Consider the following 143214-nt stretch of genomic DNA (forward strand, 5'->3'; position numbering starts at 1 on the left):
TTCTAAAATAAGTGTCATTTTTCATGGTGTGTTGTGCTTTGTTAAGTTGATTTTCCCAGCAGGGGGAGTCTGAAGTTCTTGTTTTCCCATGTTAGTTAAAAACAAAGCGATAAGCCAATCAGAAACCAGCTCAAGGAATTAAATAAGGGTTCTTTGTGACCATGGCAACAGTTTTACCTCAGTGACAGATAGAAGGTGAGAGATAGAGATGGAAGAGCGGCTAATGCATTATTGACTGGAGTCAGTGGGTTACTGCAAACTTCACTGGAGAGTTTGCAGTGTCTTTAAAGTGGAGCTTGGTGACCTGAGTGCATTTTGACCTCTTTCTGTCTACGAACTCTAACAGAAGACCAACTAACTAATCAGAGAAAGCTAAGGTAAGAAAGGTGAACAGGAAAATAGGAGTCAACAGTAATCCTGCAACTAAAGATATGTCATATGACATATCATTACAACAAAGTGAATGAGAAAAATGTAATATTATACTTGGAAAAAAATCTGACAAAACACTGGAAAATGTGGAGCACAGTTCCCTTGCAGAAAAAGGTCCTGGACTCAAGTCCCATCCAGGGGTATTTCTGCACGAACTTTGCATGTTCTTCCCGTGTATTCATGGGTTCTGTCCAGATACTCTGACTTCTTCCCCCACAGCCCAAAAACATAGCTGTTAGGTTAATTGGTATCATTAAATTTCTAAATTGTTCTTGGAATACATGTTTTTTTGTTTGTTTGTTTGTTTTGTCCTGTGTGTCTCTGTGTTGGTTTGAGATGGACTGCCAAGCTATCCAGGATTTACCCTGACTCTCACATTGATGGATAAATGGTGTGTATATGTAATCAGTCGCCCAAGTCTTAACACATCTAGAAAGTGAAGAATTTGCCTGTTCGAAATAGCTCAAAGTCAGTCAGAATAGCCTGTCAACATCACATCACGTTTCAAATTGGGCTTCCACAATAATATAGTTTAACTCAAACCATTCCATTGTATCTCTGGCTTTTACAATGGAGGTTGTCTTCTGCAATTTCCAACTGTTTCCCCAGAATTTATATAACTTGACAAAATACAAGACATTTCAAGGGTTGAGATACTTTTGCAAGACACAGTTCATGCTGAGTGATTATTGCAGATTTATAGTCAAAGTAGATATGCACACACCTATTTGGAATGCTATGGCATTAAGCTTGAATTTGATTTGAATTAATTTATTTACTTGAAAGAGGACAAAACAGCTTAATAAAACACATGTCAATTTCTGAAATAAAAGTTTATGAAATAGTGTTTGTAATCTGTAGTCCTATGGCCATGAAGTTAATATATTAGTAATATTTTTGTGTTGTTGTCAAAACAAAAATGAATGCTGTTGTAAACTTCCATATGCTGGAACCTTAGCTGACGTCTTTCACTTTTTAAATTTGGTCAAATATAAACTACCTGAAAAACGCATCTAACTTATTTTGAAATGGTGGAAAATTTTCTACCATACTAATTCAGTTTTTTCATTTAGAGATAAGTTACGTCAGGGTTTGGGGTTATTTCAGTTTAATTAAATCTAGATTATTTTATGAGAACCTTAATGAACTAATTAACTTCTCGCAGATAAATTTTACTCTGTCTACTTTTACAGGTCTTAAATTATAAACATGATTTAACATTTCTGTCAGGCTCTCAAGGCCACCTTTGTGGGTGCGGCCTTTTTTGGAGCGTACAAATATAGTTCTGCCTTCAATCCCACCCTTTCTTCCATGGTTGTATGCAATTGGCTGTCGTGCTATCATTCTTAAATTTGATTGGTTCTGCGTTCTGTCAGTTTCAGAAGCCCCGCCTTCTAAAACCAGCGGTTCATCCGAGCGTGAAGAGCTGAGGATTACCTCGTCAGCGGGGAGCAGACCTGCTTTCTATTAATTTAGCAGGATTTTTTCCCCCATGTTATTAGCCGTCATATAAATGAACTTAACTTTAAAGTTTAGAGTTTTTTTTTCTTCAGTGTTTCGGACAGCTTTTAGTAATAGGGGTGTGGTGCTACGGTGTGAACGGTGAGCTCGCAGCAGGTTTTTGTGTCACCTGGCCGTAGCAGCTGACTCGTGTCTTGCGGAGACCGGAGTTGTCAAAGGAAAAGTAGCGGTTGCTAGTTAGCAGGTCAGCCACTTAGCCCGCCAGCTAGCCTTACTGCCACACTAAGTCCCACCCTCACCGTGCGTAAACGTCGGGCTGCAGCGGTGAAGACAAGTATAATATTTTTGCTTCCTCTGAACTTGGCTAGCATCCTTGTACACCTGGCTGGCAGGAGAGATTAGCGTAGTTAGGTGGCGCTAACGGAAATTGGCCGTTTTTACGTTTGGAGAGTGTTCTCTTTTTTTTCTCTATGAAGGAATACTGATAAAGGGACTGGCTCAAAAAAAGAAGAGGCGAAATAAAGAGAGAGAGAACAAGGAAGACTGAGGAGGAGGTGACTGGCTTGTTTAGCCGGGGAGACACAATTGTGAACGTAAGTGACTCATACATAGCTGGTGTCGTGAAAGTGGCTTGTTAAACGGCTTACATGACCTGTCCAAAACAACTTGCAGCGCTTGCATGGCAACGTCTATCCTGCCTGCCGCTGTTCTGGTGGCTTAGCACCCGCAGCCAGTGCGCCATACTATAACGTAAGCTAAAGGGGGGGTCGTCTCTCTAGCTAGCATGACAGTTTAGCACTGATGAGCTTTAATGTCGAAACAGCACGTCAGTCTTTGCTTCATTGCACTTTATACAGGCATCGCGTTTTAACCAACGCTTACCAGCAAGTTTGGTTAAGTTGTTTCTTTAGCTCTAAATCAGCTGTTTGTCAGTAGTGTTAGCTTAGCTAGATGTGCTAGCTGCTTTGAGCCGACCACCCACCCAAGTTGACAGCTCAGTTTCAGACGATTCAAAGCACTCGTGTTTGTAAAAACCCAACCAGTTTTAGTGAATTTGTGTCCATCCCTAAGCAAACTCATTATCTGCCGCCTGCAGCTGTGAGAACTCTGTGTTCCTCAGCTCAGCTTTAGATAAAGTCGCCACTTAGTTGTAGCAGTGTCACACAAGGCTGGTAAACTCTGTTGCATTCAAAAGGCTGCGCGATGCTTTCTCCTTTTGGCTGTCAAACTTTAGCCCGTCTGCATCCTTTTTTTTTTGTCATGCTAGGCTGTCATCCCCTAGTGAGCCTTAACAGGCATGCATTGTGTTGAAATTACAAGTCACATCTGTTTCAATCAACAATCAGGCTGTCATAGACCACACCACGTGCCAGTCCTCGACACATGAAAATTATTTTGCCAACACCATTAGGGTTGTCACTATTACTCTCTATTAATGTAAATGGAAAGAAGAAGCAATTTTATCTAGTGTTTTCCAACAGACATCATTGTGGTTCCCAGTATACCACCTAGTAAGATGGCAATTTTAAAAAAAGATACTTCTGGTTACGACTGAACAATATTAAAAAAAACATGTAGCTGCTATATTATGAAACATTATGATATGCTGTTACAATTTATCCACATTTTCTTACTCCTGCATTTTCTCTTTACTTTCCATTAGAATAACTTCACCATTTTCTGTGAGACTCTGGGATTTTATTGTCATGAACAGATGGATATGCTGTTGCACTGAAAGGCTAACGGAGATTCAGCTTGTAAAAAAAGTTCAAAACTTAAATGTTTAGCTGTGGAAATAAAACAATATTTTATTGGTTTTTGGCTGTTTTCTTAGCCAAAAGCAACCATATTACCACAGTGAAGTTGAGTTGGTACAAAAACTGTGGAAACTGTTTTAGGATTTTGCATCATGCTGTGAAGTGAGCAACGACGTTGATGACAGATTGTACCACCTCGTCCGTTTTCAGGTCTTGTAGTTTCTTTGAAAAATCCAGTTCGACTAGAACTGTGGTGATAAGGAAGACAGCTGCAGCATGACAGTCACCAACTTTAATGTGGCTGCAGACATTATTTAGAAAAGAAATGAACTTTTTCTAAATATAAATACATTCTCTTCAAAGAAATTTTCCTTCTTAATGAAAAAAGAGTGCTTTTTATATTTTAAAAGCCATTCCTAAGTTTTATATCGGTTTTGGCAGACGTTACCCGCAGCGTGGTTTCTTCAAACACATTGTTTACATTTAGTGTGTAGAAAATATCTATAAGGTACAAATTAGAGCTTTTCTGAAACCAGAAAAAGAAGCATAGGAGTTGAACAGATTGGTTTCTTCTGGTTACCGGCCTCCCAGTGACTATGGATTCTGAGGCCATTTTGACAAGTTTGAAATGTTTTTTATTTTGTCTTTTATATACCACCTTTGTTCAGGACAACTTTATTTTTTCAACTTAAACCTATGTCATTGACATATTGTGTACTTTCGCAAACAGCGGTGTAAGAAAAAGTTCACATTTTTGTCGAAGTTTAAAACCTAAAAATGGCTTAGTAAATTGTCCACAAATTGATGCCAAGAGATTACTATTGGAGGCAGCAGTCAAAGGCAGCATAAAATCAAATAAATTCAATTTTCCTGTCTTTTTGTTTCATCTTGTTTTAGATATCTAGGAGCTACCAACAAGCTAAACACAGCCATGAGTATTCAGATACCGGTGGGATTGACAGAACTGCTACAGGGCTACACCGTGGAGGTGCTGCGACAAAGGCCAACAGACCTGGTTGATTTTGCAGTACAGTACTTCACCCGTTTGCGGGATTCCAGAAATCAGGATGGATCCGACATTAGCGGTAAACCAGGGAAAGGAGTGGTGTTTGATGGGGAGCCCATGCAGACGGAGTCCAACGGTGAGGAGGATGAAGATGACGACTCTGACTTTGAACGTGAGTTGATGCTGCCGCTTTGTTAGATGGGTTTGTCTGAGGAAAATCAGATGTATTATTTTGGGTTTCCATGAGGAGATAAATTGAGAATGTGTTGCCTGAAGCAGTGTGTGAATGCCCATCATATTTTTATAGAAAGTAGTCCTTACTTGCCACTCTTCTAATCTACATGTTCTTCATCCCTGTTGTCTTTGTGGTCATCAGACTTGCACATTCTGTTCATGTTTTGAAGTTTCAAGGTCTTTAGATGTTTATTTTCTAAGAATTTGTGAAAAGGGGTGGAGGGAACTTGACTACATAAGCACTCAAGGTAAAATTCTGCAGTAAATTTTTGTGGTTTTGTGAGTGCTTTTAACTTTTTAGGCTTTTGTCATGTTTTTTTTTTTTAAACAAAATGTCAGCTTGTTGTCTTTTCAGACCTGCGTTCAAGCCTCCTTTTTAACTCTGCTCACAGATTGATTACTTACATCGATGCAACTTTATTGTGATCCTCCTCCTAGTATGTTTTTAGAAAAGGAAGAACCGCACATCCTGTGGCCTTTAGGTTGCATGTTTGCACATCTGATGGCTAGATTAATGGGACTCTGAAGTTCCCACACTGCACACAGCCTCATCTCTGGTGCATCTCTCCCCCGTGTTTGAGACACTGGCACAGGATGTAAGCCATTCCATAGCCCAGCTCTCTTCAGAGCACTGTGGCCCAGATCTAATCACATTCCGATGCTGTGAATGGGACTTTACAGTTCATATAGGTGCTTGACTCTATTCGGGGAACCTCTGCAATTTGGAGGTTTGCAGTGGAAAAAAGTGAAGCAATTTATCTGCAAGTTAATGGTTAATGTAGTCTAAATGGTGCAAGTGTGATTGTGGCTGCAGAGTTTTGTTTTTTTCCCCCCAAATCAACATTGGATGCAGTGAATTGGAGCGAATGTTAGATTTTTATGGCTGTTTGAAAATTAAGATTTATTAGCCAAGTCTGTCAGCGCACAAAATAAATTCAGCTCTGGCTGCTGTTGTCTTTCTACAAAGTTTCGCTCTAATTCTGCACTAGGCTATTTACAATAGATGTTAAAGCACAACTAATAGGGCAATAAATGTAAGATGTCAGGGCATGATGTGATGTTTGACAGAGCTTGGACTGCCAGGCATTGTAAATGATGATGTTCAGAGAGAACAGGTTCTGGGACACTCATTTTGCCCTCTTTGGTTGTAAACTTTAGTTTTAGTTTCACCATGTCTTTATGAGTTAACCATCGTCTCTTATGTAAATATTATTTCAGGTAAAAGCAACGTTGACAGATACTGCAGTCTGGTGCAAACAAGATAGATTATGTATTCTGTGTTTATTCTCACACAGTGTGGCTGCTGTCTAACAGCTGTAACCTTAACCGAAGGAAGAGTGTGTGTGCGTGCGTATTCACACATGCGCATCTTCGGTTTCTTCTTGCCTTTGAGTTAATAAGTGAACATGTGTGTGCTTGTTAAAGCACATTGTTGTGTTCTGACTTTTTCACACTAGTTCAGATTCCATTCTACTCACGTCACAACGCTCTTGTACCTCTGTGTGCCCTAAATAAACCTCAGCAGCACTTATACAGCTCATCCAGGGGGGCAGTAAACCAAGAGTAGATACAGTCATGCTTCAGGAGGAAGCTTTACACTAAATGCTTGAGGTTACACACATGACTTCCATGGTATTAAGTTATCCAAGCAGGCCTCTGTGTGTGCTGCCCCCAGAGGATTCTGGCTCTGTGGAGGCACACAGGACTGTATATTGAAAGAAATCACGTGCTGTTTGAAAGACCACTAGAGTAGCCAATGAATGTGAAGATTACAGATCTGCTGAAAACAAATCTTTAAATATAAATATGTGCATTAAGTACTGTTAGTAGCTACACTACTTCTTCTATTAATATTTCAGTGTTGTCTATATTTAGTATGTGGAAAGTATTAATAAACTACAAATTGTATTTCTTTTTTAAACCAAAACTAAAGCTTATCAGTTCTATGGATTGTTTTTTGCTGTTCTGCTGTTATGCAGCTGCTGGTTACTGGTAAGAATTGCTTTCTTTAAAAAAAATTAAACTACTGTAGCATACTGGGCCCAAAAGTGCAATAAAATAGTTAAATATCTGTTGAAAAATGCTATTTGTTTTCTTGCATTAAAATCTTTCTTAGTGAAGTGGTTTAGAGGTAAACATAGGTAGTAGAAATTAACATACTCATTTAATTAGGGTTGAACTGCAAGTATTCCATTTAAAAACCTGTATTTTCATAAGCATTTTTTATCTTATCAGCTGCCCCTGAAACTAAATGATTTCTTTTTTTTTTTTAAATTGATTTAACTCCTTAATACTGCAGAACTAAAGCATTTAAACTAATCACACTCTGCAGCACTCAGTGACACTGCTATAAGGATCATCGTGTATTAATGAGTATCATCACCTTTCTGTTTTAAATGCATCTCAGCAGTTTTATAGTGCATTACCCTTCATCAAGAATAAAATATATATTTCAAACCTATTGTGGCTTTCCTAACCTATTCCGGTTTGAGGTTCCTGACAGCACAGCTGAGATGCTCTCGTTTAGAGGAGGAGCTACATCGCTCCCCTTTTAAAGCTTGTCAGAGGTATCTAGTGTTTGTCTAACATAGGCTTTCTGTAAGTAGGCCAATCACACTTTTAGGTGTTGACACTTTGTGTAAGAAAGACATAAAGACATAGTTGTTGCGAAATGTTTGAGGCAGCTCAGAATCAATTTGCTCCCTGAAAGGTTGTTTGGTCTGAGCTGTGATTATGTATATGATACGTTTTATGTTTCGCATTCAGACATTTTGGCAGTTTTTTTTTTCTTTGTAGGCTGCTTACAGTTTTGATGATTCATCACTGTGCTCGTAACCTTTAGATTGCACTGCAGGAAACTGGTGTGAGTGAGAGAGAGCGCACTGGCTTAATGCTTTATATGTAAATGAAATAGATGGGGTTAGTACACTGTACTAGTGAAAGCATGATATCATTTTTTGCATAGATTTTCTTTATCTCTTGTAGCTTAAAGCCACTACAGGATCAGTATATAAGTCTAAGCTTAGCTAAAGGAGGTTTTGTTTTCAGTACAAACTATCAGACTGTCATCATATGCATCACTGTTGCCGATATGGAAAGTAGCCTCATATGTTACCTGTTCAGTGACTTATCAGAAATCCAAATTCTACTAAGATGAACCAAATGTCACTAAATAAATTTTGCTTTTGCAGTATTACATTGTCTTAATTTTGGCACAAAATTGCCTGAAAAACCCACCATCTCTTTATTCCATTAATTTATTCCATTGCTTATGTATTAACCTATTTCAAATAAAATAATCTCCTATTTGTGTTTATGGTGTACTAGAACTATAGGGTTATTTTGTGTATGTTTTAATTTTTTCCATTATTTCAGGCTTTGATGAATGTGTTTTATTACTCTTCCTTAATAAAGCTCCCTTAAAAACAGGACTGGCAGGCAAACATTAGCTTGCATGTAATTTGACTTGTAATATATTTTTATACAGTTCTAATTCATTATGTGTGACTGGAACTGACCGAAGCTGTCCTGCATCGTCATTATTTATTGACTAGCGTGCTAGGCTAGCCCACTTAGCTGGCACACTGATGCAGGTTTTAGTTGCCGAGATCCTAAATGTCACAGAGTAGTTTGGACATCTTGATCTTAACAACAGAAGAAGAGTTAGTAAAACATGTTATTTGCAACCAATAACATTATTTGTATTATTTTTGCAGTATTACGGTTTCATGTTGTCTTTATACAATGGTGCCCTAATGTCTGCCTTACTTAATATATTTGCAGATTGTATTTTATGCCTTTGCTGGCAAATGTTTGGCTGGACACTAAAGGCTTATTTCAAGAGTAAATGTGTTTGGCTTACAACAGAGTTATAAATATCTTGTTTCCTGAAGAAGACATACTTAGGAGAAGCAGAGCACAGGCACCACGTTTCCATCTTCCTAATATATTAAACCTTTTTCTTAGAGCTGGCCTGTGTAGTATCAGTTTGGCAGTGCAAGTGCATCTAGACAAACTCTGAATGAATGGACACCTTTGTGACTGAAGACCTAGATGGGGGGGACAGTGCGTCCCAGTGATGATATTAGAAATGAATTAGATGTGTTTTTATATGAAAGATAGCTGGAAGGAAGCCGTGGCTGTTTGTAGAAAAAAATATCAATGAGTATTCAGAGAGGCTCTCTTTCTATTAGGAAAACATCTGTGTTGTTTGCAGAACATGACAAAGGGCTGTTTTTTTCCCCAGATCACTGGGAAATGTTAACCAACATGATAATGGGGGTTTTATCTTTCGATCTGTCAGTTGATATATTTTGCTGTCTGTCTGTATTTAAAAAAAAAAGCCTGTCAGGTATGTGGTAATTATGCATATACACTGGTATTTTGAAAGCAGAAGATGCATAACATCCCTAGAAGCCAGCCAAGTGTTTCCTTTTCATCCCAACAGCCCTCTTCCATCAGTATATGCACAACTCCACAGATGGTTGGTGTTTATTTTTGACAGCAGACCTTCTCTTACTGGTAAACACTTCAGTAAATAGGCAGATGAGCGTGGATCTGTGAATATAAGCCAGACCAAATATTGAACAAAGCAGTTTAAAAAAAAAAAAAGCGTTAGAAAGAGGGTGATTTTTCTTTACTTTATTTTAGATTTTTATGTGCTGTATTAAATGTAATTAGATTCCTGTTATTTCTAGGGATTACTGTGAAAGATCTGCATTCATAGCTTTATATATTCACAGCTCACGCTGGTCCAAAGTAGTACAGAAATCCATTAACTGGAATAATGATGAAATTGTGACAAATGCAACATGACTGTTTGTATTAATAACAATAATACATTCTCTTTCAATCATTCCAATCCTACTGCAAGCTTTTATTTATTCTATTTGAGGAAATAAATGTTCACCAAGGACACCTAAATGCTATTGGTTTCTTAAAATGTTCATACCAAAATAAGTATTTTATGGTACAAATATAAAATGAACTCTTTAGTGCATTGAAGCAAGTGAGCCCCATTCTTCACACATGCGCTGGAATCCTTAGGTTTTGATGAGTGGCTTGTATGAAAATAACTACAGGCAGCGATGCCCCACAACAGCTGACATATAGTCAATCTGCACAACCTACTGAACCTAAAGTTCAATCCTATATTTAAAGAAACTGCCACAGTTATCATCAGACTTTTAAACTATGCACCATTTCATTGATGTCAAATGCTGACTAGCACTTTGCCCTTAACTAATGATGGTCTTTTTTCCTGGTACATTTGTGATCTTTGACTCTTTAGTTGTCTTTGGTTGTTTCAGTAAAAAATGTCATAACATTACCTTAGATGTAGCTGCAAATGTTTTCTTGGTTTTTGTTTTTTTTTCTTCTTCATAATGTCCAATTTGCTTTTAGCCCCGTTCTGTTTTGTTGATTCAGCCTTTATATTTTAATTACCCAATTGTTTTACTTTACATTATTGGAAAAATTGAAGACCTTTAGTGAGCTTCATTGTTTTTTCTTATGGACTGCGTCTGCACACGCACAGTAGAGATTAAAAACTCCGAGGTAACATTTGTGAGCTTAAAAGGCACCATTACTGTATACAGTTGGGAATCTACATGTGTTTGTATGCATGCATGTGGCTGGTTTCAGTGTTACGCTATGCAACAGGTGACCTGATTAGTATGCAGCAGTGTGTGTGTCCAATGGGTTTGTAGCCTGTGGGTAAATCTTATGCTGCCTAGCTTAGAGACCAGGCCCACTGGCAGACTGACAGCACTAAGTGGGGAAGCCCTAGGACAGATTAAACTGCTTATACTGACTTTTTGTTTCTCCTTTTCTTTTTGTAAAAGAGTGACATCTGTGTTTTATGCTAAGTAATATCATAGCTACTACATATATGTATTTTCCATGATCAACTAGAATTTGCAGGCTACTTTGGGACAGTTTTATATCAGCTCCAGTCTGATCCTGTGAAAAGGGGGAAAAAATATAAACAATTCTTTAATTAAAGGTTTAACCTTAAAGTATAGCATCTACTACATATTTAATTTATAATTTGCCACAGCTGCTAATTCCTTCATTATTTAAAAGAGTAGTGATGGGAGGGAAATGCTGGTTATTTTGCCCTTCACATTTCAGTGTTGCCCATTTCCTACCCAACTGAATAAAGTTTGTGTTTGCAGAGAGACAGAGCCGTAATTACACTATCAGCAAGTTGCTAATATTCAAACAGGCGACATTAACTCATGCCAGCCACCTTGTTTAATACTTTTATAGGTACAAGTTAACTGACCTGTTTAAATTTTATTAAATGGTGTTGTTAAAATGCTTCACCAAGTCTGTAGAGCTAACTAGACCTTAACCACTAACAGGCTGTCACAGTTTGAATAAGCGTTTATCTTTTTTTTTTCCTGTCTGGTTGTCTTGCATCTAAAATGCTCCCAAACACATTTGTCTTTGTCTTTTTACACCAAAGGTGGTTAGCATGACTCGTTTCCTGTCATGTCTGTGATGTTACTGGAGTTCTGAACTTGTCAGCAACAGCTCAATATTTTGACTTGTCAGCCATCAGGTGCCTTGCTGCAAATTCAGTATGCTCTCATACTTGTGGTGGTTTTGGCTTGGCTTTATTCAGAATGTAAGCTGATCTGCTATAAGATCAGCAAACATAAAGCCTGGATCAATTCTAAGTACCTCTGGGATTTTTTTCATTATTATTTTAATCTATGTAAGTATCGTATGTTGGTGTTTTTATTGTCGTGATGGTGGGCCACAAGGAAATGATTACTTTAAGCATGTTGTCTCTCAATTAAGTTCCTTTGTTCTGTTCACTTCACTGTTTAAATGCATCATTTCTCTTCTCCCATAAACACAGCTGCAACTTTTTTCTTGCGGTCAGTTCATTAAAGCCAACAGAGCTTCCTGTGCAAGGGGCAAAATGCGAACAATGCCTAAATAAAGGGAAGGAGCTAAATAAGAGAATTACAAGTAAATAAAACGCAATGCACACGATCATAAATCAACCATGAGAAAAAGGGATGAGTCAAATATAGAAGCATGTGAGCTTGTGGTACGTGATGCATATATTTACTGATAAAAATCATTTGAACTTTGTTACTTCCTCATCTTGTTCTTGGGCATCTTTGATGGAGTTATAAAAATGAGGAAATGGTAGGATATCACATGGCTTTACGGAGGGAGTCTGCACTGTTCCTGCCCACCCTCTGGAGTGGGCAGGCTTCCTCTTTTCCCAAAAAACAATATCCCTACTGAATTGTAAACAATGCAATATTTCTTACTACGCTGAAACAGTTAAGCATACAGCACAATTCATTTCTTGGTAGTCATCACCCCACTGTTGGACCCACAAGACTGTGGTTTGGTTTTATGATAATCACAAACTCAAGAGTTGCACAAAAATCTAATGTTTTTGTCCAAATTAAATTCAGCTTCACCTCTATTCAAGTTCTCCAACTGGCCTCCGCCTGACAACCACCCTACTACACCAACAACCAATCAAATAAGCTAGTTGGGGAATATTAATTTTATTTAGTAGTGCACTTTTTACACTAGCTGTATGGAATCATATTGTCAAATAAATGTACTTCACCTGCTCTCATTGAACTAACAGTGAGCAGAATATGATCCCAACAATTCTGTGTAATTTCAGATGCTTCTAATTCTGAAAATGGGTTGTCAATCCATTAAGGCTTCATAATCCTCCACTTGTTGTTTATTTACTTATTTTCTGGTTTAAAAAAAAACATCTTCTAGGTGAGGAATTATCAGGCTCACGTTTGTTCACTCTAAATATTTTAGACTTTAAACCAGAGGTGCAGAAGCCTTTTGGATTTTTCAGAGGTGAAATACAGTAGATTAGCACCAACAGGAAGATGTAAACAAGCAGAGCAATTGAGAGTTTTTTTCTGTTCTTATTTCAAAATAAGTTTCAGACATAGATATGATGAAGAAAGACTGCCAGTTAAAATGTTGATTATTCTGTGGACTAATTTTTCACTCTACTTATGTATTCCCCCCCAAAAAAGCCATTTCTAAATGAAAATGTCATTTTTATTAATGTAAAAAAACGTAACTAAATAAAGTGTACAGATTTAGATTTGTAAGCATGAAATGAAATGCATCTTCCAGCTTTACAAAAGTAAACTGAATGAAACCCCTGTCTATGTATTTACATAATGTGGATATTGATGAGATTACACTGGGAATAAACAAAAATCTGTTCAGTCATGACTGTAACTCCAAATGAAAATGTTGTTTACATGAGGGGCACATACAGGATTTTTCACATTTCTTTCCATCTGTAACCCCTCCAGCCCAATCCTTCTTGTCTTTACATATCTTGGAACAAGCGGCTTCATTTGGTGTTTTGTCTTGCACCCAAATCTTTTCGTTCAGCACCTTTTCTGCTCAGATTGAGGACGTGCACTGTAAAAGAGCTGTGAGTGTTTGAAAATGGCACAAACATCAATATGACGAGGTGTAAGGCAGGCAAGCTCTGTTGCCTTGGATCAGAATACCGAACATGATTGTGTTTGAATATTCTTTGATTGCTTAATCTAAACCTTACCTTAAACGAAGGTTTGCAGAAAATATTGTGAACATGGCAGACTCCAATGTAGAAACGAATGTTTTAGTGTCTAAATAGTTGTGTGCATGTAAACATACCTACTGAGAGAGATGACATTTAAAAGATGAGGGAAAGAGCCAGAGCAAATGGCAGCACTGCTAAATGTGGACTAAGTCTGTCTAGGTCTGTTCAAACTAGCATGCTAAAAAGCAATCTCAAGCAAGAATAAAACAATGAAATTTCTTCAACAGTATGGGTAATTATACTAAAGAAACTTTACTAGCTTAAAATATGTAGACATATTATCCTAACAGATTTTGTTCAAAGAGAATTCATGATCATACACTCAAACTAATCTTTGCTCCCCAGTGCTCATAGAGAAAAATCCAGAACCCCTGAGGTTGGGTGTCATTGTGTTTGCATAAAGAAGTTGATTTTTATTTGACAAGCCAAATCTTTTCAATCTCATTAAATGCTCGACGCCTTATAAGCTAGGTAGAATGCACAGCAAAATCGAGCAGTGGATTAAGTATACTTAAACCTTATATCGATCAGTTTGTTTTTAATTAAAATTGACTGCTCGGTCATCAGAGAGGCTTTTACAGTTGATGAACTGACTGCAAGCACTTGTTTGTGTTTTGCACGGAGTGTCAGATAAGCTTGAATTCGCTCAGGGTTTAGGGTTATTCAGTGACATAGCATTCATTCTTATCTTTAGCCCCGTGCTCAGGCAGAAAGCCTCTAAAAATGGGTCACACAAACACATGTAGTTTGTCCTCCATTGTTGTTGAGTTGTTTGTCTATTTCTTAATACTCCCAGAGATAAGTCATGTGTGACATTTTCTCTCAAGGCCTGTGCATTCCTGGGTGTTGAGTTTGTTAATTAATAAAAATCCATCACTCTCTTGTCCTGTTGGCCTTCAACCCACCTATGTCACATTTGTCCCCTGGTACTTGCTTTGCATTTGTCTGTCTCAGTGTAAAGCCCCAATCTCATTAGACCAGATGGATTAGAGGGAAGATGTTATTAGGCCGGTTTAGCTGAATGCCTTTAGGAAGGTAAGAAAGATTTGACAAAAAGAAGAGAGAAGACAAGAAAGCATGAATGAGAAGAAGAAACTGAACGAATGTAGAAACTACAGTAGATGTGCAGTTAAATGTTAACCAGATGTTGCCAGATTTGTGTAAACTGTATACATTTTTTTCAGAGAGCAGTTAAATACTCAGCACATGTTTTAAAATGCTTGATAACTAGCTGTTCTTAAGCTATTAGTCAAATTGTGTTGAAACATTTGAACTACTGTATATACATATATATATATATTTGTATTTTTTCAGCAAATACAACCCTTGAGCAGAGTAATAAACTTTCTTCATGTGGTAGCAGCAGAAGTTTACTGGCATGATAAATAAATGGTTTCCTGCTGAATTGGTTACTAGAGCAGTCAAATAGATGTGGTAGGGCTATTTACAGGAACAATTTTGGTAGTATGATTTAGTCTGACAGGATTTCAAGTAAGCTTTCTAGAACTATAGTTGGCCCAGCTCATATAGAATTAAAACTGGATTCTCTTACTGATATTCTGACTGAAGTTGTGTTTTCCAGAAGTTATTAGGAAAATGCATAATGGCAATGATGGCAAGGACTTTTCATTCTTTATATATGACTAATGTCGCAATGAATCTTGGACTGAAAATCTATTGCAGACTGGGCGTAGCAAGTACATAGAGTCTACCTGACCAATATAGACTGTGAATGTATGGCTTTGAGAAGTTGTATACCTTTGCGATTGGGATATTAAAGTTACTGATACTACAATAGGGGTGTTATGCAGCTCTGGTGGTCTATGTAACCTTTTGATAAATTTTTTAACAAAGCTGAATGATGATCGTACGAGTTCATTGTTGTTTTTTTTTTCTCCTTTTTTTATGGAAATTAAAAATTGAATTGTAAATAGAAACTTAAGCTAAGAAAATGCTTTTATGGATTGAGCAGCACAGTTGGATATGTGGATTGTGCGCTCATGAAAAACTTAGCCAAATCCTCTCCCAATGCCAAACGGCTCATTCTGCTACTGTCTCCTCATCGGTGTCTTTCAATAGATTGGGGGTTTGAAGAATTACTGGGAATGGAAAACCCATGCACAACCCTGACATCCTGGCACCTGCTCTTCATGCTGGCCACCAGCTTGGTCACACACTGCTGTGGGATGGCATCCAATTTTCTCAACCAGCATGTTGCGAGTCAGTCAGCAGGGTTATGTTGGAAACTCTGGCATGAGGAGCACACCCAAGCTGACCTGAAAAGCGTCAAAAGAAAAAGATCGGACAAACTTAAATATCCTTGCCTTTTGGTTTCAAGTCCCAATCTCATTGGGATTTGCCTACGCTGATGGCTTTGTAGGTCTGTGAACCAACACAGTCAAGGTCACTGTAGTGACAACTGTCCTTGGAACCAGTTTCAGGCCATTGCTGCTGGTAGTAGCTATGATAGGCAGTGGCCTCACCTTCTGATGGTTCAGATAAGGAGTGAAAGGGTTCTGTGAACTACTAGTGGCCTTCAAACATTCCTCTTCTGTCAATTTCAGTATCGTCACAGATTTTCTCACAGTGCTCAAGTTTTGGTTTATATTTGTTTTGTTTTTGGGTTTTTTTGTATTGGCTTTCTTTTTTCCCCAGATCCACTACAATTGTCAATTGTTTCCTAAGTATGTTGTATACCCAAATCATTTTTGCATATTCCTTTTCTCAAAGTACCAGTCCATAGTCAAGATGCTAGACCTTTACCAGGATAGCTCAATATAGCAAACTGTTTCACTTCCTGTTTGTTTTGCCTCTCTGTAATAAAAACGTAGATGTTGGGCCTTTTCATGTGAAAAATTCTCAGGTTTGATTTGCTTGCCTCTGCCTTAATGATTCGTCTATAGTGCACAAGCTTTGTTAGAGTATAGCTTCAGTCTTTCTTCATGAAAAAGTTTTATTTTGCAAGCTATTGAATGCTGGAGCTGACATTTGCCACAAAAGAAAAACCTGGAACATCAGGGGGTCATGAATCTTGTAAATCTGCAGGTTTGTGTCTCATTCTTCAGATGACAGATAGGAGTCAACTGGTTCTACTCGTTTTTAATTGTGCACGTTTTCACTGATAATGTTGAGGATTTTGGCAGGTGGCCTGAACAAACTTTAGATTGGTCTAAATGATTTTAGTTGATGGTGTCAATTTATTTAAACTGTTACTCATGTGGTTTTTGGGGGCATAATCAGTCATCACCAACCAGGGCAGCATTAAACTTACAGAAATAAAATGCGAGGCACATATTTAGATCTTTTCTTTTTTTTTTCATCTTCAAAGGTAAAGTCATGCACAGAAAGCTCTGCACTGTGCATGGTTCTCAGCAGCAGAACAAGTTCAAATTACACCATGCATCAGCTTTGACGTCAATATATTAAGCAGTCATCAGCAACCAGTGCCTACCGGTTCCTCCACACATTAGTTACTTCTGGGAATGTTCCTAGCCAGCGACTTCTGAATGAAGGAAAAAAACAGCGTATTTCCCCCTGAGTAAATAAGGCTGGGAAACTAGATTTGAAACAAACCACAGTTTAGATGCTGCCTTTTACAAGTCATAGCTGGAGCCAGGGAGGGGCAATTATCTAACCGTTTGTTGGTATCATTTTTTCTTTTTTTTTTTTTTAGATACAATTCTCATAATAATTTATAGTGACAGTCCTACACCATGATGGCTGGAATCCTAAGTTTTTATTAACCCTTTTATCATTATAGCACAACATGCCATATTGTATGGTAGTAAATGTTTTCAGTCTATTTCTAGAAGGAAAGAACAATTACTACAATATTAATGCTTTAAAATCTTTTTGTAAAAGTATATGTTAAAACTGAGTAAGATGAAGTCTAGTGACTATCTAATCTTTAAGGTTTAGAATATGGAGTTATTTACGGAATGAGAAATGTGTGGTTTGCATTTCAACTAGTGGGGTTTAGGTTAAGACTACAGGTTGGATATTCTTATTTTAATGTTATGTGAATTTCTGTCTTTCATTATGTTCTGAAAATATAAATGCAAAAAAACACTTCTGTTTGTTTCTTTCCTCTCCATACTCACCAGATGAACGTAAAGGGAATGGCAGCATGTTATTGGAGTGGGGATTTCCACGGACGATAAATATCTTCTCATGATGCTCTAAAATGCTTCAACAGAGACTCCTAATGATGGGAATAAATGTTTATGATGCCAAACCCTTATCAGGAGATAGCTCCTGTACCAAAAGACGTGTAGACATTAAGTACCATAAAGTTTTATAGTGACCACAAAAGTATTCAGTAACCGTAAATGAAAAGTAGGCAGTTTGTTGCTTTCCTGTTTGTAGCCAAAAGCTGTTTCTCTGGGACTTGTTTTTTTTTAACAGAGTGAAGTTCTTATCTTGTGAACATGTTTTAGTTTGATGAGAATTGCAGAAAGGGGAAAGGAATCATTTCCCTCCTTTTTTTTTTTTTTTTTTTTTTTAAGCAGCAGTTTCTATTTTAGAGCCACATACTGGTGTGTATTAGTAACCAGGGCATGACTAAACTTTTCAATTCAACTGACATATTTTACCAGCTGTACTTCCTCCCTCCCCCCTTCAAGTTATTTTCACCGTTTTGGTCAGTGGATAATAATGTTGAACTGCATACACAATCTATCAGTAATGTATATAGAGTAAGAACAGGGCCTGTCAGGCTCAAAGTGGGTTAAATTACATTACCAATAGTTGAAGTGCAATGAAAGCATCGCTGCCCAGCTATAGGCAGGCCAGAGTTTTTTCCTTTTAAGGGCCTAAGTTTCAGCGAGTTTGTGATGAGAGGGTTGAAACACTGGGAAAGTAGATTGAGTCACATATGGGACAAGGGGAAAACAGGGGAGAGCAGTTTTTATAGGAATCCTGCATATTGAGTTCTAAGAAGAGAAATGCTTAGGGTTAGTGGGAAGCTGAAACTTGGAATAAAACAGTAACTTCACATGATGAGCAGTATGAGAATAACAATGAATTCCTGATGAATTAGAAAAGGCTCTTGAGTTTCAGCTTTTCAAGCCTTTTTAAAGCTCCTCTACATTGTCCCCTCGAACATTCAACTGATGTTCAGTGTAACCCTTTAACTGACTCTATTTGTTTTAAAGCTTCTTGACATGGTTATCATTTAAATATTTGTTGTAATAACTAAGTTAGTGTTTTTTGTTTTGTTTTAGAGGTTTAAAATGTTTGAACGCTTGGATAAATATTCTAAAACTGAAATAAATTTTTAATCTAGACACCTCCAAGTCTTTTAATCATATTTGCAAATATCAGGCCTGTTCAATTGTGGGGAAGAAATAATTACTATTTTTGTGAATAATAAAATCACAATTTTACATAATTGCTAATTGAGTTTGAAAACCTTTTTATGCACTGAAAAAAACACAAGCAAAACTATTGTGGAATAGTAATTCCACAATTTTGGCTCCAATTTTCTGTAACTGACTGGAGCCAAAATTGAAATTAATTGCCCTGCCCTCTCATTTAATAAACCACAAGCTTTTTTATTTTTATTTTTTCCTGATATGGTGATTGAAACATAAAGTTGTCATCTTTTGGTATTGTTCCCTGAACAGCTTTGGGAAAACTGATGTCTTCAACAACCTAAGCGATTCCAATGTTTTGCGTTAGGCTCTTTAAACTGTGACAAAAATACACAAAAGCACATTACTGTACATTATACAGTATATCAACCTTACTCCAGTTATATCTTCTCAGCTGACTCTCGTGCACAGACAGCACGATAACTTCCTCTAGCTGCAACAAATTTGACTGTAAAACACAATTACATCGACATCCTAGATACTGGGTAAGCATTCAGCTCCTCCAGCATGTGCTCGGTCCATGTAGTAAAGCCTCAATTTGCAAGAGGCAATAATTGGCATGTTGTTTGACACTCATAATTTGACTGTGGCATGACGCACTGCAACCTGAAGACACACGTCAGCAGACCTGATGCCTGCATTGCACTACATATTTTACCTAGAATGACACAAAAGATGCCATCAGGATGATTATCTACAGTCTATCTCGTGTATGTGGCCACAAATGGCCATAGATTCACACAGCTTGACAAAAACAGTTTGGGAATGGATAAAAATATACCCATGCCTTCTAATGTGTGTGTGTGTTCAGTTTGAGTGAATTGGTTTTATTTGATGTAATCTGGCTATAAAAGGCTTGAACTTGAAGTATTGAGAAAGTCAAAGTAATCTTTTAAACCAGTCGTCCCCACTGGGGTGGGGGTTGCGCGCAAGACTTCGGAAATTTGCGGGACGGGGGGGTGCGCACGTAGAGACGACCGACATCGATGCTGTTGCTGCTGTTTCTAACTCATTCTGCTGCTTGTGGGCTCAATGTTAGCGCACAGGACGTAACCGACAGAATCCGGTAAAGGATTTTCAAAATAAAAGATCCTCCAGACTCAACACATAAAATGGCAGTATTTAATTATTTCTTGCACGGCTCTGTAGCATGCGGTCCACGGACCGGTACTGGTCCGCGGCCCGGGGTTTGGGGACCACTGTTTTAAACTCATCATTACCCCACTGGAACAGGGGAGACTTTGTTTTTTTTTGTTTTTTTTTTTTTGGTAGGGGGGGTTAAGCTAGATTTGTCTATCCCCTCTACAAGGACAGGATGTACTGATTATGAAAAAGTTCAATTGTGTTTCAGAAAAGAAGCTTTTATATAACTCCAGAATGAGGTTACCAGTTCTTACCCTACCTTTTGTCTTCTATATTATCAGTTTGTCTTTTTTTTTTAAAAAAACAAAACTGGTACAAACCTTTATTATGGAAAGAAAATAACACATTCAGTTTCTATGCACCACAAATCTGGAAGAAAGTTCCATAAAATGGCAAAGATGCTGAGTTCCTTTAAATCAAGGCTAAAAGCCCACCTGTTTAGATTACAAAATTTTATGTACATTTGCTGGATGGTGGCATTTTACAAAATGTATTGTTTACTGTTTCATAATTAAATGTGTTTTTTTTATGGCCCAAAGCCCTTTGACTCCCTTGTTTCTGGAATATACTACTCAAATAAACTTGACTTGATCTGTGAAATATACAGTTTACATTCTGTCCTCATTTCTATATCAACCTCATGAATATGAACCTGAAGCTAAATGTTACTTATAACCTCAGTAGCAGATAGGCCGTGTAAAACAAAGTACACAGAGGTTCATTTAAAATTACTAAAATAAACACGGAAGAACCAAAAAAAAAAGTTTTAGGATCGGTCATTTTGAATTTCAGTCCATGATGAAAAAGCTGAGCTTCCTCTTACTGTGTCTCTTCAACAATCCTTTTTTTTTGTGCAGTCTGAGAGGAAGTATCACATTGTGCCAGAGTCAAACATTCAAATAACGGCGGAAAACAAAAATCCCTCCGTTTCTTTTTTTTTTTTTTTTTCCCCAGTTCAGATTCCATACGCACGCATCACTCAGGCAATATTCAAGGGGGAATTAGGGCTTCATTACATGTGTGGGTGTACAAACTGAAACTGGAGCTGATGGTTTTCTGCGTTTCTGGTTGTCTTCCATTTGCTGTGTTTTGTGAGCCTGCACACAAAACATGTCTCGCGCTGTTTGTGTTTGGGTTTGCTGACCTCACTGTGTGCCCAGATGAAGGATGCAGTTGTTGTTTTTTGAGGGCGTTAGACTTGTTGGGACATCCAAGGCTGCTTGCACTGGAGGAGAAGTAACACATGGGGGGAAGTTCCTTGAAACATATCTCTCCCTGCTGTTATCATTTGGACCTTGAGGCTGATATGGGGGTGGAGGGGAGGTGGGTGAACAGAGGTGGGAGAGTTTTAAGAAGAAATGTGGAGGGGGTAAGTTGCAGTTTAGGGTTAAATGAAACATTTTGACTTTGAAATCTATTAATTGCACTATTTTAGTTAGAAGCAATAAAAACATCATTACACTTCTTCTGTTTTTAAGTCAAAACCTTCCACATGGAGCCGTAGCTCTGCACTTTAGAACCGGAAGTTTATTCATAAATACTCTGCTCTGGTGGAAAATGATGATGATACCCTTTTAGTGACATACCAAACACATACGGGCTCAATATTTTGACAGGCTCTGCAATCTATCAATTACATCCAAAGCAATGGTGAGGCAGATTCACAGGCTCGTAAACCGGCCTGCTGCGGAGAAACAAGGTTGAATGGAAAGACTACACTCTCTCATTTAAACACTTTACTATGATGTATAATTAGAAACATTTGGAGGAGGGTTTCCATGTGCAGGTGCGCTGCAGTGGTGCCTAACACTGAGATGCTTAAACTCAGAGTGTACGATGTGAAACTACTAAATCTTAAGGATTAGTAATTTGATTAAAAGATGCACAAAATCATGTCTCTTTCAAAGTTTAAAATGTTTTTGTTTTTTCACCATCAGAATAACATTTATTTGTGAACATGAAGTGGACTCTGAGGATTACATTAATCTAGTTTGACAAAAACAAAACAACAAAAAAATTCAGTTGAATAAATTAATGGCTCCAAAAGGAGGTCGATTCGCTGCCAAATTTCTGTTCCAGACTAGTTTGTTTAAAAGCTTTTTTAGCCTTTCACTGTTTCTATTCCAGGAAGAAGAATAGTAGGAAAATCAGAGGGGGGCGATAAGTTGCAGCAGGGTGGTAAAAAATTAAAAAAGGTTAACCTGTTTTTATATATTTTATTATTTTGCCCCCTCAAAGCCAGTCTTTGCTTTCTCAATACACATTAAAGTTGTTTTTTTTTTCAGATTGAATCTCTTTCTTTCCTCTCTCATTTATCTTCACTCACTTTGTCAAGGCAAATTATTAAATGTAATTTCTTTGTCTCAAGTATCGCAGCCACATTCATCCCCTTCAGCCAGCTATATGAGCTATTGACAGGAAAGACCGACAGTCTCACAATTAGAAGGACTGAAAGATAAATCAATGGGAAATGCCAAGCAGAGATGGTTCAATTGCTCTCTTTTCGTTCCCGTGGGTTTTTGTCTCTTCTGCCTCGGTTTCAAAAAATTTTTTTTCTTAGTGTGCAATTACATAAAACTGACAAGAAAAATGGGCTTTGTCATTTTTTTCCCACCTTTTCCATATTTTTGGGTTCATGTAATGGCTTAATTCTAATTTCTTATCCCTATGTTCCTACACGTCTCTCTTTTTCTTTTTTTTTTGTCAGTGATTGCTGTAGATCTCACACTTCTGCCCCTTCTGGTCTAATTGTTTCCCCCCTCTGGTTTTCCTTCTGTTGTTCCTTTCTTCTTTTCTTTGCTCCTCTTTTTTTTCCACTGCTGTTAATGCTGCCTTAACACTCAGTAGGTGTGTATAGGGAGGGATGGACAGACCGTGTATGTGTGAAGGAGAGGAAGGGTGATCTTCCACTTATCACAAGCTGGGTAGAAAAGGGGGATGGATGGTTACGGGGGGGGGGGGGGGGGGGGGTGAAAGGGGCAGCGTTGTTATGGTGATGAGAGATCCTCTTTGTGTTTGGTTGCCAAGGCAACTTCAGTCACACTCTTCATACAGCCACCACTACTACCCCATCACACTCCGAACCCCATCAGCCACATGACTGCAGGAAGAGCACTTCACACATTACACACTCAGACTCCTGTACACACACACACACATCCCTTTGTTTTATGTCCAGCTGCCTGGTAAAATTGAGATATTGTGAATGGAGATGAAAGTTAAATACTATGACGTGTATGAGGTGTGCTGTACTTATTCATCATTTACATCAAGTCGCCAGACATGTTCCCTCCCAATCAGCTATTTGGTGGATCAGCTCAGTGCAGTGGGATGAGCTTTTAGGCAACTTTGAGACTTACTAGGCCATACTTTAGATTTTTAACTGTATTTTTCATTCTGTGACAACAGTGAGACAAATAAAGCAGGAAGCATGCTAGTGTGCTTATGTATGCTACGGTATTGGTGGTGTTCTATTTAGTGGACGATAAGCTGTTGCTAAACTTTGAAGAAACCGAGCCAGGTGAGCCCACCAACAATATAAAGGAGCATTGGGTGGTCCTGTTAGCAAGACCTTAAACATGTACTTCACTATTTCAGTGTTCAAGTTTCGATCTGGGTCATTTGTCAATTAGTGAGCTGCAACAGCCGGATCTCCCATTTTGTCAGTCAACATATCTGTACATTTTCTTAATTTAACACAACTAATGATGACAGTAGAGCCACATTTTGCTTGGTTTTTTGCTTGTGAGTTCTTAGTGTAGCTCTTCTTAATGAACTGGAGCCTGTGAGAATGTGCTACTCTGTTTTGTCTGTTTTGTTATTGCATATCTTTTGCCTCACAAACACACACACCCTACCCCACAACAAAGGGAAGGTCGGGGAATATTAATGAAGTAGAACATCTGGTTTACGTGTACTAGGCAGTGAACACTGGTTGTACAATATATAGTAAATGTATTGTTAATGGAATGACAGTGTTCATAATGTCAATATTGCCAAGAACTGCATAGAGTATAGATGTAAGCTAATTAATATTTGCTGATGCTTGTTTAATGCTGCAGGAAATGTTGAAGGAGGCTAGAGCTGGGTATGAAGAACCCCACAATTCAGTTTGGTTTAGATTTTTTTTTTTTTAAAGGCTTTATTGGCTGTAGTGGCCTTTATTTGATAGTTAATTGACAGGAAAGTGGGTAATGAGAGAAGAGGGAAGACATGCGGCAAAGGTCGCCAGGCCGGGAATCGAACCTGTGACAGCCGCGTCGAGGACTAAGGCCTCCTTATGTGGGTTGTGCTTAACCCCTGCGCCACCACAGCACATCTGGTTTAGATTTTTTTTTAGTCACAATTTGTGTCATTTTAAACTCTTCAGTATTGAGTTTATTTTATAAAAAGTACACAAAGCCATCTGGATAATTTTTGGACATTTATTTTCTTGCCCGTATGAACAGAAATATGTTGACATAAAAAAGAAATATCTGAAAATAAAGTAGTAGGACAATAATATTTGACATTACATTATTATTGATATTAATATTGAAGTGCACGTCACTACATTCCTTACAACAGAAATATTCTCTGTGTACATGGTGTGCTTATTCATTTATTACACATCTTTACTTGCAGAGCTTTTCTCAATTCCCAGTGTCCCAGTGATGGTGATAAGACGGTCGAGGACTTCCTCACGTTTCTCATCAGACAGAAAGGGCTGAGCATCAAAGTGTCGGTCTAGAGCTGAGGGTGTGGAGAGTTCAGTGTTCAAGCTCATGTACCTTGAAATAAATAATTAACCTTTTAATAAATTTTTTTTTCTTACAATCCTGAATTTTTTCCAGGATTGTAAGATGACGGTGTATAGCATGGGTCCCCAAAGTCGGTCCTCGAGGGCCGGCCTCCTTCATGTTTTAGTTTTCTCCCTGGTTTAACGCACCTGGATCAAATGATGGCTTGTTAGAAGGCCTAAGAAGAACGTTGGCATGCTGAAAAGGTTGTTTGTGCCACCAGGGAGAGTACTAAACTATGCAGGATGCCGGCCCTCGAGGACCGACTTTGGGGACCCCTGGTGTATAGTGAAAAGAAAGTCCTGATTATATAAACAAACACCTTTTCTGAAGAGCCCGTTGTACAGGGGACAAAGCAACCAACAATCTCTGGTGAGACTGACGGGAAGTACCATGTTACCAACATTATCGGTGACAATTGCAGGCACTTTAATTCATTACTACTGTCCACAATTTTGCTATATTGCTCTCTGTGTAGCTTTTGTGCAGGGGCTTGGTCCCCAGGACATTTGACCTCAAAGCCCACTCTTCAGAAATGTAATGAGAAGAGACAGTTATGTAGGGGTCATTTGCTCTGAAAGTCCAACCATCGCATCATCTTCTTAAAACCTTTTTTTTTTCTACAACACTTTGCAAGTGCTTACATATGAACACCACAACTGACGCCGTCATCTTCGTTGCGTGAACAGAAGATGACATTCACGTTTTCAAAGAAATAATCAGTCAACTTACTTCTGTTTAAGATCCACAGGTGTAGCTGCAAAGTATCTGCATGACTTTGGCTTAAGTGGTACAAACTGGCACAGGTTACACAAGACTTTTAACTGTTTCCTCTATTCTGGATTTACATGGAAACCCAAAATATCTCCAAACCTCTGCTTTGAAAGTTGAAGCCACTGGCTTCATGTTGCTGCCATTCACTTCGATCTCCATGTTTGATAGTGCTGCTCCTGCTGCTTCTTTTGTTTATTGGCAATTAGTAAAAAGCTTTTTGGTGCATTACTGCCACCAGCTGATGTAGGTTAGAATGGCATTTTTTTTCTTCTTTTTTTAAGTGTTCAACATCATGTACCCACACATCAGGGGATCTAATCAAACAGAGCACTTTTCTGAATTATTATTCAATTGGAAAATATTATATTGCTGTGCATTGAATAGATATTTTACCCACCCTAAAGGGGTCCATTAAGATGTTCTGGTGAAGTCATTAAAGAGCTACAATGGCACTAAAGACAGCTTCAACGTTTCAATAAAACCATGTTTTTTGTTTGTTTTTGTTTTGTTTTCTTTGTATATTTGACTTGCATCATGCAGCAAAGCCATTGTGGTGTGGAGATTCTAGGAGAACGTCTAATCTCTTGCAGACTAAATATTTCTGTTATGACCCATAATCAAACTTAACAATATTGTATGGATTTCCATCCCCTTTTGACCCTGTGAAAGACAACAAGACCTCTAACAGGGCTTCTCTGTTTCAGTTAAACATCCCACAATCCTGCACTGCATGACTATCAGTGTCACATGCCTAAACAAATATCACATGGACAATAATACCTAAAAGATACACCAACAGCAACAAGATGGAGATAAACATTGCTTGTTCATATCAGACAAGTTTTATTTATGGCAACGTTTGTTAAAATAGCAACAGGCGATATGAATGTTAAAGCAGGATAATAAATTCTACCCAATGTTGAAGCCTAGCTCTATGGCAGAATTACTAAAGTAAAGCAGCTGACTAAGCCTGATTATGTGGTGTGTGTGAGAAACGGGTAACACATTTATGGAAATGGGGTTGAAAACACTCCAGGCTTTCTAATTGTTTTTTTCTGTGTATAAAAGCTAATCTAGTTGATATAGTGCTGTTTTTAGAAATTCACAAATTATATGAATTTTTGTGTTTAATATACATTTGTGTGTGAATAAGTAACTTGGCCTCTCCTGTGGCTTTTTCTTTTTATTGATGGTGATCTCCTGAAAGTAGTGTGTTGAACTTTCACCTCATTCTCAGAAAACTGCAGGAAGGTATTGTGTGTGTGGGCGTGGGGGTTGTGTGTGTGGGTGTGTGTGTGTGTGTGTGTGTGTGTGTGTGTGTGAAAACCCCTTTAGTCTCCTAACAGCCTAGATCTAATGGATTCTGACACTGAGCTATGAAGAGAGTGAATGACACACACAGTGTGTAAGTGTGTTTTTATATGCGGGTTATGATGGAAAGATTCTAGTTAGCTCCTTCTCAACTCTGCAGTTTTGTTTCTGGTTACTTTGCTTAAGGTAAAGTAACAGCAGCCACAACGGCATCTGGCTGCTGTTGTGTGTTCTGCAAATAAATTGCAGACAGACTTAACTCTTGGGATCATGATTCTCTTAAACTTAGGAAACAATGTACCACTGTACCAAAGGGATTTCTCTACAATTTGCAGTAGCTAAATGTTACACTTATACTGTAATTCATACTGCAAATCTAATTTGAAAGTCAAACTGTAATAGAAAACCAAGCATGATAGGCTTTTGAAAACATATCTCAAGTTAATCTTATTTTTTTAAAGTTGTGAGATGTAATCAGTTTTTGTCTATTGAATTATTACACCTATCATGTGTCCTCCTTTTTTTTGTTATAAATCTCTCTTCTCTACCACCCAACTAAATCTCATCTGCTCATAAATATCCTCCTCAGGACTTCAGAGTAATCACAGATTTGTGGTACAAGTTACGACGGTGGTGATAATTTTTCTTTTTTCTCTTCCCTGCAGCTCCACCGCCAAGCAGATTCAACAGGAGAGTGTCAGGTAAGAAGTCTGGTTGTGAATTCAATTATGTGTACATGTATGCATTTGTGTGTATGCATGTGGGTTTGACGTCATGTCCTCAGAGAGGGGAAATCCACCTTAGTTGTGCCTTTGCGTACATCTCTGCCTCTCTGACAATATATTTGGGCTTTTTTTTTTTTTTTTTGACGAGTCTTGCGTCGAACCGTGTTTAGTCAATGTTTTAATAATGAATGTTTTCTGCAACGTTTCTCCTCTGAGGTCTGGTGTTTAGTGTGTCGTCTCTGTCTCTGTGGTCCTGCGTGGAGAGCACACTTGTTTTCTCACGCTCCGCTGTGCCCATTTAGTGTTTACATATGAGTGATTGAATGTCGTCAGCCGTCACAGAGCACTGCACTTTGATTAGGCCGTGGGTGTGTCTGTGTGTCGGCTGATTATCTTTTCTACGCTCTGCTGTCTTTGTTTTACCAGCTGTCCTCCTTATTAATATTCAATGTTGCCGGTATCTTGATCATTATGTTGTGACGTTTTTCAATTGTAATAAGGTTTTAGAGGTTCTTGTTGTCATAACATGGTAATTAATGTTGAACGGACCATACAGTCACTTGTGTTTTTGCGGTAGGGTAATGATCCTTTATAGACTATGATTAAGCATCACTGGCCCAAATAGGTTAGTTAGACTGGACAGGAATTGCAGACTTGCAGAAGAATGTTTTAGAAATTAGAACGTTTACTGTGGGAAGAAATGAGCATGTTTTTGTGTTTTAATAAATTTAAATAAGTGTTCAATGCTTGTTCAGTTTATGTAGTTTATTTTAGATTAATCAACCCTGTCTGGTAACCGGTTTATTAGAGACTCTACAACCTGATGTCTTTCTGGTCAGTAAGCGCACCAAATTAGGTCCTACTATGTTGTTTGGTTTTATTGACACTCTTACTGGGGCTTTTTCACCAAAAAAGTTGCATTTCTTAACTAGGCTGATGCTGCAGCCAGTTCTGTATCATGTCTGTAAAAGAACCGCTTTGTTCATCTCATCCAGTTAATCCAACTGTGTTGTATTCTCTATTTTGTAAAGGATTATAGTGCATGTGCACAATTTAGCCAAGCAAACATTACTTATCACAGCATACCTGCAAACAGGCACTTTAATATCACTACCGTAGTTCATTAAAAGCGGTAATTGTGAATGCTTCATAATTCTAATCCATTAATCTCTCATACTCACCAGCGTGAAAAGAGACTATGTTTAGAAACACATATATTAACACGTGGAGTGTTAAAATACTGACAGTGTTAAAGAACTGTCAACATTTATGGATTCACAACAAATTAATCAGCTGTGAGTGCAGCCATTATAAGTGCATCTACTGATTTATGCTCTGTGCGAAATTCAGTCACCTGCTCAATATCACAACTGGATTTAATGATATATTTTGTAACAAGCTGCATTCTGTAGAATATCCACATACAGATATAATTGTCTCAAGATGCTAAAGTTTAAAATATCAACTCTTGTGAAACATTTTTTTCTTTTGAAATATTTATAAAAGTTACTTTGAAAGCAATTGAGTTCTCGTATGTATTAACTATAATGCTCACTTGTAGCAGGAATTCTAGTAAAAATATTTCCGTGCTGTCCTTCTGTCGTCTTGCATTAGTTCCCAGAACTGAACAGCGAAAGTTAGCTCTAGCAGGTCAGACTAATACCAAAGATTAAAAATCGTCCACAAAATCCTAATCTTTGCCTTTAGTAGTGCTGTACAATAGTAGACAGAGGTGGTATGGCAACATTATTGTTGCAGAAGGTCTAGATTTTAGATTAAAGCACCACAAGTCTACTCATTTAATTTTAAGCTATTCATATTGCAGAAGCAACACTGCAAACTGCATAATAAACAAACTTAATTAGATCCCAGTTCCAGTCCTCAGGACCCACTTCTCTGTCTGGTTTTATGTCTCCATATTTCAGCGCGCCATGTTTTTAAATTAAACTCCACTGCTCCAATAGAACTTGATGAAAAACTCTAAAGATGATTAGTTCCTTTCTATCAGGGCTTCAGGTGCAGGGTGACACCAGAAATGTGCAACGGCATGTACCAAAAAGGCAAAGATGGGGACATTCTACATTAATCTGAAGACTGCTAATATTTGCGAGTAAATCAAAAAGGAAAAGAATCAATTATGGGTGAATACTGAGTTTTTATATGCAAAACATCAAAGTTGAGGCCACATGTGTTTCACCGTGAGACAATGATTCTTTCCTAGGGATGAGGCAGCTTTCTTTTTCAGCGCTGCTTTATTTTTGCTTCAATTCAGAGCAGGTCACACGGCAACTTTGAAAGTTGGTGTTCTCACTGGAGATTTTTAGTCCTCTGCAGCTTGTTTAACCAGGAAGGAAGTCGGATGCAATTGCTCTGGGTTGCTGTCTGTATTTGGGAAATGAAAGGCTCACCCACTCTGCACTTCGTGCTGCAGGGAGGTGGATTCTGCAGGTCACTGGTTATGACTTGTGCGTGAGCAAAGAGGCGGTCGTTTTCATTACAGTCAAGAGACATGAGCCCAGTTTATTGGCTGCAGTGGTGCATGGTTTAGGTGAATAAATAAACTTTGATCTCTTCTACCATATTCCCCATCGGCCCCCTCTCCAGCCCTAATCCAATTCACTGCTTGTCAGGAAAGGTAAAGGAAATCAAATAATCTATACATTTGTGGGAATTACTAGGCATGGTTAGTTTAGGTAAATATACACATAAAAATTCATCATTCAATATCAAATCTGAAAGAAGTGACATTCAGCCCTAAAAGCGGCTTCACATTCCTGGAATTAATTTTACTTGAATGTTATTCTCTACTAAACATTTACATCAGCATGGTGCAGTTTTTCTGTCACTCATACTTTTAAAGCTCTGATTGATTGTTTCTGACTGGGAGCAGTGCATTTTTGCAGATGGCTGTAAGACTACAGGGAGAAGCCTTTTAAAAATATTTTCAGGATCTGTCACGACAGTTTTAACAAGTATGCTTAAATGTTTTATTTTTTTTACCTACTGTGAAAAGGCAAGTCTATAAAATATGGGAATACCAGGTCAGAGTAAAAAAAAATAAAAACAAACTAAAACTTGAGTTGCTATTTTTTAAGGTTTATTTGGTACAAATGTTATCCGGTATAAGAAGAGAGCTTGTTGGTTTAAAAAAAAACATCTGTTATTTTCTGCTTAGGAAAAGAAAGTGTTTGCCTTTTATAAAAAAAAATCCCATAGTTAAAATTTTAAATCAAAAGCTTTTTAGGCCAGAAACCTTAAAACAACCATCTGTCACTTACAGACCTAAATAGACAAAAAGACGGAAGTGTTCCTGATTTAAACTAATTTCTCTGTCCAAATTTTCACACCAAACAAACACAAATGTATGCAGGAAAGGCTTTTGGTTGCTCACTGGGTCCTCAGGAGTTACAATTTTTTCTCAGTAGCTATTAAGTTCACCGTGGCAACGTTTACTTCCACCCAGAGCACTCGGCTGCTGTAGAAGTCGACTTTGTTCACACACTGAGTTTAGCGTAAAAAAGATACTTGGGACAGAGTTGGCTTTTCCTTTTTAGCAGTTGGTCACAGATGAGACGCAATGGTCACAAACGAGTTTATCGAAAAACTGCATATATAAACAGATATATAAATAATAGCGTTTTGTTTGTTTCCCATTTGAAGTTTAAATCAAGATGGTTATGAGGTCTTTGATCCAGCAAGGTTCACCAGCATTATGTGTCCTCTACATTTAGATCTTTAGAGTTTTTGCTTAAGATAATTTTTAAAATTTTGATGGATTCTGTTTGTTGGGAATAAGAAAGAACCCCCTTAAACCACCTAAAGCTGCTTCAATCAAAACTTTGTGACCTATTTGCAATCTAGTTTTTATAGACCTTCACACATTCTAATGTGAGAGCAGTCACTGTGACAGTGTTGTCTTGTTTTATAAAAGGACTACTATCATAGTGTTGTACGACAGTAAAATGTTAATGATTTAGCGGTTTGTGTTTATCGGATCGCAGATAATGAACAGTTTACGCAGCTACTGGAAATATAATAAAGTTAATTATTTCCATCTCAAGGTTTTATGTAAAGTTGCTTCTGGCAGACAACTTCTGTTTTGGCTATGAAACAATTTAGTTGTTCTGAAATGGCTTGACTACCTCACAACCTCTTCACTGTCTAAAAATCTCTTTGCTGACATTGGTTTTAAAAATCTCTTCATACCAGGGGTGTCAAACTCCAGTCCTCAAGAGCCACTGTCCTGCAGTTTTTAGATGTACCACAGGTACAAAACACTGGAATGAAATGGCTTAATTACCTCCTCCTTGTGTAGATCAGTTCTCCAGAGCCTTGCTAATGATCTAATTATTCTATTCAGGTGTGGTGCAGCAGAGGCACATCTAAAAGTTGCAGGACAGCGGCCCTCGAGGCCTGGAGTTTGACACCTGTGCTTTAAACCAATGTCATCAAACCTATTACAGATGGAGTCTGGATGCAAAAATACCTTAATTATGACCATTTGTTGCAGTCCAAGCAGTTATTTGGTTTATGTACAGTTTTTGACTACTTCAGAATCCACAACAACTTTTTGAAGAATCTTCCAGGATTCATCAATTTGTTCATCAAAGAAGTATTTTTGAGTGGAATTGAAAATTATTATACAAATCCCTATTCCCTGATATAGGAATTGTATTCAAGCAGTAGCGCAACTTGAATAAAAGTACTAATCTCTGACTGTTTAAACCCCGAATTGTATATTTTCCAAATAATAAAAAAAAGAAAAATCGGCAACTTAAAAGCTTAGCAATTAATAAAACATCCTTTTTTTTAAAAAAAGAGGTCTTATTAGTGTTACTATTTGCACTCAGTCATAGCATTAAATTTTTTCACCTTCTATAAACATGAATATTCAATATTTATTGTTTTTGTTTTTTTCCCCTAGTGGTTTTTTTTTTTTTTGCTGCTTATACCCAACACAAAAAATATGAAGCAACATAATCTATTAATATTGGAGCTACATTTCATAGAAACTAAAAATATGGTTGATATAGTTAATCCCCCCAATCAACTATAAAACAATACATTCCTGCTAAAAGTAAAGATTAGCCAATAAATAGTGTATGGATAACATTTTCTCCAGTTGCTTGCTTACTGCTTATTGGACTGAGCAAGGGGGAAAAAAACGTAACATTCACAATTAATTCAAACATTAACTAATTAAACATTGAATTTTCTACATAAACAGACCGTCCTATTAATTGTGTGTTTGATTTGTATTTTATCAGAATTCCAAGGGGAAAAGAAAAGTGCCATTTTGCACCAGCCTGACCCTAAAATCCAATGTGGCTGCCGTACCTTTAATCCCTCGATTGATGCGATGAAAATCAGTTGAACAAAACTGGCACATCTGCTAATGTGTATCTCATTGAACCTTTGAAACACACAGCACTATACAATCTCCTTCAGTGGACAATTTGCTGTAGTGTTCAAAAATTAAAAATTCTAACAAATGCTGGTAATTAGACCATAAACAATGTGGGTTTTTGTGATTGTCATCAAAATGCTTCGATGCAATAATGGGAAGCACTTGTGGGATCAGATTGGTCTTGCAGTTCATGTTAGACTGACCAACACTACCGTGTCAGCTGACTTCCCACAAATAATGGTTGAGGAATGGAATGCCATCCCTCCACAACACGTGACCAAACTGGTGACCAACATGAGGAGGAGGTTCCCCGTTTGTTGTGGTTGTATAAGGATCTTTAATGCATTACTGCCAGGATATCTGGCTTCTTCCAACATAAAATTTAATAAAAGACACCAAGTAAGATCCAACAGCAGAACAAGCCATTTGGCTTTGGCAGAAAGACTCTGGCGCATTATTTATTTTATTTTATTTTTTTTCATGGGCACAACCCACATACTCCACTCTGCTGCTCAACCCTCAAACACACTTTCCTTACAAACGTGACCCCATTTCAGGGGAAATGTTACAACTTGCCATCAGTGGGTGTTGCTGTAGATGCAAGTCAATGGGAACATGGACCATAATAACATATGGTTCCACTGGGGAACAACGCAGTTCATGTTCACAGAAGCTGCTAACATATCCTGCCTGCCAGGCTGCAAAGTGATGACCAGTGGCTGTCTGCTTCCTGCTGTGTACATCCGACTCCCACAATCCAATCACAAATTAAACTGTCTTAATATTCTACTCTACTGCATCTGACAGAAGACGGCGTAATACAATCTCTTTCTTTAGAAGCTCATACGTCGGTTTAGAACATTTTAACAAAACACGTGACATACATATACATCTGTAAATATTCTTTCAATATTTTTTGTATTTGGCTTGACCAAATACCGTGTCAGAAATGTACCGTGTCAGAAATGAACTCTGATTTTAAGAGTCCTGTCCTTAATTTCCCCCTGGCTCGGGAAAAGGATCTGACAGCGCTGAGAAACAAAATGTTATTGCAGCAAGCCTGCCTGCTCCATTATCTGATCTAAAAGGATATCAGTGAAGAACACACCAACATGCCCAACATGTTGAGGACGAGGTCTGCCTTTTATAACCTCATATTCAATATTTTGATTGGTCTGGGTTCTGCATCCAGATTCACACTTTTAGCTGTTTTCTGTTCTGTTCTGGTTTTTTTGTTGTTTTTTTTTTTTTATAACTACCTGATCAAGCTGAACTAAAGGATCTGACACGTTGACACTCCTGAGGTCACACTGCTGCGAACATCACTGGCACCGCTCCTGGGAGAAAAGATGTTACTCGCTTGATTTCCACGCACACATTTTGAAACTGTAGTGTGTTTAGTATAAATGTCATGCGAGAAGTGTGGTGTGTCTACAGAGGAGGAGAAACACAGATACGTAGTGACAATTTGAAATGACCTTGTCAGGGTTTGTCTTCTGGTGTGGCAAAACATGTTTCAGTGTACGTGTCATTTCCTCCTCTGGGCTCCTCCAGCGTCTCACTTATCCTGCAGGCTGTCGCCTCATTATATGCTCTCCACTGTCGTCTGTTTGTGTGTGGGTTTTTTTTTCTTTCTTTTTATATAATAGAGTTTATTTGTGTAAATGTGGAACAAAGATGAATGTAATGGAATTGCGTGTCTTTCTGTCAGTTTGTGCCGAAGCATTCAACCCAGACGAAGACGATGAAGACTCTGAGCCCAGAGTGGTTCACCCAAAAACAGACGAACAGCGCTGCAGACTGCAGGAGGCCTGCCGAGACATCCTGCTCTTCAAAACACTAGATCAGGTAAATTGTGTTGCAACACTGAGGAAATGTAGCTGCTGATGACATTGGAGAATGGTGAAATTAAAAATAATGCATCTTCACCGAAGATGTGCATCCATCTTTATGCTACCGTATGCACATTCATTTTAATCGAAAATGCACAAATCAGACTGATCAATATAAGCTGTTTTTGTTTGTTTAGTGATCAGCATGTTTGACACTAGAATCATTTTTTTAACCTTTTTAATTAAATGCATCAAAACAACAAACTCCCCTTATTTGGTCTATAAATGCATCAATCAACAATTTTTTTTGTTTGTTTCAGAAAAAATAAATGAATAATAAATTGAGACTATCTAGTAACATTTTTTTACTATTTAGAACTGTTATCTGTATGTTTTTTCAACTTTAATTTTGCTTCAAAGAAAATGTTCAAAAGAGTTGTTTTTTACTTTCCTTTAAGAATAATCTCTTTTTTTCATCTTAATATTCTTGGTCTTATTGAAATTTGATATTAATCCGATTGATGTTTTCCAGCAAAACTTTATTACTACTTTGGGGATTGCTAAATGGTTCCAAAAGAAGACTTGAGCTACACTGGACTGTTGGTTGTTATGGTTGCAAAGATTGAGTTATTAAATTCACATCTTTTAAGTCCTGTTGCTTTCAAGGGAGCTCCAGCATTTCATTTTATAGGAAACGTATTCTAGAAAATCATAGACACCGCCTGCACTATTGAATTCCAACCAGTCATTCATTCCCCTGTTTTGTCTCTCAATTGTTCTGTTGATGTCATTATGAAATCTAATCCTTTCTACATTCAGAAATGGTGCCCATGTGAAATTCAACGTCCCACTTCTTAACTTCTGATTTTTGCTTTTCTTCCATCTTGCAGGAGCAGTTCTCACAGGTACTGGACGCCATGTTTGAGTTGAAGGTCCAGCCACAGGAGCATGTTATCGATCAGGGGGATGATGGAGACAACTTTTATGTCATAGAGAGGTAGGACTTTCTTTCTTTTTCTTTTAATAAATGGTTACTTAATTGCATTTAAAGACAATCTATTTGCTTCAAGGGGCTTTGAAACCTTTAAAAATGGACAGTGTTCACAGTCATTGTCAGGAGATGTACTCTGTTTCAGTCGCAGATGACTTGCTTCGACGTTAGTACATTATTGTTGGTGCAGTTTATTCAAACTCTGATCGCAAATAAGACTGTATATGTGGCCAGTTGGGTGGGCTTTCACTAGCTTGTATACACACCTGAATTAGATCTCAGTGACTAAGATGCTTAAATCCAAGGAAGAGTGGTTAAGACATCACAATGATGGAAAAAAGTAGTGAGAAAATTCTGCTGTTAACTGCTGTCTACATCACAGTGCAATATTCAGCTAAGATGTTACCACCTTATTTTCTTCCTAATTTTGCGCAGCCATAGTTTAAAGCTACAAATCTGCAAGTATTTTTGCAGCTTTTCTAGTTTGCCTTTAAACACCTATTGATGGTTTTATGTGAAAGAAGTCTAGAGCAAAATTGCTGCAGTTTTATTCCTGTTTTCATATCCAGGCATTAAAATACCAAACTTTTTCTTTTTGGTATGTGCCATTTTCACTAAAACATGTCTGAGATTTAAACCTGCCGTTTAGGAGAGCGTATCGTGGCCGGTGTTTGCCCGGTGGCTGCTTTGTTTGTCATTTGCCTCCATTCATTCTCAACACATCAACTCAACACATTGTTATAGCTCCATTTGGGCCCAATCTCCCACACCTTCCCGCGCAGCCTGCTGCCTCGTACAATGCAAGCGATGACCTTTAACAGTGGCACGCCTGCCTGGTTGTATACTGTCCCGGGGTTTTCCGTGGACAAAGTAATGAGTGGTAGTTAATGTCATCAGCAGGGTGGGATGTGAGCATGAACACACAGATACTGGTATCATGAAAGATGAACAGAATACAGCAAAATGACTCCTGTTTTGTCCCTATTTAGGCAGTGATCACGTCTCCTCCACACTTCAGTGTATAGCAATTTATTCCCCAACCTCTGGGCAGCTTTACTTGTCCCTTGCTTTCAGCTGTTTCTAAATCCAGCCTCTTGCACTGCCAGTGTGCTGCCATTTGGCAGCGTTTCAGTAAAGAATAAACAACCTTCTCTGAGGCCCTTAAAACAGGAAGTAGCTGAAAATCCTGTGCAAGCCCATAGGGAGAAGCCGGAATATGATTTGGACGGAGCATGGAAAAAAGCGATGAGGATCATTGTAAAACATTATGGAGCACGCTTGTGTAATTTATGCCAAGACTTTAGTTTTAACTTCAACATGTCATCCAGTTGTTTCTCTTTTGTAACCCACATGCTTTATTGTTCTAGTTGCTTGCATATAATTGCAATTCAGCAATCAAGATCAGTTGCTTAATGCAGTGACAGTTTTTCATATTTTATCACAGGAAATGAAATCATCAAAGAACAGAGCAGCAATGGGCTGGATAGTGAATTATTTCCAATGCAGGCACGCACCCTGTGTGTCTTCTCTCACCACTTTGTGCACAAGTCAGAACAGTGGCACTCTCCATTATTACCATTGATTATTTACTGCCTTCATTAATTTTTTATTTTTAACAGATTTTTTCTGTTTAAAATTAACTCTGTGTTGACCGATTTATCATTAATCATGGCTTTCTTTGCGCATCGAATTAAAGGACTAGAAACGTAGCCGTTCAGTAGCGCATGCATACGGAGCTACCTGAGAACACGGGCAATCACTGTCCCCATGGTCATGCTAATCCAAAGTAAGCTAATACTCCCAACAGCAACGAGGGCTTTAGCCCCTCTGCACAACCAATGAGAAGACAGGCCTTCTTAGAAAATGACTAGTTAATCCTGCCGAGCAACATCAATACAAATTACCTTCCTTATGTATAATCCTCATAGACATAGAAAGAGGAGGCAGTTCAGAGCTGCTCTGTTCAAATGTTGCACTCATTAGCAAAGCATTCACCTGCACTTTCCTTCTACATACAATTTGTTTTTGTAAAGAATTAAATTATTAGCAATTAAACAGACAAGGATTTTATTTAGGACATGTATAGTTAAGACCAAAACTGTTCAAACCTCTGGCAGACTTGGATTCAAATTATTTCCACTCACTTTGGATGTTTTTATGCCATAGGAAATGAGAAAAACATTTCTCAAAATGTAATAAAACAACACGAGTAACGGCACGAGTAACAAAAGTACATGTCAGGAATGATTCATGCCTTCTTCAATACTCAGAGTTTTTATTAGCATTACAGCATTCAAGCCTTGCTAACTGCTGACCAGCTATTTGCCAGTTTCTGCTTTCATTTCACAATTTATTGTTAATTGTGAAATGAATCACTAATCCCCAATGTTTAGATCCCTAAACAAGTTTCCTACCAGTTAGAAGAAATATATAGGTAAAAGCAAGTTTACTTTAATTCTGAAATAAATGACTCGACATGTTGAACATACTATCCTGCAAAACAAATGTGACACAGTGATGAAATCTGGATTCAGGATTCCACAAAACAATTAACGGTGGATTTTGAAGAAAAACTGCAGCAGTGGTATAAAAGTCAAGTTGTGCTTTTTTTGAGTTGGGGGTATTTTGTGATGGATTCTAAACAATATTGGTTTTATTTGACTGCTTTCACCTACAGTACAGAATATAAACTCTTAATTATATTGTCACCCACTGTGCAGAAAAAAATCCATCCAGGGTTGCTGATAAAAGCATTAGGTCAGTTTACAAAATGACAGTCTGATGTAATATTTTGCTAACCTTTTGTTTCTTTTTTTTTTTTGGTCCAACTCTCTCTAGGGGTGTGTATGACATTGAGGTATCAGGAAATTGTGTGGGTCAGTACAACAATAAGGGCAGTTTTGGAGAGCTGGCCCTCATGTACAACACGCCACGTGCCGCCACCATCGTAGCCACCGAGGAGGGCGCACTTTGGGGCTTGGTAAGAACGCAAATGAAAAGCTGAATTGTAAAAAGTAAAACAAATGAAGAGACACTATTTAAAGCCTTATAAAATCCAATCACGATTTATTTTTGCTCAACGCAAGTGTGGCGTTTTATTAGTCTTACATTCTGTCAGGTTAGACCACGGTCTGATCCGTCACGCCTAGCGATGTTTTCTGTGATGCTCAGACATGTTAAGAATGGAGCCATGTAATCTATGAATGGAACCCTGCTCCAGTCTGTTGATTTGTGCTGCTGCAGCTCCTCCTGGTGGCTTACATCAGAAAGACAACAGCCAGACATCCATGTGCAGGGCAGGTTTTTTTGTGTGTGTTCTTACAATATTTTTGTTCCTAGGACCGTGCAACGTTTCGAAGACTCATTGTCAAGAACAATGCCAAGAAAAGGAGGATGTATGAGACTTTCATCGAGTCCGTGCCGCTGCTGAAATCGCTGGAGGTAAGTTTAGATCGCCCAACAAGTGAGAAGAAGTTGAATGAGAGTGAGTGAGATGATCCCGACCGCTTCCTGGCTCTGCTTTCTTTCAACATCCTTGTTTTTCTTTTCCAGGCAACAGAGAGGATGAAGATAGTGGATGTATTAGGAATGAAGCAGTTCTCAGATGGAGAGCGCATCATCACACAGGTGGGAAACTACAGGTTTCCACTGTTTTTTACCCTGAGCTTCCATTTCTGATTTATTGATAACAATTTATTTACTTTTTTTTTTTTTAGGGAGACAAGGCTGATTGCTTCTACATTGTAGAATCTGGAGATGTCAAAATCATGATGAAGAGTAAAGTAAGGCACAGACCCCTGTCATCTCCATTTGTAGTTTAGCAGCTTTACAATGTAATTCTTTTATTGTCTTGAACTGTTTTCAGTAGCCGGTTTTTATTGAGCACAATGGATGACTGCAGCCCACACACTCAATTAATATCCGCCAGGCTGCAGGAGGGCTTCCAGGTTTTGCCTAGCAACAGCAGGGAATCCATCACAGCCTCTCAGCGGCTTTCGCCGCGCCAAGAACAAGCAGCGCTCAGGGGGGCTTCTAACCTTTTCATCTTCCTCCCTGCAGACGAAGGCAGACCACGCAGACAACAGTGAGGTGGAGATAGCACGCTGTAGCAGAGGCCAGTACTTCGGGGAGCTGGCCTTGGTCACCAACAAGCCCCGGGCCGCCTCAGCCTACGCAATAGGAGATGTCAAATGTTTGGGTAAGACAAATTGTTGGACAAACTCCTGTCAGCGTTGGTGGTGATCCTGAACATTAGACAATGATAAGATGAGATCTGCTGGTGTGACGCAGCGTGTGGATGTTTAAAGAAAAGATATTCTGCTTCTAAGCTAAATAATTTCACAGGAACATTGGTTCCTTCCTTCTCCAGTTATTGGTAAATAAAAGAATTTAATTTGGAATTTAGAACTGATATGTAAACGTCTGATGACTTCAGTACCGTGTGTGTTTATTTCTCACTGGTTGAACAGTTTAGTGGCCCCTGAATTGATTGCACGTGGCCCGCCAGAACAGATGGTTGAGACTTTTTATCTTTAGTTATAGCAAAATTCTTGCCGACAAAATAACATTTTTGTAAAATGGAAAACATTAAGTGAGACATGCTTTTAGACCAGGGGTGGGCAACTCCAGGCCTCGAGGGCCGGTCTCCTGCACCTTTTAGATGCATCTCTACTTCAACACACCTGAGTCAAATAATGAGGTCATTAGCAGGACTCTGGAGAACTTGACTGCACTTAGGAGGTGATTCAGCTATTGGATTCAAGTGTGTTGGACCAGGGAGACATCTAAGAGTTGCAGGACACCGGCCCTCGAGGACCAGGATTGCCCACCCCTGTTTTAGACAATCATGTTGTCTCCTTTTATTAAGGAGAAGGAGAACATTCGCAATTTTATTGTAAATAGGAGTACACTTAACAACTGACTTCTACTCCGAAACAGACTTTAGGGAACCTATATCTGCTTTTAATTAGTTTATCAAATTTGACTTAATACAGCATATATTTTTTACAAAAATTGACCCAAACTTTCCTCTCATTCCTGAAAATTGGCTGAATATTTTTCTTCTATTCATTCGAAGAAATTGGATGCTTTTCTTTTAATAATGTGCAAAACCTTTTTTAAGTTTTGAATCTACAAAGATTTAAACTAACCTTTCCATTTCCTACAAGAATAAAACGGACATTTCTTATATGTTTAATTGCAAATATTGTATGCTTAACTTATTCTTGAGTAGTAAGAAATGTGTATTTTATTTCATGGTTTTAGTGTTTTGAAATTTGCATTTCTTTGGCCCATAAATACTTTTGACTTGACGATTTTGGCCCACGTGACAAAGTTTAGACACCACTGGTTTAAAACATTCTAATAATTATTATTATTATTTCATAATCAACTCATCTGCCATAACCTTGCAGTTTCTAATTTTCTTTGAGTGGATGTTAATATCCATGCTCTTCTTTAAATGGAAGAAATGAGCAGCAGTTTTAACAGCTGTGCTTCAGCTTGTCACCTCTCCTTCTCCTCTTTCTATGAAATATGGACGCCGTCTCCTCGTCCCTATGACTGGATCCATGCACCTTTCCACATGGAACTGTCACTCTCGTCTATCAGCTAACCGAGCTGGCAGTAGCACCGGATGTCTGCCACAACTGCTGATTGGCTTGTGAAGCAGAGAAAATGCAATTCAGCTGCACTGTAGCAATATTGTTTGTTGCTGGGTTTTTTTCCCTCTTCTTGCTCTCCTTGCCTCCTGGTGCTGTGAAGGATTAGCAATAATTCATTTTACCACTGAGCCTCCTTAGAGACTGAGAACATTTTATTTTGCTCTTTATATTGGGGATTATAAGTAATATTGTTTAATTAATAGGCAGCAGTCACTTATAATAGAAGTTACACCTTGACTTTTTTTAAGCAACTTTTTCTTCACTGTCATTGAGCGCATTCTGGACTCGGCTAAGGAACTCCTCTGTATCAGGAATGTTATTCATACAAATGGCAGGATTTAGTACCTCACAGCGAAAATGCCTATTTCAACAAAGCTCCTCCCAATTTTATAATAACTGAAAGTAACATAGTTACTTGATTGTCCCATAAAACACATAATACTGCCCCTTTAATAAGAACTAGAAGCTTTCAGGGGATATAAGTTGATCCATATGTGATGCAGTTCAGTACTAGGGGCCACTGAACGGCACATGACCTTCTCCTCTCCTCCTCTCTGTGCAGTAATAGACGTGCAGGCATTCGAGCGCCTCCTGGGCTCCTGTAAGGAAATCATGAAGAGGAACATCGCCCACTACGAGGAGCAGCTGGTGGCTCTGTTCGGCTCCAGCATGGACCTGAGAGACTGAGCCTCCCACACCACCCTCCGTGCCTTCTTTTACAAACACACCAACAAACACGCAAACAGACAAACAAACAAAAACACACAGATACAAGTTCTCTCCAACATCAGGAAGTGGTTAGACGGACTCGTAAGCTTTACACCCGGTGCTCGGCTCACCTGCAAGTACATGAATCCTCAGTTTTCAAACACTCAGCCCTCTTCTTTTCCTCACACACAAACACATGCGTTAGGCACTGAGAGACGCACACTCCTAGATGTGTGCTCACCCTCGAGCACATCCAAGCTAAACAGATTCCTTGATAAGCTGACGTTGGTTAGATGTACACACACACACACACACACTCTCTCTCACACACATCCTGCTACAGGCCACCCAAGTTGTTGCTTGAGTTAGTTTCAACCTCTCAGTATGAATGTCTTACCTGCGGTGACCTTCTGCAGGCAGAGCAGTGTAAGGGCATGAACTACACACACACTCCAAACATATTCAGCATCGCACCATGGAGCTTCATTAGTGCAGGCTCTTTATTCACATGAGCACTAGAACAACTCAGACTTGTTCCAAGCCTCAGCCAAGGACACATCAAAAATACAGGCGCACACATGTGGTGACAGGTGTAGATGCTCAAACACACACACAACACACACTCCCATACACACCATGGAGACAGAAATCTTTAAAAAAAAAAAAAAAAAGAAGAAGCAAAATCTCTGAAAAGGGAGACGAATCCAAAAATGCAAAAAAAAAAAAAAAAAAAAAGTTTAAAGACAGATAAGTTTTAGAAACATTTTATGAAGATAAAAACAGAAGCTTTGATAAAATATTATTTAAATAATAAAAAAAAAAAAAAAGTGTTTCCTCTTTGGGAGGCTGGGGTGCAGAACTTTGTGAGCGCACTCCGTTTTCTTCCTCTGCTGTCGTTGATTGAGTTGAGTTAGTGCTGGTGATTGTTGCAGTACCACGGAGGAAGCAGTGAAAACAACAAACCTACACCTTCTGGGTCATTGTTATTCTGTCAGACGCCACACTTCATTGTATTGAATTAATTATTAATGTATTGTTATTATATATTCTTTTTTTTTTGTTTGTTTTACGTTGACGAGTTCTGGATAAAAATTTCACCATCCATCTCTGACAAAATGTAAAAAGAGAGAAAAATCTAATAAACATATTAGTGCTTAATTCTTGATTATTCTTGAATGAGTTGTCCTGGATTAAAAGAAAAGCTGAAAAATAAAGTAAACATTTTGGTAACACTCCTGCCTCCTTTTTACTTCCTGCTGAAACGCAACATTTTTTGTGCACTGGGTCTAAATGCTGCAAATTTTTAATGATTCACCCATACAATAATATTCTTTACCCTACAGGATGGAAACAAATTAGCATGATGGTTTTTTTTGTTTCTTTTTACAATTGAAATAATCCAATTTTGGACACACCTGCTGTGTTATAGATTTTAACCTTTTTAAGAGTCCAATACTGTGTAATCTTGTGGGTGAGCATTATTCTTTTTTTCACAGTGATTTTACTGATTAGCTTTTATGCAGTTTTGTTTAAAAAAAATACCTTGAATAGTTAAGGATCTATGGATGTAGAAAGATATTCTCATATCCCTCATGTACTGTATATTTTTTTTAAATCAGTGTAGCTATTACACCTTAGGTGATCATAAATACAGTTGTATAAACATGCTCTAATGATCTTTGGATTTAATTACCAGTAAAGGTGGCACATGTGCAACAGAAATTATTCTCCGACATAATAGAGCTACAATTATTTGGAGACTAAAGCATAATTTCTGTACAACATAATTCAAAGTATTTTGCAGAAAGAAAGACATTAAAGAATAACAGTAAATTCTAATAAAGTAGATAAAACTCAGATGGCCACATTTGTTATCTCTGGTAAAGATTTATTTACTACTTAATGATTTTATGATTGATCATATTTATGTTATATAATTGTGTACAGCACTTTGGTCCTGTGGGTTTTTAAAGTGCTTTATAAATAAAATTGGTATGACACATAAAAAGTTGTTAAACATTGAACTTTTTTTTGTTGGTGTGAAAGTGAGTTAATTCTACATTTATTCAACAAAGAAAAAAAATCCATGAATTTTTTAAAATTATTATTAGTTTAACAATGATAGTGCTCACTAGTGAACCAGTTACAGGTGTCGATGTCCAAGTCAGCCAGAGTTATTTTTTCCATCTGTCAAAAGTGGACAAACCTGTAAAATGAAACGACCAAAACAAGGTAATGGTTTTAGGCAAAACATGTGGTCCAGTTTTTCTTTTATTTTTTTCCCCTAACCCGTCATACCCTAGTGAAAGCTTATTTGTTTTGGCTGTTGTAGCACAAATATTTCTTAACTTAAGATTCCCCTAAATTAAGATTTTGGTAGCTTCAGGTGAGGGGTTTTCAAAAGTCTCAAAGGAGTTAGAAATGTGATATTCTTTTATAGGGCCAATAGCCTACAAATGAAGGACAGTCAAAACAAATGCCAGTGTGTCCAGGTCTGGCCTACAAGTAAGTCTAGACCGAAAAAGAAGAGACTACTCAAGCAGGCAAGTGGAGACCGGCACAATTAGACTGCAGTTTAAATGTCATGAGAAGGAAGCTCACTGTTCACGAAAAACACGAATCCTAAATTGAAGTTTGCAGCACTTGTCCTTTTGTCAGGTAGGTCTACATATGTGACAGTATTTCTTCAGAAAATTCAATATTTAATGACCTGTCCTAATTTTTATGGTGATGGTACAGACCCTTTATAAACCGGAATGTAATGGAAAAGGTAATTTATTTTAGGAACATTATCACAAAACATTACATAGATTAATTACACACAAATGGGTGTTAAAGCCTTTATTAATTATGATTTTCTACATACAATTAAAACAAGACATTTCAAATTAGAATTAAGTCAAAATTAAAACTAAAAAAATAATGTGGGTTTATTGTAAATATGCTTAATACCTGCTTAAAGGTCATTTTCAAAATATACATTTAATCAAACGAGACTCATTGGGCTGTATATTCTAAATTATTGAATGTGCCTAAAACTGTAGGCGCTGCACAAAGCTAGGAAAAGAAAGGAGACCATCGTGTAATACCACTCCAATCCGCAGAGTGTCAGTGATGAGATCTATATTCTTCTGTAGAAGAGAAACTATCAACGTCGATAGTGTTTATAATATTTAGCCCTGATTCTGGATCAGTTGCAGCTGACTGTTCTCTTGGTCCTTCTCCTGCTATTGGCTGCCGCCGTTACCGACGCTGACTGGAGATCAGCTGCCTGCCCAATGAGAGCGCTTTGACGGGAGCACAACCAGCCTGGTCTGACCGCGAGACTGAAAATGTAGGTAGCGTTTAAATGTCATTAAGTTTCTAATTGAGGTGTTAAACATGCGGTTCCTCTTGGTATTTAACACAAACATGGTGAATTAAGGCAGTTTTTAAAATTCTACATGAACAACTACGTCAACCGAAATCATGCTATTTCTGCTCTGACCTTACATGGAAGCGGCAGCCACGGAGACAGGAGATGAAATATTAACTGGGAGTATTCAGTACGAATACGTCCCCCTTATACAGAAACTCTCTATAAGATTTGTGTTTAGTACTGAACAGTCTATGTTTGGCGCTATAAAAATGACGTAAATCATTTCCACTCAGTTATGGTATTTTTAACTTGTCCAGCCTCTTCAATACTCAAAAAGTAGGAAAATATATATATATATTTGAGAGATGTTCAAAATCCTAATTACTCAAATTTTAAGTAATATGGTGACCGTATTAAGACAGTTATATATTTTAGGGGTGTTTTCTTGTTTTAGTACGGTTTTTTTTTTTCAGAAGATGGTTTTCCTCAGAGATTGTGTTGACTCTTGCGTGCTTGTTCGGTTAAAAACGCTCAGTGCGCAGGTGCGAATCCTTGGACTGGAAAACACTTACACTAGCGTCTCACAGGGAGCATTCAAAGCAAATAAGAACTTAATAGTTTTGCTACATTGTATAAAAACGTACACTGTTTTAATGTTTACAGTACACAGGGTTTGCGCAAAAATAGAGTGGTTAAAATGATATAAAGGCGTGGCGATTTCCATTGCGTTCCCACAATGCATTGCGTCCAAATGGTTTTGCTTTTAAACTATGCGTTTAACTCGTGATGTCGTGTTATTACGTTATCTATGTAAAGTTTTCTGTACACTTAATGTACGACTGTAAGTTTTTGAATTGTTGAGGCCTAAATGAGTTACTATGTTTGCCAGTCAAACAGCACCGTAAGTGAACTGGGTGTGATGTCGAAACAAATAGGGCGTCTACATCTCCTGCAGGTCATGCACTCTTGTTTCTCTTCAGATCGTATAAATCTTTCGCCTTTTACTAAAGATTTCCGTGGAGAGGAACAACAAGAGTTTATCCCAATTTTTTGATACCCTGCCTTCCGGTGGGGTCACCTTTCTCTGTCTAATAATAAGAATTAAGCTGATTGGTTTTCATATTGTTTGAAGTATGTTGACATGTTCAGGATGCTTTCATAAAAAGTCGTTATGTTATTTTGAAAATGTAAGATTTTCTAAGAAAGAAAGACCCATCGTTCTTAATAGGTTAATTTTCTGTATCTTCTATATAAAGTGAATATTATGTATGTATCAGTGAGGTCCTCATCTGTCATCATGGAAGAATAATATAATAAGATGTTGCTATTTTCACCCTGTGTTTTGTACTATGGAGTATTTATTTTTCATTTAACTTTGCCAATTTTGATTATTTTTTTTCTTTATTATAAAAACCATGCTTTTAACCTGTTGTGTCCCGTGTTTACATCGTGTCAGTGAAGTTGTCAGCCCGCCTAATAAACAACATCAAAGTCTGAACTTTTGAGGCTGGAATGAGTTCTGATGTTGTGCAGTCAAATAACACCGTCAGCGAAGTGGGTATGATGTCGAAAGAAATAGGGCTCCGACATTTGTAAATAAAACAATCTTGTTTCTCTTCAAATCGTATAAATCTTTTGCCTTTTACTAAAGATTTCCGTGGTGAGATGCAATAAGATTATAGTTCAAATTTTTGTTACCCCGCTGTGTGGTAGGGTGCTTTTTCCTCTGTTCAATATGAAAATTTAATGTCAAATAAATAATTATAAAGTTTTATGTGATAGTAAACTGGCTACAAATTAGATGTCATCTCACTTGTGTTCCCACAATGCATTGTATTTAAATGGATTTATTCTTAAACTAGTTTAAGCTCGCTATGTTGCGTCGTGTATTTGTTGTGTAGGTGAATCTTTCAGTCCGCTTAAAGAACTAGGTTGTTTTTGCATTTTTGACGAGGCCAAACTATATTTTCCACTTTCCGGAATGGCAATTTAAGATATCTGCATTTACATTCTGACTACTAAGAATAATAATTCAAGATATCTTCAATTACATTTTTGACGAGTCAGAATTCCTTTCAAGGTATTTAAAATTACGTCACACATCCGTAATTACAATTTAAGATTTCTCTTTTTTTCTATTTTTCATTGTCTTATTGAACTTTCAAAATGCTGCGTTAATCTGTAATGTTTAGACTAGACAGAATACCAACTCAAGATATCAGTAAAACAGAATTTATGTTAAAACGGCCATAGGCAGCAAAGTCTTTGCATTTTTGAGGCTCAAATGAGTTCTTATGTTTGCTAGTCAAATAGCACCGTGAGCGAAGTGGATATGATGTTGGAAGAAATTGGGCACCTACATCTCCTGCAGGTCATGCACTCTTGTTTCTCTTCAGATCGTATAAATCTTTCGCCTTTTACTAAAGATTTCCGTGGAGAGGAACAACAAGAGTTTGTCCTAATTTTTTGATGCCCTGCTGTTTGGTGGGGTGCTAATTCTCTGTTCAATATTAAAATGCTTACCCAAATGTAATAAGTTACTGTCTGTAGTCAGAGTTACAGTGGAGGTTGTTTATGGTTGAGTGTATTGATGCGTACGCTGTGCTAAGAACTACAATAAATAAATCCATAACTCACAACTGTTGATGTAACTTGTGTCCTTCTCGATTGTATCCCTTATCCAATGCCATAGTTGGCAAATGTTATAATTTATCAAAACGATCTCGCAGTCCAAAAGTCGCTACAAAAGCGAAGATGTTGTATATGAGTACAACAGCGCCACCTGGACAGGAAGGAAGGAAGGACACGATCGGCATACTAAAGATCTTCATTTGAACATAAAAGCCCAACTTTGAAATGTTGCTTAACTTGTACTGATTTAAATTAAAATGTGTTAATATAATTAACCCCCTCAGTAGTTACGTCAGGTAAATTCATCATAATACTGAGAAAAAAGTGGAAATATATTTAGTCTGTTTATCATTCATCCTGGCCTGGAGTCTTTCTGCATAGACCTTACACGTTCTCCCTGTTCATTTTCTCTGGGTACTCCAGCTTTCTTTCACAGTCTAAAAACATGACCAAAGTAGATTGGTGCGGTAATAAGGCATTGGCCACCGTAAGAAAAGCCGTCCGACCATCAGCTTGCTTGTGACAGTGAGGTTGTTGAAGACCCGGCATCTTGGGATTCTGAAGAAAGAGACCATCCTGCAAGAACTGCCACTAAATGAACCACTTTTTTTTTTTTGCCAAAAAACAAAACACATTACTTTAATTTTATTGTAAATGTATGGTTATTTTATTGTACACTGTAAAATCTTACTGTACAACTCTGACTGTGACAGACAAACAACCAGGAATCTTCGGCTGCACATTATTGTTTAGGTATAACTCTTTTGTGACAAAAAAATGTCAGCACACACAATTCAGACAACGTAGGCTCAGGATCCTAAAGGCATCTTGACTAAGTTTCAATAAATATTAATTACAACTTATATTGTGAATTAAATTGAGAAAAACAGTAATAACTTAAAGAAGAAAGAAAGGAAGACCGAAAGTTCTGCACAAGTATTACAAGTTTTTCTCTCTCTGGTCTCAGAAGGGACATCAGCACTTATCTTGAGTAAAGATCTACTGCTTCTGCTTCGTTTTCTTCTTTATTCTGCAGTATGTGGTAATTAGCCAACAACCAGTTTCCTCTTACAAGCAGAATGTGAAGTAGTCCGGTGTGGTCAGAGACGAGTTAAATACTTGTAGAACAGTCAGCGATTAGTCCTCAGCTGCTCTCTCAGGGTGAGTCAATATTACTCAGTTGTTGGTTCTTTTATTCTGTGTTGTGATTTTTCCTATAATTAATGTTACATTTAAACTGTGCGGAACTGTTGCATCTTTCTACCCTTAAAATTAGCTCTCATTCACAGAGACTCGCTGGTAGTTGTTTTCAGCTAAATGATTGGATCTGTAACTAACCTTAATTTGATAAACGTAGACCATCGTTGGAAAAGATTTCTCTTTGTGACTTTTTCATATATTGGCTATACTAACTTGTAATTTTGGCCAAGTTGTACAGCATTGAATATAGAGTTTCTGTGGACAGAAGAAGGAAGAATTCAGTATACTGAGCTGCTTTAAGTGTTCTTTTCATGTTTCTTGGTGGGGACGTGTCAGAAAACTACCACTTCCCTATTAGCTGCAGTGAGTTAACACTTTAACAAACTGGAATACATTCTAATGAATTATGCTCAATAAAAGCGATTGCATGCATGTCCTTTGTACAAAGATCATGCCTGTAGATGTGACGTGACTTGAAATCTGACGGATTTTCCCTTTCTTCTTTTACCTGGGTTTAAAAGCACCTTTTCAGAGTCGTGCAGGTCAACCCACCCATCAAATAGATCATTAAACAACTTTCCTTTTTTTTTCACACCGTGTCCATTTGGTTTTAGCCAAAGATGACACCGTGCTACAGCAGGTGACTTGAAATTATATGAAGAAAATTACAGCTTTTATGGTCGAATCAGCCACTCTCTGTCTTTAGGGTCCTGCTGTAATTACACTATACTGAGCTGTGTGTTATATTTATGGCATTAAACATATTTAGCCACACAAAAAACCTCTCCGTATGCAGTTCTGTCCATACATCTCAGCTACGATCAGGAATAAATTCCGATCAAAGGCTGTTTTTGCTGTGAGTGGACGTCCATGTTCTCTTGAAGTTCCACATAGAGCAACGTCTGCAGATATTTAACAAGAAGTCGTGAAAGAGGTTAAGATAATGGCAAAAAAAAAAGGCACTACATATGCCATTATGTAATCTTGCAATTGATACTGCAAGATATACAGTATTTCGCAATATCAGTTTGCAAGGTATTGAAACATTATATTAAAATGGGTGCACAATTGTCTGCTGTTTTAAAACTTTCCATTTTTCTCTAATACCTGGTGAAGATGTGATTTTTGTTTTTTATATGTTTTTAAAAAGCTGATCAAATTCCAGGGATAAAAACGAAACATCAGGTGAATACAATGATTCTTTTAGCATCTGTAAATCTAGAACATGTTGAAATTTTAATTTAGTTATTCCTCAAAAAGCAATCTAAGACAACTGAAAGACAAATCTTTATATATACTTTCCGTAACAGACATTCTATGCTTGACACACAGGTTAAGTTAGTGACGTACCGGCGTTGACTTTCTATGCATGTTACACATTAGCATATGTTGCTCGATCTCCAGCTAAGTGAAGCTGCCGTGAATATTTTGTCATGTTATGCTGGATTTGTGACCAAATGTAGATCTACAAGTTTGCTTATGTTTCAAGGAACTTTTGTTTTTTGTCTTTTTCTTTTACCAATATATTGGTAATATTGGGGCTTAATGGGATAAACATTCAAAAAAATGTATGAATATTTATTACATATGGTGATTGGTGAATTTGGAAGATTCATAACATTTAGAAAATGTACATTGATGCACAGTTCTCTGGAATTCTGTAAATTAACTCAGGTGTAGTGATTTACTTACAAACCACTTTACACAAATCAAAAAAAAAAAAAACATAAATGTTGTTGCACAGCTAGTTTCTCTCCCACCTCCAAAAGTAACAGCAACGCCTCTAGGTGATACACACACTTGCATAACACACCTGTCAGCTACTGAAATTTTAATCTGCTTCACTAAATTGAATAGAATATAAATTCCTTCCAGCTGTTGAAGTTTGTGAGAGAAACAGAGCATGAAGGTTAAAATAAGAAGCATAGACATTAAAAAGATAAAAAAGGTAGTTTTCATCTCCTGTCTCCAACAGATAAAGGTCTTAAAAGCTGCCAGCTTATTAAATGATTACATTTCTAAAGCTGCTGTCCAAAGAACAGAAAACTGATTGGAATGAAATGTCTCTTTTTCATTTAGACTTCTTGGTTCTAACTACCTGTTTCATAAGACAGACTTGGGTTATTTGCATCACTGGAAAATTGAGAAACTGTACATCCAAGCCTTGTGTAACATTTTACCAATCAGTTCCAGAGCTCAGACTGACTTGAACCCTGATCATCACAGGTCTGAAGCGCTAACGTCCTCAAGTTCCGAACCAGGGAGCGGAAACCAGCGGGACGTTGAGCCGCAGAACCTCCCAAATTCACATTACGCTGAAAAAGTCTCGTTGCTGGATGGAGACATTCAGAATAGCAAACACGATGACGCTGAGGAAGCAGGGAGGATCCGTGCGGTTCCGATCCACCGGCGTCCGGACCTGCTGGTACCCTGCGCGGACCTGGTCAACTCCGAGTGGCGGAGGAGCCAGGCAGCCCGGGTCCACTCCCTCCAGAAGTCCTGCTCGGAGTTCCCCGTCTGCCTGGTTCTCCTGCAGGGCCCCAGAGGGACAGAGGAGCGGCTCCTCGGCCACGCCCGGCTCACCCTGGTCCTGGGTCACGGCAGCAGCCTGTTTGTAGAGTCGGTAATTGTGTCCAAACAGGAGCGGGGGAAGGGCTACGGTCGGGTTCTGATGGAGGAGACGGAGCTCTACGCTCAACGCAGAGGCTTCAAGCGTCTGTACCTGACCACCCATGACAAGCAGCACTTCTACGCCCATCTCGGCTACGTCCTGTCCACGCCGGTGCAGAGCACGGGTGCTGTGATGGCGCTCCTCCCTATGGGGATGCTCATGAGACTTTCCAGAGCTCCAAACGCAGAAGCAAACCCAACGAAACCAACTCCAACAAGAATGGAAGACTTAGAACGTAGTTGTGTTGATGGGTCACCTTCTCGTTTAAAAAATCCTCTTAACCCCCCTCCACCACCTCCTCCTCTTCCCTCCGTACCTCCACCACCTCCTCCTCTTCCCTCCATACCTCTGCCACCTCCTCCACCACCTCCTCCTCTTCCCTCCATACCTCCTCCTCCTTCTCTTTCCTCCTCAGTGCCTCCTCCACCGCCCCAGTTTTCAGGACAGCCTGTAGTTCAGACTTTGACGGAAACCCCCTACAGAGACGCCAGAGGAGTTCCCATCTTTTGGATGCACAAGGACATTTGATGAACAGTCGGACATGTCTGGGAGTGCATGTATACACTCCCAGACATATCTAAAATAAGACACACTGAGACACACTCAGGGAAAACTGCCTTAAACCTCAGAGACTGCATTACGAAACCAAACAATCAAAGATCAATGCACTTCTTGCACAAGCTAACCTTCAAGGTCCAGTACCAGTTGCAGAAGAACCACAGAGACGAGAGAAAACTGAAAAATGGGACAGAACAATAACTTTTAATGAAAAAGGTTTAAATCTTGTAAGATGGAGTAAGAGGGTAGAAACAAAGCCTTCCACATCTATTAGGATTTCTGAAAGAAGTGTGTTAAAGACCTTTTACTTAATTTAATTGTTTATCACTATATTATGATTTCAAGCTGATTTGTGCAAAACATCCAACCTTTGGGAAACTTAATAAACCATTTTTAAAGAAATTAATGTGTAATCTCTAATGATACCAAAGCTGTCAACATTTTATGCAGTGTCCTTTTTGTGAAGAAAACAGATCCATACATTGGAAGATGTAGATCTTTCTCTATTCTTTGACACTTTGTCCTTGGCTTCTCTCTGATGCTCTTGTCCCTTCAGCTCATTCCACAGGTTTTCTATGGGTTTAGTCCAGGAGGTTGAGGTGGAAGAAGCTTGATTTGGTGTCTGGTAATCTAATCGTGTCATGTTTTTGTATTGTTATCCGATTGAAAGAACCAAAGGCTGTCTTATTGTTAGTTTTCTGGAAGAGAGCACCGGATTTATAAATAAAAGGTTCTGAGAAGTGACGGACGTTAACAGGATTCCCAGAACCTTTGGGAGCTGTTTAGGTTTGGATCCCTTACCTTACTTCACAGTAGTTATGCGATGTTTTACAACATGTTCATTCCGTGTTTCTTTTAATTGACAAAAATCTCAACTCTAGTTTCTTTTGACCAAAGCACAGAGCTGGTTTACCTCCCAGACAGCTTGTTGTCATGTTTACGGCATCTGACTGTTGTTATGGAAACCATGGCTTTGTGTCCAGGGGCTAAGAGAAACATCTAAAGTGTTGCTATATTTCTATTAAAGATCATAAATGACTCCTTTGACAAACTTTCTTTTACCTTTAGAAGAAAACTACAAATTGAAAACACTTCAATAAGTAACTGATAGGGTACCAACAACTGCGACTTCATCCAGTTACTTCTCAACATTAGTTTGTGGCTCTGATTAAATGACTTCAGGTCCGAAGCGGAATTTTTCTCAAATTTCTAATGTTACCTTTATCCATATCTGTAGCTTGCAATTTGTGCTTGCATTGAAATACAGCCATTCTCAGAGAGGGTTACATGTGTTATTGTATGGTTTAATGCGGAAGTATTAAATTATTGAGAGGTGCATTCAAACCTAAATAGGGATCGTTTCTGATAATTGTCATGTCAACATTTAAAACAGGCAAAGAATTTCAAAAAAACACATTCTGTCTCTGTGGAGGGATTTTAAATCATGCAGGTTGTTCTGTGTCTCTGAGCAGGAAGGACACGCTGACTCCTGAGCAGCCATGGTGCTGTCTCACCTTCGTCTTCTCATCCTCCTCATCACTTTGTTGCCCCGCGCCTCGCTGTCGGAGAACCTCAGCCGCCCTGATGCGGCTGCTGCGGGTCCGGACCTGCGGGACCGGCCCTTCGTCGTCGTGTGGAACATGCCCACAGCTAACTGTCAGAAGCGCCACAACGTCCAGCTGGACCTGCAGGACTTTGGGATCGTGGAGAATCAAAAGCAGCGTTTCCAAGGACAGGTGATGAAATGATTTAGATAGACTAGAGAGATAATAGTCTCTCGCATAATTACCTTCTAAACCACCCATAACTATGCATACTCTGTCTCCAAGTGCCAGAGATTTTTGGTTCTGGTCAATAGTTCTGCATGATTTTTATGTTAACAGTTTACCTAAAAAAGGCTGAAGACTTACTGATCAGGACTGGAAACCTTGGCAACTGGAAGCAAACTATAGGGAAGGACAGCTGACTGTTAACTTCAGGGTTCTTATGGGTGCTTGGAATCCTTGAATTTTAATTGTGTATTTTCAAGGTTTGGAAAGCTCATCATTTCTATACAAGGTGCTTAAAAGTGCAGCATATTCAAACTGCACAGTTTTGTAATAAAGTGCAATCTAATTTGGAAAACTTTATTTACAGTTGAAAGAGACATTTTTTGAAGTTCTTTGGTTTGAAGTTAGATCAGACCAAACGTCTCATCTTTAATGTAAGTTCGAATTGCCAAAATTATTTTGATTTGCTAAAAGCCAGAAAACATAGTGAGAAATTTTTTTTGAGATATATATTTGTGTAACTTTCTTTCTTTATTGTGCCTAAGCATTTAATTTGAGCATTTACCTCAACGTGATTTGGCTGGATTGTTTCAATGTCATGAATATTTGTTATTCCTAATAGCTCAATGACTTTTTGATTTGTGTAATTGAAATAAAGGTTGGCTTATATTTTACATGTTAAACAAAGTCTTTGAAATTTTGTTGAATTAGTGCTTTGTTCTAGGACCAGCCATGTATAGGGTGTGTGTGAGAGAAACACTCAAAACATAAAAGCTGTAGTTTACTTTTCCCTGTTATGTAGAACCCTATCACAAGATACTATTAATAACAGTAAAAAAAACATGGACTAGTGAATTGAAACTGTCTCCTTTTGTTGATTTGTGTTGTTTTTAACTCCAGAGGGTGGTGCTGGAAAAGTTAGAAAACTTACCTTGGAAATGATGGAAAAGTGCTTCAATTTTACTATGGGAAAAGTGTACAAACCCTGTAAACAAGACCTACAGAGCTCAGTTAGATCTGCAAACATTTTAATTATTTATTTTATGTATTTTTTTTTTACTTTTCCAGAATGTGACCATCTTCTATCGGGACCGCCTGGGGAACTACCCCTACATCTCCCACGACGGCAGGGAGGTGAACGGAGGAATCCCGCAGCTTGGCGACCTGGCCTCCCACCTCTCCCTCGTAGACGTGCAGCTGGACATCCTGCTGCGCCCCAGCTTCTCCGGAGTCGGAGTCATCGACTGGGAAGAGTGGCTGCCGCTGTGGGAGAACAACTTCGGATCCAAGATGGAGTACCGCAGGTTGTCCAAGCAGCTGGTGAGACAGAAGAGACTGGATTTGTCCGAGAAGGACGTGAAGCTGTTGGCTCAGCAGGAGTTTGAGGAGAGCGCTCGGATGTTTATGGAGGAGACGCTGAGGCTGGCGGTCAGGCGCCGGCCCAGAGGATTCTGGGGCTTTTATGGTTTCCCCTCCTGCTTTAATAAGCACAAGAGAAAGAGAGGTAAAGCAAACAGAAACTGGACTGTTGTTACCTACCGGGTGGGATTCATTGTTGTACATATAAAAGCTTAAAAATGGCTTAAAATGCATTGTTTTAAAGAAAAAAGGCATATGTAGTCAGATATACAGTACAGTGCTGAAAAATATTTATAGTCCATAAACTTTTTCACAGACGTATCTCTATCACTATTGTATTTTTAAATTTCTTCTATGGGAAATAGCTAATGCTCTGTCAAGTGGAATTGTGGATCGCTCCAATTTTTTGCAGGAAGCATTTCCACAGAATAAAACTCTATTCAAGAATACTTTATTGAGCCCAAAGGGACATTTAACATGATTATAACTCATATTAATTGAGATTCAGATAATGCTGCTATGCGGCAGGCATGGTGTGTTCAGAGTGATGTGCAGTTTCTTTTTTTTTCTTTGCTACACAGCATTTTGTATGTAGGTCAAAAGGTTAAATTAGTTCATTTTATCAGAGCGTTTTCTCCCATTTGTTTGCTACATGGATTTGAGAAAAGAAACCGCACACAGGACTTATCTCATTTTTATCTTTTTGCAACATTGAATTTCTTCTCTCTACTCCTCTATGAAGCCCAGATTTGTGGAGTCAGAGCTCATGGTTGCCTTCTTGTCAGTTTTTCACATTTGAGGTGTTGTATGTTGCAGACTCTTCAAAGTTAGGTAGGTGTCAGAATGAAGGAGGAAGGGGGGGAGGGGGGATAAAAACACATGACACACTTTTCAGATTTTAATTGGTAGAAAATATAAAAAACTGCCAACTATTTTCCTTCCACATCACAGTTATCCACTGCTTTGTGTGAGTCTGTCGCATAAAAAACACAAAATGTGAACATTTCTGAGGGTTATGAACAACTTTGCAAGGCGCTGTAACTTGTTTCTAGTTAAGTTTCAGCTTTAAAATGTAACTGATACAACCAATTATAAAAACTGACATCAGCGTGTTTTACTTCATGTGTGTGGTCAGATAAAACCTACACAGGACATTGCCACACGGGGACTAAGCAGAAGAATGACCGGCTGTCCTGGCTGTGGGCTCAGTCCACAGCTCTCTATCCCAGCATCTATCTGCCGCAGCGGCTGGCAGGATCCACAGATGCTGCTCTGATGATCCGGTACAAACACACACATTTATGTTCCGTTTTACCTCAACCTTTTGTTTGAAACCAAAGAAACTGATCCGTTTCCTCCACTCAGACACAGACTGCTGGAGGCTTTGAGAGTGGCGTCAATGTGGCGTCATGGCAACAGTAATAACCAGGCCACACCCGTCCTTCCGTACGCACGACTGGCGTTCACACATACTCTCGACTTTCTCAATGAGGTAGCCGCTCGTTCACGTCAATATAAAACGTTGAAATTAGACTTGTAAGCATAGCAGAATGTCTGGGCTTGCAGACGGACTTGGAGCACACGCTTGGGGAGAGCGCGTCGCTCGGCGCAGCTGGAGTCGTGCTGTGGGGAGAGATGAAGTTCGCCAAATCAAAAGTACGCGACTAACCAAAATCATGATGCATGTGCGTTCCAGAGCCTGTGTGTGTGTAACCATGTTGTCTTCTCCCGCCTATCAGCAACAGTGCATCCTCCTCAGAGGCTACATCCACACCGTCCTGGGCCCCTTCATTCAGACCCTGAGGGCCGACGCGTTGCGATGCAGCCTCCAGCTCTGCTTCGGTCATGGCCGCTGCGCTAGGCGGCGCCCCAACTCTGGTCGCAGTCTATCATCTGCGCCCATTTCTGTCTCTCACAATGATACGGACTCTGCCAGCAGCAAATACTTTCAGCGGCATTTCAGGTGTCAGTGCTACTCAGGCTGGACGGGAACCTGGTGCCGGAGGAAGATGGTTGGGAGTGGGCAGGACAAGAGTTGATGAGTGTCCTTCAGTTAGGAAACTGCATAGCAGGGTTTTGAACAATAAAAAACAGCTATAGATAACTTTACTAAGTTTATTTATTTAAACGTTGTAAGTTGTAAAGCTATTTTGACATGCCGTAGTTCAACTGTTGTCCTATCTCAAGAACAAGGCAGCAGATGGTATATTAGTTCCTATATGTAAACATTCACACACAGTGTGACACCCATCACACCTCGTCATGACAAATACCTCCCTCACTTATCGTCTAACAGATTCTAACAAATAACACATAAACGAGAGTAACAAGATCAGACTAATCATTAAAAGCTGAGTAGCTAACTTAAAACGATTAACAATGAACAGAAATTGTACCCATAATCCCTCCCTACTGTGGTTGCCACATGACAGGCAATATTGTAGCCACAGGCAATACTGGTGTGGCTACAATATTAGAAATATTGTAGCCACACCAGAAGGCTACAATATTGAAAAACTGCTTGAGTTTCTTATAAAATGCAGAATTTTCTTGTTTTCAAAATCTACTTTTATTGGTGTTAGCCAACAACATAATATTGGCATTTTAGCATATGCTTGCTATTTAGCTGAAGATCACCTATAAGCTGCTGTTAGTGTATCAAATAGTATTTTAAAATTAATGGATGCATATCAGCTTCCCTGCGACAGACTGGCGACCTGTCCAGGGTGTACCATGCGCCTCTCGCCCGAAACGTTCACTGGAAATAGGCACCAGCACCTCCTGACCTCACCAGGGACAAGTGTGAACGGAAAATGGATGGATGGATGGATGGATGGATGGATGGCTACCAGCTTCCTTCAGCTTAGTAGATAAGAGTGACTGTCTTGTTTAAAGTACAAAAATAACCTGCCGCTATTAGTGTTTTAGCTCATTCTGCAATTTTGCTAATGATTAACTGTTCGCATAACAACAAACTATATCTTAGCTAACATATTAGTAGTTTCTCATATTTATTATAGAATATAAATATAAATAGAATATTATATCTATAAATATAAATAAAATATTTATAAATAGAATAAATAAATTCTATTTATGAAAATAGAATTTCATACATTTTGGTTAATAAAGAGACACAGGTTTCCTCTTTATCTACTTTTTGTCAAATTGAGCAAATCTTTTTTTTTTTTGAGCAAATGACCACATTTATTAAATATTGGGTTTTTTTACTTAATTTTAGCAATTTTAATATACATGAAAATACAAGTCACTGTTACATTTCAACTCAAAGCACAGGTGGTGTTTGGAGACAAAAGACCAAAAACCAACATGAAACAAAGTTTTATACTTCACATTGTAAAAGTATTTGACATCTATAAAACAAGCTTGTGTGAGTGCACTAGCACAGCGCTGCGTGTCCTCCTCATGTCCCCCGTCTCACGGCTGTCATGTTTCGCCTCAGTTCCTGCAGCTCCTGGATCAGCAGCTCCAGCTTGTTGGCTGCAGCCTCCTTTTCCCTCACAGCCTCACTCAGCATCCTGACGGCACCGCCCTGCTGAACTGGAGGAGGAACAAATGCAGATATTGGGTTTATTTATTTTTTTTTTTTTAAGAAGTCATTACATTTTATTTGGTATTGGCTTAAATTTTCATATGGGGAACCCTAAGGATAGAAATGGGCTGAAATTATTTCATGATTAGAAGGATTAATAATACGCCTATGTAGGTGATGCCCATTTTGAAGCTGATTTAGTCGATTTTACATGTGCTGTATAAAAATACACAAAATCTTATTTTTCTCAAGTCAGACTAAACATTTCCTGTTCAAGACCTGTTGGGATTACTATGCTTTTCTATCTTCTAAATTCCTGAAAAAGAGTGATTTTTGAGAAACATTTTTGTTTTTCTTTAACGAAAACTGTTAAAGCTGAAGCAGACATTATCGGCCAAAGGGTCAAGAACAACAGAATCTTTGCGAAATTCAAATAAAAACAGACGTATTGCCTAAAACGAAGATGAGCAACACTGTGAGCAGAAGCAGGGTGACGATGGCGCAGCTCGTGGCGTAAGCCCTCGATGAACTCGGCGTCAACATGTCCTGAAGACGTCTCTGCCATTTGCTGCCCAGCGGGCGCGCTCTCTGACTGACCGCCGTCCCGTCATGGGTGTACAGATTCCCGTTTGGGGACGGTGTGTACGCAGGGCGAGGAGGCCTCATCCCTGAAAAGGACACGGGGTGAAAAGTAAGTCGATTGGCCAAATGTGGATGTGTTTGTTGAGACTGTGAGCACCTTTGTGGCTGTGCTCGGGGTGCGTTCGGTGGAGGTCGTTGATGGAGTCGACGGAATGCAGCTCGATCTCGGTGAGGTCTCTCTCGCTCACCCTGTAGAACTGAGGGGTGGTCTGGGACGACGGAGGCCTCGACATGTTTCCTTCAACTGAGGGAAAATGTGGGGGCAGATGTGACTTTAGTGATATTTAAGGAGATGGACAAACATGAATTAACTTACTATGGAGAAGTAGGAGGACATCTTTTTGCAAATAAAACTGAGAAGATTTTCTATGTATTCGACACATTACACCCTAATGCTCCTAAGTAGAAAATTATGAATTGGATTTAAATTAGGACTTTCACTGGGCTGTTCTAACAAATAAACCCACCTTGATTTGAACCATCCAATTGCAGCTCCGGCTGCATGTTACGGGTTGTTTTTCTGTAGGAAGGTGAAAACTTATCCCCGTTCTCAAGTCTCTTGCTATCTCCTGTTTCTGGGATTCCCCATTATTGCCAGTCTTCTGTAAAAGGCCAGGTTCGTCTCAGCAGATTCTCCCTCCCGAGTGACCATGGGCCTCTTGTCTGTTTCTCTGATTAATGCTTTTTGTGTCCAACTTGTTAGTTTAGTTGGACGGCCATGTCTTGGCGGGTGTGCAGTCGTGTCATATCCTTTCCATTTTGCAGATTATGAATTGAACAGAAACTCTGCGAAATGTTCAAAGCTTGGAATATCATTTTAATCCTTAAGCCTGATTTAAACTTCTCCACAGCTTTCTCCCTGATCTGTCTGATGTGTTCCTTGATCTTCATGAGGCTGTTTGATCTGCAACGTTTTCTAACAGAGACCTCCAACACATCCATAGAACAGCTAGATTCATACAGACTAATTTGGTGAATGGATTTCCATTCCTTCTGCTCCATGGTGTTGCACTAACTTGTTTTGTTTTGGTTTATACACGTCACATCACAGAAAGAATTAGATGTTAAGATTAAAGAAACAGGCCAGTTAGAATCTATTCATATGTCCAAGAAAAGAACAGATCATTTCAGTCTATTTGACAACAAAACATGCATGAATATCTTAGGTATGAGACCTATTATTAGAACTGCTTATCAAACATGATGCTGATGGAATTTGAATCAAGGGTCAAAGGACAGAATGTGCTCATGACTAATAAATGACTGACAGACTGATAAATGACTGACAGTACACACTTACTGATTCACAGTCTGAATTGCATCAGATTAATTCAGACTGTGAATTAGTCTGATGCAATGGTTGGCCACCTGTCTGACGATTCCTCTTACCTTGTGACACTATTAAAGGAAATCTTGTTTGCCGTATTATGGTCTTCTAGTCTTCTGGTTCACCTCTCACATGCTGACAGCAAACTGCCAAAGCATGCATCTGAGCCAACAAGAGGAACATCAAAATGTATTTTTGAGTGAAAATCCACATTCCAGGAGCTCTGTCAACTGAAGCCAGATTAATCCAACTACATTTGGTCCACTTTGTTCCTTCACAAAGGAAAACAAAACAAACAAACAAACAAAAAAAAGCTGGCTGGTTCCAGGTACAAATTTTCTAAAGTCTCAACAAAGTTCCAGGACGCTCCAGAACCAATAGAGGCCAAACTGGGTTTGAGTCTGTATTTTCAGATTTAACCCACCGCAGCCGCACTATATAGGAGACGTAAGGAAAGAGATATGAGCAGCAGAGGAAGTTTTCTTCTCTGCCTTAGTGCTCCCCCTCCCAACATGCACATGCTTGGCTTTGCAGGCCTTCACAGTCCAAAATAGCACCAGAGACATGAGATTATTATTAGTTCCTCTGGCCAAAAGGATGACTCAGTGACCGGGGTGAAAGGCATGATGGGATCAACACACACAAACACTGACAGAAAAATATCAGAGATTTTGACTGATGGAAGCAGATTTAAAGCTTTAACAAACAAATCAATGCTGACAGAGTCTGTGGAATTGATCTTTTCCTGTTGTTTCTGCATGTCCTAATCTGAAAAAATTGCATTGTGAAGCTGGTGACATAGTTACAGTTAAATGTGCTAGCTATAGTAAAAATGTCTGGAATATTTTGCTGAGTAACGTTTTTTTTAAGGGTTTTTGAAACCCTTGGAAAATTTTAATGTACAAACATCCATCCAATCATCAAGACACAGTTATTTTAACAAAAGCTTTTTGTTTTGTGGATAAAGACTGTTATGCTTATATCTTGGCTCCATCATCTCATAAAGTCTACTCGTCAGACATTTTAGTAAAACTTTAGGGATGAAGCTGTGGAGAAGGTCAGGCTTTTCATCTCAAAGAGCGCTGCTCAAACTGTCTATCATCTGCTGGAAAAATGGAAAACTTATGGTACAACATCAAAACCTACCACGATATGGCTGTCCACCCAACAGTGTACACAGAGCGCTACTCAGATAATCTGAGGATAATCTGAGGACATTACCATTATTAGTTGTCCACTCCAAAAATGAGACCTTTATGAAAAAGGGGCTATTTGGAACCCATATTTTACTGTTTGATCTATATCCAAAAGGTCATGTTAGGTGTGAAACGAGCCACAGATGAGGCTAAATGCACCAAAGTGACAGGAGCATCATGTTGTGGGGGTAATTTTCTTCTGCAAGGTCAGGTGAAAGGGATGGGATGGAATCAACCCACATTCATGTGCAGGGACGGCCTAGTCAATGTTTAAAATTGAGAATCTGTGGTGATCTCCGTCCAATCTAACAGAGCTGGAGCTGTTTACAAAACAAAAAACATAGCTTCTGTTATTTATTTATTTTTTGTTAATAAAAGAACATTATTTTCCTTCAGCCTTAAAATTATAATTAAGTATTTGCTCATCACTTAAAAATCACTGTGGTTGTAGTGTGGAAACGTTTCTGTTTCCCCCTGTTGCCATGGTACTATGATCTGTCACTGATGAGATCAGAGAGTAATTTGTTGCACACTCTGAGGCTGGGACATGACCAAAACATCCTAGTCCCGCTTTAAAAACGCTGATCTCCAGTGAACTAAAGTGAACTTATCAACTACGTTTCCCACAAGTCTTTGCTCCTTCCTTCATCGTTACCTACGCTTCATGTGTTTTTTTTTTGTTTTTTTTTTTTGCAAGGAAAGCAGGGATCCCACGTTGTTGAGTTCAAAAGAGTTTGGACGCAAAGCGGAAGTGCTAACGCGGCTGTAGCGCCGAGCGGGTCCAAGTTAAACACTTGAGCGGGGATCAGGCTGCAGGATGTGGGCTCGGGTTACGGCCGGGGGCTCGGGGCTCGGGCTGCGGGCTTCTAGGGAGTGCTTGCTGCGGGTCACGGGTGCTGGATGTGCGGGGAAGATACTACAGGAGAGACGGGATTTCAGTGCAGAGGTATGGGGAAAGCTGCAGATTGATTTCTTTTTTGCTGCCTTTCTGGAGGATTACGACTGCTTTGAGCAGACCATTACACTGGGGTTTAATTTGCAGAAAATTGCATCTTTAACGCGTTCTGATTGGTCATTACGGCGTTTGAAACCATTTGGTGGAAGTGTTTCAAATGTGTGTTTTGTTTGTCTTTTTTATTTATTTTTTTAGTTTTGTTTCCCCAATCTGCAAATCAAAATTGTTTTGCCCTTAAATGAAAGATTCCCACTATTTCAAGTGCATCATGTGCTTAATGAATGGCGAGTGACAGTTCGGTACTTTGTTCAAGCACTTTGAACCAAGGGTTCACGTGCATTTGAGCAAAAGCACGTGAACCCTTCAACCCACACTCAGCCCTAAATGTCCTAATCCACACAAAGGATCTGACCAGATCTGATCACCTTTTGCTAAATCAGAAATGCCTTCCGGTGACTGAGCCTGTGGAGTGTGTTTGCATTTCAGTTCACCTTGTTAGTGCAGTCACGTTTTGGATTCCCTCAGTGTAAACCTGGCTGTTTCTGCGTGGCTTCGTGTTTCAGTAATAACAGAATTGTGCTCTACAACAGGAGCCTGCTCATGCAGACATGATGTGCATGTGTCCCAGCAGACGCTCTGTCTGCTTCACTTCACCGAGCTGCACGAAATGACTTTACTGGAAACACGAGTGACTGCTTCTCTGTTGTTATCAGAGCAGGCTGATAAGCCCCCGCCAGTTTAAAGGTCATAATTTTTTTTTTTTTTTTTAAACAACTGAAGATGGGATTGTGACAGATGGCAGGCTATCAGTAGAGCTGTCTATGTGTCAGGATTTTGCTTGATTACACATCGTCTCAGTAGTTTTGCGTATCAGGCAAATTTAAACTTTTATTCTGTTTCTTCTTCCCTGCAAAGCAATTTTCTCCACGTAGATTTGGATACGGTTAACAGTTGCAAAATGCATAAATACAGTTTTTGCATTTTCTTTCAACCCCTTCTACTTCGGTAGCCCTAAATGAAGTCCAATGCAGTCTGTTGCTTTCAAAAGTCAAGCATTTAAAAACCAAAAAAAAACAAAAACGTGTAGTTGCTGTGTTTCTGTTAACTCCTCTGACTCGGTCGTTCCGCCCCCCCCCCCCCCCTCTTCCCACCAGGCTGCCCTGAAGAAAACCACTCTCTTTGACTTCCACAGGAACAATGGTGGAAAGATGGTGGAGTTTGCAGGCTGGAGTATGCCTGTCCAGTACAAAGACAGTCACATCGCCTCACACATGCACACCAGGGAGCACTGCTCCATCTTTGATGTCAGCCACATGCTCCAGGTGAGGCACGCTGAAGCTGAAGTGCTCCAGATTTGGCTTTGCTCACCGGTTTGAAATCGGGACAAGACAAACGGAGATTAGCCTTTATAGAAATACATTCGCTTCATACATTTAACCACTGTATTCCTATTTTCCTCTTGTTTCTTGAGTCAGACCAAAATCCACGGAAAAGACCGGATAAAGTTCATGGAGTCTCTGGTGGTTGCAGATATCGCAGAGCTGAAGGACAACCAGGTAGAAGAAGGGTTAGCTGTTACCAGTTCTCACCTTGTAAATCTGTGTGTGATTCCAACAAGATGATCTGTAGCTTTAACTGCTTTTCAAATGTATTTCTACTTCCAAATACATGAGAACAATGCAGAAATTAGTTCTAAAAACCTTCGAAGTGTAGTCCGTCTTCTTTTTTTGACTACATAGTAGTAAATAGACCTTTTATATATCTCAAAGAAGTTTTTACTGACCTTTAAATCTACGAGATAGCTTTAACTTTGTTAATCTATGTTTCCTAATAATCAGACAAGTTCAATAGGGAGCATCAGCTTATTTTGGGGGGCAAAATGAATCTGCGTAGCAATAATAATATTACTCAAGTAAAAGAAAAAGGTACAGTTCAGTAACACTACTCATATAAGTACATTTTATCCAAAAAAGTCACTCAAGTGAATGTAACAAGTACTACCCACTTTTGAACATATATAACATCAGTAGCCTATAGACTACTTGTTAACAAGCTTAATGTGTTGTACTGGTATTAGCTAGTCATCTTTTAGCTAACATTACCTCCATCCAACAGCATTACTGAACTCATTCGGTTAGTTTGGGGGAAAAACTGTGCCAAGTTCTTTGTGTTTTGCTGGTTTGCTGCCATCATTCTATCACACACCTGAGTAGCTCTGCACAGCAGCAGCAGGTCTCCTTCGCTGCCGCACAGGTGTAAACCCAGTGTGAGCGTCTTAGAGCTCATGTTGCATTTAAAGGCTGCTCGGAAAAGCAGGTTACGACGTGTTAACAATGGATTAAACAGTTTTAACTGCTGAAAAATAAGTGACAAAATGCTCAGATATGGGAAGTGTGGAAGCCCCTATTGCATCAAATCAACATAGGAATAACAGAGAGTTGGTCATTTAAAGTAAAAACGACAAACACGCCCCCCTGGCATGGCTGACCATGCCGCCGGGCCTGCATATACCGTAGAATCCAGTTTGGCTTTCATCTCTCTCTGTGTATTGGGACATCGATAATCCTAAACGCATAAAGAGATAAATCTGTAAGCTTTAAGTTTATCATTGTTTTAACAGAGAAGTAGATCTATTCATATCCTTACAGTAAATTCTTGAGTTTATCTTTAACTCTTCCCACTCCTTTTTCTTCTCACCTTTCAGGGTACGTTGTCCCTCTTCACCAATGAGAAAGGAGGAATCATTGATGACCTCATAGTGACAAAGACCGACCAGGGTTACCTCTATGTGGTCTCCAACGCCGGCTGCGCCGACAAAGACTCGGCTCATATGAAGGTGAAGGAATCTGTGGAGGCTGAGTAGCCTGGAATCGCCTGGGAAATGACTGATGTGTGTGTGGGTGTGTGTGTGTTTTAATTCTTAGGCCAGACTGGCAGAGTACAACGCTGCCGGGTTTGATGTGGACCTGGAGTTCATTGACGAAGCCCTGATTGCACTTCAAGGTCAAACACCCATTCGGTCTTTCATTTGCTCTCCCTTCTTAAAGTATCCTTTGTTATTTCATTCTTTAATAGGTTTCATATACATTGCTTTACTTTTGTCTCTCCCGTTGCAAGATAAGCTAAATCTCGCTCTGTGCTTAAATTTCCAAGTCATTTTGTGTCATCAGGTCCCACCATGGCTCAGGTGCTTCAGGCTGGGCTGAAAGGAGATCTCAGTAAGCTGACCTTCATGACCTCCACCCTGGTCACGGTGTTCGGTATTCCTGACTGCAGGGTGACCCGCTGCGGATACACCGGAGAGGACGGGGTGGAGGTGAGCATCTCCATTGCGATGCTAAAGCTTTGGATCGGGGTCTGGTTGTTCATTTCTGTCCATTGTTGGGCTTCTTTTCTCAGAAATCCCCAGACTATTCTGACTGAATGTTTAAAAAATGTGTCAAAGGTCAAAGGTTGTATCCATAGTGATAAATCTTTGGACCATTCTAATACTGAAGTACACTTCGACCTAAACCAGGGGTGACCAAATGAAATCTCTCCATATCAACTCAAGAGATTTAAAATCTTCTTCAAAGGGAAAATATTAGGTAAACATAAAGCATTTGTCTTTAATTAACCAAGGTTTCTGTTTTCATGTTGACTTTATGGTAAGTACCACAAACACCTAGCAACCCAGCGACTTGGCTGAATGCATTTTAGGTTTTTGAAGAAACAGTATATATATACATTACACAGCATGATGCCACACCAACATGGAGATGAGTTGTTTAAAATGAAGTGCTAAATGTAGTTTCCACAAAGGCCCAAACATTTGTGGTCTTTTGTGACCACAACACTTTCTTGCACGTTTGGGTGACTTGTGGCAAACTGCAAAAAGGTTTTTTTTCCTATGACTTTCTGTCCCATTCTCCCAAAAAGATCAGATCTGCAGAGTGACCAAGTCACAGTTATCCTGTAAAGTCTCCCACATGAGCTGTGGAGCTCCATAGCTCCTCCAGGGTTGGTAGATGTCAGTAGTCTTTTGGATTTTATTCCTGCAACAGAAACCATAACATGTAGAACGCCGGCGTTAAAGTTACTCTGTCTGTCTGTGTCTCCCAGATTTCTGTTCCTCGTTCCAGAGTGGTTGAGCTGGCAGAGAAGCTGCTTAGCAACAATGAGGTGAAGCTGGCCGGTCTGGGAGCCAGAGACAGTCTTCGGCTGGAGGCGGGACTTTGTCTCTACGGCAACGACATAGATGAGACCACCACGCCTGTGGAAGCCAGTCTTGTTTGGACGATAGGTTAGGCTTTATTTCTGGTAACAGTCTTCATGTAGCTATTGAATACATGCATAGTTGAGCACAGACACTCATAAGTGTGTAAGTCGGTGCATTTTTCACTTCAGCCTGAGCAAGGCAGCAAGTAATGCTCTCTCCTGTCTATCCTTTTGGATATTTTTTAATATTTGATGAGTCCTATCTTATTTTATGTAATGGAAACCTGCTTAATTAAACATTTTAAAAGGGGTCTGTTGGTTTTCCTTCTCACTCGCAGGGAAGCGTAGGCGTCAGACGAAGGATTTCCCTGGCGCTGACATCATTGTGCCTCAAATCAAAGCCAAGACGGCTAGGAAAAGAGTTGGACTGGTGTCCACCGGTCCCCCAGTGAGACAGCACACCCCCATCCTGAGCCCTGACGGACAGGTCATAGGTGAGGGAGCGACAAGGAGCCAAGGCCTTATCTGAATTTGAAATTGAGAGTAGAATCATATGGAGAGAATCACATAAGAAAGTAATGCAACTGTATATCCCTGTTAGGTAAATAGAACTATGTATTTGTTAAATTAAGTATTAAAATATCTGAATCACCTTTTTGTTTGTTGTCCGAACAGGCTTAAATAATTTGACCACTAGGGGTCAACAAAACCCTTGCATTTTCCTAAACCGTAACTCTTCACAAAATGTACAATTTAATTTAAAATCTCATGCATTACATCACATTTTTAATTGTAAGGCAATTTATTAGCCATAGATGAATTCAAACACTTGCTACTTTCTAAATAAATGAGCAATAATCCATTATCTGGAATACAAACCAATGCCTGAATGTTGTTTTTCATGAGTCTATTTAGGAGGGTTTATTAAACTAGTGTCATCACACAGTTTATTTATTTTCACTGACACCTTTCTCGTTCTTTATAGGGGAAGTGACCAGCGGCTGTCCCTCTCCCTGTCTGAAAAAGAACGTCGCCATGGGTTACGTGGACGCAGCATTTGCCAAGAACGGAGCAGCCGTCCAGGTTGAAATCAGAAAGAAAACAGTCCCAGCCATTGTCAGCAAGATGCCCTTTGTCCCCACAAACTACTACACTGGATAGGAACCACACACTGGATCATTCTACCAATTGCCTCTCTCATTTACAGTCGTCGCCCCCTGGTGTTTAACTCCAGCAATACAAGGCCAATTTAGGATTTAAAAATACTTTCCAGCAAGTGTGGGGGGAAAAAAAATGCAACACTGTAAACGTGGTTGGTGTTCAGCTGTGAACAACCATATTGAAAGCAGAAAACTGATGGAAGATGTAAAGAAAAGACTGAGTTTTATTATCGTACAGTTGGCATCCTGACTTGAATCCATAGTTTGGTAACATTGTTTAATCTGTTTGGAATGAAAAGCAGGTGGCATGAGAGTACAGGTAGCACTGATGATGTTAGCACAGTTATGGGACCACAATAGAAACTTTTATTTGTCAAGTCATTATGAAACAAACCAAACTAAACAAGCAAATCATCAAACCAACAATTTGCAGGCTACTCTTTTTGTCCCTCACCTCTTTATTTTATTTTATTTTACTTTTCCTTTCTAGTACCAAATGGAGCCACCGTCTGTGGTACACTTTATAAGGACCATTTGTAAATTTGCATTCAACTTGCACTCACCTTGACAACATTGACAAGTACATTCCTACATTGTTCTCCTAGTGGAAAAATTTGGTTACAGGACTCTAGTAAATTACATCGACCAGCTGTAGGTCACTCCAAGTCATTATAGAGTTATTACAAAGTTTTCAGCAAACATTTTTAGTTATATATGAGATTTTAGCATTTTTATGACCATCAGTCTCAATAATCAATTTAACTATGATGAAAAGAAAATTCTTCACATTGGTTGAAATATGAGGGTACAACATGAAAGATGGAGACAAATGTCAGAGCCTGACAAGTGAGACTGTGTGACTAACAAACTACTATTTTGTGATTTAGCCTGTAGCACATTCATGCACGCTTTTTTGTCTTCTAATACTGTCTTAATGCCACAGATGCATAGAAATATTTGCATTTACAGTAGCTATGAACAAATATGACGGGGTTTGGCGTTTTTGATCCTATGATGATAATGATGACGATGTTTATTTGTATGTTTTGATAGTATCAATTCATAAATCCAGAAGGGAAAAATAACGGTCTAATTTATAGAGATTGCTTAGTTTAACATTTAATCTTTACTACTAATAAAAATATTCAATATGTAATTAGAGCTTTCTGTTTTCACACGAGGTTTCTGGTGACTTGATGACTTGACTACTGACTTGCCAACTTGAAACTGTGCAACAATGTGATTAACTTGGGTTTTTATGTATGGCTGAACGTTTGTGTGAACTTCTTAAGCATTTTTCAGGGGAGAGTTACTTTTGAGTAAATAAAACGTGCTTTTCTAGTTGCCTCTGATTGTTTATTTATTTTGCTTCTGAAATGGAAACTTATGAAATTAAGAAGGGCCAATTAAGAAAGTGTTTTACAACTCTTACTGTTACTATTTCCACTTGCAAAATTTGCAAGTAGTTGTTTCTCATATATGGTGCCTTGCCAAATGACTTAAACGCAGTTTTTCATGTTTTGTCACATTTCAGCCAAAAATGATCTCGTGCGATAGACCAACACAAAGCAGCGCATTTATTATTTGGAAGACCAATGCTAGAAATGTATTTTATTTTATTTTACTTTTAAATAAATAGCACAACTTTCTCACCCTCAACAAGAGACCAACATTTTTACACATTTTTCTTGTCAAAATGCCTCAAGCTAAGTCAGATTGGGCCAAACATTTACACTTCTGAATTTAATAAAGTAAAGAAAAAAATATTTAAAAAACGTCTCAGGCTTATTAATCTGGGGTATACACAATAGGAGAATACTGCTAATCCTAACCCCCCTAAAATGGGAGAGGTTCAGTTGGGTTTAATGTTGATGGTTTTGTGCAGTGTAGTCTTAAAGTTTAATAAGAGATAAGCAAACACTTTCTCCTTTACATAGAAACTTAACGTGTAGGCCAAATACTTAGGCCTGGGTCCAGCTAAAATAATATAACAATAATATATATTTTTACTGAGCATTTCAAAAATAATGGTTTTGGTGTATGACCTACCAAAGCCGGAAACGGGGGATATCGCCAGAACCAACCAACCTGGCAACTCGCGTAACCGGTGGGTTCAGTAGTTACTGTGGGGAAGATGGTGGACCTGGTGACAGCAGCGTGCTCCAAACTCCGTCCTAAACACTTCGAGAAATATTTACCATCTCAACCTGGCGTCAGGTATAGATTACCCGGGGACAATCACAGATAATACACAGAGTAAGTGGTAAAAAAGTGGGACATAACCCGCTCTGGACAGCTCTTTTTTCCGGGATTGAAGACGGCAGAGAGTTGCAAAACGTGGTTGGTGTCGCTCGTCACTGACGCTGGGCGAAGAAGTGTCAACAGAAGAGTTTGCTGGGGGAAAAAAAATGTGTCGGTTTTATAGTCTTTGACTCATAAACAGAAGTTTGGGCAACAGGGATAATTTAGACAGGCGTCTTTCTCTGTCTCCAGCTGTTAAACAACAGCGCAGCGGACTAGAAGGAGGCTAACCGACGCTGCTACCTCAGCTAGCTTTGTTGTGACCCGGAGGATCTGCTCGACATGCCGCGGAGTAAAAAAGGGAAACGTGGCTCCAGTAAGCCGGGTGAGTAACAGTAGCACGGAAACCCCCGTCCACCTTTGTAGACAGAAGAAAACAACAGGACGCATAATCTGAAAAACATCTTGTAGTAACATTTATGGTGTCCATGTGGCGACAGCAGCCTGTTGCTCTTCTGACTCCAGCGTGTAAACCTGTCATTGTTGCACCTGGCAACCACCGCATCTTTAAGCTATTTTACAATTTATTACGATTCGTAATATTTGCAGAATGTTTTTTTGTAAGGTTTTAGCGCGATTTGTCACCCATGACTTCTTTTAGCATGACAGATGACTTTTGATTAGACATTAGCATATTTACAAACGAGTGCAGTTTTGTAAGTACAATGTGTTTTTTATCATGAATGAAAATAGGTGTTGGAGATGCACCTATTTGTGATCATTTGTGATTTCTCACCAATTTTGCAAAGCTTTTAAATCTGATTTCAGCCAATTCCGATTTCTGTACTCAAAAACTCTAAACTCTAAAAAAAAATTCAAAATATATTTTGACACATGGAGAATGACATATGTAAAACAACGTTCTGTTTACATTGCTGTGTTGCTCTTTTTCATTGAAAAGCTAAACACGCAGTAAAATGCTCCACATTTGGACAGAGCTATTTGCACACCTACAACTAAGTACAAATGCACAAAAACATCAGTGAGACAATCTAATCAACCATTTTACTAATCAGGAACTCTTATTGAGAATCAGTAGAGCAGATATATATACAAACAAAAAACTTTATTTGTCCTAAAAACAATAACTGATTAAAACAGATATCAGCAAGCCAAACCTTAAATAAAATAAGAATTTATAATTCCGGAAAAGATCATTGTGCATCATTAATTGCAACATACCAATTTTATAAGAAAACTGAGGCTATAGCAGTGTAGTCATAATTTATTGAACTTTTTCCTGCAAGGTATTTTATAAATAAATACCTACGTTTAAGCCTTAAGAAACCTTTTTGTCATGAATGACTAGTATTTTTATTGGCACCAGACGTAATGTCACACAATCTGGATTTCACAAATATTTCAAAACAGAGACAACATGATGGCAGAGTTGATATTTTAAACTATTTTCAACATTTTTTTTTATTAAGAGATCAGCATGAATAGCAAAGCAATCTCTGTTCCTCATAGCTGATCCTGATCTTAACTATAATATATTGTGGTGTGTTTTTTTTGTCTCCTTTTTTCTTTCAAATACCTTAAAATTGCGACCACATTAATTTGTTGCTACACTAACATTCGTAATGCACTTTAGAACATGCAGCTCCCTTTAGAAACACTTTTTTTTTTGTACGAGGTTCATTTTTCTGATTACTCGGACATTTACAGTACTAACATAGTGTACTCTTGCATGCAGGGTTACAGTGAACTGCATACTATTTTTAGCAGCAGTGATATCATGCTACTTAAATTGTGCACAGCTGGTTGTACAGTTAGGTTTCAGAGTGCTGAAAGTGGAAAATCTGCGCGCCATGTGCAAGTCTGTCTTTTTTTTCCTGCAGCCACACTAACAGGTTCCTGATGTTGTATGACAGTGGTGTGAATCTCGTGTGTCCCTGTTCCAACCTGTTTGGAAAGCATGCGTCTGTACACACAATCTCTGTTGCATTGATTACCAACGGAAATTACAAGGAGGGAAGTCATAAAGAAATAAACTAATACATCGACAGAGTCATTAAATGTGGCGCTGCAGTGAGATCATGGAGCATTTGAGCACTGGTGCTCATGTGTAACGTGATTTAGAAATAAAGCTCACTTCTGGTGTTTTTCTCTCCATCACCGCCATCCCTCATTTTCCCTTCAACATCCTTTTGGTCCTTTTGCCCATGTGTCTCCCAACTCCATCAGGCTCTCTGCGTCAGGAGGTTCTTCAGCTGCAACTTTCAGCTAAAGGGTCGTTGAAAGGTAACTTCTCTGATTCCTAACATCAGATCCCCGTTGAGCTCAAACCCTGCGATGACCCTCAGTAAGGTGCATGCAGTAAACCTTAACATCAACTGAAATGCTAAAGCACACGGAAGCCATTTAAATTCTTCACCCATATGCCTCACCTGACTTTAAACACTTTCTTCTTTTTTTTTTAACTGAAATTATTAGTCAACTTCCATATGACCTGACTAAAAGTGTTGCTGATGATGAGGGATTGTTTTTCCTCTTTATAGATGGGGAAGTAGAATTGTGGAATTTTTTAAATGTATTATTTGGATTTTGGTTCCAAGCGATGGCAAAAACAGCATAATTGTGGTTGGGGGGATTTTTTTAAAAGGCCACTGTTGGTAAAAATGTCCAGAGAGAGGCAGCAGTGGTATTTGTAGGCGACACTTTTACGCACCTGAGAAAATCAGGGTTTTGTTTTTTATTTAAAGACAACGAAATATTTGTCTTTAAATATTGGGCCATATTTACTGCTGGTTGCTATTTGCAGCAAAAATACAACTAGCATAAATGTGAACAGTGACCTTCTTAGGAATTTAGCACAGAAAATGTGCCTAAAATATGGATAGAATATAAAATGTGAGCAATTTTTTTATATTTCTGAAAATAATACATGATTTTTTTTTAGTTTAGGTTGTTTTCTCCAGAGAGTGTTAAAAGCACTAAATCGTCATTGTAGTAGTTTATTTATTTCTTAAAAATAAAACTCTCTTTAATGAAATTGACCGGCCCCAAACCTCCAACCTGTTTCACTGTTAAATGCTGAAACTCGTGCACAGAAGAACATAAAATAAGTTCACCACTCCCAACCTGAATCCCAGTTCCTCCTGAAGCAGGTGACAGTTTGGTGAAACTGTTTCCAGCTTACACCAGAACCTGACTGCAGTGTGTGGCCACTGGGTGATAAAGACTGGAGGAAGGGAAGCAGGCTGCAGTGAGCTGTGTACACGTGTTGCTCGTTTGGCTTCCCTGAGTGAAGATAAAATTAGAGACGTTTTTTTTTTTTGTTCTTTTTTTTTTCGGTCTCCAAGTGACAGTTTGCATGTGCAGTCATCTGAAATCCCAGCAGTCGTCTTTGCCTACTGAAATGGATTTGTGGTTTCAGATGACAGGTTATTTCCCAAACAAAGCCGTCCAGTGATATTTGGGTCAGCGTCACCGACCGCTGGAGTCTTTTGTTCGATCGATGAGATGGATGAGATGACATGCGAGTCGTGGCAGGCAGATAACAGAGCCGTGGGTGGGTCTGCGTGGGAAGGTGTATCGCTGTGTGTGGGGCTGCAGTGGGAGTCAGCAGGCAGTGATCAGGAGTTCAAGGATAACTGGAAAAACTGCCGACTGGTCCACGCTCACAGAGCGCATTGGCTTCCCACCGAACCTGTTTGTTGATCCCATGTTGGGCAAACTCTGATTATGGAAACAAATTTTTGCAGGTTCACAACAGTGATAAAGAGCAAAAAAAATAAAAACAAAGCAGACAGAATGTGTCCTGTAGCGTTTAATATAACAAACAAGACAAAATCATATTGTATGATTAGTCAGTTTTTCAAATTCTGATCCATTGTTTTTAAAAGCTTTATTTTTCCGATCCACATTTTTATCAGTTTCCTATTTGTCTTTGATAACCGTGCAGGAAGATAGAACAGCATCGATTTCTTTCTTAAATTCTAGTTGTGAACCATTATTATTTATAACAGAGGAGGGGCGACTTCATAACATGAGTTACTGTTAAAAATACTTTCACTATTTTATTAAGAAAGACAAAATGATAATGGAGTGCAGCATCATATAGTAGTGACTATCCCAGGTCATGTTACTAAAACAACTCTTTCCTTTCTTTGTTCTAACTTCCTAAGATTGGACCCTCAATAGAAAACAGAAAATTAATTCTTTCTATTATTTGCTGACAGTCTTCTGTCACAGCCTGAGTGAACCACAAATGTCATAGGAAGTGCAGTTTTCTATTAAATGGTTTCTATTAAAACTACAGTTGTGATATGTAGTTTTTAAACACTTCACATGTAATGAAAATGGCTAACAGTTTATATGGTTAGCTCACTGATTGCTAAAAGCTGGTATTTTTCAATTGCATAATTTCAGTCACCAGTTGATTTTTATTTTATTTTTTTAATTCATGAATGTAGTGTCATAGTATTAGTGGATACATTTATGAGTGGACTAATAATAAGGCTGTAGAAAGCCTACCCTAAAGTTTAAATAAAAGACATGGAAGAATCTAAAACTGGGTCCGCTCAGGTTTGAATAGCTGAACTTTCCCCTATTATTACTCTGGTTACACATTCAATTTCCAGTTAGTCATAGGTTGACTATGAACAGTTATTTTTTTCTTTATTCAGGTGGAAACCGCTAAATAATACAAGAGCAAATGTTGCTGAAGTTGTAACTCCTCTCACTTTTGTAGTTTCTGTTCAGTTTGGAGTAACTGTCAAGTGTTTGTTAAAACTAAATCACTTCAGCTGGTATCTCAAATAAAATCACTCTGCTTTCCTGCTGTATGAGTGACCTCTGAATCACTTTTACCATACCAGTAGATTTTTAACGTGAACACAAACGCAGCGTGACCATTCTGGATCGTGAACACCCAATGAGGGGACAGATGAACGGCCTCGCTGGTCTTCAGTAATCCCACCAACAGTAGAAAGTCCTGAGGCAGCAGAAACATGAGAGTTAGCTTAGCCGCCTGCCTCTTCTTCCTCCACCACACATGGCAGAGCTGTGCTGGAACAAACCCCTGGTGTGCTAATAAAAGCCTAAACCATCACATAGTACTGCTTAATGGGAAGACCTTTCCAGTTCAGCGGTTTCCAGCTATTATGTCCTGATAGATAGATAGAAAAACCCCCCCCAAAAAACCACCTGTTCCTCTGGTGGATGTTATCCTGAAAGCCATTTTACTTGATGAGTGTCATCGTTTGTACAAGTCTGGCCCAGTTTGTAGCAAATTGCAATCATGCATGAATGTGTGTGTGTGTGTGCAAAATTTTATCATTCATTGTGAATTTTTTGAAAACTACATATGCAAGGATTGTAGATTTTGTGGCCAGTGTCTAATCCATATTTATTTTTTGTAATTCCACGTTTCAGATTCCAGGCTTTTTGTTTTCTTCACTTTTAAAAGTCATCAAGTTTCAGTAGAATACATCGTTTTCTTTATAGAAGCTTCTTTGCTTCCTCTGACTTAACAGTAAAATAAACTGAATGGTTAGCGTTCAGTCTTCCCTTGGTAAAAACTTCGGCACCGAAGTGTGTTGCTAGCAGTTTGAGCTGGTAGCATCTCACTGAGCTGCATTCACTGATTCGAGAAAATGTTGCAATTTTAGTGTCTGATGAGATCATGTCAGGATTTATGTTGTCAAATTTTTCTTTGCATTTCCATTTAATTATAGGGTATACAGTTTGCACTCAGTATTCATTGGGTTCAGGGACCACAGCCACCCACGAACAGCCAAAATATAAAAACTTCAGACCCCCTCTAAAATTGCTTATAACTTCATATTTTAATATACTTTAATATGTATTAATTTACCCAGTAGAAACAGTTTGGGGACTAGTGCAGAAGCTAACATATAGTTTTGCTTTACGCTACTTTTGGGGTATTCTTTCAAATATTTGAAATATTTGCCTATTTATGGATTGTTCTGCAGAAAAACCCATAAATAGGCAAATTTTCCATAAAAAATTCAGTTGTGTTCCACATAAAAAAATGTGCGTACAGGGTAATACGTGAATACATAACGGCAAACAGGCGGGGTCCACTGTATCTAGAAACCAGAAACTGACTCAGGTCGTAAGTGTTTGAGTCAGAAACACAAATGATTGAAAAGCAAAGGAACATAGACAATCTGCATCTTTTTCTCTCTAAGAGTAATTAACTCTTCCACTCACACTCACTCTACAACTTCGTCTGGGTTCCAAGTCTTTCCTTGGTCCACTAAAGCACAAATCTCGGTTCTACCCTCACCTGGTACCAACATGTGCTGACAGTGAGTTTATTTTCCAAGAGCTCCTGATTTTAAACTTCTTTTTTTTTTCCTGGCTTGTGGAAATAATCATTGCTGCTGATCATTGTTAACAGCGTTTGTTGACTTATTCTCTCAGCCCACTTCATTTTAACTTACTACTAAAAAGATTTCTTTGTTCTTGTTGGGTGTTTTTCCCTCCAAGTGCTTCACGTTCTGTGGATGTTTTGTTTTTGTCTCCAGGTGTTAGAAACGGGATGAAGGGAGAATCTGCAGCCAGTGACGATGAGCCGACATCGGACATTCTCAGCCACTACAGTAGCACCAGTGAAACTGCTTCGGTCCTGGAAGAGGGCCCAGGTCTGTACAGAGACACAGATATTATAATGCACAAAGCAGGCTGATTAAATTAGAGCAGCTGATTAAACAAGTTTAGTTCTTGTTGCTGTAGTGAATATTAGATAACTTTTTCTGAATGTTTAATAGTATGTCTTAACTTGTTCACAACTACTTTGCGCAACATTTATCTTCTAAGTGCTCTCTGGTCATATTTAGGGAGTGAGCAGGTGGATGAACAGACTGCACAAGAAGAAACAGAAGACAAGCTCAAGCAGTGTATAGACAACCTGATGGACAGAAGGTGAAGGTTTTTATTTAGCTTCTCTAAAATAGAAATAGTGGTAGCACGATGGTCTGCTAGAACCTAACATTATATCCTGAAAACTGATTTCCAGGACAATATATCCTGAAAATCAAAACGCCAAGAATTAGTGTGTGGAGACAAAAATGCTATTAGACAGATGACATGTTTGAATTAATGATTGGCAGCAAGAAGATGTCAAAAAACTAAAAGTTTGAAAACACAAGAATTTATGGGCTGCAGTGTTGATGAAGTAACTGTGTTCTCCTATAAAATGTAATTTTCTGTGCAAATATATTCATCATTCTACTGTGTAGTTTTCTTCAGTTTGTTGGGTTCTGATCATCAAAGTTCTGCACATTAAACTCTGCTTTACAATAATATATTGCCACAACAGATGGATATTGAAGCAGCCAACATCAAAAAGCTTTGACTGCCTCTATTGTCTCATTGCAAAGTCTCGCTCCGTTTGTCTTTTTCTTCCAGTGCAAAGACTCGTCTAGCAGCCCTGGAGTCACTACGACAAGCTTTCTCCTCCAGAGTTCTGTACGACTTCCTGACAGGCCACCGTCTCACGGTGCGCGACTACCTGGAGAGAAGTCTCAAAAAAGGTTCCGAAGACAATCGAGTTAATAGATTGACATTGTGTGTCATCATTGATGCGTCATGCTTTAGTTTTGTTTGTACACAAACTTTCTGATTACTTTATGAAAGCTTTGCCTGAGCTTGTTTGATGCAATATAAAACATCGTTCTTAGAGTGAACCAGTTAGGTCGCCCGAACTTGAATTTCTTCCTCTGTCCCTTCGTGTCTGCAGGCGTCGGAGAGGAACAGGCCGCGGCGGCAAACGTTTTCACAATGCTGTGCATCCAGCTCGGAGGAGGGGACGAGGCCGAGGAGGGCTTCAAGTCGCTTTGTCCGGTTCTCACCTCCATCCTGAGTGACAGCAGTGCCAATATAGCAGCTCGTCAGAGCGTTAGTGATGCCCTCTTCTTAGCAAATCGCACTTTAAAATTAAAACACTCTTTCTGATTGGAAGTTCTGGACGATAAAAAAAAGACCAAGATTAAAATGTGGGATTAGCAGTTTTGAACACATCTGTTTCAGAACATTTTATATGCATACACTGCTTTGTTTTTAAATAAAGATTTCTGCTTCTTTTTGGATGTTTTAAAAAGAGAAACACCATAATTGTTTCAATTCACGGTCACTGTTTAGACAAAAAAATAAATAAATAAAAACAGAGATAAAAACATTGATGTACATCAGTATGGCTTAATAAGAAAACTTCAGTGTTTTAATGTACATCTGCTCATCTCCTGTCTCATCAGTGTGCCAGGGCTTTGGGGATGTGTTGCTATGTCTCCACTGCAGAAGAAGGAGAGGTGAGATTTGTTTGCAACGTTTTGTGCTAACACACAACTACTCAATAACAAACCTGGGACAAAACACCCAAAAAAGCATAAATGAGTTTCATATATGTTGGCTTTTGTATTTAGTTTTTGTTCAATGCACATTTTTAACATGGTATCTGAACTGTTGCAGGACCTGGTGAAGTCACTGGCTCTTCTGGAGAGTGTCTTCTCATCTTCCTACCCTAACACAGAAGGAACGCTGCCCACACCCAAACCCGGTCTGCCCGGCCTCCACACTGCCGCCCTGCAGGCCTGGTCGCTGCTGGCCACGCTCTGTCCCACTTCCAAACTCACTGAGCTGCTGGAACTGTGAGTGGACATGAAAAACATAATAAATATTAATACTCCAAATAAAGATTTATATCTCACTTTTTTTGTTTTGATACATTCTTTTTCAGTTGAATAAACAAGTAAATGTAAAATTTCAGTCAAAATCCAGTTTTTTATCCTTTGTTTTCCATCTAAATTTATTTTAGATTTATTCATATTCACAATAAAAAAAAATACCCACCATCCTATTTTGCCCATTCCACAAATTTGTGTTTGTGGGATGTATATCAACTTATTTTATGGACAAATACTCGAAACGCACATTGCAACATCAGCCAAGATTTGCAGAAGAAGTCTGTATTAAGTCAAAACACAGTCACCACCAAAACAGCTCACACACACTGATATTTCATTGTGCTGTCTTAAATATCACATGCATTCACAGGCAGTTTTAGAGATGAGAAGCTACTCATTGCATCAACCTCAATGAGTTGTTCAGCTGGAAGACAGTTGTCCATGCCTTCCAGTGGAAGAAGAAATTTGCATCTGGACACATGTATGAGTCTGTTTAACTATGACCAGTTGCCAATCAGTCTAACCTTCCTTGAAGTGGGCGTGGTCATCTGATCTAGTCTCCGATAACAAATGTCCTGCAGCTTTTCAACTTGTCTGAGGTCCAACACAGTTGAGCCTCAGACTTCAGAACCTAAACTTTGAAGGACGCCGTCCCTTGATAGCTGGATTTTAAACCCAGGACTTTGTCTAATGTACTCCAACGTTATTGTATAATGTCATCAGTAGGTAGTAATCGTTACCAAATACTGATTATGCGTTCACTGTGTTCTTTGTAGGCACCTTCCTAAGCTGCAGGCCTGTCTGCAGAGCAGCGACGTCAACTACAGAATTGCAGTGGGAGAGACGATTGCTCTGCTGGTGGAGTTGGGCCGAGATATAGATGAGGTAATCTCAAACAAATACTATTTGCATGGTGGAGGATAGTGTAACTATTGATGAAAAATGGATGAATACTTTGTTGAACACAGATCAATCTATTACATAAAATTCTATTAAAATTTATTGAAGTTTGGGGTTGTAATTTGATAGAATGTGGGAAAAATATCAAGGAACATAAATACTTTTGCTAAGCACTGTAAATGCCTTTGATTTAGCGTCACTAACGCTATGTTCCTCGTGTAGGAGTTTGAGGTGGAGGACACTGAAAGTCTGTGCGAATGTCTAAAGAGTTTAGCCACAGACGGCAACAAACACAGAGCCAAAAATGACAGAAGGAAACAGCGTTCCATCTTCAGAGAGGTGCTACATTACATAGAGGTTGGTAACTGTCTCAAGTATTTCCAACTTGGAGGCTTTGACTTTTGGCTTCCTGTTTGCAGTCGGTTTCTTCTGCATCCCTGTTGTCTCTTTAGTTCCTGACATCCAGTTTCTGTCCCCACAGAATGAGGATTTCAATGAGGAGAAGATCAGATTTGGGATGGAGAGCGTTTACATCGATGGGTGGATGAGGAAAAGAATCTACGATGCCTTCAAGGAGATCCTAGAATCTGGAGTTAGACACCATTTACAGGTGTGGTAACAACGCTCCAACACAATAAAACACGCTGTGTAGAACATTAAGGCGATTTGTCCTCAACCAACCTCTATATGTAACTTGTTTTGTGCAGTACAACCAGCTACTCCGAGACATCTTTGGCCTTGGACCTCCCCTCATCTTAGATGCTGCTACTATCAAAGGCAGTAAGATCTCACGGGCAGAGAAGGTAAAGTATAATTAATTTTTTCACTAGCTTACTCCTGGCTCTTAAGACCATTAATACCTGTTCAGAATACAAAGTATGTTTGAAAACACACAGTTTAATAGCCATTTAATTTTTACCATTAAAACATGACCTCTTCAAATTGTATTGGTTTAAAATAAAGGCCAATACATTCTCTACTGGTATGTATTGCTATTCAGTCTTAGTTTATGAAATAGTCATTAAAGGTTTCCCCCAGAAAACTTGCTAAGCCCGGTGGTTGGGTGCTCAGCAGCAGCCTGTTGTGCTTTTGAGTTAAAAAATGTTTAAAGTTGACAGGAAATTTGAAAATATCACTTGATAATTATGTGTTATTGAAAGATTGGAAGATTAATACTTGAACACCAGCTATAAAGTTTTAAAAGATGCAAACATTTTAAAAAGACTTTAAAAAATAAGCAATGCTTAGCCTGGTGGGGGCACAAGTAAAGCCTGGTGGCCCGCCAGGCTTATAATGCACTGGGGAAACTCTGGTCATTTCTTTTTTTTTACCTCCTCACGGAAAAATGTTTTTTTCTGGCGAAGAAATCTTACACCCTAGAAAAACATCCTCCTAATGTAGCATAAACACTTTCCCCCCCCTTCAACAGCATTTATTCAACGCAGCTGCCTTCAAAGCCCGAACGAAACAGAGGAATAAAGTCAGGGACAAACGCGCTGATGTCATGTGAGGGACGGACAAGAAGGGAGCGGATGAGGAACTGAGATGCCTTCGGATCTTCACCCATCAGACACAAAAAGACTCAGATTTTTTCACTTGTGCTCTTCATTTGCTCTACAAAGAGCTTTACCTGCTATGAAGCGTTTTTGCCAGACCAGTTGTGTGGTTTTAATGAAAACATTTTTGTTTTGTATTAATAAGTAGCAGAACAGGGTTGAAATCTGAACCAAACATTTAAAGAATCTGATTCTGTACAAAAAAAAGGAGCCAAGGAAACGTTGTGCTAAGTGTCTTTACTGTATGGGATGTCTGATTCCTTGTTTACCCCCCTGAAAGCCTCATGTCTCTCACCCAGCCAGAGTGGCTTCTTCAGCAGCCAAAAAAAACCTTTTCAAGCAATGCAACCTTTGAGAAACGTGTGTGGTGTTTATGTGCGAGTGTGTTTTATCTGACATTAATTTAACCATGAAATAAAACACTTACCATGTGAATCCAGAAGATGCCTAATTAAAAAAAAGAAACATTATTATTGTCATCTCTGTATTGTTTTTGCTTTTACAAAATAAGTGAGCTTTTTCTGGTGGAAAAATTTGTATTTTACTGTTTTAATTTATTATAAGAGCTGTAATAAGTGGTTTTTTTAAGAAACTTGAAATTATGAACTGTTTACAGACACAACTATGGTTAAAGATGACAGAGGTTTATATAAGTTTTCTTTCCGATTCATTTTTAACGAGGGTTACCGGGTCATAACATATTTACGTGTATGTAACACATAGAACATGGATTCATGGACATATGTGTATGTGAGATGAATTGAATGAATTTTAGTCTCTAAACAACAGTAAATGTTTTAACAGCTGCTGATCAGCAAGTTTGACAACATTGTTTTTAACTAATGAAGTTCACATTAAACATCCGTCTGTTTTAATGACTTTTATTTGGTGAACTTGATGGCTGCCAAACGGTTTGAACTGGTGATAAACCAGAAGAACAGAGAATGTTTGCAGAGTCACTGCAAACTTTTACAGTTTAGTAACTGTGTTGTTGATCCTTCTTGGAGGGAATCAAATGAAATAAAAAGCAGTTCAACATCTACATTGTTTTTAGTTATTCCAAATTGTCGAAATGTTGCATTGGTTTTGGACTAGTACGTTTTCTTATAAGTAAAGTCAGCATAAGGCTAATGGGCGTGTGTGCAATTTTTAAAAAAATCATACTTTTTCTATGGTTTTAAAAATCAAATAATGTGCTGTCTATGTTAGCATTTAAAGGTTTTTATTTTGATTTATCATCTGAAATCATGGATATTATTTAATGCATCATCTTTTTATTTACAGAGTCCATGCTGACCACATGGAAAAATGGGAGGTGGGGACTTAAAGCAAATGTTTTACTGGATTGGCATAATCTAAAATTGACACAAATGTATTCAATAGAGAAAGTTCAACACGTCTTTTCCGGGAAAAGTATACATTTCCAAGTAAAAACCCACTACCATTTTGGCAGTGGCTCATGTTTATATTTAACTCAAAAGAAAATGCTTTTATTTTGGTGTTGTTTCTGCTGCCTCCTCGTGGTTGCTTTCATCACTACACCCACTTTGAACTGAGCAAGGTGGTATAGTCCCAACATGGAGGCGCAGCGCAGGTAGAGCAAAAATCATTCGGGTTTGGTGTTGAAGCGGCTTCCTGAAATGCATTTCAGTCATTGACCGAGGGCTGCGCTTAGCTCTTGGCCTGAAACAGAAGCATTTGGCTGCTGCTCCTGAGGAGTAACTTTCATGCAACGACGGTGCCATTATCAGGCTTGTTAGCTGAGCCTGGTGGTTCATAGTGAGCCGTGTGTGTCGCCTCAGACGCGGATGGACTCCGACCAAATCACCGGGCTGTACGGAAAGGTCAGCGGCCTGGCTGTTCCGGTTTCAGCTCGTGTGAGCGAGGAGCAGCTGCCGGAAGTCCGGATCTACACCGTGACAGCGGGTGAGCTAGCTGCAGCTAACACAGCCTTCTTCCACTGATGCTGAACAGTACTTATTTGTTAATTACACATTTGGGACTAAATTATTATTAATTAAATTGTGTTATTATTATTAATAAAGTCATCATGTTTCTTAAATTTGTTTTAAAATAAGGCTGTCAATAAAATAAATTAATTATTTTTAAACAATGCTGGAAGCTTTTGGCAAAATTTGTATTAATAATTCCTTGAAATCAAATCTTACCATAAAAAAATGGAAATTATGAAAAATGATCACCCCATAAATCTAATAACTTCTTGGGCCGTGCTTAGTGACAACCATAAACTGTTTGTGATAACTGGCACATTGCTGTGGAGGAATATTTGTACATGTACACCTGTTTAAGGTCACATTTCAATAGGATATAAGTCCAGACTTTGACTAGGCCATTTCTATTTTGTTGAGCTATTTCCCAGATCTCTACATTGTAAAGTTTTTGCAGATCTGCCCCCCATCACTTGAGGACCTTAATGATAATGAAACTATCACATTTCTGCAAACAATTATGGACACGAAATAAAGACTTTGTGCAACGTAAAATTAATATAATACTTTTGCCAGAGGCCCCTTTTAATAAATCCCAACTTTTTACTGTGTACACATGCAGAGTGGATCCAGACTGACCTGGTCCGAAACTCCAGACTTCGCTACTCACAGCAGTGGACTCTGATCGCTGACAGCAACAACCACAAAAACATCAGGACCGTCCTCCCACCTGGACCATGTTCACCACTGTCTGGAGAGTGAGTGGTGCTTGCTTTAATGTAACTGTTTTATCCTCAATTATATTTACAGCTGCTATTAAGTCTTGACTATAAAACCTGTACAAATGTTTTATTTGTTTGAGTGACAGCTGCTGGAATCAAAGACTTCCTGAAGTGAATGATTGTAGGTTTATAAAACCTTCAGGGAAATAAAGTACAGCAGTCAGACAGAGCAGACTTCTGTTAAGCTGCAAAGACTTAACAACACTGCAGAAATGTTTCCTCCCTCTCGCTCAATTGGAATTGAACCATGCCTTTACATAAAAGAAATCTACATATTGAGGTTTACTAAGCAAGAATAAATGTCTATATTTTTAAAGTGATATAAACCTACAGGCTGTACAGTTTGTCGTAATTGGCACAAATAATGATTCAACGATCCACCGGATCTTACAGAATAGAAGATGCATTCTCTTTTTCACCATACATGGGATTATAAAAAGTGAAAAACAATGGAACAATGTTTGTGTTCAACCTGTGCACATGGAAATAGTTATTGTGAAAAACTGCCGGCACAAGAGGTGTGGCTCAGCTAGGGATGCAAACAATTAATTGACTTGCGATTAATTGTTTAAAATTTTAACTGATAATATCTAGTTAGACCCACTTTTAGTGTTGTAGTGTGCCCACCATCCAGAAGAGGGCGCGACTGGACAACCATAATCCCAGCCAGTTAAGGCAGAAACAAAGATGGCGGAGCCATACCAGAACGGGAAAATGAAACGGTCCAGAATTCAGTGTGAGATGTAAAATGCACTTGATGTGGTTCTGTTATGAAACATAAACACTCGACAAGCTCCGTCAGTTCCACCTTAAAGCACTCACTCAGCTGTGCCTCCTGATAGAGCAGTGTGAACTTCTCAACCACAAATGATTAAAATATAAAAATGTGTTTTGTTTTTTAAATTATGAAAAACCTAGTCCTTCGTGTTATGGAAAAAAGAGAAAATGGTCACCTATCAATTAATCCTTAGGCAATTGTGATTGATAAGCTCAGTGAACTCGAGGATAATAACTTGGCAATAAAATTAATCAAAGATTTCCAGTTCTGTTTTTTCTTCAGATGACAATGGTGACTATTTTGCAGAAGTTTTCATTTCTGTTCTTCAGGTTATTGAGTGAACTGTCGCCAACTCGTGGCCTGAGGGCTGTTGTCAGGGAGACGGGCAGCCAGCAGCTCCTAGAGGTTAGAATGATGGATCAAAATCATCCCCAGGAGGACAAATGCTTTAACATCTCAATAAGCTGCTGCTTGTGCTTGTTCCTGTTCAGATCTGGGACCGTCACGGCCTCAGGAAAAGCCTGAACCTGTCTGCCCTGAACATCCACGGCAGAGTGTACGACGACAGTAAGAGATCGGACTGAGCGTTGTGCGTGAGTGTGGTACTTTGACACGCCCCTCATGTCTCACTGTGTGCGTCCAGCTCAGTTCGGCTGCCTGTCCTGGTCAGAGTGTGAGAGCAAGCTGCTGTTCGTAGCTGAGCGTAGCCGCAGCTCGTCGGCAGAAACGCGTTCTGGAGAATCCGCGAGCAGAAAGGTTGACAAACATCGCCACAGAAACACACCCTGATATCGAGTTTGCTGTACGGAGACGTCTTTGTGTCCACACAGGACAGGAGTGTGTACTGTGAGGACTGGGGCGAGGCTCTGACCAGTAAGAGTGTCCCAGTGCTCTGTGTGGTGGATTTGCATCATGGTGAGATCGATGTACTGCAGAGCGTCCCGCAGGACGTCTCACCTGGACAGGTGAGGAGAGACGCTAACCTCACTTCTTCGTCAATGATGTTTTTAATCACAGCAGAAACTTTATTTATCATGGTTGATCAGTATATGAATGTTTTCCACAGGCACTGTGGGCTCCCTGCAGCCAGGCTGTGTTTTTTGTCGGTTGGTACCATGAACCTTTCAGACTTGGACTGAAGTTCTGCTCCAACCGCAGGTCTCAGACTTTATTATACACACCTAGAGTGAAGCAGGATGACAGAAAAAGTAGTTTATCACTTTAGCCTAACTTATATCTTGACCTTCTATTTAATGTTACTTCTATTTAATATTTAATGTGTGAACATGTATAAATGATCAAACTACAGGCTGGAGGAAGATTGGGAGCTTCTCAAAGTAGTAGTAAAATGTCCAGAACATTCTTTAGTTATTTATGTTGGACATCAACAGCAATGAGAAAAAAAGACCTTAAAGAGCATCTACTGTTTAGAAATACATCTGCTGCTATCCCTCATTTCAGAATTTTTCTTTGCTGTTGATATGGAAACTATTTTCACACTACCAAGTATTTACCAGGAGGATTCACCGTCGGTTTTATTCTAACAGCCTGGCATAAGTGTTTACTTCCTGATTAGAATCGGTTCTAATATTTTCCTGCCTTGACTCTCAATCGTAGCTTAATAAATTCAGTAAATTTAAAAATGCCAGGATTGTGTGTGGATAATTAATTTCTCTGTCTTATTTTTTCAAACAATTTTTCAAAGCCTTTCCAGGAATGTATTTAAAGCATGATGTGGAGAAATTGGGGTTTACCTTCTATGTGCCTTTTTTGTCATCCTTGTGTTTCAGGTCGGCTTTATTCAGACTCAGCCTGGATGGACACTGTGGTGAGACCTTTACCTCCGTCTTTTTTTAACGTATTCATCTCTGATCATCTGACCTCTGACCTCTGTGATCTACACCGCCCTCTCTCCTGTCCCAGAGTGTATATCAGGGGACAACCTCTCCGTCTCCTGTCCCAGGCTGAGTCCAGATGGATCCACGTTGATCTACCTGCAGGGTAGTGTGTTTGGGCCCCACAACCAGTGCCTCAGTGTACAGCAGGTGCGGGGTGTGTTTGAGTTGTTTTGTACTTCTCTGTGTGTTTTCTGTCCATTAACAGTTGAATATTAAACCTGCACAGTTGGACCTGAAGAGTGGGAAGACCTCGACCATGCTGGATGTGGTCAGCAGACCTCAGACTGGTGGGTTAAAGGTCAATCAGGCCACCCAATGAAGACTCACTCAGTGCAACACGTTGGTCTAAACTGTTGGAGCTTTAATAAATAAACATCTAGGTTATATCTAGATTAGTAATCTAGACATTTTTGATGGTTCCAGGTGACTTTGCGGGTGTGTATGAAGCTCTGCCGTCCCACTGCTGGTCTGCGGACGGTGAGAAAGTTGTGTTCAGCAGCGCCGTTAGAAACTGGAAGGTAACACTCACCGCTGTCTGCAACCAATAAGCAGATATCCATGCCATATCATTCATTCATACATTCATTTCAAAATAAAGCGAGCTGTGTTTGATTTTGAGTCATTAGTAATTAAACTGCTCTGTCTCTCCTGTCAGGATGTCTTCATGGTGGACAGAGGAACAAAGAAAGTCTCTTCCCTCTCTGATAGTAAGAGTCCGTCCTCTCCTCCACCTCCGCCCCCACCCTCCTCTCTTCTGTCCTCATCTCCATCTTTCATTTTCCCTCCTCCTCCCTCCCAGCCTCCCACTCCTCTCCTTCCTCCCCCTCCATCCCCTTATTGGTCTTTGTATTCACCTCCGCCACCACCTTCTCCACCGGCTGTTCCTCTCTTCCCTCCTCCTCTTCCTCTTCTGTCTCCTGTTCTTCCACCTCCTCCTTCTCCTTTTGCCCAAAATTCGGCTCCTCCTCTTCCTGTTGACTCTTACTTTCCAAATCCTCCTCCTCCTCCTCATTCCTCGTCTCATCTTCACCAAGAACACCAGAGACAGGTGGAAGGTATGACATTTCAAAATTAAAGCCCCGGGTTGCGAGCTCTATAAATGGAAGAACACTTTTGACAATGCAGTTGTTATCTATGTATCATAAACTCATACATCTTTTAAAAGTATTCAAACCTTTCCACGTTTTGTCACATTACAACTACTAATGTCAAGTGTGTTTTATTGAGATTTAATGTGATGGAGCAAAAAAATAATTGCACACAATTGTGAAGTAGAAGGATTTAATACTTGGGTTTGACATTTTTTTTTGTCTTTGCTGCATTTTGGCTGCAGATCTCTCTGATCTTTCTAAGGTTTATGGAAGCTGGAAGCTACTGACAGTCCAAAGAGACCTGATGGTCGTCTGCTGCTCCAGCCCCAACTCGCCTCCCACCCTGGTCAGACACACACACACACACACACACACCAATACCAGCCTACATCATGTAACCCAGGTGAATGGGTTTTAGAGCTGACATAATGTGTTGCTTTGGTGTGTGCAGAGGGTGGGATTCCTCCCATCAGCAGACGAAACTGTAACCTGGAGAACTCTGCAGCAGCCTGTCACGACGTTTGATTACCTCTGGACGGTCCTAGATGTCACACCTACATCAGACGAGGACAACCTACGTTACCGTGAGCTTTCAACTTCTGTCTTATTAGAAGATTTCTTTGGGGTATAACATGATAAACGTGTGATGTAATCTGTCAAACCTGGATGGACAGATTATCTGTCTCAGGACATACAAGCACGACATGGTGACAGTTTTAACAAATATGTAAAAAAAACAGATTTAAAAAAAATGTTACTGCACATTTAAGAGCTGGAACATTTATATGAACAATAAAATAACAGAAAACATTTGAGATTTTTCCATTTGTGAATTTCTGCAAGGTTTAGAATCAAAAAAACCTTTCAAGAAAACCAAATGTTGGATTGAATAGGTTTTGTTCTTTGTTCTTCTTCATTGTCTGTTTTCTAAACAGCTGGTTTAGATTTCGGGGCCATCTTGGTCAAACCATCCCATCTCCTCTGTGAAACCGGAACACCTGTGGTTGTCTTCATCCATGGTCTGGACCTCTCTTTGGCTTTGCATGGGAAATTTTCACATAACAAAACGGCACATATAAACACCCAGAATAATGCCTTGCTCGTTTAGGTGGCCCTCACTCCCAGTTCCCTGTAGAGTGGAACAGCACCACCGCTGGACTGGTTGAACTGGGCTTTGCCGTGCTTATGGGTGAGATATTTTCGTTCCTTGCTTGTCTGCAGAAATTCTCCCAGAAACATACAGATGGTGACTTTCATAATCTTACAGATGTTTTTGAGGAAAACACCTGGAAAGATCCCATGTATGTAAAGTTGCTGTGTGTAATATGTGGCAATGTCAGCCTGGATTTTTTCCCTGCACTTTAAAAGTTTACTTTAAATATCTGTTTTGGATTACATTGTATGCTAGTGATCATAATCATAACCAGATTTTATTATTTTTTTGGGCTCCAAGGGTTTGATCCCTCTGTAATTCAGTCGACGTCACTCTGCCACTCTGTCTCCATCCAGTGAACTATCGGGGATCCACAGGGTTCGGACAAGACAGCATTTTATCCCTGATTGGTCAGGTCGGGAGTCAGGATGTAAAAGATGTTCAGGTATCAACTTTCCTTGTCTGTCTCTTGAAATAAACCTATGATGAGCGATGTGTTGATGTTCTAGCAGATGAGTGTTTGTCACAGCACAGAGATCCTTCACCTTAACACCATGAAATTAATCTTGTCTGTGTTCATCCTGTAATATAGCGGGCTGTTATGGCTGCGCTCCAGAATGACAAAACCCTCGATCCCAAACGCTTGGCTGTGATCGGTGGTTCCCATGGTGGTTTCCTGTCCTGTCATCTGATTGGACAGTACCCAGACTTCTACAGAGCGTGTGCAGCCAGGAATCCGGTCATTAACGCCGCTACGCTGCTGGGAACCAGTGACATAGTGGACTGGTGAGAAAAACTGTACATAATATTCACAGCAGCATTGGTGGGTTGTGAAAAAGTATACACACCTCCTGGACCTCTGCCGTTTTTTTTTTTGTTTGGATTTCTTTGTTGGATGAGCACATAAAAACACATAAATTAAGTGAAAGGGAAATAAAACATTGTGTAAGTTTGTTCTCTCCAAAAGTTCAATGGGTGGGGATACTTTCACATGGGACTGTAATAGTCACTTTATGACATGAGTTTTATTATTCTGTCTTCCTGCTTACAGGAGATACACAAGCGCAGGCTTTCAGTTCTCATATGACAACATCCCTACTGCTGAAACTTTGGCTGCAATGTTACTGAAGTCTCCCATCACACATGCAGCACAGGTAAGACTCATATAAACACACACTTTATTATATTACAGCATTGAAGAAACAGATAAATAACCTTATTTAGGCCAGGAGTTAATTTCTATTTTCAAATATGTTTCAGTAGCAATTCTTGCCATAATTTATTGAGCATTTTAAAGCTCCCTGTATTACCAAAAATGCCCTCTATGGGGTGCTAAACTCTAACATAAAAATGTTCACATAGCAGTTTTGAGTTTTAGAGATGCTATAAAACGTTACTTTCATCAACAGATAAGATTTTTGAATTATAGTTACTTCTAGTTAAGGGAAGAAAGAGTTTACATGACCTTTATCAAATCAATGTCATTGTGTTTAATGTGTGTAGATCAAAGCACCAGTGCTACTGATGTTGGGTGGGAAGGACAGACGAGTTTCTCCTCATCAGGGTCTAGAGCTCTACAAAGTACTGAAGAGCAGAGGTTCACCTGTCAGGTACAAGTGAGCAACATAAAAACCTAAAATGGTGGCCCAGACCCTTTGACTTCTGCCGTTTCATTTCTCTCTCCAGGTTGCTGTGGTTTCCAGAGGACGGACACTCTCTGTCCAGGGTGGACACTCAGGTTGACTGTTTCCTCAACACCGTGCTGTGGCTGACCCAACACCTCTGAGCAAATCCCTCCAAACAAACCCCTGTGACGAGGCTGCTGTGATTCTGCTGACTGCTGCTGAATTTTTGACACCCCTTATTTGTAATAAAACAGAAACCCTTCTTTATACTAAAATTAATCCCAATTTTATAAAAGTGTCTTTGAAACAAAATCATGCAATAAACACTGGTCATGATCTGCAGATTGGATCGTTTTGTTTCAGCTTGGTTGACTATAAAACTGAACCGTATCTCCTATGGTTGCCCTAGCCATAATTTCAGGTAGAGATTTTTTAATGCAAATAGCTGACATCAATGCGCATTATTTTTTAAGAATGGATAAAAATATAATACCTGATGTACCTTACAAAAAGAGATCTGATTTGATGTAATTAAAATATATTTACAATTTTTAAAATGAAATACAGATTTGTTCAGTTCTTTGTTTAGATTGTTGTTTTTATGAAAAGAAAAGAAATTTGACAACTTGAAATCGGACCTGATCTGTCTCTTTAAGAAGCTCCTACTTTTTCCTACGCCCCGCCTTCGCCACGTCATGAAGGCGTGCAAAGAGCCAATGGACGTCAGCTTCCGTGTTCGGGGATAAGCTACTCGGTCACGTCCGGTCTATTGAAAATGGCATTTTACGCAAGGTGCTTGCAGTGCTTGACCAAGGTAACAATTAATGATGTACATCGATCCAAAGCTCCAACAAGTAAACTTGAGAAAGATTTTAAGATGTACGCCTTGTTATACATTCATGGATACGAAGGTGAGTTTTACTGTCTTTAAGCTTTGTGGCTAACGTTAGCTTTAGCTTGTGGTAGTAGGCAATGTTCTCGAGCATTTTCATTATAAAAATATGCTATTTAAGTACCTAAACATGCTCATTCATTCTAACGGACAATGTTTTTAACCCTATTATATATACTTATTTTCAAGTATATTATGTGTGTTTATTGTCGCTAGTGTCAAAATTTCAAAAACTTTAAAAAAGTTACAACACACTTGACATACACTTAAATTAGTTTAAACTTTTTACATTTATCTGTAACCAGTATGTTGCCTGGAAAATGTTAGTGTTTGTTGTTGTTTTTGGAATCATAACTTTTGAACAAAATCTTAAGACTGAGGAGGAATTCCAAGTATTTGCTTTTAGTTCCTAGTGGATCACAGGCAAATAAAGGTATTTTGAATTTAATGAGGTTGGATACAGTGAGACAGTTGCTTTAAATTTCTTAAGAGGGTTTATGGGACACAAATGCCAAATCCTTCCACACCAAAAAAGTTAATCTCCACTTAGCTGGAGGGCCAAACTGGATGTCCATGAAAAGACGGGCAGATCATCCCCACAGACAAAGATTCTTACTGATTCTGACTGCAGCCTAATAACCATAAGACAGCATCTGTGAGAGAAGTCCTTAAGGAACAAAACAAAGACTTCAAAGGTCACACCTCCTCCAAAGTCCAAACGGAGCAGTTTGTTGAATGGAAGAACAAAACATGGCAAGGTGGAAGAAAGATCTTAGATAAATCTCCAGTGATCATGACATGACAAGCAGGTATTTCCAATGCATCATAGTGGAGAAGACTTTATTGTGAAACTGGAGCTTTCTCCTTTAGTGGAATAATGAAACGTCATGTTTTGCAGGAGCATCGGAGCAAGCCTGCTGTGGGGATGCTGCAGTGAGCATTTCTTTTGACTGAGGTTCCTCATAACTCCCATCTGACAAATGACTTCTTCCAAGTGAGTGGCATCCGCTTTTGAATTGTCCTGCTGTCTAAATCCTTCTACAAATGTTTGGGAACATATGGCAAACGAGATTTACAAAAATAGATTTTAGTTCCAGACCATAGATAGATTTTAAGGGTAACAGTTTTTATCCTGTGATAAGCTGAGGCAACACCTGTTTGAATTTGAGTCATTTTTAAATAAATTACATTTTCTGTCTCTTAGTCACATTCAAAGCTCAATGTACTACAGGGTTATAATCTGGTGGAGTTGAATGGGGGGGAATACCTGTTTCACAATACCTGTAACGTTTCCCAAGTCTTAAGACTCTGATCAGGATTACAGTATGCATTGAACAAAAAAAGACTACCTTTTTTCTTGCAATATCTTCTTATACCTGATTTAACTTTTTTTTTTACGTACATATATAAGTTCTTGTATTCTTTTTGTCCTTAAAGTACTTAAATTTCGACTTGACTTTATATTTTGTTGCATCTGGTAGTTGGAGTTTTAGTCCTGCAACCATCAACTACACAGAAACAGTTGTGAAGACCCACCACTCCTTAACATAGTGTTAAGTATTACGAATGCATCTCACCTGAGTCACTTTTCTTAAACAAACTATACTTGTGATTGTAAAACCTTTTCAAAGTTGGGTTAAAACGGCACCGTGAATGTAATTCAGAAAGTCGTACAGCAGATGGCAGTCTACTTATTTAGTAAAAGATGATGCCTAGTTGAATCTGCAGGTTTATCATGTGTATCTCTAGAGTTCTGAAAAACAATGAAGATGCTGTAATTAAATAAAAACGAAAGCTGCAATACCTTTTTAAACTGAAGCAATTCTACTTGTGCTTAAAGCAAAGTAAAGATGAGAAAGTCTTAGGATGCCAGGAGATACTCAACATCAGAGGTTTAGTAACCACAGAGACTGGTTGCATGGATCTAGACCACCTGAAATGTAATATCCTTTTAATGAGTCTCTTGACCAGCTTTCTCAAGGGACCGGCTGAGCATGTAGAACTATACTGCTGACCTTCAAGTCAAGAGATTGAAACAAGATCCAAGAAAGCAATCTACTTGAAAGTGAAGCCATAATAACCCAGTCTATACAATCCAGTTTATTTCATATAGCCTCAGTTCACTGAAACATAATTTCAAGAAAAGTTGAATAAGAATAATCCAATTAGAGTTAAGTTACCTATAGTCAATCTCAATTATTGTCAGAGAAACCCCTCTCCTCTATTTGTTTTTTGGGGAAATTAATAACCAAAAAAGCTTAAAAAATTAGTCAAAATGTCTGCATGAAAAATAATTAATTTATACAGCGTGAATAACTGAGTAGCAAAGGCAGAGGAGACACAATAGTTTCCATAAAACCGTTTTTCATTTACCCCAAAAGATTAAAGTATAAAAAAACACTTAAAAAAGGTAACTGTCTGCTGTTACAATTTCTCTGGAATAAGAAATGGAGTTTAATTTGCTCTTGTGATAAAGATAGCAATGGCAGTAAAACTATTTCTAGTTCACATGAAATGTCCTGAACTTTTTAAAAACATTTGCATATCTGATACATACATGTGATTGTGTAGGTCACTGAGTAGACTATTTTAGAGATTGCGAGGTACTTAATTTAAGACTACCCTATTCTACACTTAGGAATTCAATCTTGTCTAAAATGAGTTTGCATTTAGACATCACTTCTACACCTGATATATTTTAATTTCAGCCTAAATGACAAAAACAGAAGTGTCCAAAGTAAACCAAACCTTTCACCCAATGAAATGAGGATGAATGTGGGCCATAGACATTTTTCAAAATATGAACCAATATAAATCTGTGCATTAGGTTCAAATAAATGTTTTATGACTGACTATGAATAGTTTAAACTATCTAAAGCAGCTCTTTGTCCCAACACTGGCAAATTCATTGCCAAGGGTGACAAAGCCCTTGGCCAAGCCTGCAGTTAGTTGCCGTAATAACATTACCACCACTTTACCTTCTAAAGCATTTTATGCTGCATTAATCATCAGAGATCCTCAATAAACAAGTCCAGCATGTCTACAAGGATAGAGAGCCTGAAAGCATAGTACTTAAAGTGTCCACTAATATTTATTGCAGCTTAAGTTGTTCTTTGATGTTGATATTGCATTTGACCATGAGCAGTGACACCAATTTCATTTCCCTCACCATGGGTCCCCCTGACATGATACTGATGGTGATTTGAAGACGGATGAGCTGAAGCACTGACTTAGTTCATATCTTCTGTTATCCAGAAGATATATCAGCCAGACATGGTGGCGGCATTGATTGTCTTCACCAACACCCAGATCTGCAGCCTTGACCGCAGCTGTTGTCTGATGAAGTCACTGTGATGTGGGTGATGGGTGAGGTCATTGGTGTGGGAGATGGATGCATGGAGGGCAGAATGGAAGTGATGATGAGGAAGTGACGTATGAAGGAAAAAAAAGAAGTGATAGACAGATGAGCGGGTGTTGGAGACGGAGAGCGAGCCAAAAAATAGGACAGGCTCATGGCGTCCCTCTGTGGTATTCTGACGTGGGATGGTGCAAAGAGACAAAGTATTGTTAAAAAGCCAGAGGAAGGGGGGGAAGATTCATGCTGAAAACTTGGTGCATGTAGGAGGTATGGAGACAAAGGAGGAAAGAGTGAAAGTGTTGTTTTCTGAGGCTGCTGGACAAAGAGTCCTTTGGTATCAGAGTTTTCTGGTGCTTTCCCTTTTTAATCGCCTATAGAGAAAAAACAAGTTTATCACAGACGGACAGGAAAGACTCAGCAAAAATAGCACTTGGGGCTGAGTTATGTCCCTTTAGATTTGACTTTCCTTAAAAGAACATACAGAGATCTTATCTCATCATGCAGCTGCTGACCAGCTTTTTGCATTTTTCCTCTTGTGTTTTGTTGATTTATCTTTTGCTGCTCAAATCTTTAAAGTTGAAAGGCCTCCTTAGCATCACCCTAATCTTTAGACGCCTCTCCAGATTCAAGACAGGAATCTGGATGGGCTATTTCAAAACGCTATTTCTCCCCGTAAGAGGAAACTTGTTGGTAAAAATGGTATGAATAACTTTGAGATTAAGTTTATGCTGAAGCCATTAATCGTAGCTGGGTCCCAACTGTTTATTGCAATGGTTGTGGGATTTTAACAACCAGATTGTTGCTCTGGAGAAGCACAAGAAGTCAGTGACAACTTTCTTGTGCAAGTGGAAACCCTGCCTGCATTGTTGCACTGCATCCATCATCAAAACATCAGTAGTCGAAATACACTCTTGAAATATTTCATGGTGGACCGGCAGCTGCTGTGGATCAGCTCCCTTGAAGTAAAGGAACCGGTTGGGCGCCGGAGCTAATGCCAGCAGGCTTTCAGCTCAGCACGACAGGAAACAGTTGAGGGAAGCAACAAGCCTGGTTTTGTCTAAAGTCAGAAATATCTGATTACCAACACTAAACATGTCATATTACATGCCACAGTACGTCTTGCTCCTTTAATCCGTTAAAGGTAACATCCGATAGTTTAGACCTTGAATGGAAATATGAGGCTGTTCTATTCAAGTGCTTTTAAAATGGGTCTTAGTCTGATGAATAAAGAATTGTTTAGGATGTTTTGAATTCTGGCTTTACATTACTTCATGCTGTCTTTCCATAGAAAAGCAGTTCAGCCCTGAAAAGTTGACTGAAAACGTATGCATGGCACTGCTAAAGGCCAAGAAGACATTAGATCAGAATGACATTTACGTCATTTAACTTTTGGCACTTCAAGAGTTTATCTTAAACTTAATTTCCGGTTGGCTAATGTGAAAGTCGAATTTACAAGACGAGTAGATCTAATTCCCGACAGCAAGGTTTCAACATCTGCATCTCCTTAAACTAATGCTGATTCCCCTCCTTTTGTCCTAACCCTCAAGCCGTGACCTTGAGTTAGAAATCCTGGTTGTGCGCCGATACTGTATGCCTTTCTCAAAAAGCCTCTGTAACCGTAGAGTAATTCTTTTTGAGAGTTTGACTTCACACGATTCAGTAAAAGGAGGACTTTAGTCTCTTATACCTATTTTCCATTCATGCTCTTCCCACCAATAAGCTCTCTTCCTGCCTTTAATCCCATTGTCTTTGTCCTCTGGCGTCCACCATGAACAGCCATTTGTAGGTCTGTGTACAGTGTTCATTCAAAAGCCTATTAAAGGTGGCCTTCACTGAAAGGAATCTCCTTTTTGATTCATTATTTAGCTGTTGAGGGTTGTTTGAAGAGAACGGGTCGCAGTTTGTAAAGGAGTGATTTAGTATTACGCCACTGCCACTTTTGTTCTCTTTTATCTTTTATCTCATTATTTTCTCCTTTTTTCCCTTTTTTTTAAACTAAATGTTTCCTTCCAATAACAAGAGCAGGTTTGTGGATATGGTCGCATTGTGTTTCTTGAAAGGTGGAGCTGGTTTGGGCCCTTTAAATGGTGGAAATATTTAAGACGGTGACAATTTACAAGTCCTTCTTTTTTTCACTGTTGTTTCTTTTCTACTCTTGCAAAAACAAATCCGATATTTTAAAAGTCACTGCTTCTACCGCATAACAACCATATCTGTTTTTCCCAACCAATCAGTCAATATTTGTTCATTTGCTTCTGGTTGTCTGGCTTTTTACATCACCCTGCATTTTCTATGTGTGCTGTTTCCTAAATGTGGCAACACAATTTGGTTTTTTTTCAACATCCTGTGTCCTGCTTTCATCGGGATCTTTACTGATTATCTGATCTGACTTCATATCTGATGTTAGCTGCCAAAAATGTCTCATTTCTAGGCCTTACGTCTTGCAAATGATTATCTTCTGCTTTAAAGGATTTCCCCCTGTTCCACTGGAAACCAAATTCTTAACTTTGCCTTAGAAACAGATGGAAGAAGTAGTGGAATGATATTTTTTTCCTTCACAGATTCTTTGAAGGAGCTACTGCTGTCACTAACTATATGTTACGTTTACTGGTATCTGTTTATCTCCCATAGATAAACCACTAAACCAGCCACCACCACTATTGCCACTGGATATTTTTATTTTCTGGTACACCTGGACCAGTTCCTCTTTTTTTGTCTATGCTCAGTCTTCAGTCTAGTTGGTCGCAGCAAGTTTCCTGTCAACTGTCACCACATGCATGCACAGTACAAGGGATTACTACAAAGTTAATGACTCAATGGAATCAACTGTCCACTGTTGCTGCACACTCAGTGGTGAACAGCAATCTTCAAGCCTCACCACTGACTGTCAATTGGATTGAGGTCTGAGTTTTGACTAGACCATTCCAATACATTTACACGTTTCTCCTTCAACCATTGGCGTGTTAATTTGGTGGTATGCTTCAGGTCACTGTCCTGTTGGAAGGAGAACCTCCGCCCCAGTCTCAACTCACTGACAGACTGAAACGGGTTTTGCTCAAGAATATAACGGCATCCATCATCTCCTCAACTCGGACTAGTTTAGCTGTTTCCCAAGATGCTGCCACCACCATGTTTCACTGTGGGGATGGTGTACTTGGGGTGATGAGATGTGCTGATTTTGTGGCACAGAGGTCATGGCTGAAAAGTTATATTTTGTCTTGACTGGTGAAATCACCTTCCTCCATACATTTGGGCAAGCTACCATTTTCTTCTGACCACTGTGGCTACTTTTGCAAGGCACTGTATATATAACCTCTACCTGGGGCTTAAATTGTGAAATATGAGGAAAATTGATCACTCTACCCCCCAAAAGAACTTGAGGGTGTGCCTAACATGTCACATGCAATTACATGTTCAATGTAAACTTTCTTTAGTGTTCCAGCTCAATAGCTTCTAAAGTTTGCCTCTTGCTCCTGGGAGGTGTAGGGGAGAGGGACTGGTGACTGTGCAGAGTGTACCCTACCTCTTGTCCAATGACTGTTGGACATAGGCACCAGCAACCCTGCAAGGAAAAGCAAGCTTAGATTGCAAAGCATCCTCACCAATTTATTACAGCTCCAACACAGAGACAAACAACAATATACCCACACACTCACACCTAAGAGTAAATAAGTTGCCAAATAGCCTACAGTAGTTTTGGAGCAGGGGAGGAAACCAAAGGAAGTCCATACACTGGAAGAACATGCAAACTTCAGAGACAATCCAGTAAAAATTGTTTTTCATAACTAAATTTCAAATATAAATTTACATTGTTTTTGTTTTCCCATCTCTTAACATGTAAATAAAGCATCACCCTTACCCATACATGATGCATGAACGAATTCTGTCTCCTGCACCATCCAGGATCATGGGAATATTCCCCCTCTGCTCCACTTTAACAGTAGGAGCTGTCTGAACTCTATCACAAACAACCCTCATTCATCTGCCCTCATCCAAATATTTGGCTTGCCTCCATCTTCCTTTTGTCGCATTTTACTATCTCTCAATCCCCATGCTGTGTCCTAAGCTACTTCTTGTATCAGTGCCATGCAGGATAATAGCGGGCTGAGGGGAGGAGATTTCAGCTCCTACCTCGAAAACAACTTACACCAAAGAACGGAAGAGGCAGCAAGCCCTTGTTCTGTTAAAACAATAAAATATTCAGCCGTTCTGATGCAAGATCCTGAGCAGGAGAGATTATAATTACATTGCTCCTGATCCAGAATCTAAGCCATTAATACTTCTACAATCCATTATATTTCCTTTACATGGTGGAGTTTGGAACCTATGCACAAAATCTTCTTTCATGTCAGATCAGACTTCAACCAAAAGAGCTACAGACACTTGAATTATCAATGTATTCCAACGGCCCTTAGGTGAATGTGTGAAATGCGCATTCATGTTTTAAAATGCTTCTGTACTCTTTAGATCTGAGTTTTATGTAAACCATTCTAATGGCTTGTTGTGGAGCAAATGTAAAGGACACCTTGTGGTGCTTGCATTTAATAATGTATGACAATCAATCTATAAGATCTACTTCTTATTAGTCGTAAGACTTATTGTTTTCTACATGATAATAAAACCCTAATTAAGAAGGATTTTTAAATTAAATATTTTTGTTATTGTGCAGGTTTTTGTTTTTTTTGTCCACGTCAGCATTTTGTGTTTCTGTGCCTATCTGTCTATATATGCAGAGTGTGTGTTTTTGCATGAATAATCTATGCAGTGGGGCATTTAGTAATGCGTGTTATGCATAATTCATCGATAAGAAATGGGATGGACCTTCATTAGTCAAGTTTAAAGCTGCTGTGAATGCCACCTGTTATTACACTGCTCAGTGAGTCGCACACGGGAATCTGAGTGTTGCATTGTGACTATACGGTGTTCAGAGTTTCCCAGTGCTGTGCGATGCCATTAGAAATGATATTGCTAAATTGGAAAGCAATACTGTATTAAGTAAAATAGTTTTTATTTAATGAATTATTTATTTTATATTTTTGTTTTTAGAAACGTTTTACACTTTCTTGGTTTTTGGCACTGGAACCAGTCAACTTGTACTGGTTCTTACAAGTGAGCATTTCCTATAATGTGCCAGACAGGCCTTTGTTTGATCCTAAGAATATACCTGTTTTAACATTTCTCCACTGTAGGTAATGTTTTTAAGTAATAGGCAATGTGTTTACCTCTACCAGACAAAGTACTTTCAATGTGAACTATCAGGTTCCTATCTTTCAAACTAGACACTTCTAATGCGTAAGCCACACAGATTTACCTGCCAAACCTCTGACCCAATGTCAAGCAGAAAAAATAGTGATGGAAAACAAAAGGAATCTTAAGATGTTTCAATTTGTAGACTTGTTGGTAAATTGACAAACTACTTTGATGTAGAGGAAGAAGGAAACTTATACCAACCTCCTCCACAAAGAGTTGCCTTTGGGTCATGACTCTCGCCATCATCATAAGTGATACTTGAAATATAGATAAATTCAGTAAAGGGGAAGTTCCACCATTACTGGTGGTTCAGAAACATTTAACTTTCTAACTGCTCTTTTTACAGTTAAAAAGAGCAGACTCTCATCCTTGTCGCGTCACACTCGGCTCTGTCAGTCTAATGTATGTATGATGGTCATGACTTGACCATACCAACAAAAACAAATATGTAACTTGAAAATAATACCTAGTATTTTAGTGAAAAACAAGATTGGTAACACTTCCACAGAAGTTCAACAAATCTTATAAATTTCTTTTGTGGATGTTTTGCATATTTTTTTACTGTGACCTGACTCATACAACACATAGTATTTGGTTATCTTTTCTTTAGTTTCAACATGGAAATATGCAGATCTGCTTCTTTTCTTCTTAAATGTCCACTACTTGGTCTGCCAACGTTTCTTTCTGCTACTGATGAATGAAGTTGGCTACAGTTTATTCATCAGTGCTTGCTTCTGCTAACTACAGAGTGCAGAGAATGGGGGAAAAGCAGTGTGTTAAGAATATATGTTTCCCTCTTAAGCACTTTCATATGTGCATGTGCATTAATTTTGGCACATGCACATATGAGTTTCAAGAAGATGTGTGTGGGTAAGCTGGTTTTGGCTGCAATATCTTAGCCAGTCCAGGGTGCGTTTCAGGTATATAAGGATTAACTTAATGCATCATTCATAAATGAAGGATTAGCCCTAGCTTCTCATACTCAAAGATAAACAGGCAGTAATCGAATACCCCGAAATTAAATTCACCACCAGTCTTACACATACCATTATAAGTCCACTGAATGTGATCTTTGTTTCTTCCCTGGGTTTATTTAACCTCCAATATAAATTGCACTTGTACAAAAAGAGAGTACATTTGGTCCAAGGACCAGCTTTACACCGTCTGTGGGCGTGTGTGTGTGTGTGTGTGTGTGTGTGGGCGTGCGGGCGTGTGTGTGTCTTTGTTTATGTTGCTTGTTAGTTTCTGGTATATTGAATTGCTTTCTGGTAATAGACTAATTGGCCTTACAAAGTCCAAAACCGAGCATTACTGCGGCAGACCCCCATTTTTATGGTTAGTGGTAAGGGTTAAGAATGTATGAATAATCATTAAGGTTTGTTGTAAGTATTAGGTTAGCCACAGATTGAGTTATTAATATTAATGGAAGTCAACACAAAGTCCTAATATGGTTAGAAATCTAAACTTGTGCGTGTGCAATTATCCTTCATGCATGTTAAGATTCAGCAGGCTCCCAGTGTGCAGCAGCGTCCGATGTAATGTACTGCTTTAGTTAAAAAGAGCTGCGTGTATGTGCATGTTGTCTAAATGTCCCACCTCATGTTTATTCATCAACTGCTCAAACTTCTCTGCAGTACTAAGTTAACTCTGTGCACTTTGATCTACAGATCACTCAAACTGCTGAGCCAGGAAAAAAATGAAGAAACTCTCATAAACACGCTGCAGAATGCAGACTCTGAACTTGCACCAGTTCCTGACACACATTAACATTCATAGCCACATACAGATTCCCCCATTCACTATTCCAAGTTGGTCAGAGTAGTTTTCAGATTAAAAGTGTTAAACCAACCAGAGATTGGGATTCACATTTCCTTTATGTAACTTTACTTTAGATTTCAAGTGTTGCGTTGTGTCACAATTAAAGGGCATTTGAGTTTGAACTTTCTTTTGATTGCATTTGCATCATTTCTTTGTATCTTGTCATATTCTTCTCAGTTCTCTGTAAATACTAGTATTATTGTAACGTGTTCTATGCATCGCTGCATACAGAGGGTCTAAACCCTCGGCTATTTAGAAACTATTGCTTGCTGGAAGCGTGGATTATATTGAACTTTTAAATTTTATTCAATCGTTAATACTTAGCCATGACAAGCCAATACAATGCTATGAAGCTTACCAGAACCTGCGCTGTTTTTTTTATATTAAACATTTTACACACACACACATATATATATATATATATATATATATATAAAACAAAAAACATCAAACTAGATCCACTAATATAACTAGGTTCTTGCATAATTTTCTTTCACAACCCTCCAGAAGGAAGGACTTTCAAGAACCCACAATATTTTCCATCACCCATTCCAGTTTTCATCTCGGCTGGTACTTGCAAGTGGATAGGTTCAGTCATAATTAATAATTGACTATGACAACAATTCATGCACATGATTAAATGTTTTCAAAACCGTGTTCATGGTTAGAAAATCATTCATAAGTACTCCTTCTATACACGGAAACTCGCTATTGAAGTGTTTGCCAGCTCATTTTCCAATGACTCACCGTATGATGGTGAATCTTCTTGGATTTAAAGATGCAAACAGATTGATTCCACAGTTTTTGAAAAGTTTGATCCACCCAAGTTTCCTATAATAATAATATAATATTGTATGATAATATACTATTATACAGTATAATAACCATAATGAAGCGACTCTAGGACACCAATTTATGAGTAAGTGAGATTTAAATGTACAACTTTTGGATTGTGTCTGTAATAACAGGTCATTGCAAGAATTTTGTTTTTAGTATTAGTTAGTTATCTTGCATAAAGAAATAAATAGGTGAGTCCTCAGCTCTTCTTAGTCATGCAGAAACGTAGGAGTCACTATGAATATAAATGATTTCTCTTTGCCAAACCCCCTTCATAATAGTTCATAATAGTGCACAAGTTGTACTTCCCTTTGGCACCAGTAACATTTATTCTTATCAAGCGGTATCTTGTATTTTACATGTGGAAATATTACTATGTTTTTGGTATTTTGTGCTTGCACAACATATTACTATTTTACAGATGGCCACCACTGACAACTATCTATATGAGTGTATTAGCTGAAGGTTTCAATGGAGATGAACAGAGCCTGAGGCTGAGACTCGCTTTTCTTTGTATGTAGCGTTTATGGACTCACGCCAGCTGGCAGAAGAAACTATAAAATCAGCAATTTGATCTAAGATTCATCTTGGGATTCATTGAGGCTGTCTATAACGCTTACCAGTGATAAAACATTCTTTCATCTTGCATATAATAAAAAAATGGATACATATTAGATGCTATTACTATTTTTAAGTTTACTAAGTGTCATCTCACATAAAATCTATGATGATATGAACATAGTGAAGTATAAAGAGGAGTAGCTTCAACAGTGCAGTGAAAAACGATTTGCACTTCACATATTTCTTTTGTTTTTGCTTTTCTTTCATACTTGAATGGTTGAGTTCTTCAAACAAATGTTAATGTTAGACAAATATTACCCAAATAATACAAAAATCTGTTTTCAAATGATTTGGTTTACTAAATGGGACAAAAAATACCCATACCAAAAGCTGGTTGTGCCACCCTTTTTGGCAACAATTACCTTTGACAGTTTTGGTAACTGGCAAAAGTATTTTACATAAAGGTGAAGAAATTCTGACTCACTTTTATGTGCAGAATTGTCTTAATTAAGCTACATTGGAAGGTTTGAGGCATGAATAAAATCACGTTTATTCTCATCTGTCACACGCACAATTGGGTCAATAAAAATACTCATCTTTTTCCTTTTTCCTGTTGTAGAGAAGGATTAATTGTTTCATCAATTACCAAAAATCACTAAAGTAACAAAGCGGTACCAGAGCATCAAATTACCACCGCCATGTTTGACTGTTAATGTTTATCCAAGCAGATAAAATATTGTAACTTTTATATTTTCACAATACAAAGAACTCCAACACAATTTACAACAGGAAAACATCTTGGTTTCTTGAGTTTAAAAACACCTTAAGAATTGAAAAGTTACAAAAAAAGCAAGTCTGTTAAATCGTGGGGCATTCAGGGATGATGATGTTTTGCAGGGATCTCTTTGTTCTGTTGCTGGTGCATTAATTTGAAGTGCTGTCTCATTTTTCTGACAAAGCTTCAGGCCCAGAGCAAAATCTGTCCTTTGCAGAAAGAGTTCCTGTTACTTTTGTGTGTATACATCTTTGTCAGAGTTTCTTTTAAAGATAAACTAAGATAAACACAAAGGCAGATAATAGCACCCAAGGCCACCTCCTTTGAAGCTTTTTGGAAATTACTCCTGCAGATGAACGCTGGTTTCATGTTAAATAACAGGAGTTTCAGTCAGATGCTCTGGTTACGTCACCACAGCATGTGTTTGTTTCATTTAGCTGACAGAAAGTGTTTGCAGGTTCTTGTAGAAATAGCTAGAAATGTAAGGCATTTTCAGTCTTAAGTATTTCCAAGCAGTGTTGAGAGCTGAGTTCTTGTACAGCCTTTGGTTAACATTTGTCTTGGCTGAAGATCCGTCCAGGCAGCATAACATCCAAAATACAGGAAACGTTGATGTCAGAATTCCATGAATCATATTGAAACAGGTTTGAATCAAAGTTCAGTAAGGTACAGCCTGGTTTTTTTTTTTACATTTATCTATGTTACCCATGTAACAGGCAGACGCAACCTTTGACAGGGGGCAACAAACGGTTCTCCTGGGTCCAAAGAAGGAACCACAGCTTGGTATTTAAGCTACATAAAACCTTTTCTATTTTTTTCTCCATAACCCTGCTCCCATCCCAAACCCAAAATGTGTTGGCTTCTACCACAACTTCTTCTGACTTTGAGTTTGTTCAGCCAATTTAGAGTTTAAAATGCTACAAGCAGAAGGAGGAAAATATGGATTGGCATTCCTGCCAGGCGCATCCTCGCCGCTGCCATGAGCTTTGGTGGCTGGAGGTGAGCCGATGTCAATGAAATGCAGATACTGCTTTAGAAACTGAACTACTACAAGAAGGCGGATGTTTAGCTATGATCTGATGCCAATGGCATTAAAAATGTGGCACAAGCATAATGCCTAAAATATGAACAATTTGGACCGCAGCATGTATGGAGTTCAGAAATTGATATATATCAAAATGTGGCCAATGACAGGAATATAATTTAGAACCTGCTCTAAGGAAGAAATTTTAAATTACAAAGTATCCAAAGAGGAGGCGAAAGGAAGAGGAGAGCAAGGAAAAAGATTTTTAATGGTGAATATTAATTAATTTTCTACCTGGTACAGAATGCGGTTGGTGAGGGACACATCTAAGATTAATTTGTACCAGGCCCAGGCGAAGCAGTCAGCAGGAACAGAGTCATCCAATTAAGTTTTAGGACTTCCCCCCAAAAAACAAGCAAAAATACCCATGACAAGGTTTCTGTTCAAACACTAAAATCCAACCATAAATCGTCTTTCCAGTGTCCTGTTGTCAGATCATAAAACTGATTTATTTTTCAGCACTGATTTGTAAAGCTCTGTTTATACTCTTAAAAAAAAAAAGGCACATAAGTGTTTGAGTGCAGTGGGAAAATCCAGTGTCAAATGATTTAACAGACGTCGCGGGCATTTCGGGGTTTCCAGCCCTAATTGGCATCACTGTGCGCACAGCATCCACAAGCATGGACTCATTTTCAATGAGAGGTGCAGAGCTCAAGGCTGAAGGCTGGGAGTTCACTCTTTCTTCTCCTAAGCAGAGCATTTATTAGCATGACTCACCTGGAGGCTCTAAATTTTACAGCAACTACATTTTAGCAACTACAAACTCGGACTGAACGCCACACCTTTTCTTCTTGCTTACTTTGTGATTTACAGGGTTTATACATTTAAGTATATAAAAAAAAAAAACGGAGCACAAATTATCTTGATATTTGGATTATTTAAAAATATTGGTCTGGAGCTGCACGATACAGTTTAATTGTATATTTTAAAGTTGCACTACATATTCAGACATAATTCCTTATGCATCATGTTGCAGCTGCCACAGCAGGAACATTACAGCTATTACCGATACAAAATGATTTAATCTGAAGTACATGAAAAAAACAAGTTTTACCAGCCAGTTGAGGAAAGGTTCTCGAAATCTTATAAATGAGTGAATTTAAGTTATTAACTTTATATGACTTTGTCTGATTTACTCGGATACCTTCTAGGATGTGCTATGACCTACACTGACTAATTCAACCTATGCCCGTCTTGCACAAGCATAAGCACCTTAATAATACTAACCCATCGCAGCAGATCTCCTTTTCCCAGCTGGACTTTGAGAAACACATAACCCTCTCCTGTCTCGTATCGTTCCATCTTTCTCCTCCGATTACTTTCTCCATCCGTCATCCTCCCCTTCCTCCGTCAGCTCAACAAACTGTGAAGAGATTTACAGCTTACACGCAGGAACATGGTTTAATGCACCTCTGTATCCAGGCCAAACCATGTCAGAACCTGCCAAACCAAACAGTTTTCTTTTCCTCAAACGGAGCATAAACAACAGCTAAAAACAAATAGTTAAAAAATTAACACACACAAAAAAAATACAAGAAGCAGTTGATTTGGTTAATTGGTCTCGTGTGTTTTTAAATAAATTTGTACATTAAAGAATAAAGGTGAATCACCAGAAGTTTTCAGATGCTTGCTGCCAGATTAAATGTGTGCATAAGCCAGTGTAATTTCAAACCTACAGGGAAAATCAGTGAAAAGACTCCAAGGGAAGCAAATTGTTTGCCAACGCTGCAGTGACTCAGCCAAAGATGTTTAAAAGTTTTTAAAAATACGTCAATTTAGGCAATAGTTTGGATGAGTGTGGAGACCTAATGACTCAACTTAATTATGCCCAGTCAGAAAGAAGGAGTGGAGAAAGTAAAGATATTAGCTTTATACCTTTGGATGTATTTTATTATGTTTTGAACTACAAACGATCAGCTGGAGTCAAGACTCCTTAAGAAGAATACGAAAAAAACAAAAAAAACTAGTGCCAATAGGAAGCCATGAAGATGTTAACTTTAACTCTCCAGATAGCCTGTTGTGTTATTCTAGCATTGTTTTCATTTCTATTGTGCCCTCAATAAAATGGAGACCTTTTCTTCCTAGGGTCTCAGAGATAGCAGGGTTTCAAGCTACGTGGAATGCCTTATAACTTGTACTTATAGCCTGAACATGTTCACCAAAACAGAGTAAAAAGTAAGAGCAAAGGTAGGTGGATCTTGTTACACTATTCATATTTTAACAGAAACTTGAGTGCAGAACTCTTGGAAAGTCCACATAGGGCCCTCTACCCCCACATTTACTTTATTGCCTTACTCTGGATATTAAATGTGATATGGAAGATTAAAATATCAGACCAACAAAACATTTTAATTTTTTGTACCTTTTAATGTGGACAAGTGGAGAGCATCTTTCATAGAGAAATTAGGACTTTTAGTGGTCTGGAGGTTTGAGCTCACACCACAGTAATTTCTTTCCCTTTTTTTGTTGTGCATGACGTGTTTGTTTTCTGTGGTTGGGTAAAAATCTGAGAAAATAAAAAATAGATTTCTTAGAGTTCTTTTCAAAACTTCAGAGTGAGTGAATAAGCTTACAAATATGGATTGTTAAAGTAACGTAATAATCTATTTAACTGTAAATTACTTTACAGTTAAAGTAATAGGATCTCTGAAAAAAAATTAAGCAATCTAACTCTTTAATGGCTTTTGGTAAAATTGCATTTAAGATTTCCATTTATATTATTCGTGACTAAGTAAAGATTGCGTAATGTACGGATTTTATTTTGCTGCCTACTTATCATTGTAATTTTAGTTTACTTGGGTATTATTTAGACAATGAAAATGCGATTCTGCTTAAGTTAGAGAGAATTTTCTACTATTGCTTGTTGTGACAGGCCAGAAGGGTGACAGCAGTGGAAAGGGATTGGTGAATAGCACAATATGGATTTACTGACTTTAGATAAACACAGTAGAAATAATTGACAGAAAAACAAGCTAGCAAAAAGAAACAGCTGGGTTACAGCTTTACAAAAACATAGTGTTATTGTCATGTTCTGTGTTTTATTCATTCACTTGCAGAACTGACAATTATTCAAGTGCATCAAATCACTGAGAGGTCAAAATAAAACATTTTCAAAAAAGCTCTGAATAGTTGGATGGGTTTAGCTCTGGCTTTCTCTTACATTTTCTAAGTTATGTAAAAAGTGCCTCTCTGCTTGTTTCACTTTTCAATCCTTCTTTTAAATAAATAAATAAAACATACAGTTTGCGATTCCTTAATGACTGCAAAGAATCAAGTGGAGGACACCGTGTAGCTAAAAGCTGAGAACAGAGCCGCCAACATCTTGCTTCATGTTTTAGTACTTGGAATCATTTGCTACCCAGTTGTGCTAGAAGCCAAAGCACTACAGAGAAGAGGATCTTTTTTTATCTGGACAGACTTGGTTTAGAGTTTCTGATATACTCAGAAATCCACTGATGTGGTTTAGGCATCTAATCAGGAGGATGTTTAACTATGATTTGATCAGAGGTAAGAGGAAGATAATGGAAGGATGAATGAGTAAAGCACTGCTTTCTACGTCTGTTTATAAATAACCGTTTTCCATTGGGATCGAATGCACTATGGCACCTCTGAACTAAAGTATGGATCACATGGTCGATACCACATGGGCAACGTGGTATCGACAGCACCAAAGAGAAGCAGTGGTATCGACTAGGCTTTCAGATGATCAAAACAGGAACATCCCTGAAAGCATTGCCAGGCAGATGTCTTTTCTATAAATACCTCTTGATTCTATTCATATTCTTACTGATATGTCGACACACATAATCATGTGTTGTGACATTCCTTTTTTGGAGTTTACAGAGTCTCACAAAAGTATTTATTTTCCAAAACTTTTTCAGATTTAGTTATAATCTAAGTATTTTGTTGAGACTTTTTGTTACTTGCCAACACAAGGTGTTGCATGATATAGGTGGAACAATAAGACTTTATCCACTTCCTTTGCACATTTAGATTGTTTTTGCCTATTCTTGTTCTCACATTAGTTGAAGGTGAGTGACATTGTCTCAAAAAACTTTCTTTAGGGTTTTAAAAGAATAATAATTTATGATGGCTTGTCTGCTTCTGTCTTTGTTATCAACAGTGACCAGAGATCAACAGTGACAGTGGAGAAGACGGCCCTAAAACATAGAACAGAAGGTTGAATGCAGACAGATCCTCATAAGACTAAGAGCTCTGCGCTGTGATAAAACACTTGAATGGAGACGTGATTTAATCATGTTCTCACACAGACACTTCCACGCGGAGACAAAGGATCTGAAAGGTTAAGTGAAAAATATTTATTTTTTTAACAGAGTGGCGGAAACGTATGGAAGCCCGTTTCCGCCACTCTGTTAAAAAAATAAATAATAAATAATCTCATTATAATGAGATAGTGACAGAAGGGTGTCACTATGAGATATTTTGAGATATCTCATTATTTTCAGATACTATCTCATTATTATGAGATTATTTATTTATTTTTAAATAAATACATGGCAGAAACAGGCTTCCATAGAGTTTGTGAAAACTTTTGCAAGGCGTTTTGTGAGTTCACAGAACTGACGATGTAGTGTATTGCTCTATGGGTACGAAAAGAAATATTCAGACAGACAATTAATAAGAAAATCTCTGTGCTTCAGTCTCGCTTTTATTGCTTCAGTTTTCCCCAATATTCCCTCAGTCACCTCTACGCAAAGATTAGACCTGGGAATCCTCTCTGACTGACTTCAGAGCAGAGTTTAAACAGATTAGACAGCGTAAATCGGAGCTGGATTATTTTACTTCTCCAGTTTTTGTTTGCTACAAAAGAGAGTAATGTGCTCGCTAACCTGATTGTTTTTAAGGGTCTAGTGTAGAAACTTTAGTAGGTTTTCAGGTGAAACAAAATAATACCAAGCAATTACAGTAACTGGCACCAGTGATGAGAAGCTTTTCCACTTTTGACAAATTCATGATTGAGATTTTTTTGAAGTCGCTAGAAAATATTGCTTTCCAGCACAAAATAAAACAGTAATTCAATAAATGCCCAACATTTGCCTAAACAAATACGGGAATACATTCAGTAGCTGAGTCGTTTTAAAACTAATCTAGTGGCCTACTGCCAGCTGGGCTGTATACTGACACCAACACCAATCAATTCTATTGGATTTTTACTTTGTGGAAATTACCTTTGAATAAACACGGAGCCCCTGATCAGTCGCAGATTATATTTAATGAAAGCTATCTGTGCGACGACGCTGGCACCTCTTGTGCAAACACCACTGACAGCGCAGGGCTGGCGGCAATTAAGTGGTTTTCAGTCAGTGCACTAGAAATAAAATCCGTTACGAAACAGCTGAGGTTTAAATCAAGGTAGTATGGAGGAGAGCACGTCCTTTTAAAATAGATATATAAAGGTTTCAAACTGTGAGCAGTTTTCAGTTACTTCAGACTCTTAGTTTTTATTTCTTAGTCCAAAAACTGTAGAGTTTATTGAGGTACCAGTTCAGAACAATTTAACCTGCCTGGAGCATCAGTTGACTCCTGAATATTTTCACAAGTAAAAACTTTGTATCTATGGTTTTTGTTTTCTGGTGGAAATCTTCACTATTGATCACATTTTACATCTGCCTGTGGTTCCATTAAAAAATAACCAGTGAATGTATCAAGAATAGCATAAAACTAAACATAAGCAAAGATTAGAAATTTAGATTCAAAATCAGCTTCTGAATATAGCAAATTTACTCCTAGCAGATTAACTAAGATTATTTTATTCAAATAAAATGTCTGTGAAATGAAATGAGACAAATATCATACAAAAGATTATAAAACAATTTGAAAAGTTATTGTTCTCTTGTATTGATATTTGAGAAAAATCTAAAATGATGTGTAATGCCCAGCGCACACTACACGATCTTAGAGCTATCGGCCGATTGTCGGCCCATTTTCAATACCTGAGAGATCACACATTAGCCCACAGAAATCCTAGCTATAACGGTTCGATCGGTTCCTTCCTGCCGTGTGTTGTCCAACAATGGGCACAAAATAATGGCTACAAGTTCAGTTAACTAATTTTAAAACCAGGCATTAATCAATGCTTTACTACAATCTGCCTGCAATGCATGTGGCTAGTGTCAGCATAAAGTCCTGACTGAATGAAAATCATTATAACCTATTTATGTCACGTTAACGAAGAACAGCTGAAAAGTTACCGGGTTTATCAACTGTGGTAGCAATTTCGCTCCAACTCCTCCTCTTGTCATTTCTATATTCTTTGCATGAAATGTTGAATAAACATTAATGTTGTTTCCACATTTCATCTCCAATGGACCTTACCAAAGGGGCCGCTTTTCATTGGCTGATGCCCATTCTACGTGGTCACGTGCGTGGACGTCTCACAAACACACTTAGCTTCCCGTTAGCTAAGTACAGCATAAAGGCAGAACTGATACAACTTCTACACCTTGAAGCCTGTCTGCTACACAGTCTTACGTTAGCTATTCAGATCAATATGCAATGTGTCTGTATCTGACATACACTAAAGATTTTATTTTAGCAGAAAAGGCTTTGGACTAAACTGTTGCTCGTGTTAGCCACGCTAGCACCAAGTACAGCTAGTCAATCAACCATCGCTGTGTTCAGGGAAGCGCTGATTAATAATCGAGACATAAATATCAAGCCTGGAAACTTGATATCATAACGGACTGAATGTTATGTTTTTAACGTAATCGTTGCTCGTCTTGCGGGGCGCAGGCGGTTGCCACGGTAACATGTGTGCTTAAACTACAGAGAGAGAGAGAGAGTAAAAAGGTAGGAGTGGTTTTGAGTTGATCACCTGTTCAGGTTATTTTACCTTTGTTTACCTTTGCTGCGTCGCATTACAGCCGCTGTAGTTTCTAAACGTTGGACTAATTACCTCGTTCGTTTGTGAGTTTACCTCATTCACAACAAACATCAAATAGAACAAATATATTTCATACAATTTTAACAAACAAATGGCTTCTACCGTGGTAATTATGTGAAATTAAATTAATTATATCCCAACTTCAGAAGATTTGCCTTTACCTTTACAGAGCTCTTTGGTTCCTCCTATCAGTCTGTAGCTTCTCATATTGACGTCATCAAACCAAATTTCAGATCTACCATAACTGACTGACACCTGCTGGCCTCAGGTTTGCAACCAGCTTGTGACTGAGAAACCAGTAACCTCCTCCCATATGATGACATGAACTTGTTAGTTCCTCTGGCCATTGTAGTAGCTGATATATTGTGAAAATATCAGTTTCCTCTTCCTTCTGCGTTCAGCCAGAGCCGACAGGACGCAGTGAGCTTGATTAGAGGACAGAGATTCACACTGTGACACGATGCCTTTTGAGCCAATGATCCTGCATAAACTGTCTGGGGTTTTTTTTGCATCTGTTGGTGCATCTTATTACATCTGAGGACAAATGTTATATTCATAAGATGATTCTTTAAACTAAGTAAACTTCCTAATTAAATCCTAAATACGCTGCAAATCTCCAAAACGCTGATCATTTATTGACTGTTTTTTCATCAAAAACTGATATTGGGCTACAAGATTCAAGTTTTAATTGGTGTTTTCCATGAAGTTGTGATTAATGAGACCAAATAAATGAGTATATATAAACATAAATATATATATGTGTGAAATATGTACATTTTATCAGTCATGTAGTCAGGAAAACTTCTGTTGCCTTGTTTTTGCACTGGACCTGTTTGACGTGTTGTATACTGTTCCCCTTTCTGCTTTGAGATGATCTCTGTCTTAATTTACATTTTATGTAAATCAGTGATGACAGTGATACAACAATAAATATCTTGAAGTAAGCTTTGTGCTGCTTGTCTTTTTTTCTTTTATACGTCACACCAGAAGCAGAACAAATGTTTTTCTGATACGGTTAGAAATTCCACAAATCACAATTTCAGCTAAAACTCAAAACAAACCACACCAGCGTTCTCTGGCATCGGTTTCTACTGTCTGACGGCCGCAGTTACCATGGTTGCTGAATGTTTTTGTTGTTCACAGGTTGTCCTGAGGGTCACTGACAAAGACGCATCTATGCACACATACTTAAGATCAATTTCTATCTGTTGTGTCCCACTAGCCTGGAAAAACCCAGCTCCTTGATTTACGCTTTGCTTCATACACCGGGTCTAGACCCTGGGCTACTGAGAAATGATTGTCTAATAGAGGTGTGAACTTCAAGTTTCAAAGAATTAGATTACAATACCAAATTGCTAGCGTTTGGCCGTGACGTATAAAATGTGCCAGCTCAATCATGAAGGAATCATGAAGCTTAATGGTAAATGCAAACCATCCAAAATAGAAATGCCAAGCCAAATGGCATCTTTACCAGGAATAAAATGTCTTGAACATTCTTCTTGGTCCGACTTTAATTTCTCAATGCTAGGAGAAGTGGCCAACACAGACTGAAAGACTTTGTTCACTGCGGAGTCAGTGAACAAAACTACAAGCAGATTATAACACTAAAGGAGCCCAGAAAAGCGATATCATCGTTCACAACGTCTCTTTCTGTTCGCCGATTGGCCTGGTTGAATCCTACTGGAGAAACCGAGGTCAGTGGGAGAAATCTCAGACAGAGTACTGAAGGGAGATGAGAATCAAGCTGAATTGCGTGGAAAGGCATTTGCACAGCTAGTCTATCACATCCTGTTGAAGGTTTAACAGGTCCAGAAAGGAACCACAGACGTCCCTCCCAGGCCAGACTTGACACATAGACCATCTTCATCAGTTCATTTTAAATCCTGCATCGTCTTCAAAAAAAATCTAATTATTATTAATAATAATGTCACCAAAAGCTGCTAATGCTGGCCATCTGATGGAGACATAAGAAAGAAGCTGCTATTCTTTTAAAAACAGATATAAACATTTGTTTACCATTTTTTAATAGTTAAAATACACAAAAAACCACCAGACTCATAACCAGTTTACAGGAGAGCATAGAAATGGACTCATTTATCTCCTTCCCGGCTATCAGCAATGTGGGCTGCTGTTGGTGTCAAGCTCTCAATTACACAGAAAAAGCTGGAAGACATTACATTCTGTCTATTACTTGCATTTCCACACCATACAGAACAAATGTGTTGGAGTGGGTTGTTTACAACCCATCAAATATGGAGCGGCAGCATCATTTCTTTGGGATCATTCTTTATTCTATATTTATGCTAACGTGTAAAATGATTAAACCAAAATTATTTCTTTGTAGCTCTTCTCCAAGCGGGCAAAATTTTTTGTCACATTTTACAACGGCAGCAGCAGCAAACGTCTGTAAGTTACATTTAATTTTACTTTCAAGATATTTTTAAGTCAAGTATGATTCAAAATTTTAAACCTGATAGAATGATAAAAAAACCTACTTAAATTAATGGTTTTAATATACTATTGTCAAACTAAACTTACTATTTAACTATTAAAATCCCTGTTTTAATCCCCAGCCTCCTGAAATATACACTTGCAAAGGGTTAATAGTTTGAGTCATGCAGAACTGATCTGACCGTTTCCATAGCAACGTTCAGAAGCAAGACATTCCCCCAGAACTACAGTGAGCTCATTGTAGCTACGACGACATCTATGACATAGATCTATGTCATAGATCAAAGAATATCTGAGGTTATGAATGCGTCCATCTCAAAACATCAGGTATTTTACAAGCAACCCTTTGACAGATAGCACTTCAACCCCTCGCTTTCATTTACTAGGATTTTAATATGGAGAAACTTTTAACAGCTGCCGTCTTTTTTCCAGTGTCTTTTGGCGCTGGATATTTAATAACGACTGGTGTGAGAAAACTTGTGACCACACTATTTCCAGGTGTCACCGTTGATTGTAGCAGCTCTCAAGATGAGAACGTGGATTACTCTGACTATCTTTTTAACACTTTTGGGACTCGGAAGCAAACAATACCGGATAGAGAAGACTCGCAGCATGATGAGTCTTCAGATGATGACACTAAAAAAGAAACTTCCCCGGCTGGGGAAGTTTGCTGTGAAGCAAAAAGAACTTCAGAGGTTGAGCCCAAAGACACCAAAGACTCAACCTCTGCCCCAACCTCTGGCCCAACCTCAGATCTGTCACCGACATTAAAGAAAGAGACCCAAGAAGAGAAATCGGTCGTATTGGACACATACCCCCCCAAACTTCCCAAAGCTCCCAGAAGACGAGAACCCATCCTACCTGGCTGCGACGTCTGCAACGCAGAACGGAGACGTCGTGAAGAAAGGAAGAAACGTTTGCGCGGACGTGAAAAAAAAAAGAAGTGCTGCATCATATTTTGAATGTGTCATGAAACGGTGCGGTGTGAGGTGGTGAGGCAGATGCAGCGGACCCAGGTATGAAGAATTATGACGTTTTAATGAAAATAACTTAGTCAAACAACGAGCAGCAGTCACATACACTGAACACGAAGAGACTAACATTGACGAGGACCCAACGACGAACAAGGAACACAGGTGGAGTTAAATATATGGGAGGGTAATCACAGAACGAGACACACCTGGGAACAATCAAGGGGAGGACAGGACAACGAAGAGACTTAAGGACACAGAAAACTCTAAATAAACACAGAAAAACACAGATCCTGACAGTACCCCCCCCTCAAGGGCGGCTACCAGACGCCCACAAAACAAAAACACAACAAGGGTGGGTGGAGGGGCGCTGGACGGGGGGCCAGAGTCCAGAAAAAACAAAAAACAACCCACCATTGTGGGCGGAAACACAGTGAGGGCCAAGAGTCCAAAAACAACAAAAAACTACCCACAGGGTGGGCGGAGGCAAAGGAGGCGGGAACCACAGAGGTGGTCCGGCGGTCGACCGCGACGCTGGAGGCGGGAACCACGGAGGCGGTCCGGCGGCCGTCCGCGGCGCTGGAGGCGGGAACCCCGGAGGCGGGACCCCAGGAGGCGGTCCAGCGGCCGTCCGCGGCCCTGGAGGTGGCAACGGGGAGTCCCGGGGGCCGCCCACAGACGGCGATGACGAGCCCCCCGAGGCAGGGTCTCTGGTGGAGCACAGGGGGTCTCAGTGGGAACGCCGGGGGTCTGAGTCGGAACACTGGTAGTCCTGTGAGGAATGCAGGGGGTCTTGGTCGTCGGGGTCTCGGAGGGAACGCAGAGGGTCTCGGGAGTCGGGGTCTGAGTCTCAGGAGGAACGCAGAAGGTCGGGGTCTCTGGAGGAACGCAGAAGGTCGGGGTCTCTGGAGGAACGCAGGGAGTCGGGGTCTCTGGAGGAACGCAGGGAGTCGGGGTCTCTGGAGGAACGCAGGGAGTCGGGGTCTCTGGAGGAACGCAGGGAGTCGGGGTCTCTGGAGGAACGCAGGGAGTCGGGGTCTCTGGAGGAAGGCAGGGAGTCGGGGTCTCTGGAGGAACGCAGAAGGTCGGGGTCTCTGGAGGAACGCAGAAGGTCGGGGTCTCAGGAGGAACGCAGAAGGTCGGGGTCTCTGGAGGAAAGCAGGGGGTCTCGGTCGGAGCACAGGGGGTCTCGGTCGGAGCACAGGGGGTCTCGGTCGGAGCACAGGGGGTCTCGGTCGGAGCACAGGGGGTCAGGGTCGGAACGCAGAGAGTCTCTGGAGGAACACAGGGGCGGCGCCTCGGGGCCGGCTGCGGGGGCGAGCCGGGACGAAGCCTGGGAACCGGCTGCGGCGGCGAGCCGGGACGAAGCCTGGGAACCGGCTGCGGCGGCGGGCCGGAGCGAAGCCTGGGAACCGGCTGCGGCGGCGGGCCGGAGCGAAGCCTGGGAACCGGCTGCGGGGGCGAGCCGGGACGAAGCCTGGGAACCGGCTGCGGCTCCGGAAAGCGACGAGGGGCCGGGTGCACCGGCGGCTCACGTCGCTGTCTCCGGGCAGACAGCGGAGGAGGTGTTCCCGGAAAGCGACGAGGGGCCGGCTCCACCGGCGGCTCACGTCGCTGTCTCCGGGCTGGCAGCAGAGGTGGTGTTTCCGGAAAGTGACGAGGGGCCGGCTCCACCGGCGGCTCACGTCGCTGATTACCCGGACGGAGGAACCGACGGGGGCCGTATCCGGGGGGTGCCAACACCAGCCTTGTCCCCCGGAAAAGCTCCCGCTGCAGGTCAGCGAGAGCTTCAGCTAGCTCCCTGTCCTCCCTGCTGGATCTCCGCCTCGGTCCGCTCTGCTTTTTCAGAGGGAACCTCACTCCAGCTGGGTCCATAATCGCGAGCCTCACCGTTCGGTCTGGTCGGGTCCTTTTGTCATGAAACGGTGCGGTGTGAGGTGGTGAGGCAGATGCAGCGGACCCAGGTATGAAGAATTATGACGTTTTAATGAAAATAACTTAGTCAAACAACGAGCAGCAGTCACATACACTGAACACGAAGAGACTAACATTGACGAGGACCCGACGACGAACAAGGAACACAGGTGGAGTTAAATATATGGGAGGGTAATCACAGAACGAGACACACCTGGGAACAATCAAGGGGAGGACAGGACAACGAAGAGACTTAAGGACACAGAAAACTCTAAATAAACACAGAAAAACACAGATCCTGACAGAATGCCTCCGAGACGCATTTAAAATTATGAGGAGGTGAGCCTATGATTCGGATTTTACACCAAATAGAAATGATAACAGATTCAAGTTATGGATCTCAAAGGCTTAACTACCTATTATTCATTTGTCCACAAAGGGATATTTCAGAGTTTTGAAACCTTACAGAAGGATCATGGACTGGAAAAAGAGGATTTTTTAGGTACCTGCAGGTGAGACATTATTTTAATAGAAATTTTAAAGAGGTGTTGAGAAAAAATGATTCCAGTTTCATGGAGGTATTTCTAACACTAATTAAACCCAGATCAGACAGCAGAATTATATCCAAGTTATACAATGCCATACAGCTATCTAAACATGAGAATACAGAATACATAAAGAGGAAATGGGGAAAGGAAATTAAGGTAATAATCTCACAAGATGATGGGAAGAAATATGTCGACTGCAGTGGGTCTCGACTGGATCAAACACATGGCGGAAGTTTTGTTGGAAAAACATTGCATGATTTTTTGTTACACCCATTCAGAGACGATATCAAAATAACGGGGACGCCTGCTGGAGACTTGGTGAGTCTAAAGGAGCCAACCACTTCCATGTTTTTTGAGACTGCCAAGTAATAAAACCATATTGGGAAGAGTTCCACAAACATATTGAAAATATATTCAATGTAAAAAAAATTTATTTCCAAGATTCAACCTTCTCCTTATCTAAAAGGCTACAGATTTATAGCAGTTTCCATATTCCTGCTCGTCGTCTCTCGCATTTTAATTTAGCTGATGTTGCCAGCACCTCCTGCACATGCAGCTGCACCCCCTTTTGATTCACTCCTCGCTGCTCCCTGTGACCTTTCCCTGCAGACAACAAGCCATAAGCTTTCTGTTGCATCCTAGAGTCATGTGGAAGATGGAGGTTTTTTATCTTTCTCTCTTAATTTTTAAATCTATGTTTAAAAACCAGCATGGCGAATTCAAAATGAGCCTCTTTTGATCAACCTCAGGCACTGGAAGCCGATTACTGATTTACATATGATGTCATCCATGAAATGTTTTGGAAGTTCCTGAAACGTCTTAATCTCCCCCACCTCCCTAAAACTCTGGACCTCGGTGATGTTACGGTATGCTGGTGATGTGTTAAAGTGCATCAGACAGAGTATCTTCCATCTTGTAAACGAGGGAGATGAGGTGCAGTGCTGGAGGGAGCTGGCCCAGGTGAGATGGGGATCAGGTCAGGGCCATGCAGGTAATCCTTCAAAACCAAACATCTGCACACTTGGATGTAAACCCACATACTGTTAAAACTGCAGGTTGACTCCATTTCTGGCATTTGAGTTGAAGGTTGAACCTAAACAGGAAATGACATAAATGGCCACAAGTGAGATGCTTTTCACAGACCATTTGAACTCTTAACACTTAAAGCAGGAATGTGTAACCTGTAGCTGCAGGACTGAGAATGGCCCTTCAGAATATTCAGTGACTCTTAATAACTTTGGTTAAAAATAATTAAAAACCAACAATGCTTTCAAATATAGATGTAATTGCAAATGCAGAATTTAAATTTTTTGTGTAGTGATTGCATTAAATTTCCACAACAGAATGACACTAAAAGTGCAAGTAATATACTGTACATGTATTTTAATATTTTTCTTATAAATTGGAAAATTTCATTTTTAGAAATAATCTTTGACAAATATCAACCCTCCTCCCCATAAAATATGTTCATGGTTTATGTTTTCCTTTATTCTAAAAGCTAAATAAATAAAATAGAGGTTCTTTAATAGCGACAACACATTTTCATTAGCAGATATGTATCAAAGCTTATACATTGTATTTTTTTTCTTCTTAAGGTCATTTAACTTCAGCGGTTGTTGATGAGCTTTATTTAACTTTTTAGGGCCAAAATGGCTCTTTGATTTGTAAATGTTGTAGACTCATGGCTGAAAGAAACCTTTTCCTTTTTGTCAAATACTAGCAAAGTTGTTGTGCATCATCTTCAACAAGAATCAGATCAGATGCACATAGAGGAAACTCTGTTGACTCTGCTCTGTGTGCATCAGTGGACGCGTAGCTATTGCTGCTGCAGTTGTTTTGTCTTTGCTTTGGTGGACGAGGGGCGTAAAATCAGCCAGCTGACTTCAGTCGCCCATAAAACCAGCCTTCTTCCATGGCCGTCACAGTCCAAACCTAAATCCCATTGGTAACCTGTTTAAGAAGATTTCACAAGAACGGTCAAAATATGATCAACGATCCTTTTCTCTGTACGCTCCAACCTTCTGAAGTGTGTCAGGAGCTCTTCATCTACTAATCTGTTCATTTCTTCACTTCCTTGACGAAATTTTCCCCGGCCGGTACATATAGATTACCGAGGACAGGATGGTTTTTGTTCTTGAAGTAGCCCTGAGCCTGGGCTGCTGAAATTCTCCTGTTGTAAAAAATATATTTAAATTAAAACTTTAAAGGTTAATTTAACTATAAAAAATAATGTAGTGTTCATTATACAAAGAGACTCAATCTCCTTGGCACAATATTTCTTATGTTTTATATTATAGTCTGGCTATGCACGTGTTTCTCCCAAAACATCTCTATTCTTAAACGCATCGCAGAACGTCTTCAGGTCACGACAGATTACTGATGCCATAAACCAGAGCTGGCGGCAACAACATTAAAAGATTTCAAAGAGAAATGAAAATCTGACTTTGCTCCTATTTGTAACCATATTTATAGTTTCACCGTGTCCAGATTTTTTAATGTATTAATTTATTTCTTTACAAAATTGAGCTCACAACAATCAAAAACACGTAAAAGATCGCTATACCTATGAAACTTTCACACTGCTGCTGATGGAAAGTTGCCTAGCCTCACAAACTTGAGACGCACGCATACATAAATGCCGTGCAGGCTCACCCACATGCTTATCACAGAAAACTGCAACACACCTGGAATGCAGTACTGGACTGTAATCAGGATCTTGATTCAAATATAGATAAAAATGTTGCTTTAACCACAATACAAATGGCTAAACTTTTATTGTAAATCATTTGTGCTCATGCTAAATAAATAGTTTTGATCAGCCCTACATACCTAATTTGCAGAAGTTTCTATTTATTTATTTTTTTACATTTACTGCAAAAACCTTCATATGCCCTCCTTATTCTGAGGATCATGTATATGTTCATGTATAGCTGATGAATGTGATTATGAATGTACTCTAATGTGACAGTTTAATGTTTTATCGGCTTGTAGCTTTCGTAGCACCACTGATTTCCACATCAAAGCATCTCCGCCTGCATCTGACTGCGTGCCAGCAGAAGCGTTTTGTGCAGCTTTTGCTCCAAAGTATGTGCGCACGTGGATAAAAGCATCCTGTCCTCACCTTCACTTTTTGATCTTGCGTTGTATTTTTTCTTTCTTTTTTTTTTTTTTTGCAGGGAATGAAAAGTTTTTTTCTTTTTTTTGTTTTTTTCTTTCTGGCATCAGCACAAAAAGAAAGGATTCACAATAAACAGATGCTGCCTTCCAGCCCGTCCACAAAGATCAAGCTAATTGGTTACAGTGGACATGTCCTCTTAACATTAAAAACGGCTCCAGTTGTTTTGTTCTGCTGATATGATGGATGGAGGGATGCGTTTCGTCACGTCTGCTCAAAGACACGGGCGGCTCTTTGTTGTGGCGAAGATCCGTGTGTTCGTAGAGTGGTTGACAGATGCACCCATCTTGATTAAAGACACACAGTTGCGTGTCTATTTCTGTCCCTAGAACGTATTTATCTGTGAAGTTTTACATACATCAATTGAAGTCACATCCAAGAGTTTTTGAGCTTCTGATACCGAAGCGCTTGTGTTCCAGGCCTGTAACTTGGCAGTAATTTGCAGCAGAGCTGCCCTTGTTATTTTCCAGATAAATGACAGATGTTGTGTGTGTGTGTGTGAAAAAGGAGAGCACACCTGCCAGGTCAGGAAAGGAGATTTTCACCCTGGCTTCATCTACTATTTGTGATGCATCACACACCTTGTTTAAGTTGAGGTCGACTTCATGTGTGGGCCCTTTTGCGTCCGAGGAATAAATCGTCGCAGTTGGGAAGTTTTTTAAAGCACCAGATCAAAATGATCTGATTTGCGTAGCTAGTTAGAAATTTTACTTTGATAACTTTGGTGACTGGGCGTCTTGATTTACCACTTGTCATGTCTCGGCTTCTTTGGCTGTGACAAATGACAACAAAATAACCCCAACAGACATAAATTTAAGTAGAACAAGTCTATATCGTTTATTTAGCGGTTTATGAGCGGAATAAAAGTGTCCATCTTGGGTGTGCCAGCAGGACCCACAATGACAACCTTTTTCCATCTCTGGTTGAAAATGAGAAGGAGGAAACACACACTCAGTGGCGGTCTTCACTCGGCTTTTAAGATTCTGGGATGACTGGCCAGGTGCCGCAGCCAATCGGGACGCGTAAACAGAAAAACACAGACGGGCGCTACCAAAACAGAGGTTGTCACTCTCTATGACAAATGTTCAGATGGCTTGTAACAGAAGTTTTTTTTCTCAGCCAGTTGACTAAGGAAAAATTTAAAACTCAATAAAAAAATTAATAGAGGTTCAGGCAAATTTATCAACAGTGTCACACTTGTGCAAGAACATTAGTTTTATAGCAGATTATGGCGATTTATGCTCATGTGGTTGCAGTCTGTTGTGCAACACGTTGCAAAGGAGAATGTATTAAGCCTAATAATGTATTAATAACTTGCTCTTCCAGAAGTTTTAGAGTTTGAGTTGTTTCAGCAGTTGAATCCTGAGCACTTGCATCTTATTGTCCAAATGGATCTTTTCTGAGTTTTGTCCAAATTTTAATGCTTGAGTCTCAACATACTGAGAAAATATTTTTCACTGAAAATTTGCTGGTTTTATTGCTGAAGGTCTTCACTTCCAGCACGGTCTGGGTTTTCTCGCCTTGACTCCGATTCTCTTGGGTCGATATTGGATTTTGGTCAATCAGTGAACAGCAGAAGAAGTTATGAACGATGACATTGATTTTCTGCGCTGTTTTTAGAACGGTAGCCTGCCTGTAGCTTTAACCGTGGCAGCCGAGGAAGTGAACAAAGTTGTTCAGTCCGTGTCGGTAACGCTTCCGAATATTGAATTAACATTTACAGTCATCTCGTTTGGCTTAGCACTTCTCTCTTCACAGTGGAGGACGATTGTTTAGGCAATTTCTGGCAAGCATTACATACGTCACGGGTAAACATTAGCAACTGGGTAAAATTTAACACCGCAACGCAGTCCACACCTTGAGGAAGCCATCATTTCTCAACAGAGCCCGGACCCTCTGTATGAAGCAAAGTATAGAACAAGGGGCTGTTTTTTTTTGTTTTTAAAAAAACATCTTTTTGAAACTAGGCCAGCCTGGAAAAAACAACACATTTAAAGCATCAGTGTTGTCACAGTAGCAGAAGCAGATGTTTATCTAACATTATCTAATATGAATTAGATAATGTCAATCTGCATCTAATTTAGAAACTAATCAAAAACATTCCTCTGGAGACATTTGTGGTATTGGGACTAAGACAGAGTATGTATTGGAGGTAAGAGTTACTGAGGAGACAAACATTGTGTAGAGCTGCAGCTCTGAAACTGTCCATGCATGGTCGCCTGTGCACATGTATCCAAAGAGATCATTTCATTTTTGAAGTGTGTATTTATAGCAGCTTTTATAGTAAGTGATTTGATTATGACTCTATGGTGGAAAAGAAAACAACAAATCTGTATTTTTAACTGCAGCTGTTTAAAACAAGAAAGAAATAGGATAGACTGGAGCTAAAGAAATGTAAACCTCTGCAGATGAGAGGAATGTGGGTAAAAACACAGAACAGCTGCTTCTGAGTGCCTTAAAATTTGCTAGCATGACTGGATGAGGACGATGACAGGTAGACTGTAGGCCATCTGGAGACTGATGGCAACGTTCAGCCATCAATAGGGCATCGTTACATGTGTGTGACACTGGCCTTATCAATGTTACAAAGATGTTCTCTGTGGTGAGATCATAGATGAATGCTATCTGAAAAGTTATTAACAGAGGAAAAAAGCCTTTAGTTTTGCATCAAAGTCAGTATTTTTACTGTCCCTCTCTCTTTATTTGCAGCTTTTCCTGGACATCAAAGGTACCAGCTGAACGCCATGAACGCATTTCTTCTAAATCATAAACAGTCACTGTTGTACAAGGCAAGCAGATTTCTTAAGAACTTCGAAATGGTCTAATCGTTCCCTCAACATATACCAGAACTTCTCAGGGACATCTTGTTGTTAAAGTTCAGACCTTTTACTTTAATTTTTCATTTTTACATCATGCAGACAATCAAAAGGGCTAGCATCAATGTCTGGTGTTCACAGACGTTACTACAGACTGGATGGATCTTTTGGATGGGTTATGGGAACTGGTCCTGGATCTCAGGAACCGTTTCACACTTCTGACACCCAATTGACTGATTTTCCCTTCTTTTTTGTTTTGGAAAAGTTTTTATGATGGGGCTGATTTTACAAGATATTTTCAACGCTTGTGTGAAGAGTGAAAGAAGTCATTCAATTGGCCTTGCTTCGAAAAATTAAGAAATTAACTTTGGAGCAAGAGGAATGTGTAACATTTGGAAAATTTGCATATGTAAAACGTCTTAGAGATTGGATAAAATAAAATCAGATCCAATCATTTAAAATTTCAACAGAGTCCACGTCTCCAGCAAGCAATTGTTTCTTAAATAGCTGAGGGTAAAGACCCTCTATATGAAGTTTAAATGAGGGGCTTTTTTTTTTTTTTTACCAGGCTAGTTTTAATTCAATTCTGATGCAATTTGTTTGGAGAATTAGTGTTTATTCTCATAACATGAGGCTTTTTTTCCCCCATCTTTCTTATGCTTTTTTGTATAGAACATTACAAATATAGATTGATAACAGCAACTCCTTATTAATTAATGTAGTGCTTTAAATAATAAGCTGTAACCAAACATATTTTAACTTATTACTCCTCAAAAATTAAAGTTTTAGCTAAATCCAAAACAAAGTCACAAACATGAACACATTTCTAACCACCAAAAACTCCTTCTTTGTTCTTCCTACCATTTCATTAGCATTTCCATTGTGACTGGTGGTTCGCTCATAAATGCTGGCCCACTGTTGGGAATCATCAGAGAAGCTTTTCCCACACTTTGTTGTTCTCCTGCTGAAAAACAACCAACACACTAAACGAACCAGTGCTTGTCTTTGTCATGCGTACTTTGTAGTGTGGGGTACAAGTTCATGCTAACACTTCATGCTGTGCTGTGAGCCACACTGTGCTGGTGGGGGCAAACCAAACAAGGGCACTTAGCCCTAATTACGGAGGAAAAGGTTGAAGGTGGAATAAAAGCCTAATCCCCCCCTTAATTCAGGCTGGAGATAAAGGTGTAAGCAAAACAAAGAATTTCATAATAATAAGACAATTTCTCTGGGCAAATTTCCACTAAGCTTCTCAGAATCCGATTATGCTCCATCGTAAGAGGTTCTGGAGTTTTTCTTTCAGGGGAAAATTCAACTCCTCCTGTTTTCTGGTCACCTCACGGATTCCTGTTGTACTTTATTCCGATTGGATCAGCCCACTCTTGCGACCTTCCGCACCATTGGTCAGTTTTAGAACACAAGGTATGAAACCACCAGCAGAGCTGCAGAACCTGGACTCCCTCTCTCTTTTTCTCTGCTTCTTTTCACGGATGAACTTGTTTGGGGTTTTAGATTTAAAATCCAGTCTTTATTGGACTGCATTTTAATGCACCTGATTCGAGGTTCATTATTCATAAAGCTCTATGGATTATAGTTGCATGAAAAATGGCTAGACTTGTCAAATTTGCTTCTCTCTGCATGTACCTTATCTGAATGTCGTCTAAGCATGTGGCAGAGTTGTACCAGATTGTTCTTTTGTGTTAAATTGTTAAATTACGAATTAGCTTTGATTTTAGAAAAGCTTAGTTTGATTTCTTTGGCGCCACGCAAATCGGATTACTACCTGACCTGTTTGGAAAGTTTGGAAATCACTTAAATCAAGCCACGCTGGGGCACCATGTGGGTCAGAAACACTTTCTGATTCATTTGTCCTGGATTTAATTCTAGATCCGAGCCATTCTTCCAAATTGAAGCCCAATACTGCCACAAAAACGAAACAAACAAAAATAACAGTCAAGAACATGCCATGGAGCATGTTCACGGCATGTTCATTTGATCAATTGGGCTACATAATTGGGCTACAGTTATGTAGATGTTCCCTTTGGTAGAAATTCAATGATTATCCCTTAACTCTTAAATTAGATTGATAATCAAAAACATGTAAATATGACAAGAAGCCAAACCAGCAGAATTCTGCTGGGGACTAAAACGTTTTCCAGAACTGTAGCTTTTTTTTTGCTTGTGCTTCCCATGCTTTGTTTCAGAGAATGAACTCTACATCACATCATCAGGGTGTAAAGACAGACCAGTCCAGACTTGTCCTTGCAGCCACACTCATCCCTTTGACTTGTGACTCCCAACCTTTGACCCCTAATCTTTCATTATATTGGCTAAGAAACAGGTTAACCTGAGGGACAGCAGAGAGTAGTTAAAACTCCCTTTCTGATCTAATTTTGTTTGATCGAAACAAAAATATTTAATACTAAAACTCTTAAACAGATGTTACATTGCAATATTTTGAAACGGATAACACAAACATTTTTGACAGCTGATTGTAAAATTCAGATAACATGTCTCTCCCTTGTTTCTTTGAGTCTTTGTTCCTTATTCAGTTCAGTCTTGATGTCTGTCACCCAACAACCCCAGGAGGTTTGACCTTGTTGCTCCAGGCAGAATGAGGTCACAGGTGAGTTTCCTTCATATCCTCTTCCTGTTGGCGAAACAGGTCTCTACTTGAACGGGTTCGCCAAATATCCCGTCATTTCAATGCATAGCATGCTGCCTTAGAGAAGCTTTGAGCTCTAGAACATTTTTTCTTTAAATAATGACTTTGAATGTCTATTCTGTAGAAGTGACGATGGTCAGAAACAAGTTTTATGTTGTGTGTGTGTGTTTTTAGATTCTCTTATCAAATTAAAATGAGCATTAAAAAGACTTTTGGGCAACAAAATATAAAATTCTGTGTTTTTTGTAGCATAGTTCCATAATAATAAGCTACGTTTATTTAGTTGCAGGGAAAGTTATTCGTTATGCCTTTCATCCACAGTTGAAAAATAACCCCTTTGTAACTTTGTCAGGAAATGTAATTATTGGCCCTGTCGTTGTTTAACATTCAGTTCATTAAACCAATACATTTCAGAACCAGGGGTCAAATTGTTCCCTTCTGCTTTTGAAATCTGAGTAGATTTTGCAAAGCTTCCTTAAAAATTTTCCTATTCAGATTTTCTCATTTTATCAGTGATGGGCATCTAACCTCAAAAAACTTTGACGGGATCCAGTTTCCGCCCTGCTGTTTGACACATATTGAGCCTGGGGCCGTTCTCTGGGATTTAGTTTCGAGGTTCACTGCTACACAGCTGTAATAAATGTGGCATTGGAAAATTGGGATCTTTGTTTGCTTTTTATGGCTCACGTCTTAAGTGGAATTATTCTAATACAACTTAACGTCAGACAGAGTTGAATCAGTAGCCGCTCTCCTTTTACTAAACCATTTCTTTGTGCTTTGTGTAGGTGCGTTTGTCATTTCTTATCAGGAATAAACTTCTGAATAATTTTGAGCCAGAACCACATGTGCTGCTGGGGGTATATTCAGTTATTAGTGTAAGATTTGACCTATTGGACCTGAATTTTGTGAGTGCCATCATTAAAAAAGTTCATTCTAAATTGTTTTGTTTTTTTTGGCTTTTGTTCTCCTCTTTAATTATTTATGTTATATCCCATCTTGTCAATTCCAGGTTCTGGTGCACTGTCTCCTTCCATTTTCCTCTTCCTAGCCTTCCATCCCCCGTGTTTCATGTCTAAACAGTAATTGCATGCAAAGTGAGCCATGTGAAGCTGTACTGGACTGAATAGCCTCAGGGTAGAAAGCAGACAGAAACATTGAGGTGTGAGCAGAGGGGGAGATTTTTTTTTTTTTTTTGTAAGGGAGGGAAAATAACAGTTTTGGGTTCAGATTGGATTTTGTGTGGACGACTTTAGAAATTTGGTTAAAAGTAAAACGGATTCATAAGGTAAACGGCTTCATTGTTGACGAAGCAGAGAAGGTTTAACCAAGGCAAGTCCAATAAACACATAACAAATTCAGGTTTTTGTGCTAATGCTTTATTTAAACCAGCTAGGGTCCAGAATGGGGCCATTGTGAAAAATTAAATAAAAAAAAAATCATTAGTCAAGAAAATAAGTTAAAAAAAAACTAACAAAAAAACCCTGACTTTTTAAAAAAAATTATTTATTTACTATTTGATTTCTATTACTGACAAAGAAATCCATTTGATCTTGTTTAACACATTAAGATGAGCAGTGATGTCTGCAGAAACTCTCAGTAGCTTTTCCAGCTTGTTTAAGGAAAAGCAATGTCATGAGTAATATGTAGTTGTTTGAGAATGTTTATTTTTCTTGCTTTGAAACTTGAGCAAAGATGATGTTCCACAGCTATTTGAACATTTCTGTAAACCCTTTATTTAGCAGTAAATCTCTTTTCTAACTAGAAAACAGTTCTGTCTTATTGTTTTTTGCACCTCTTATTTCCTGAAGTTTTGTAACCCTTAACAGCTGCATTGTACGTTTCTGCATGCATGAGTAGTCAGTGTGAAGGAGCATTCTTTTCCTGAAATTGACCCCACTTAAAGAAAAAAAACTTCCCTTGGACAGACTGATATCATCAAAAGGTTTACAAGCATTTAGGAAAGGCTTCTCTTTCAGTTTTGGTTGCTATAGATTAGCTAGCTGCATGTCAGTCATGTATGATGAGTTTTAATTATAATCCATGTTTTAGCCAGACAATTATATAGTGCAAAAACAACATAAATCAAAAAGCTATCCATGTTCGGTTAGGGCATGAGTGTTAGCATTGCTAATACTTGATGTAAAGCTACACTGTAGCCATACATGCTGCAGGTGTTTCCACACACACTATGTAAGATAAAACACACATTTTTGTAAGCTCTGCTTTTCAATCTCTTCCAAAATTTACAGAATAACTATGCTTTACTGCTGTCACTTTAGTTATTTAGTTTGAAGAGAATCTCAAGACCCAAAGCTTGTTGATTTGTGATTCCTAATGGAGTCCCCACTCCAACTTTTGGATTCACTGATGAAAAATAGTGTTATTTCCTTTAAAAAAAATCTTTATCTAAAAAGCTACTCTCTTGTTTTATTTTTACTCTAAAGAATGAATGAAAGCAGGTGTAGAGACTGTTGCACTCTTGTCCTTTTTTTAAATTATTGTCCTGATTTGACATATCGTCCGTCGCTTGTGATTTGCTGCTCTCACACAGTTAATGGGCTGTGAGTACAGCAAGAAAAGGAGAAATTTCTTTGCAGAATGGTTGGCCGAATGAAAACAGTTTGTTTGGAAAGGAAGCGAAGCCGTGCAGAACGGCCGACTGAATACTGATCCAGAAAGGAGAAGGAGCGGAGGGGTGAAAGCATGTAGCGACAGCCGAGGAAAACAAAGTGTGATAAAGGAGCAGCAGGAGATGTGCTTCAGGGGTAGAAACAGAGGCTCAGGGTCAAAACCTCCCCCCAAGGAGCTCTGCAACAAGACCGTCAGCAAGGCAAGAGGTTAGACCACACATACATTTTGACAAATCACATACTTGAAATTTCTTCCAATTTGAAAAATGGAAACGCTAGGAAGACGCCGAGCTGCCCTGGAGACGGGTTGTTCCCATTTCTAAGGTCACTTGTGTGGGAAGATAATTTAAACACTTCTCAAGTATAAAACTGGAGATGAGATGAGGTCAAGAGATCAATCAGCTCTCTTGTCTAAATTAAACTCATCCAGTGTGAGTTGTCTTATGAGTGGAGACATGGCTAAACCTGTCTGAAACGAGGCACTTCCAAAAAGAAAAAGAAAAGCTTAAAAAAAGAGGTGGTGTGTTTTAGAGCTTCAGTCAGTTCTTTTTTATTATTATGTACGGAGATGAGATTTAAAAAAATAAAACTAATAAAAATTTACAAAAAAAATGGATGAAGACAAGAAACAGCCTAAGTGTGACATCCTTCACTACTATGTTAGCATTTGTAGATGGATTTCCACTTGAAGAAGACACAATGTTCAGTCGTTTTTTCTGCCTCAGATCAGTGTGTGTGGTCATAGCCGCTGAGCTTCTCACACCTGCACAGGTTGGTCGTGTCACTCTGCAGTTGATAGTTAAAACTGAACGACCACTGAGGGACATGCGCAGACCTGCATGCGTCTTTCTCTGCACTGGTTTTTTTTTTTTTTTTTTACAGTAGGAATGTGTCCAGAGGTGGGTAGTAACTAATTATATTTACTTAAGAAACGTTCAAGAAAAAAAGCTGCTTATAGGAGTCGTTGCACCTGTTTCTGCTACATGTTTCAGTTGAGGAAGCGCTACTTGAGTACGATTTCTGGCTGCTCAACCTACGTCAGTTTACTTCACTGAATGAATAACTTTGTTATAATTAAAAACTGCATGCGGCAGAGATACAAACGTACAGTTTTTATATAGGCTTTGTTAATCCAGTGATATTTTCCATCTGCAGCACCACTTAGAGGCCGGTTGAATATTCAGAACAAATTATATATTGCCTCTGGGACTTATTAGTACTGTTCAAACAAATAAAGACAATTTGATATATATGTTCTAAAAGCTTTTATGTTCAGAACTTTTTTGGAATGGTTTTTTTTCTGCCCGAGTTTGTCATTTTGCGGAGTAATTCATATTTACTAAGTTTTATTTTGTTGTGTACCAGAATCAGCAAATATTAATGTGTCATAATGGTGGTGCAATTGTATGAAAACGCATGAGGTGTTTGGTTTTAACTCCGCCCATCGGAGTACAAATGGTTATGGAAATGCTTCCCCTCAGTCCATTCAGGCTGGGAAAGAATGTTTTAAAGCAACAGTGCCGATAGATCAGTTCTTTAAAAACAAAATTTAAAACAATCTTCAGAAATCAGCGCTCTGTTTTTGCTCACTAAATTTTCCTTAAGGGCACTTTGAAGAACTGCATAGTAACTGACGAGTTGTTGAGTGTCAAAGAAAGCACAATTAAAAGAAGAATAAGGATGTGACTTTTTCACATATTTTTTGACAGCAGTGGACAATTTTAAAATTAAAAACTGTCTTTCTAGGAAGGATGGCTGCTTGGCTTATAAAGAGCTACTCAACATGAATATGTGGGAGAAAAATCTTTGGGTATTACTGGAGATTTTTTTTTTTTGTCATAAAAGTTAATGATCAGAGCAGCCAAACATCTGCTTTAACCATGGGAGGGGAAACTAGTGAAGGTTACTAAGAACAAAGTCATGCCTCTGTATGCAGAGGAACAGAAAATCTGGCAATTCAGAGGTAATGTGACTATTAAGCACAATTTGCACCATATGCAAGGAAAGTAGTAGATTTTAAAAACGGAAAGTAAAGGCACACTTTACAGGGTACACTTAAAACAAAAAACCACACAAATGTTAACTATATTAAGGGCACAGGAAAAGCAGCTTTAAGTGAAAAGTAGCTTACTTAAATCTTCCAGAAGAAACGAAAATGTCACAAAGGATAAAATAATTTAAGGTCTAAATTATTTGAAGCTTTTGACTCACCAACATAACATTTAGGGGTAACAAAATCTAACGATCTTACATTAAAACCAGGTCAGCATAGGAGAGAAAAGGACAGAAAAGGAACATGAACGACTGACGAAAGAAGCAGACCTCCTGAGGTCATGTATGTTTTTCTTTAGTGACTTAATAGATTAACTGGATTAACTGTGAAAACAACGTGATGAATAAAGTCTGATTAGGAACACAAAAAAGGCTCCAATAAATATCTTTCTGCAGAGAAGGGAGTTGTGGTACGACTGAAAAAAAACAAAGGTAACATCTGGGTAGAATCATTCTCCAATAGTTTTGAAATGTTTTTTTTTTGTTTAATGTTCTTGATTCTGGATTAATGGCAGGCATTTTGCAAAAGGCAATGGTTTAAAAATAAATATAGGGCGCGCCATGGTGGCATAGTGGTTAGCGCGACCCGTATTTGGAGGCCTTGAGTCCTCGACGCGGCCGTCGCGAGTTCGACTCCCGGACCCGACGACATTTGCCACATGTCTTCCCCCCTCTCCTTCCCTGTTTCCTGTCAGCCTACTTTCGTAAAAGGGACACTAGAGCCCACAAAAGACCCCCTGGAGGGGTAAAAAATAAATAAATAAATATAGGAAGCTACCGTTTTCTACTGCATTGTGGTCACATCTCAAACACTCTCTGCATGTGCAAAATGACAATCATGACTACCAGATCCTTTGGTAGTTGTATGTTAGCATAAGATACTTTTCTTAGCATCTACCAAAGCAGTTATGTGGCAGAGCAACTGCTTTATCCTCTAAATATGAACATGTTGGCAACCAACTCATGTGTTATAGAGCCAGACAAAAACAAAAGTAAAGTCTAGCTAATTTCTTGTTGTCCATGGAATAAACAAAAGCAGGAATAAGGCAGCATTGGTGAAACGTTTTTATGCTTAAAGAAACATCTGCTTATAGCTCTGTTGCCTGTCCGCTGTCTCTAATCTCTCCACATCATGTCTTCCTTCCCTGGTCAGGCTAGGGCTTAAACAGTTGGTCTGTTGGATCTGCAATTTCTCAAATGCCAACTAAGTTTTATTCTGTTGATTAAAAACACATTAAGTAGTGTCAGAGGAAAACAGAAGCACCAAGAGCGACTGCTCTGGACTTCAGAGCTTTTCTTATGCTATTGCGTCACTTCATGTACTGAAAATAAAACTTATTGAGTAAAAAGGGCTGTGATAAAGACCAGTTCTGAGGCTTATAAATGAACACATAGGGAAGTGTTTTTTAAGTAAAAAAAATATATATTTAACTGCATTTTTTACAGATTGAGTTAACAAAAATTATATAGGGAACCATTTATTAAGGGCAATGAAGAAGACATTTTAATCAATCCAAACGGAAAAGTCGAAAAACCAAGTTGTTCAGCAGTTTCAAACCATTACATGTGGCTGTTTGAAGGAAAACCTGATCTCACCTAAAATGTTATATTATTTTCAAGATGTCATTTAGCTGTAAATTAAAACAGTCTTGGTGATGTGTGATTTTTCTCTTGCTCCTGGGAAATCAGAAACAACCGAGCAAACATCCTCGAAGAGTTATTACTTCATATTGCCAGAGGTTTATATTTAATATAAGCCAGATCTCCTTAACTTTCTGACTTCTAATAGACAATAAAGGGTCTACACAAATTAAACTCTGCAACAAGAGCAGTGAAAGCCAGTAATAAAAAAACCCCCCAAAAACCTAAAGATTCATTGAACTGTTTTCTCAAAAGTGGCAAACAGTGGAAATGTGGATTCACTGGAAACTCTTCATAATGTCGCTGATGACAAAATGGTGTGTTCTCCATTTAAGGGTCATCGGGATCTTCCATCCATGAAGTAAGGCAGGAAGAGAAATCTAAAAAGTTAACATTACTTAAAAAAATAAATAAATACAGGAGTGGAATTCATTAAATCTGCTGACTTGACAACTTGTGGATGTCCACTTACTGGAGCGTGTAACACAACTACAGCACGACAGATGAGGGTCGGGGTCTGGGTCAAATCCACAGCAGCATCTGGACAGTACCGCACATCTGTCAGTGTCAGAACAGCTGAATGATTTCTACTCACAGATTAATAATACATCACTCTCTCACTTATTATTTTCAAATATCGTTGAACTATTCCATGAATATTTTAGCATTTCATTTTATTTTCCGTTATTTTACATATTTATCTTAATACAATAAATCGACAAGAAATGTCACGTCCTTTTTCAGAGCGACTGAGCAGGTTAAATTGAAATCCAACTACATAAAAATTATTTTAGCCCAATCAAACGCAGTCCACATGCATCGCTACTGCTCAACATCAAGAGCACAGCAGCATCGAGTGGCATGTATACGGCAGAGTTTTTTTTAATTTATTCTAAAAATAAGAGTCCACAGCAAACTCAGAGAGTTCAAATATGCAGAGAATATCGCCAAATATAAGTGGCTTAAAATATTTTTCTTTCCCCTGCTGGTCTGAATGTGGTCAATGAGGGGTGAGACAGAGGCTGCTGAGTGAGTAGTTTCCAGGGAAGAGCAGCTTGACTCGCATCATGGAATAAAACAGCCATGAAAGAAAGAAAGAAAGGAAGAAAGAAAGAAAGGAAAACAGCTGAAAAAAATGAGAAGCAGAATCTCCAGCCACGTTAGGAGAGAAAGGGGTTAGAGTAGGGTGACCATATTTTACTTTGGGAATTCCAGGACAACTTGCAAGGTGGGGTGGGGGGGTGGAACCAGAACCAGAACCAGAACACCTTGGAGCGCGGGGGGCTCTAAAGGCGGGGAAACTCCATACATTTGCACTTTGGCATGTTGTTGGCGTACTGACTATCTTCTGATTAAGAACAGGGCTGCCCGCACTGACGCGGCTCAGGGATTACGTGACACGCAGCGCCGTGCGCAGTGCCCTAGTGCCTGTAAATTTAATGGTCCAATGAAGGAAATAAAAAAAAACAGGACATTTCCTCACTTTCTAAAAAGAACCCGGGACGCCTGGGACAGGACGTGAAATACAGACATGTCCCGGGAAATACGGAAGTTTGGTCACTCTAACAATGTTAAATCCCGTCCAAAATCCCGGACGATTTTTAAATTCCCCCAGGCCATCTTTTTAGGTCTGAAAAGTAGGACATGTCCGGGAAAAAGAGGACGTCTGGTCACCCTAGGTTAGAGGAAGTTTGTAGACTGAAACTGATCCAGCGGATGAAAGGTTAAACATGAACATGGTTGCATAAAGTAAACATGAATAAGGGCGCAGAGTGTCTATTACAGTAATAAAAGTGATTATTTCTATAGCAGTAAAAAGATTTTGGAATACTTAACTGTGACTCTTTGATAAGAGACGTAGGTTTTGAGCATGAAGTAAATTGCGCAAGATAATGCTTATTAAAAAATGTCCTTGTTTAAAAATATGTGAAAAGCACATACAATGTGAGGCTTTTCTAAACTAAATAAACTTGCTCAAATATCTTGACTTTGGGAGAATGTTGAATGATTCTCTGACAGGTCAATTCATCATTAACAAAGTTCAAGGACAATTATGACAACTGAAAACACACCTGCACACAAACACAGGCATCACACATTTATTTAAAGCTGAAATTAAAGTTATTCTATCAAAATCTGGAAAAATTAGTTAGCAAAACGACATTTTATTTCTTTTGTGTTCCTATTGACCAGAATCAACAAATATATGGTTGTGTAAATTTATTTCTCTGCTGTGTCACAGAAAACCATAGCGGCTTTACAGACTGTATCTGCTTTTTGTCTGCCTTGACTTGTGGCAGGCGTGTGTGCCATCGTTGTGTTCCAAACTTCACCCACATGGCAAAGCTGTCGTGTTTCTGGAGCCATACTCTGTCAGCTAAATAACGCTAGTTTAAGATTTGTAGAGACGTCTTTAACGGAGCATTAAATGAGGAATAGTGGTTGTTGAACAAGCTAAAAGAAAACCCACCAAATATTTAAAACGGTCTGGAGAAAGTAATATTTGGGAGCGGGGAGGAAATGTGAATGGTAATGAATGTGAGGGTGAGGAAAAAATTAAAAGAGGGAAAGTTTTGTTATAGTTTTTGATGTGGAAAACCCATGACCTACATCAGCAGGTGAAGAAAAGGGAGAGCAGAGATTGAAGAAATTCTCCAGAAGCAAATTAGAGTTTCTTTATAAGCCAAGAACTTTACTGCAGGTTTTATAAGAACAGAAATAGTCGTTTCCTAAATTGTAGTTTAAGAACTGCTGCGCTTTGAAAAGGTGAGGATGTTACGAGTGAATCGTTGAATCTGTGCATCGATGAATAACAGAGTGGCAACCTGAGATAAAAATGGTTAATACTGGATATTTAAATGTGGGTTTTCCAGTGAAGGAAAAAAAAAAAAAAATCAAAAGTATAATTTAAGAGCAGATACTCGAAAACCTAACAAACTGGTACTTTGCCAAATAATTTAAAGCCATCACCGGTGTTCTGCCACAGTGGCAAATGATGGCTGGTAAAAATATAATAAAACAAACAAAACAAAATCTTAAAAATCTGGCACCAATCAGGTAGTCATTATTATACCTGAGAAATGCACTGATCCTGTTTTTTTGTGTTTTTTACATCTAAATTATCTAAATTTGAAGAGACTTCAAATTTTGGATAGAAGGGATAATGAATATCACAATGCTGACAACACATACTGTCTTATAATAATCATGTATCTGCAAGTCACCTAGCAGTCAGGGTGAACACAGGTAATGTATTTTATCAAAGAGCAGTATTGCTAGTATTATTTTAAAGGAATAACTAGTAAAAACCCAATAAAATGTCTGAAAGGACAAAACATAACCTAGCAGTGAGGTTTTCCATGGGTCATTTTTAAATTGCATTTAAGGTAATCCCAACTAAAGAGCTCTCAGTTCTCAGTGATTTCGTCCAACGAAAGTCCGTGCATTAAGCCCGTGTTTGATACACACTGTACATTTATTTCTGAAAGGTTGATGAAAAGATAAAATACAAGACAAGTTCCAAATAAATCAAGGCCTGAGAAATCCAGTTTATTGAGGTTTGGCTTTAACCTTTGAAGGGATTCGCCTTCAGTGATTTATCCAGGAGAGAAAAATCCTTGAACTAAAGCTTGACAGAAGCTAAATCTGTAGGGTTTTGCTCACACATTTACATCTTTGTTTTATAAATCTGCTTGTTATACCATCATCTTCCCGTTGATTTTCTTTCCATTTTCTGTCTGTTTCTGGATCTCTTGTATATGTACAGTGAGTGTGTCTGCAGATTTAAGTCTTTGAGTGTGTCACTGCCTGCATGTTCTCTGGGGGAGACGTCCTGGGTGCTGTCCACCATGTGTGTGCATTTAAACAGAAATTACTGGTCATGACTCTTTTTCTTTCTGTGCAGCAGCCTTATATAAGCCTATTTGGTCCTCAAAGAGAATCCACTCATAACTTTTCAATCAGATCTTCTTCACTCCTCCCAGCTCTTTCTCTTTTTTAAATGCATGATTCTACAAACACACCCACTCATCCCTTTAGCTCCTCAAATTCAACAAAAGGGTTTACCGATGCTTAAGGGTTTTTGGCAACATTTTTAATCATGTCTGGCACAAGCCGAGTCTTTGACAATAGTGAAATCTATTCCTAGAACCCTTCTATCTTTCTGTTCTCTATCCACCGTTTCCTTTTTTTTTCCTCTTCCATCTCTTTTTCTGGCTCATTTTTTCATTCAATCCATCTGGCAGCTTCTCTCTCTCCTTTAGGTCACTTTCTTATCCCCTCTGCACACATTCAAGGCCTGCCATCCTCCACAAAATCCCATTCATCAAACCGTTGCCTCCATCCCCTCGCTCGTCTACGGATTCACCTTCCTCCTCTTCCTTCATTACTTCCACCCAAACCCTCCATCCAGCTAACTCTAACAATAGTGTAATGCTCTGCTTGTGCCTATTCAACCTGGGGTGTATGGATCCCTATCGAGGGGTTTTCTTATTAACACTGTATTTATCTCATTTATTAATACTGCATCTTTGGTTTAGATACTCCTGAGTATCACAAACACTAAAATTTGCAGTAATTTTTACACCGATGGTCCTTCTTTTCCTTGTTTTCAATGAACCATATGGGCAGACATGTTTATTTGTTTTTTCACTTTCTGAATCTCACAGGATAGTTAGATATTTGATTATCCCCCCTTTAACTTTTCATTTCCAACTATGTTAGGTTACCCTGCATTTAATTCAGTCAGTGGTAAACAAAAATGTAGTTCTTGTTTTAGTTGATTAATTTTGATTTTATTGTGCTCTACAACAGCTGCCAATATTTTAGTCAAACCTCAGCAGGATCAGGAGGACAGGGCCCATGGTGAAGCTCGTGAAGCTCACTGGAAAGTGCCTAGCTCTCGGGTTTTGGCTAGGCCGGGCTTAGCTCGAAGAAGCGACAAGATGGAGCCTCAAGCAGGGCCTCGCCCCTTTGAGGAGGAACAACAAAACTATAGGTGCAGGGTGGGCAGTAGGTGATTCCCAGTGGCTCTATTTACCTTTGGAGACTTTGTCACGGGAAAGGAACTGGAACCTCTTTGTGAGATTCAGTGAGAGCCACTTGATAGTTGGCCTCACCGCCACAGACTGCTTGGGCTGTTGAACGTAACTTCCGGAGAGAGGCAGCAGTACTTTCTGGGTTTTCCAAGGGAAAGAGGCAGAGGCATAGAATGAGTGTGGAAATATAAAAAATAGTCAAATTGAGTGTCTTTGTGCTGGAATTGAAGGGATGCTGTGGACGTATAGGGTGCTCTTAAAGGCATTCCGGTCCTTGTAAAGTCAAAGAAAGAAATAAGTTTTCAAAGTCAACAACAACAAACTTAAGGGTTGCCCCTGGTCACCAATCCTGTTGGTAGTGTTCATGACCAGAATCTGAAGGCATAGTCTTCCTTTAAAGTGAAGAAGTTGCAGTATCTCAGGGTCTTTTTCAGGAGTGAGTTGGAGATGGATAAACAGATGTAGGAGTTACTACAGTCACTAGAGTTTGCTTAGGTCAAAAAGAGCTCAGTCAAAAAGTGAAGCTCTGATTTGCCAGTCTGATCATGGTTAAACCTTCACTCTCCTGAGTTCTGGATCACCAGAGACAAGCGGCTGAGATGACCTTCCCTTATGCTAGACTCAGCATAAGGGATAGTATCAGCAGTTTCACCAACCAGGAAGAAGTTGTTGCATAGCCGCTTCTTCTTCTCCTCAAAAGAACTGAGGTGGTCATCTGGTCTGGATACCTCCCTTTTGGAGCCAAAACATATTTTTCCCATTCTTTTCCACTTCTTTCACTTTTCTTTTGCTTTTTTATGTTACAAGGAGACATTAACTTCTTTAAAAATGCAAAGAACACACGTAATATTCGACATCGCTAATAAACCAGCTCACAAGGAAACGTCAATGTGCTTGATGATTTTGTACCGAGATGAAGCAGGAGAGATGCAGAGAGATATAAAGGATATGGATCATAATTGGAGTGGACAGAACAGAACAAAGAAGGCGAGGCAAGGACATAAGGGAGAGAGATTGAAGCAGAGTGGCAAGAGAAAAGATGGAACAGAGGAACACATTAAAGCCAAGGACAGGATGGAGAAGGAAGGGAGTAGAGGGGAGAGGAGGGAATAAAAATGGGGACAGAAGAGTCAATTAGATGAATGTAGAAAGAGAGGCAGCTGTAAGCTTTTGTTTATGTTTACTAGGGTTGGTAATATTCACCATTTTATGTGAATCAAGTGAACCAATTAATAAGATCCAACTATGTATGTTTTGAACTGATCATCAGCTTACCCTCTGCGTTTTGTACAGTTACCTGATGGTTTAAAAGAAAATTGTCATTAGAGAGCTTATTGGCACTTTGTATTATTTACACTTTCAAGAAGGCCTTCATTTTTCTTGGTAATGGAGACTATAAGTGTGATGAAATGTTTGACACCTCCCTCTATGTGTGGATACATGTTATCTGTTTGTGTCCCTTCCAGCAGTCTAAAGTGGTGTTCATTTGTCTTCCATTCCCAATGGCGGCCTGTTTTCTACCCATAAGTATCAGTTTCTTTCAATGTGTGTAGGCGTGTGTGTTGGTGTGTTTGTGTGTGAGGCTTGCTCTCAAGGTTTCCTGATGTAGAGGCTGTTGTGTCGAGCCACTTATCAGTGTTGGAGTGTCCTTGAGTCGCGCTGCAAATCACATGCAGCCACAAACAGGAACGCCTGCGTGACTCACACACATTCACCTTGGAGTTTGTGTTCACCTTCACTGCGTTTTATTTTTTACAAATATGTTGGACAAAGAAAAACAAAACAGATGAGAAAATCAGACAATTTGACCATAGAAGATAAAGACAAACAGACCGTTTTAGACACAGAACACACACTTGGTTCCCACGGTGGAGGGCGAGTGTGTTTGGTCTGTTAGGCTTTGGTCTAGGCTTATCTGTCTGTCATGTCATAACAACTCCGTGAGTTTCTGTGTGGGAGAGATGCAGGCCCTCACACCCACACGCACACACACACATTTAGGCTCTTGGTCTGAGTAAAGGTCAAAGAAGGCCTCATAAAGGAAATAATAATATAGATACAGACAGCATCACTTCCTTACAAAACAGTGGGAACACACAGATTTCACTTCTTTGAATTGGTGTGGTGCTAAAAATTAGATGTTAATTGATCACTACCTTGAAAACCCATTATTTACTTTGACATATCTGTGTCCTGCAAAGCAAAAGATAAGAAGACATTTTTGTTCTCATGAAAAGTCTCAACTGAAACACTTTCCAATTTCAAGAAAGTCTTTAATCCCACAAAAGTTTAGACTTTGCTCCACACTCATGGGAATTTTAACAATAGCCAACCTGTTGACACTTATTTAAAACATAAATTGTCATAATAAATGGAAAATTTGATGCCCTTTTTATGTCCCCGTTGTTGTCTTTTACCCCAGATCCTCAGCACAGCGGTCTGAGAGACGTCCCATGACTTACAGCTTTAGATATTCAGTCAGCGTAAAGAATTTGTTGATATTCTAAACTTAAAAAATGACAAAATGATTTTAAAGAGTTTAGACTATTTGTTTGAAAAGAAAATGAAGTGCACAAAAAAGACAGATCTCACTACAAATCCCAATTTTCTTTGGAATAACTTAAATGCAAAATGCTTTTTCTGTTTGTTTGTTTTTATCGTTTGCGGCAAAATTACTACTACTTTTTCCTTACTTTTTGGCACAAGCTGTGTTCTGAAAACCACCTGGGTTAGGAGAATGAATAGCTATTTGCTTTGGCTGTGTCACATCAACACAAATATATGGGCGGGTTTTCAATTTGAAGCATGCATAATGACTCAGTTAAACTGTGTGAAGTGCTTAAGTTCACAGAGGCTGTTTGATGTGTGAACCAACTTCTAAAGCAGATCTACCTTTGTGTTTAGTTTCAGAATAGGAAGCATGTGGTAACTCAGAATCATTTAAGTACCCTCTTAAAGCATGATGTGTCAGCCTGTGAGTCAGATGTAAAATTACGACTCCTAAACTCTTATTCTATTGTCTGTTTGTTCTTTTGTCCAGATAAAGAGGACATATGATATTAAAGCATATAATCATGGTATGTAAACTTCCATGTCTACAATAAGTGAGAAGAGAAGGTGATAAGGAAAGAAATATAAATGTTTATCTGTTTAAAATAAGAAACTTTTGTTCAATACTTCAAAAAGATAGCTTATTGTTCTAATTTTAATAAAATACACTTCTTGTGATTTATCCCTGCTGCATGTTTTTTTTTGGTAAAGACCACAAAGTTAACACTGACAGATGTTTCAAGCCTCTACATTAACATTCCTCCATCTTCTCACATGCGCAAACAAAAGCAGCAGTCTTGTTGTGGCTAAATCGAACCTCACCCATCCATCAAACCCAACTCCCTTCCAGCTGCTTCAAAACCATGTTGATTTACATAAATGTTTTCGCATCTCATTATGGGTTTTATTCTTTTAATTGAGCTTCCTGTAAGAACTAAAGCTTTTTCTTGGAAGAAAACATTTCAATAAGGGAGCTAACATGTGGGAGAGAAGAAGCCAAAGGTCAAGATAAGAAGAAAAATCTAACAAAAACCACAGAGGAGAGAGGAGGACCTGAGCACAAAGGAACGAGTGAAGTTTAGATACAGTAGCTGGTAATTCCACTTCCTGGACAGGCAGTTTATCTCATTAAAGGGGCCCAGTGCAGTGAACTACAGAGGGGGTGAAGGATGATCAGCCAAGTGTTTACTTTAGAGCCATTCTAGTCTCAAGTCCTCTCTGAAAGGAGAAATTTTTGAAAGAGAGACAAGCGGAACAAGTATATTGGCGCCACGCGATGGCACACGTGGTTCTGACATGATTCCATGTCTGTAAAGAGACTTTGTTTTTTGTAATTATAATACTTCTTGTATTTGTTAGTTGTTTTTTTTTTAAACTCTTCTCACTGCAGCTTTTTTGCACCTGAAAAGGTTTGGTGATAACATGTACGTCTGTCACAGCAGCAAAAATGGAAAATATTAAACAGAATGATCTTTCATGGCCAGGATGAATGATTAAAATCCTATTATTTGCATCAAAAAATATTGAACACAAATCAAACACATGAATTAAGTGTCTCCATTTGAACCTCTGTTGCAATTTTTGATTTCCTTCAGAATTCACAGTCATTTAGCCCAGGTTCTGATTCTTGGTTCTGGTTCCGAGTCGTTAACCCCCAGACCTGGGAGGATTGCCCAGAACTTCGGGATTCATAGAGCAACACAAGGAACGCGTTGTTCTTTTCGTCTGGTCTCCTTTTTGTTCCTTCCATTTTAATTTGTCCCAGCTTCTTTCCCTGTTGCTCTTTCACTTTCTTTGTCTTTTTTGTGAATCATTGACAAATTG

At 39.0% G+C, this 143214-nt stretch overlaps 6 protein-coding genes, 1 long non-coding RNA gene and 3 other non-coding genes across 15 annotated transcripts; all 10 read left to right on the forward strand.

Annotated features, from left to right (window-relative positions):
- Nucleotides 1–1828: 1828 nt before the first annotated feature.
- On the forward strand, nt 1829–43431 carry prkar2aa (protein kinase, cAMP-dependent, regulatory, type II, alpha A). The gene is made up of 11 exons (XM_028017622.1): nt 1829–2486; nt 4548–4828; nt 27539–27574; nt 34717–34853; nt 35728–35834; nt 38667–38808; nt 39168–39269; nt 39381–39455; nt 39545–39610; nt 39888–40026; nt 42054–43431. The coding sequence occupies exons 2-11, from the start codon at nt 4582–4584 to the stop codon at nt 42176–42178; spliced, it is 1176 nt and encodes a 391-aa protein (XP_027873423.1). The 5' UTR covers nt 1829–2486; nt 4548–4581; the 3' UTR covers nt 42179–43431.
- Nucleotides 43432–45325: 1894 nt separating this feature from the next.
- Nucleotides 45326–53019, forward strand: naa80 (N-alpha-acetyltransferase 80, NatH catalytic subunit). The gene is made up of 2 exons (XM_028025121.1): nt 45326–45533; nt 51615–53019. Coding segments are annotated over exons 1-2 (975 nt in total). The 5' UTR covers nt 45326–45531; the 3' UTR covers nt 52588–53019.
- On the forward strand, nt 46518–46632 carry LOC114149559 (U5 spliceosomal RNA). Its single transcript, XR_003596535.1, has one exon. It is a non-coding gene; the product is annotated as a U5 spliceosomal RNA (small nuclear RNA).
- Nucleotides 47159–47273, forward strand: LOC114149575 (U5 spliceosomal RNA). The gene has a single exon (XR_003596541.1). It is a non-coding gene; the product is annotated as a U5 spliceosomal RNA (small nuclear RNA).
- LOC114149570 (U5 spliceosomal RNA) lies at nt 47934–48048 on the forward strand. Its single transcript, XR_003596537.1, has one exon. It is a non-coding gene; the product is annotated as a U5 spliceosomal RNA (small nuclear RNA).
- Nucleotides 49254–57854, forward strand: hyal3 (hyaluronidase 3). Of its 2 annotated transcripts, XM_028025108.1 has the most exons (7): nt 49254–49349; nt 54090–54353; nt 55455–55890; nt 56881–57028; nt 57111–57237; nt 57312–57401; nt 57485–57854. In XM_028025108.1, exons 2-7 carry the CDS (start codon nt 54117–54119, stop codon nt 57782–57784), a joined length of 1338 nt encoding a protein of 445 aa, XP_027880909.1. In that variant the 5' UTR covers nt 49254–49349; nt 54090–54116; the 3' UTR covers nt 57785–57854. The 2 variants fall into 2 exon arrangements, with proteins under 2 accessions (XP_027880909.1, XP_027880901.1); XM_028025100.1 differs by lacking the exon at nt 49254–49349 and having other exon boundaries at nt 54031–54353.
- A 5224-nt stretch (nt 57855–63078) lies between these two features.
- On the forward strand, nt 63079–70121 carry amt (aminomethyltransferase). 2 transcript variants are annotated; one of them, XM_028023596.1, is made up of 9 exons: nt 63079–63409; nt 64611–64740; nt 64894–64974; nt 66123–66254; nt 66343–66421; nt 66589–66734; nt 67520–67700; nt 67954–68109; nt 68601–70121. In XM_028023596.1, exons 2-9 carry the CDS (start codon nt 64627–64629, stop codon nt 68774–68776), a joined length of 1065 nt encoding a protein of 354 aa, XP_027879397.1. In that variant the 5' UTR covers nt 63079–63409; nt 64611–64626; the 3' UTR covers nt 68777–70121. The 2 variants fall into 2 exon arrangements, with proteins under 2 accessions (XP_027879397.1, XP_027879388.1); XM_028023587.1 differs by having other exon boundaries at nt 63082–63409; nt 64573–64740.
- A 731-nt stretch (nt 70122–70852) lies between these two features.
- On the forward strand, nt 70853–83228 carry ifrd2 (interferon-related developmental regulator 2). Of its 3 annotated transcripts, XM_028022205.1 has the most exons (14): nt 70853–70992; nt 71269–71401; nt 73264–73320; nt 77574–77690; nt 77886–77970; nt 78457–78581; nt 78788–78945; nt 79302–79355; nt 79516–79694; nt 80507–80615; nt 80853–80987; nt 81112–81240; nt 81338–81433; nt 82060–83228. In XM_028022205.1, the coding sequence occupies exons 2-14, from the start codon at nt 71359–71361 to the stop codon at nt 82138–82140; spliced, it is 1368 nt and encodes a 455-aa protein (XP_027878006.1). In that variant the 5' UTR covers nt 70853–70992; nt 71269–71358; the 3' UTR covers nt 82141–83228. The 3 variants fall into 3 exon arrangements, with proteins under 3 accessions (XP_027878006.1, XP_027878015.1, XP_027878025.1); XM_028022214.1 differs by lacking the exon at nt 73264–73320 and having other exon boundaries at nt 70881–71401; nt 82060–83064; XM_028022224.1 differs by lacking the exons at nt 71269–71401; nt 73264–73320 and having other exon boundaries at nt 70885–70992; nt 82060–83064.
- A 495-nt stretch (nt 83229–83723) lies between these two features.
- Nucleotides 83724–91811, forward strand: LOC114148491 (acylamino-acid-releasing enzyme). Of its 2 annotated transcripts, XM_028023817.1 has the most exons (22): nt 83724–84112; nt 84758–84893; nt 86025–86100; nt 86187–86262; nt 86339–86451; nt 86526–86660; nt 86762–86853; nt 87486–87523; nt 87619–87740; nt 87820–87880; nt 88017–88111; nt 88249–88300; nt 88628–88648; nt 88927–89030; nt 89136–89268; nt 89620–89703; nt 89793–89873; nt 90194–90282; nt 90430–90623; nt 90889–90991; nt 91341–91447; nt 91524–91811. In XM_028023817.1, the coding sequence occupies exons 1-22, from the start codon at nt 83995–83997 to the stop codon at nt 91621–91623; spliced, it is 2130 nt and encodes a 709-aa protein (XP_027879618.1). In that variant the 5' UTR covers nt 83724–83994; the 3' UTR covers nt 91624–91811. The 2 variants fall into 2 exon arrangements, with proteins under 2 accessions (XP_027879618.1, XP_027879625.1); XM_028023824.1 differs by lacking the exon at nt 88628–88648.
- Nucleotides 91812–92984: 1173 nt separating this feature from the next.
- On the forward strand, nt 92985–110672 carry LOC114140443 (uncharacterized). Its single transcript, XR_003594615.1, has 3 exons — nt 92985–93163; nt 93253–93348; nt 110161–110672. It is a non-coding gene; the product is annotated as an uncharacterized LOC114140443 (long non-coding RNA).
- The last annotated feature ends 32542 nt before the right edge of the window (nt 110673–143214 follow it).

This window comes from Xiphophorus couchianus, chromosome 1 (assembly GCF_001444195.1).
Source record: "Xiphophorus couchianus chromosome 1, X_couchianus-1.0, whole genome shotgun sequence".
NCBI lineage: Eukaryota > Metazoa > Chordata > Actinopteri > Cyprinodontiformes > Poeciliidae > Xiphophorus > Xiphophorus couchianus.

Excerpts from the sequence above, each read along its gene's own strand:
- ifrd2 (XM_028022205.1), top strand. The coding sequence starts at position 71,359 with ATGCCGCGGAGTAAAAAAGGGAAACGTGGCTCCAGTAAGCCGG. Across the intron at positions 77,691-77,885 it reads GGTCCTGGAAGAGGGCCCAG|GGAGTGAGCAGGTGGATGAA; the intron begins GTCTGTACAGAG and ends GGTCATATTTAG. Across the intron at positions 79,356-79,515 it reads CCACTGCAGAAGAAGGAGAG|GACCTGGTGAAGTCACTGGC; the intron begins GTGAGATTTGTT and ends GAACTGTTGCAG.
- amt (XM_028023587.1), top strand. The coding sequence starts at position 63,281 with ATGTGGGCTCGGGTTACGGCCGGGGGCTCGGGGCTCGGGCTGCGGGCT. Across the intron at positions 64,975-66,122 it reads CAGAGCTGAAGGACAACCAG|GGTACGTTGTCCCTCTTCAC; the intron begins GTAGAAGAAGGG and ends CTCACCTTTCAG. Across the intron at positions 66,735-67,519 it reads CCGGAGAGGACGGGGTGGAG|ATTTCTGTTCCTCGTTCCAG; the intron begins GTGAGCATCTCC and ends TGTGTCTCCCAG.
- hyal3 (XM_028025108.1), top strand. The coding sequence starts at position 54,117 with ATGGTGCTGTCTCACCTTCGTCTTCTCATCCTCCTCATCACTTTGTTG. Across the intron at positions 57,029-57,110 it reads GATGCTGCTCTGATGATCCG|ACACAGACTGCTGGAGGCTT; the intron begins GTACAAACACAC and ends TCCTCCACTCAG. Across the intron at positions 57,238-57,311 it reads CTCTCGACTTTCTCAATGAG|ACGGACTTGGAGCACACGCT; the intron begins GTAGCCGCTCGT and ends CTGGGCTTGCAG.
- LOC114148491 (XM_028023817.1), top strand. The coding sequence starts at position 83,995 with ATGGACTCCGACCAAATCACCGGGCTGTACGGAAAGGTCAGCGGCCTG. Across the intron at positions 87,741-87,819 it reads AGTGCCTCAGTGTACAGCAG|TTGGACCTGAAGAGTGGGAA; the intron begins GTGCGGGGTGTG and ends AAACCTGCACAG. Across the intron at positions 89,269-89,619 it reads CGAGGACAACCTACGTTACC|CTGGTTTAGATTTCGGGGCC; the intron begins GTGAGCTTTCAA and ends TTTTCTAAACAG.
- prkar2aa (XM_028017622.1), top strand. The coding sequence starts at position 4,582 with ATGAGTATTCAGATACCGGTGGGATTGACAGAACTGCTACAGGGCTAC. Across the intron at positions 38,809-39,167 it reads AGGGCGCACTTTGGGGCTTG|GACCGTGCAACGTTTCGAAG; the intron begins GTAAGAACGCAA and ends TTTTGTTCCTAG. Across the intron at positions 40,027-42,053 it reads AGGAGATGTCAAATGTTTGG|TAATAGACGTGCAGGCATTC; the intron begins GTAAGACAAATT and ends CTCTCTGTGCAG.